This window comes from Natator depressus, chromosome 11 (assembly GCF_965152275.1).
Source record: "Natator depressus isolate rNatDep1 chromosome 11, rNatDep2.hap1, whole genome shotgun sequence".
Classification (NCBI taxonomy): Eukaryota; Metazoa; Chordata; order Testudines; family Cheloniidae; genus Natator; species Natator depressus.
In genome coordinates, this window is record NC_134244.1 from 2504839 (window position 1) to 2620343 (window position 115505).

The 115505-nt window shown below is 52.3% G+C and overlaps 5 protein-coding genes across 7 annotated transcripts; 2 read left to right on the forward strand and 3 right to left on the reverse strand.

Moving 5' to 3' along the window:
• The first annotated feature begins 13638 nt into the window (after positions 1-13638).
• On the forward strand, positions 13639-47293 carry ARPC2 (actin related protein 2/3 complex subunit 2). The gene is made up of 10 exons (XM_074967019.1): positions 13639-13738; positions 24281-24315; positions 25487-25599; positions 28511-28556; positions 29214-29400; positions 29987-30080; positions 35902-36028; positions 39610-39710; positions 40106-40206; positions 46855-47293. Exons 1-10 carry the CDS (start codon positions 13665-13667, stop codon positions 46877-46879), a joined length of 903 nt encoding a protein of 300 aa, XP_074823120.1. The 5' UTR covers positions 13639-13664; the 3' UTR covers positions 46880-47293.
• A 2233-nt stretch (positions 47294-49526) lies between these two features.
• On the reverse strand, positions 49527-61726 carry LOC141995707 (keratin, type I cytoskeletal 18-like). Its single transcript, XM_074967005.1, has 7 exons — positions 61370-61726; positions 54502-54584; positions 52830-52986; positions 52506-52670; positions 52294-52419; positions 51062-51282; positions 49527-49746 (listed from the first exon to the last, which is right to left on the reverse strand). Exons 1-7 carry the CDS (start codon positions 61724-61726, stop codon positions 49725-49727), a joined length of 1131 nt encoding a protein of 376 aa, XP_074823106.1. The 3' UTR covers positions 49527-49724.
• Positions 61727-62052: 326 nt separating this feature from the next.
• LOC141995706 (keratin, type II cytoskeletal 8-like) lies at positions 62053-74330 on the forward strand. Of its 3 annotated transcripts, none has more exons than XM_074967001.1 (9): positions 62053-62409; positions 67782-67990; positions 68909-68969; positions 69407-69502; positions 69777-69941; positions 71061-71186; positions 71544-71764; positions 72390-72439; positions 73437-74329. In XM_074967001.1, the coding sequence occupies exons 1-9, from the start codon at positions 62059-62061 to the stop codon at positions 73598-73600; spliced, it is 1443 nt and encodes a 480-aa protein (XP_074823102.1). In that variant the 5' UTR covers positions 62053-62058; the 3' UTR covers positions 73601-74329. The 3 variants fall into 3 exon arrangements, with proteins under 3 accessions (XP_074823102.1, XP_074823103.1, XP_074823104.1); XM_074967002.1 differs by having other exon boundaries at positions 62054-62409; positions 73394-73560; XM_074967003.1 differs by lacking the exon at positions 62053-62409 and adding an exon at positions 66560-66648 and having other exon boundaries at positions 73437-74330.
• An 18761-nt stretch (positions 74331-93091) lies between these two features.
• On the reverse strand, positions 93092-95321 carry GPBAR1 (G protein-coupled bile acid receptor 1). The gene has a single exon (XM_074966759.1). The coding sequence runs from the start codon at positions 95304-95306 to the stop codon at positions 94494-94496; it is 813 nt and encodes a 270-aa protein (XP_074822860.1). The 5' UTR covers positions 95307-95321; the 3' UTR covers positions 93092-94493.
• A 10132-nt stretch (positions 95322-105453) lies between these two features.
• Positions 105454-113527, reverse strand: AAMP (angio associated migratory cell protein). The gene is made up of 11 exons (XM_074967016.1): positions 113391-113527; positions 111998-112153; positions 111094-111213; positions 110600-110739; positions 109277-109421; positions 108844-108927; positions 108211-108326; positions 107465-107559; positions 106832-106922; positions 106105-106259; positions 105454-105659 (listed from the first exon to the last, which is right to left on the reverse strand). Exons 1-11 carry the CDS (start codon positions 113500-113502, stop codon positions 105584-105586), a joined length of 1290 nt encoding a protein of 429 aa, XP_074823117.1. The 5' UTR covers positions 113503-113527; the 3' UTR covers positions 105454-105583.
• Between the last annotated feature and the right edge of the window lie 1978 nt (positions 113528-115505).

Here is a 115505-nt window from a genome sequence, read left to right on the forward strand (position 1 = left end):
GTTGACTTGAACATGAATCGCTGCGGAGAAGTGCGGCAGGTCCACTGTTATATGCGCGCAAAGTTTAATGAAACAGGAAAAATGAAATCCAGTCCCATCGATCTTCGTGACACAATATCGAAAGACGGAATACGATGGGTACTTCCAAATGTGGAGATCGCACGACGTGTTTTTCTAACACTGATGATTACTAACTGCTCCACAGAACTCTCTTTTTCTCAGCTGAAAAGAACAAAAAACCCTCAGAGAACAACGTGTCAGGACAGATTTGATTCACTTTCCCTATTGTGTATGGAAGTGGACGTGCTTCGTCGAGTCAGCTTCAATGAACTTATCCAGAATTTTGCAATCAGAAAATCTAGGAAGCAGCTATTTTAATTTCAGCATACGTGTAAGTTTTGTGTCATTTCGAAAAACAAAATTTTATTTTACGGTATAGTATTGTTTTTATTTTGAATTACATATGGGGGGGGGCACCATAATCTTGTCAGTGTTTAGGTCTTAATCCGGCCCTGGGCTCAGCATCCATTGACCCGCCCCAATCACTGTGGTTACATCTGCACTGTTGAGAAATAATCCAATGTAAATAAACCCTAATTCCAACCAGAAAGAGCTCTGGACTAATACAGCCGAGCCTCCATGGCTCTGTGATCACGTGGTCACTGTCCAAGCCTCCGTGGCTCTGTGATCACGTGGTCACTTCTTGGTGTCAGACAGGTTCCTTCTGCATTGGCCTGGCCAATTCAGGCAATGGATCTGCCACCTAGAGCCATTGTTTGTTGTCTGGAAGGATGTGAGTTTGCTCGGCTGGGGAGGGAGAGCTGTCACCAGCATGCTGGGTGTTGGCATGAACCAGAAAGCCAGTGTCCCATTTGTAGAGCTGTGGAAAAGGAAAAGAAGAAACCAGTGACCTTTCAAAGCTGTTCTCGATGCGCGGGGTTTGCGATGGCCCTGTCTTCCAGTTTATTGACATGTTTCCAAAAGCGTTTGTTTTGGAAAACAAAAATTGCCTTTAAAAAAAGAGACAAGTTTTGAAAATGAATTGGGGGGCTGGGGAAGCAGGTGGTAAAAAGAAAAAGGACAGAGGGAAAGAGACGACTGAACAATGAAAAAACGGAAATGAACATTTTCAGGGCTTAACTGGTACCAGGGTCAGAACCAAACTTTGACCTCCTCTTAAAGGGCCAGCTCTTCCAGTGACAGTACCCTGGGCGTCTATCTTGACCCCAAATCTGGCACTCAGTTTAACCCTGGGCCTATGAGCATAAATCCCTTGGCTCAGGATCTGATCAGAGATGGTTTTACTGCATTGCTGGGCTTTATGAGCATAGCTGCTATGAGTCACAGCTGCTTGGACGGGGGTTGAAATCAGAGCCACAGAAACAAAGGGGAAGGCTCTTGAATAAACAGGAGCTGATATCTGATGGGAGCAGGAAGAGGAGGGTGAAGCGTCTGCCAAGTGGAAAAGAAAAACAACCCATAAAAGCAGCCGTGCACCCAGTCACTGGAGTTCGGGGCCCGATCTGCCCTTTGCCGGCCTTGGGCTCTGAGTGGGTAGCAATAGATGAACAAGGCAAAACCCAGGAAAAGGTCAATTTCACCCTTTATGGTGGACAGTGCTAGCCCCGCCCCCTTCAAAACCTCAGTCCCGCCCCCTGTATAAAGTCAGACCCTCCCTCATTCACCATTCAGCGTCAGAGAGGCCAATGACTGAATGGGACAGAGGGACTGGACTGCCCGCTCCACTCCAGAGTGGGTCACCCCAGGTCCGTGGGCAGGGCAGTGTATAGGGGAAGCTGGAGCGCTCTGGGTATCCCCTGCCGAGGGATAATAGAGGGCTCCAGTCTCCAGGGCTGTTCACCAGGTTGCGAAAAGAAGGCTGGACTTGTCCATGATGCTGAACAGGGGAGGGAGATGGGGCCTTTAATACCGGACTGGAAGGATCTTCCTTATGATGGGTAAACACTCAGGTCTCCCAATTCTTCCTTCCGTCTCCCACACCCAGACTGATGTGCATGTTGATTTCAGTGCATCAGGAGCACTGGGGGCGGGGACCCCCCCGTGATGGACTGTGCCCCAGGATTCACACCCTACACACTTTTGTAATAATCTTTGTACAAAACAGGCCTGGGGAGGTATCACTTGAAACCGAATACCTCGCTGGTCAATAACACCATGAGAAAACGTGCGTAGCCACATTCCGTGTCAAGTTATGAACATAAGCCGAAACCATGACTGAAGCATGTTTCCCGGGCAAGTCTGGGCAGTGGGTAAGTTGGTTTGTCCGAGACAAGGGACAATCTGACACCTCTAGCCAGGTGTTATCAAAGCTGGTGGCCCATCACTAAGGCTACGTTTTAGTCATGGGTATTTTTAATAAAAGTCATGGACAGGCCACGGGCTGAGACTGCCCCAGCAGCAGCTGGTGCGCCTGGCCTGAAGAAGTCACAGAGGTCACGGAAAGTCACAGAATCCGTGACCTCCATGACAAACACGAAGCCTGAGCCATCACCTGTCAAGTGGCCATTCTCTGCCAAGCCATGGGGGTAGGAACCAACAGATCTGCATCTTAGCAGACAACAGCATGGAACCTCTCTCACCAGGAGACACCTTGTCTCCATCCTCACAGCAGGAATGAACTTCATCTAGGGGTGACCCTCAGGAAAATGCATTTCAAAGGCGGACTGGACTATAGAAGTGAGGGGCAAAAACACCCCAAGCTCTCTCTCCCTCTCTCACTGTCTCTCTTTCACCTAAGAAGACAAAAGAAACAGACTTTGGACTTTGGGAGCAGATCCTGGCCTGAGAATTTGGTCAGCAATGTGACTGGGAACATGTGGTAAGGGGTTTCCCCTTGAACCAAGTCTACTTTGTTAAGTTTTAGTACTGGGAAGCATTTTATCTTTAGTTCACTTGTAACCATTTCTGACTTTAATGCCTTTATTTGTATCACTTCAAACCTATCTCCTTGAAGTTAAATACACTTGTTTTATTCATTAATCAAAACTAATCCAGTGTTGTGAACTGTGAGGATAACTCCATTTGGGGTAGCAGACTGTTGTATACCGATCCCCTTAGAAGGGCACTGGACCTAATCATAGAAGATATCCGGACTGTCCAGGAGAGGGCAGGACAGTAGAACACACATTTTGTGGGGAAAGCCAGGACTGGGAGTGTGTTGGGATCACCCTGCATGTGGTGACCAAGGCTGGTGGAAGCCAGAGTGTGACTGGAGTGTGCTGGCTGGCTGTAGCTACACACAGACACTCAGGGTGTGTGCTGCATGCCAGTGAGCTATTTGTGAGTGGCCCACTGGGGAGCCACAGCAGCAAGGCATTGTGAGGCCCCCCAGGTTGCAGGGAAGGAGTGACCCAGCCCCACACTGGTCTGGAATGAGGCTGGGAGACACAGGGTGACATTTCACGCTATATCTACCCCCGGAGGGAAGGGGGGGAGGAGGAAGAGGAGGAAAGCAGCTAGACCAGTCCCTCCTAAAACAGGCTAGACGGGTTCCAGCCTTCTTGGGAAGCTGGCACCTCTAGAGCAGATCATGTTTTCTCTTCCTTTGGCAAACAAGATTGTTCACAATCTTCTCACGACAATGTAAACGTGGGCCCAGGCCTGGCACCCATAGTAACCTGGTTCGTGGGACATTCCCTGGCTCCCTGCAAGGGGCTCTCCTCTGCTGGGACACCCTGGGTGGCCACTCCAGGTTCCAGGCAGATTTGGCCAGTGGTTTCCTTGCTGACGAGCCACAGATGCTATTAGAGCCCATGGCTGTGCCAGGGAGCTTTGCTGACACATGGGCAGCCCGGGGCAGGGGGGAGAAAGATTCAGAGGCTGAGTGAGTTCAGGCCACACACACACACACAGAGATCTGGTTACGTTTGGGGGCAGCTGTATTCCATGCAGACCCATGCCGGAGCAGAGTCGATTCTGCCCAGCAGGAGGCAGTATTGCATACCCACACACTTTTCTGAGCCGGTGAGAACAGGCAAGGTCCAGCAGGCATTGTGATAGCGGAAGGCTTTACGGGAGGATTTGGAGGCAAAGGGAAAGGCATGGAGGGAGGGCATCCCATGCATGAGGAGCAGTGTAGAAGAAAGCGGGGAGGTGGGATGAAGTGTCGACATCATCAGCAAAGCCAAAGAAGCTGGGTGGGGAGGGGTTGAGGGGAAGGGAGCTAAGGGCTTCACAATCCTCAATCCAACGATAACTTTATTGGTCCTAAAATCTTCTTAACATCATGACATGCCAGTATCCGCACTCCGCCAGTGAGCCAGCTCCATGCACGCCCGCTGTTTCTCTTATCTGTAACGGGCCGCTAGGAGAGGGGTGAAGCTGTCAAGGGCAAGGATGGTGAAGCCAAGAAGTCTGACCCTGAAGCCGCAGAGAGCAAGGAGCAAGGCTCACAGTGGCAGGCCAAGATGAGCTCAGCACAGGAGGAGGGCAAGGAAGGTACCAGGTGTATCCAGGAAGGCAAGGTTCCCATAGCGATGCCATGGCGGTTGCTATGGTACGGCCGTGGCATCAGACCCAATGACGAGCTCCCAGGGCACACCCAACATCGGAGAGGAGAGCTGGGGACACCAATAGGACGAAGATTTGCTCTTGATTCAGCACAGGAAGGGCTGTGTTCTGGTTGGTTCAGCCATTCACATAGGAACCACATGCAGACTTCTTCCAGAGGCCACGCCACACAGCTGATCAGACCTGTCTGTGTATTTCCAGTCCTCATGTCCTGTGCAGCTGACACATCGTATCCAGCTGCAGAGCGGCTTTGCAGAAGGAGACGGGCTAAAGGACAAATCATAGAATCACAGAATATCAGGGTTGGAAGGGACCTCAGGAGGTCAACTAGTCCAACCCCCTGCTCAAAGCAGGAACAGCTTTTCTAAACAGTCCTGAACCACTTCTTTCTCCACAGAGGGCTGGTCACCTCCCCATGCTGTGCTGCCCAGTGCAGCAGTCTGGGAGCTGACCTTGTTCGTGAAGACAGAGGCAAAAAAAGCATTGAGTACCTTAGCTTTTTCCACATCCTCTGTCACTAGGTTGCCTCCATCATTCAGTAAGGGGCCCACACTTTCCTTGGCTTTCTTCTTGTTGCCAACATACCTGAAGAAACCTTTCTTGTTACTCTTAACATCCCTCACTAGCTGCAACTCCAGGTGTGATTTGGCCTTCCTGATTTCACTCCTACATGCCTGAGAAATATTTTTATACTCTTCCCTGGTCATTTGTCCAATCTTCCACTTCTCGTAAGCTTCTTTTTTGTATTTAAGATCAGCAAGGATTTCACTGTTAAGCCAAGCTGGTCGCCTGCCATATTTACTATGCTTTCTACACATCGGGATGGCTTGTCCCTGTAACCTCAATAAGGATTCTTTAAAATACAGCCAGCTCTCCTGGACTCCTTTCCCCCTCATGTTATTCTCCCAGGGGATCCTGCCTGTCTGTTCCCTGAGGGAGTCAAAGTCTGCTTTTCTGAAGTCCAAGGTCCGTATTCTGCTGCTCTCCTTTCTTCCCTGTGTCAGGATCTTGAACTCGACCATCTCATGGTCACTGCCTCCCAAGTTCCCATCCACTTTTGCTTCCCCTACTAATTCTTCCCGGTTTGTGAGCAGCAGGTCAAGAAGAGCTCTGCCCCAGTTGGTTCCTCCAGCACTTGCACCAGGAAATTGTCCCCTACCCTTTCCAAAAACTTCCTGGATGACCTGTGCACCGCTATATTGCTCTCCCAGCAGATATCAGGGTGATTGAAGTCACCCATGAGAACCAGGGCCTGCGATCTAGTAACTTCCGTGAGTGGCCGGAAGAAAGCCTCGTCCACCTCATCCCCCTGGTCCGGTGGTCTATAGCAGACTCCCACCACGACATCACCCTTGTTGCTCACACTTCTAAAATTAATCCAGAGACTCTCAGGTTTTTCTGCAGTTTCTGACCGGAGCTCTGAGCAGTCAGACTGCTCTCTTACATACAGTGCAACTCCCCCACCTTTTCTGCCCTGCCTGTCCTTCCTGAACAGCTTATATCCATCCATGACAGTACTCCAGTCATGTGAGTTATCCCACCAAGTCTCTGTTATTCCAATCATGTCATAATTCCTTGACTTTGCCAGGACTTCCAGTTCTCCCTGCTTGTTTCCCAGGCTTCTTGCATTTGTATATAGGCACTTGAGATAACTTGCTGATCGCCCCTCTTTCTCAGTATGAGGCAGGAGCCCTGCCCTCTCGCGCGCTCCTGCTCGTGCTTCCTCCCGGTATCCCACTTCCCCACTTACCTCAGGGCTTTGGTCTCCTTCCCCCGGTGAACCTAGTTGAAAGCCCTCCTCACTAGGTTAGCCAGCCTGCTTGCGAAGATGCTCTTCCCTCTCTTCGTTAGGTGGAGCCCGTCTGTGCCTACCAGTCCTCCTTCTTGGAACACCATCCCATGGTCAAAGAATCCAAAGCCTTCTCTCCGACCCCACCTGCGTAGCCATTCGTTGACTTCCACGAGTGCAGATCCAGGCAGCGTTGGGAGAGTTCACCCTTTAAAGCTCTTTCTCCATTTGCACCCATGTTAAAGGGAGTTGGGAACTGGCTAACAGCCCGTCCTTCTGGATCTGGGGGTCGGGAGCTGGGCTGCAGCTTCTCTCCTCCTTGAGGATCGGTGCAAAAGCAAAATGTTTCCCCCTGTCACATCCCACGATGTTGTGACAACACATCTGGCAGGTTTCACTACTTCTGCAGCACGTGTATTTTCCTTGGCAAGTAGCAAAAGTGCTCTGTGGAAATGGGGATTTTCCACTTAGGATGAATTCATGGAAGTTCAGGATTTTGGCCAAGGTGGGGAGCAGAGTTTCGCTTTGTGTGCTGCAAAAAGTTGGGACGGCTGGAGAGACGTGATGAGGAGTTGTCCTTAACCAGTCAAACTGGTGGCTAATGAAAATGGCTGACATTTCAATGCAGCCTGTCGTCTTGAAGGATCCCAAATTGCTTAGCAAGCGGAAACGCGGCTTGTTATGCTTATTTTGTCCCCATTGATAGGTGCCTGTCTCATCTTTAGAGTCTTCAGTTTGCCCTTTTTGGCGTGTTGTAATTTTTTGGCGCCCTTGCGTTTGTCCTCGGTTCCTTCCTAGAACACCTGCGTAAATGTTTTGGTCCCATGAGGCATTGCAAGCCAAACCCAACATTCCACTCGGCTCCATGCACGGTGGGATAGCTACCCACGGTCCAGCACTCTGTGCGTCGATGCAGGCCCTGCTAGTGAGGATGCACTCCACCAACACAATGTGCATAGTGGGGACATGCAGAATCGACTTGCTTAAATCAGAGGCTCAATGTCAACTTAAATAAAATCGACCTAATTTTGTAGTGTAGACATTCCCTTAGAGAGTGATTAAAGCCTTGAAGCCAGAGTCTGAATAGACCTTCAAAAATATTATTTACTAGGATAACTGGCTATACTTCACACCCATTTGAGGGTCCAATCTCTCATTGAATCTTCCTAAATTCATAGATTCGTAGATTCCAAGGCCAGACGGGACCATTGTGATCATCCAGCCTGACCTCCTGCCTAACACAGGCCAGAGAACTTCCCCAAAATAAGCTTCTCAGTCCTTATGACCTCCTGTGACAGTGAGTTCCACAGGCTAACGACACATTGTGTGGAAAAAGTCCTTCTGTCCGTTTTGAATTTCCCAACTTCCAATTCCACCCTTGTGTTGTGAGGCAGGGAGAACAGACGCTCCCAATCTGCATTCAGACACCCGAGGGCCTGTCGCTTTCACACACTTGGCAACAAGACTTGTAAGTGCTTGTCACACCTCTACAGTCCCGTCGAACTGACTCACGTCATGCTGTCGAGTGACCTACTGAAGAGGGTGGGCAGGCGGGTGGGGGGGTCTCAGTCCAGCTGCTTGTAGGCCGTTGCTGACTTCACTACGGGTACTAGCTGGCAGGCCCTGTAGACAAGCCAAGGCCTCGATGGACCACTGGAGAGTGAACCCCTCTAAGCCAGTGGTTCCTAAACTGGGGTTCGTGAATCCCTGGGGGTTTGCAAAATGTTACACGGGGTTCTCGGCAAAAATTTCCCTAATGGCGGACGGAGCTGTCCCTAGGGACCCCAGGCAGCACGGGCCAACAGCCCGGAGCCCCTGGACTTCCAAGAGCTAAGCAGACCAAAGCAAGCATATCTATCACACTGAGGAGATTTAAACTTCAAGACTCCTTATAAGAAATGGAAAGGGAGGGGGACATTTTTTCCTGTTTTTAAAATTAAATAGGCAGCTCGCATTGCTTTTAAAATTATGACAAAGAACAAGTTTCAGCTTTGTTGTAACGTGTGTTGTTTGCCTGGACTGCTCAAGACCTGACTGCTTGTGTAGGAGGAACTCTTTGAGTTGGCTTCTTAAATCCCTTCCTGCTGTTTCACATCTGATACTCCTTGACGAAACACAGGAGCCTTGTCTTATAACAGGCTGATTCAAAGTGATACAAGCTACAAAAGATCTTGGAAGAGTGTTGCCGTTTTCATAATGTAATAAAAATACTGTAATGATAAATAATAATTAATAATGAATAGTGTGTAATAAGCATGTCATAAAAACAAATATATTATTGTTGTATTTCCAAGATCACTGCTTTTATAATTTATACTCAGGTAAAGGAGAAAATCCCTGGAAATATTCATTTTTAGGTGAGGGTTTGCGAGACTTGACATTTTAGTGAAAGGGGTTCACAGGTTGCTAAAGTTTGGGAACCACTCCTCTAAGCTCAGGAGCCTCCGGGCAGGGGCAAGGGACCCTGGTGGGATGGGTTGGGGAAGCTTGAGCCCTGCCGCTTGGCCATAGTGCCCCTGTCCTGTAGATTAACAAACTTGATTCTCCCAAGTTGATGATCCAGCCCATTGCCCTGCAACACAATTCACATCCTGCTCTCCTCGGCCCCTCCTAGATGTGAAATTTTTCCCATAAAGAACTTGTGGTCTTTAAGTGCCAAATTCCAAACAAAGCTTTTTAACACGTAAAGGTAACAAGATGCAGAGGATTGTTCTCGTCCACGTGCAATCACCACCCAGGTCTCTGCCAGCCCTTAACTGGCAGAGGAAGGACGACTCCACCTATTTGCTTATTAGGGAGGGTTAGTTTACTGGGGTGGGGAAGTCTCTGCACCCAGATTTGTGCTTCCTGATGTGTGTCTTTTTGATGCAATGTCCTGTCAGATGCAGATTTATACATGAAAATAAAATAAAATATAAAATAGATTCCAAAGTCCTCAGGAGTTGGGATCTGAGTGTTCAAATTGCGCATTGGAACTCCTAGGGGCGGCAGCGGGGGCAGGGTGCTAGATGAGATCTCAATTTTCCCAAGGCCACCCTTGTAGGATGACTTCCGTGGGAGTTACTTGAACCCTTGGGAGAATGACTTTGGAATAGGAACGTATAAATGGGAGCTACTTATTGTTGGTCACACGAGTGCTTGAGCTGCATGCGAAGGCAACTGCTCCATGCAGAGCTCGCCAGGGACCCCCTATCGGCACGTCGCCACATTCTGTGCGCACAAAGGACGTGTTGTGCGCTGCCCAGACAGTGATGTGTATCTGGGAGCCATGCACCCTCGTGGGTTTGTGGGCGCTCACCTGGATTCTGTGCACTAGATGCGCAAATGAGCAGTACAGATAACACACAAAGTGCAATCAGTGTACTAAAGTGAACTGTACCCTGGGGATACTAACAGAGTAGTTTGATGAGTCCCACCTGCACATTAATAGCTATTTCATATAAGAAGACAAATTTCTATGACTTGCCTGCTCAGAGTTACTCTTTTTGATCAAATGGTAGGTGCTGGCAGTCCTGCGTTCAACCCACACCATCTCCTGATTCAAATCTCTCTAGGAACATATTTATCATGATCCCCCCAGTAAATGAGTCAACACTTACTTTCCTACGTTTTACTGACAATTATTTTCCATGTAGCTAAATGAAACAAAATATCTATTACCCGGATCCCTGCAGTACTTGGCAATCAGGGCACCCATGTGGCTTCTTTGCACACGAGCGATGCTTGTGTGCTTGTACCGATTCTGTGCACACCAGCAGGTGGCAAGCATTAGTGAAGTTTGTGTTTCTTGTGTGTGCAGCAATGCAGACTGTACTCTCCGCACACAAACAGGTAATTTGCATTACTGTGGATCCCGCACAGTTTACTGGTGGATCCCATGGTCTGTACCCTCGGGTAGATTCTGTGCACAATCAGATTCTTGGTGCAGGACTCGTGTACTCATCCCATGCACTAATGCAAATGCACTCATCCCATTCACGAATGCAAGCCCATGCAGGACTTGTGCACAGATCCCATGCACTAATGCAGACCCTGAGTGCTTAATTGTGATGCTATACAAAAAAGAGCTGGTGCACTATTTGGGATTCTGTGCACACAAGCAGATGTGTGCACTAATGTGGATCCTGTGTGCTACTTGGGATCCTATGCACACACAGAGATCCTATGTCCACAAGCAGATCCCACGCACTAATGTGGATCCTGTAGGCTAATTAGGATCATGTGCACACAAGCCCATCCCATGCACTAATGCAGATCCTGTAGGCTAACTGGGATATCATGCACACAAGCCAATCCCATGCATTAATGTGGATGATAAGAACAGCCATAGTGGGTCAGACAAATGGTCCATCTAGCCAGGGGTGAAAATAAGTCTAGGGACTTAAGGGTACGGGGCTGGGAGGGGGCTGGCTCTGGCCCCCAGAAGGGGCGGGGCCTTGGGCGGAAGGGGCGGGGCTGGGGAGGTCAGAGCCAGCCCTGGCCCACCCTGTACCGGCAAGTGCCTCCTTCCCCCTCCCTGGGGTAACAGCAGCAGCCGGGGGCTCTGGCAGCTGTTTAAAGGGCCCTGGGCGGTAGCGACGGCCAGAGACCTGGGCCCTTTAAATCGTCCCCGGAGCCCCGCCCCCGCTTCCCCAGCGCTCCGGCAGCAGGGCTCTGGGGACGGGGCTCCGGCCGTCACTACCGCCCCGGGCCCTTTAAATCGCCGCTCCAGCCCCGCCGCTGCTACCCCGGGGCTCCGGCAGCGGGGCTGTGGCAGCAATTTAAAGGGCCGGGGGCTCCAGCCCACTATCGTGTCTTCCAACAGTGGCCAGTGATCCATCCCCTGTCACCATTCCCAGCTTCTGGCAGTCAGGAGCTAGGGACCCTCAGAGCAGTGGGTTGCCTCCCTGACCATCTTGGCTAATAACCATTGGTGGACCTATCCGCCATGAATTTATCTAGTTCTTTCTGGAACCCTGTTATAATTTTGGACTTCACACCATCCCCTGGCAATGAGTTCCACAGGTTGACTGTGCATTGGGTGAAGAAATACTTCCTTAGGTTTCTTTTAAGCCTGCTGCCTATTAAATCATTAGGTGACGCCTGGCTCATGTGTTTTGAGAAGGAGTAAATGCAAAGTATTTGATAGAGGTCTATAAAATCATGACTGGTGTGGAGAAAGTGTATAGGGAAGTGACAGGTTTCAGAGTAACAGCCGTGTTAGTCTGTATTCGCAAAAAGAAAAGGAGTACTTGTGGCACCTTAGAGACTAACCAAAAAGGGGCGGGGGTGAGAAAACCTGGATTTGTGCTGGAAATGGCCCACCTTGATTTTCATGCACGTTGTAAGGAGAGTGGTCACTTTGGATAGGCTATTACCAGCAGGAGACTGAGTTTGTGTGTGTGGTTTTTGGAGGGGGGTGAGAGAACCTGGATTTGTGCAGGAAATGGCCCACCTTGATTATCATACACATTGTGAAGAGAGTGTTCACTTTGGATGGGCTATTACCAGCAGGAGAATGAGTTTGTGTGTGGGGGGGGGGGGCGGAGGGTGAGAAAACCTGGATTTGTGCTGGAAATGGCCCAACTTTAGATAAGCTATTACCAGCAGGAGAGTGGGGTGGGAGGAGGTATTGTTTCATGGTCTCTGTGTATATAATGTCTTCTGCAGCTTCCACAGTATGCATCCGATGAAGTGAGCTGTAGCTCACGAAAGCTCACGCTCAAATAAATTGGTTAGTCTCTAAGGTGCCACAAGTACTCCTTTTCTTTTTATAGGGAAGTGTTAAACTTCCCTATACACTTTCTCCACACCAGTCATGATTGTATAGACCTCTATCATATCCCCCCTTAGTCATCTCTTTTCCAAGCTGAAAAGTCCCACTTTTTTAAATCTCTCCTCATATGGAGAATGTTCCATCCCCCTCATCACTTTTGTTGCCCTTCTTTGCACCTTTTCCAATTCTAATATATCTTTTTGAGATGGGGTGACAAAAACTACACTCAGCATTCAAGATGTGGGTGTCGATTTATACAGAGGCAATGTGATATATTCTGTCTTATCTATCCCTTTCCTAACGGTTCCTAACATTCTGTTCATTTTGACTGGTGCTGCACATTGAGTAGATGTTTTCAGAGAACTATCCACAACGACTCCAAGATCTCTTTCTTTATTAGTGATAACAGCTAATTTAGATTCCATCATTTTATATGTACAGTTGGGTTTACATTTTCCAATGTGCATTACTTTGCATTTATCAACATTGAACTTCATGTGCCATGTAGTTGCCTGATCACCAAGTTTTGTCAGATCCCTTTGTAACAATTCATAGTCAGTTTTGGACTTAATTATCTTGACTAAGTTTGTATCATCTGCAAATTTTGCCATCTCACTCTTTATCCCTTTTCCCAGATCATTTATGAATACGTTGAACAGCACTCCTCCCAATACAGTTCTCTGGGGGACACCAGTATTACCCTCTCTCCATTCTGAAAACTGACCATTTATTCCTTCCTACCTTTCATTTTCTGTCTTTTAACCAGTTACCGATCCATGAAAGGACCTTCCCTCTAACCTCATGACAGTTTACTTTGCTTAAGAGCCTTTGGTGAGGGACCTTCTCAAAGGCTTTCTGAATATACAAGTACACAATATCCACTGGATCACTCTTGTCCACGTTTCTGGTCCCCACCCCCGAAAAAGATTTGAATAGACTGGATCCTGCACAAGCCCTTCCCCTGCACTAATCACGCTCCTGTAGGCTAACTCAGACCCCATGCACTAATTTGGACACTGAAGGCTAACGTGGATCCCGAGCACACCAGCCCATCCCGTGCACTAATTTGGATTGTGTAGGCTAACGTGGATCCCGTGCACTAATTTGGATCCTGTAGCTAACCGGGAGCCTGTGCATTAATTTGGACCCAGTAGCTACCCGGGAGCCTGTGAATTAATTCGGATTCTGAAGGCTAACGTGGATCCCATGCACTAATTCGGATCCTGAAGCTAACTGGGAGCCTGTGCACTAATTCGGATTCTGTAGGCTAACGTGGATCCCGTGCACTAATTCGGATCCTGTAGCTAACCGGCAGCCCGTGCACTAATTCGGATCCTGTAGGCTAACGCTGATCCCGCGCGCACCAGCCCGACCCCCCCCACGCGCACGAGCGGCCCGCCGCTACCGGCCGCAGGGCCGCGCGCCCCTGCCCGCCTCCGAGCGGAAGTGACGGCGGAGGGGGCGGGGCACAGAGCGGAAGCGGCGGCGCAGGCTCGGGCGGGTCCCCGGTGCGCGCAGCGGGCTCGGCTCCCTCCCCGGCCTCGGTCCCTGAGACCCCCCCGCCGGCCCCCGGCCCCCCGCGGCCCCGCCATGATCCTGCTCGAGGTCAACAACCGCATCATCGAGGAGACGCTGGCGCTCAAGTTCGAGGGCGCGGCCGCCGGGTGAGGGGGGGAAGCGGGGGCCGGGGGGGCCAGAGCGGGGCCGGGGGCAGGAGGGGGGGGCTGGGCCCAGAGCAGCCCCGGCGGGGCGGGGGCCGGGGGGGCCCAGAGCAGCCGCGGGGGGGCCGGAGGGGGGGCGGCCCCGGCGGGGCGGGGGGGGGACCCGGGGGCCGCGGGGAGGCTCGGGCGGAGCCGGGGGCAGACACGCTGCCCGCCCGGGGTGCGGCACTTCCGCAGCCGCTGGGGCCGCACCCTCCCCGGGGGTGGGTGCCAGGCAGGCGCCGCCCCCTCCTTGGGCCCCGAGCCGAGCCCTGCCGGGCGGGGAAGGGCGGCGGCGGCCCGGGTCCGGCCCAGCGCGGGGGAACCGGCCCCTCTCGGGCCCAGCAGTGGCTCAGCTCCCCCCCCCCCCGCTCCAGGGGCGGTTCTGGGGGGGAGCGGGTGGGTCTCAGCCGGGCAGCCCAAGTGCCACCTGCCCCCAGTTACCTGAGCAGGGGGCCCGGGCCCGGAGCGTGGCCTGGCGTGTCTCAGTCAGGACACGGGGAGATCCTGCCAGCAGGCAGCAAGGGCACCTCTGGGCCCGCTCTGCGGGTGGGGAGAAAGGGGGGTGGTTGGTACGGAAACGGTGTTCCTGGTACGGCCCCTGGTGCGGGCGCAGTTATGCCAGCGCAAAGGTGCTTATTCGGGGATCGGTGCTTATTCGGGGATCGCTTTAGTTCCCTTCCCGCTGAAGGAGAGTCCGCTAAACTGGTGGGAGCGCTTTTGTGTTGGTATAGCTGCATCCGCGTTTGGGGGTTTGTACTGCGTTATACTGGTATTGTTAAAGCCGTACAACTCTGGTGTGTCGACAAGGCCCTGCAAAATCAGTGTTTGCACAGAAAGCATTGGGGTTATCTCTGAAGTGTACTTCCTCTCTTAGTGGGGTGGAGTTGCCAGCCCCCGTTCTGCACACTCACTGTGCATCATGCAGGAACACTGGACAGGCCCCGTGTCAGGCTTGGGGGAAGGGACCCATTCTCATGCCTCTTCCACTTCCTATCTATTACTCTAAGGTTTCTTTGAAGAGATTTGCCTTGTGTGTGCAGAATAGTGGTAACCTGTGCAAAGTGAGACTTGCTTCTTCCTACTTCCCCCCAGCTTTCAGACATTGAATAGACCCTTACAAACTAACATGCTCATCTTTCATCCTTGTCCACTTGTGATAAAATAGGAATCTGAATAGCCACTTAGCTTTGATCAATCCCTGATTAGTTTTGGTAGGCTGAGCTGTAGCTCACAAAAGCTTATGCTCAAATAAGTTTGTTAGTCTCTAAGGTGCCACAAGTCCTCCTTTTCTTTTTGCGGATACAGACTGACACGGCTGCTACTCTGAAACCTGCCAATAGTTCTAAACAAATCACGTTTCTCCTTACAAGCATCTAATGCAAAGAGTCTTGCCAAGACATGGCAACCACATTATACACACAGTCCTCAGCTGACCCTGTTAAAGCACAGCTCTTGCCTGGCCTGTATAGAGCAAAATATTGTCTGTTAGAGGTTGTCTCTTGCAAAGTTTCTCATTTGTCATGAGGCTTATACTGAGGAGCTCTTCCTGTTGGAGGAAGCTTGGAGGACATGACACTGGTTTTTATCTAATAAAGCTCTTACAGTTGAGGTAGCAAAGTACTGCCTTCAGAAATTCTGGTTTCAGAGTAGCAGCCATGTTAGTCTGTATCCACAAAAAGAACAGGAGGACTTGTGGCACCTTAGAGACTAACCAATTTATTTGAGCATAAGCAAATTCTGTTGCTTCATACCACTAAAATCACCATGTTGCTCGTTCTGTAACAGTTGCCGGCCTGCAGATTTCCATTCTACTCTGCATTGTCCATACTTCCATGCAATACCAACTGTTTCTGGATTGGTTCTACTTATCTCAGAGACTTGGTTTGCTGATGTGGTGTCTGCCTTTACTTTATAATAATCTAAACACTGCTTTTATGTTTTTAAAAATGAGTCAAATAGGCTTTGTTTCTGTATAATCTTTGACCCTTTGTCATGGTGATATAAGAGAAGAAGTTGTAACTTCTGCATTTTTTCCTAGCGCTCTTGTCCAGGCAAGCACAGGGTCAAGACAAGGATCTGAAACATGCAGGGATGTATTTTGCAAGCTGTCATATTTCTTATAAGTCATATGGAGTGGGTTTCAGTCTATGCCTTTATTAATTTGAGATCTCAAAATGTGTTCCATTATTCAAAGTCAAACCACAACTCTGGTGTGTATCCTTTTGGACAATGAATGATTGTCCACAATGATATTTTAAGACCTTTGGTGGCATTTGCTTTATGCCATTTTGTCTATGATTTTTTCGGGGTACATCTTGGGAACCATTGCAGGATTGTCATGATGAGGGCAAAATCATGGGAATTCAGGAATAAATCAGGTCTGGACATCTTACTTGAAATAATCATCATTTTCCCCCTTTAGTCCAAATAACTTGAATTGAGCAAGTGTGTGGTGAGAGCGGACAGACTTGAACATACACGCTATCATAGAGGCAGTTACATCTAATGTTTAGAACACAGGATTGGGAGTCAGGAGGCATGAGCTGTAGTTCCAGCTTTGCCACTGACTTGTTATATGACCTTCATCATGACACTTAACTTAGCTCTGTTTTCCCAGATGTAGAACAGGGATGATATCCACCTTGTGTAAAACTTTCAGAACCTCAGATAAAAGATACTTTGCACTTTTATAGAATTATATTAGAACGTCTGAAATCCAACGTAACTCCCGTTTAAGATCAGTTTATAACATCATTGGTGTACATAGCTGGGCTGCAAGGTCCCTGCTCTGAGAAATGTACTGTGTAGGGGTGTGATCCTGCAGAATGTGAATTCCATTTACTCCCATGGAAATTAGCAATGTGATAGGCACCTTAAAAGACAGATTAATAACACTTTACAGGATAGGGCCGTATATGTCTCTTTAAAAAGAATCTTTCCTTTCCTGTGGAGGATTTAAATTCTTGCTAAGAATTTACTGATCTGGTTTCATATATTGCTGAGCTCTTCGTTCTGTCTCCCACTCGAACCATGAGAGCTGCCAAGTTGAATGAGGTTCTTGATGGTTCATTGCATCCACCGGCCAGTATGCAAGAATCCCAGAATGTCAAGTCCTGGGTGTTCTTTACAAAGAAAAACCCATGAAAGTGACGGATTGTATGATTCCTTTGGCAGCCATGACAAAAATGCAGCCATACCATCTTTAATGTTGGGTTTATAGAGCCTTTAACGGTGTAGCCACACAATTTATTGCCCTTATTACTTCATACATGTCACTTTAACTCTTTTGTTGCGGGGCACTGCTGCATCTTCTGCAGCAGAACACTTCAGCATTTGTGCCCTGCAGTGAGAAAGCAGCCCTGGGGGTAAAAGTGGTTACTGTTAACTATTTGCATTTGTTCTCTCGCCTTTAAAATGGTTTTAGAGCTATGGGAACTCTGCAGGATGTCATGGTTGCGAGTTTGTCTCAGACGTGCTTCTGTTGAACAGTTTAGTTTAAGTCATCTTAGTTTTATTGTCTTAAATCGTTTTAGCTGGAATGGCAGTAGAACTGGGTTGTCTGATTTGGGTAACCTATCCGTTTAGAATGTAAGCTTCTCCAGGCATGCACCAGGTCTTGAACAGCACCGAGCGCACTCTTGGTGGTTAATACAGGAAAATGTGGTGTTAGCCAGAGGACTAAACGTGTAGCCAAAGGTAGATATAAAATTGATGGCTTAGATCCCCATGCTGTCCAGGGAAGGCTTGCAATAGGTGACCGGCAAGTGGATTTTTTAATCCTGGACTTAACATAACTGTTGGTTCTCTCATGGCGTCCCCCAGCAGGCAGCACTAGGCCAGCAAGGTGAATGCTTGCAGTGTGTTTGCTGCAAACCAGAAAGGAAGTGCGTGTGGGTCTGGTGCTCTGTGTGATGGAGCAAGGCTCCAGATACATGTGGCTGCGTTTCTTTGGCTGCGCCGTGTCCCAGTACTCTTAATACACTGAACTTCTGTCGTGCCTTTCAGCCGAGGAGCTCAGAGCATTTTGTGAACAATCCTCACGCCAGGTTCATATCTCCGCCTTATAAATTTGGGGAAATGCTAGGGTGGAGAGGTCATGTGGCCAAGGTCAGAGAGTGGTAGAGCTAGCAATAGAATTCAGAGCACCTGACTCCCAGGCCCCTGCTCTAACCAGTAGACCATGCCTCCTGGCTTTGGTCCTTCCCTAGGTGTATTGCAGGTCACTGTAAGCTGTATCAGGCCTCATGAGATGCTATGTTACCCCTCTTGGGTAAATCTGTACATAGACTCCAATGATTACAAACTGATACTCTGTCCTTTAAGGAAGCGGTTCTCAACTGGTGGTCTGTGGCCCCCTGAGGATCCACGACCCCTTTCAGGGGGTTGGTGGGGCCTTGCCGCTGAAACCCCGAACCCCAGTGAAGCCTCAAACACACCCTCCTCTCCCCACTACAGGGCTGAAGCCCCATCCCTGGCGCCTTCCTGTGGGGCTGAAGCTGGGAGTGGCGCAGGGCTGAAACCCTGAGCTCCCCTTCCCTCCCTGAAGTCAGTGGCAGGGAGCTAAAACCCTAAGCTCTTTCCCACTGAAGCTGGGAGCAGTGGGGCTGAAGCCCTGAGCCCATAGGCAGAGTTCAGGGGGCATGAGGGTGTTGCCCCCCCCCCCCAAACTGCTGTGCCTTACCCAGAGTGGGGCAGTCCGGGGGGCAGCTCCACCCCCCACACCTCCCTCAGCTCTCACCCTCTGGCCAGATCCTAGACGGGAAGCTGGAGCCAGACAGTGAGGGGCAGCTGCTCCTCTGGCTGGTGGTGCCATGGAGTGGGCAGCCGTGGCATTTGCCCATCTGCTGCTGGCACCTGGGTTTGCAGCTGTTCCTTAGCTCCCTTTGACTGCTCCCGCAGCTGGTCAGAGTTACCCAGGCGGGGACCCAGTTCTGGGGCCAGCAGAGCCCTCGTGGAGCAGCCATTGACACACAGCCCCAGACAGTGGATGGCCCGCTGAGATGAGTTAGGAGGTGGAGGTGGCGCTCCCTCCCTGGACCCTGCTGTGTGGAGCTGGCTTGAGCCCCGCTGGCCCTTGCCCCCCCCCAAAATAGAAGTCAAACTACGCCTGTGCACAAGGGTCCCACCCCTGGCTGGAGCCCTGAGTCATCCCCCTGCCGGGCCTTGGACTTTTATAGCATGTTGAGGGGGGCCTCAGAAAGGAAAAGGCTGAGACCCCCTGGTGTAAGTCTCTGCACTCTGAAGTCGTTTATTTTTATCCTTCGAAGCTGGAGATTAGAATACCTGTGCGTGGCTCTGCCTGGGCCTTCGCGGGCCTCCGCTGCTTGGTCCAGGCATTTGAATCGTGAGCCACAATCCTCTGTGCCATTACTGGCCAGGTCTGCATTTGCACATGCTCTTGATTAATATAGAAGATGAGGACAGTTGGAACAAGCTTTATAATTATATCTTTCCTCTCTTTTCAAAAATTAATTATTGTTACATAGGGCTGCGAACGTTTGTAGCCCGAGTAATGAAGCTGAGGAACTTGGCAGTGGTCCGAGTCAAAACTGAGGAAGTGCTGTCAGATGAGGGTTTGCTGTTACGTGTCTGTTGGAAGCTGCAGATCTTCCTGAAGCTATAGTTCTGCTAGGGGTGACAAATCTGATTTGGACTTCAACATACATTAAGTGGAGTTAATATATCATGCTTATAGATGAGCCAATGTAATAATCTTCTAGGAAAACCCAGTTGAGGTAGGCAAGAATGGTGGGAGGAAGTGGAGCAGGAAGACATTGTACCTGCCAGAACCCTTTTTGTATTCTTCCATCTAAGTACAGAGCAGATGTTCTTGATGGGGGATTTAGTGAGTATTTGATTGCATGTGTGTGGTTTGGACTTGATTAATATTCACGTTGTTGGGAAATGGACAACTGCCTTTCGTAGGAACTGCAGCCATCTTAGGTTCAGGGTTCAGACAGATTTGTCAGTCAGGTCTGTCTTGTATTTAGAGTTGGTAACAAAAAGGGAGCTGATAGAATTATTTTGTGGTATGGGACCTTTTTTTCTTTGTCTTTTAGGACAGGATGTAGCAAAAAGAAAAGATTGTTGTATTTTTGGTGAATTTGGGTTGTAAGAAATTTGAGGTAGCAACATAGGGATAAAGAGGAGCTCATTATTCACTGTAGCAGAAGACGATATACTGTTCGAAACCTTACGGTTGTGGAAAAACCTAGACAAGCTGACACCAGAGAGAGCTGTGTTGCTTGGGGATAAGTGAACTCCAGTTCAGTGCCAAATTGAGTAAACCTGATTTTGAGGAACATGGTTCCACAATTTTAAGAGCTTCAGCGGGCAATGCATGTATACAGACACAGGAAGGGAAAGCTGATGGTGGAAGAGCAGGATGCAGAGAAAGAAGGTCTTGGGTGGATGATGTGGTATTCTCCATGGATCAAAAGGACTATTCATCCACAAAGAAATGAGCAGAGGGTTGTAGGGGCTGGGCTACCATGGTTGCAAACCTCCAGTAATGGAGATTCCACATAAGAAGAATAAGGTTTCACAGTGCAGGCCACTTGGATATATACAAACCAATATGCAAACAGAGGTTGCAGTGATACTGTAGGTACTATACTGCTAGCTCTGTAGTTGTGAATTTAAAGGAATCCCTTACTTAAGCAATGTGATGTATTTAAATGTAAAAAGAAAAGGAGGACTTGTGGCACCTTAGAGGCTAACAAATTTATTAGAGCATAAGCTTTCGTGAGCTACAGCTCACTTCGTCGGATGCATACTGTGGAAAATATAGTGGGGAGATCTATATACACAGAGAACTTGAAACAATGGGTGTTACCATACACACTGTAACCAGAGTGATCAGGAAAGGTGAGCTATTGGGGCTAGGGGGTGAGAACCTTTTGTAGTGATGATCAAGGTGGGCCATTTCCAGCAGTTGACAAGAACTGTAGGAGGGGAAATAAACAAGGGGAAATAGTTTTACTTTGTGTAATGACACATCCACTCCCAGTCTTTATTCAAGCCTAAGTTAATTGTATCCAGTCTGCTCTCCTTCTGGTAATAGCTCACCTTTCCTGATCACTCTTGTTACAGTGTGTATGGTAACACCCATTGTTTCATGTTCTCTGTGTATATAAAATCTCCCCACTGTATTTTCCACAGTATGCATCCGATGAAGTGAGCTGTAGCTCACAAAAGCTTAGGCTCTAATAAATTTGTTAGTCTCTAAGGTGCCACAAGTCCTCCTTTTCTTTTTACGGATACAGATTAACACGGCTGCTACTCTGAAACCTGTCATTTAAATGTAAGAATCTGAAAAGAGCTTTTATAATGGATTTTGCCAGCAATCTGCAGGATAAATGCTGTGTGCACCTCATCATCTGTTGACTAGGACTAGTGATCCCAGCTACTTCACCTGTTGTATTTGGAGCCCATTTTAAACCAATAGTGTTGTGTGTGAGCACTTCCATTCCAATACCCTGTTTCCAGGTGCTTGTACATTTCTGAAACTTTTAGCTGTGGGGCTGAAATTTTTTTAGGCTTGATCTCTTTAAGCTGAAGTCTGGCAGGGAAACTCGTTGAGAAATGCCTGTGAGTATTTCTTTTTCTACAGCCGTTTAAGGCGAGGTGCAAAGTAAATGGGTAGGGGCTCTACTCCCTTAAGCAAAGTCTTTGCCTTGTTCACTGCACATATTGTGTATAACATACTTTCCTGGACTCTGGTCCAGCATGCACAAGAGTAGCATACAGTAGCAGGAGACGTTACGCTTATAGGTAAGGTTCTAGAAAATACTATTTCTCTGAGCGTGGCAAATGGTGTGTGATCGTATAATTAAAAACTGCTGTATTACCTGTGCATGAGAGGCCAGAGTTAAGGGTGCACAAGCAACCTTAACTTTTGTATTTCCTATCTCTAGGGTGTTTAACTATACCACCTTAAAGTTCCCTACTTGGGACTTTTGCTGAAATATTTCTAATCCGCACTATCTTTTTTAAATTTGAGTGAATGTAACGCTCACAAAAACAAACCGATGCACCCTGCATTCCTTTCCCCCATGCCTTATTACTGCTCTATCCCTCTGCATTACTCCCCATCAAAGAATACCCTAGTCATGGCTGTGGGGTCAACGAAATACTTTGGGGGAGGTGCTGTGCACATTATTCACAATATTTTGCTCCTGGCCACTAGGACCCCTTTGCTATTATGTTCATGGACCCCCCTTGAGGAGTACCACCCTGCCAGTCACCTTACATTGTGTGGTGAGTTGATACGCACCAGTGGAAGTTTTGTTTATCTGCTGTGGGCTGATACCCAGGAGCAGAGATTAATTTGATGTGATTTGGGAACTGCTCCCTACTCCAGAGCAAAAGTTATAATATAGAAGCAACTTCCCAAGACCCAGCTGGGAGCAGAGATTAGCGAGAGAGATCAGCAAGTAATAGTGATCTTTAAACTAAAAGATCTGCCCCAAGGCCACTTGCATCACTTCTTCCAATTGCTGGGTTATCTTTGCTGCTGCAGCAGTGCAAAAGATTGAGACTATCCAGTTTTGTAATGAAGGAGGCTATTGCCTTTCACAGCTGTTAACTCACAGAAAGTAGTGATGTCTCATCTTCGTGACAGTGCTAGTACCAGTGAGGGCTGAATAAGCCTACCAAATCCACTTGCACTTAGACCTCAGCCTCAGGATAAGTGCCTCTCCTGCCCCAGCAAAGCAATTATATGAATTACACTCGGCCCTAATGTTAATGCCTTTCATTGCATCAGTCTTGCTGTATGTCTGTGCTGAGCTTGGCACACCTTGCTGCATTCCTGGGTCTCCACAGCAATGACTGAAATGGAGCTGTCTGCAAACAGAGCAGATGGCAGGGCAAAGCAGTGGCTTTTATCATGCAAAAAACCCATTAACGTTGTTCGGTTCTGAAACAAGGTGATGAAGACACATCCCAAGCCGCTGCTCTCCCTCCAGCCTCTGTGTAATTTCCCTGATATGCCAAGGTGTGCCTGGCATCTGCCAGTGTTGTTGCCTACAGTGAGCAAGATTCGACAAAAGGTCAAACATCTAGAGTGGGGTAGCCAGGTTGTGACCACGCACAATCTGAAAGACATGTCTGTGTAGATCCCAGTTTGATTTATTTGCTGAATTGGGCCTTTTGCGTCATTCCTTTGATACATCTGGGTGAGGATGAAAGCCAAACACCTTCACTTAAGATTTCTTTGGTCCTAATATTTTAAGCAGTGTTTTTCCTAATATTAGTTGCACCCATCCAGTAGTGGCTACTAGATTCTCTTTTTAAAATAAGCAGACATATACCACAAAAAGGGTAAACTGTCAATCCCCAAATTGTATGCAGTGTTGTAGCTGTGTTGGTCCCAGGATATTGGAGAGACAAGGTGGGGGGAGTTAATATCTTTTATTGGGCCTACTTCTGTTGTCTAGAGCTCTGTGTAAGCTCGAAAGCTTGTCTCTCTGACCAGCGGAAGTTGTTTCAATAAGAGATACCAGCTCCCCCACCTCGTCTCTCTAATCTCCAGATCGTTTACCCGGTTTGTCCTCTAGAATTCCCTGTCCATACCTTACTGCTACCTTTGTATTTCTTCCCATCAGAGAATGCCACGTTAGTGGCTATGGTTTCAACAACACCTCTCAGGATGCAGAGACAGCAGGCAAACCACTTATCATGGATCATAGCAAGTTCATCCTTCATAAGCACTCAGTTCCATCAGAGTAGTTAGTGCCAGTTTAACTCCAGCACCTGGAGAAATGCAACCTTTCAGGGCATTGTTGTTAAGCTTTTAAGCTTAGAGCATATGAAGGTAAAGTGAAATATTTTAAACGTCTGTATTTGTTTGGAATCCTAAATTACAAACAGAATGCCTGGATACAGTTTAAATTTATATGATGCGAAACACGTTTAAAAAGCTTCCTGTTCTATTCACCTACCAGGATCCAAGCTCAGAGGAAGGGTCTTTCTGTGGCATTGCAAACACCTAAAGTACTGTAAGGGCTGCAGTTCCCTGCCGTGCTTTACATGGTTACGATGATGTCCATGCTTACAGGGGGACCACTGACTCCGGAACTGTCATCTTGGGAGGCTAAAAATAAATGCATTTCTTAGTAATGTTAAGTCTACTCATACATTGTTAATTGCTTAGGATCTCAGACTCCGATGCAGAATTCCGGTATCTATTAATAGGCTATGAATAATGTCATACTAAAATGGCAAGATTGTTTTCAAAAGCTGGGTATAGCGGTTGAGGTAAAATCATTGCTCACAGTGAGAGTGATGGGGAGATGGCAAAGTACAGAACTCTTGTCAGTAACATCTTTCCTAATTGAATAGTATTAGGGAGTTATACAGTTGGGGCTTTCAGAAAAAGCCACTTCTCCTAATCAGAAATGTGGCCATGTTGCTTTTTAAAACGAGTAAACCAATGTTTCTGTACAATTTTTAAGGGGGCTGTGATTTGATTTTTGACATCTGATGTTTCCTATTCCTTAGGAACAAACCAGAGGCAGTAGAAGTAACATTTGCAGGTATGTTTCACAAAATTTTTATCTCCTTTAAAAAATTCAAGCTTGTCTGGCCTGACGATCGCAATGTCTGGTGTGCTCGAATTCACCTAGCACCATATGGAGAGATTTGTTTCATCGACTAACCTGTGCCTTTACGTGTATGTGCCACACGGTATATTTAGTAGGCGTTCCTCTTGACGGAATAATTTAAGGAAGCGTGCTTGGAATTTGTTAGGCTCTTTTCTCCATCCATCCTCCTCACCTGATGCACTAGCCGGTGACGATGAATTAAATGGTCACAGCACTTATAAAGTGAATGAACTAAATGGCTTTAACTTGTTTATCCTCTGTGCCAGGATGTTTCATGCCCACAATGGCATGTGTAATGAGGTATGTAGCACCCATCTGGGTACAGCAGATAGGAGTCTGATTTAGGATAAGTACTCAAATGGCCAAGATAAACTGAAAGCCTATTCCCTGTAGCTTAGTCTCCAATGAGATGGGATTTGATTTGAAAACTATATAGCAAGTATTCATCATGCAGTTCAGATTTTAGATTCCAATTACCAGTTAGTTTTACTGCTCTGTGGAGAAACCCAACTTAAACAGAGCTTTTAAATTAAACAAAACAGAGGCCGTACAGTCCATTCTACCTTCTGAACCAAAGCGGGGAGCCTAGAAAGAAAACTGCCCAGGGAGACCGCTGCTGTCCTACTTGCACTCTGCTTAAGCACTTCCTGCTGCTCTTCTGGCTTTCGAATTCCCCACTTCCAGATATTTGTAACCCACATAGTGCAGAGTGTGTCAGACATGTGGATGCCAATGGCAACCCTCAAGCCAAGTGGAGAGACAAAAGTTAACCGTCTGAGAGAGCTCTTCGTCTCAATACGCTTGTATGGATTAAGGATGTGGCAAATTTGTCAGTGACAGTTGAAACAAGACTGGGCTAAACTTTAACTTGGGATACAAAGTTGTCAAAGATCATTGTAGTCTTTGTTACTGATCTCCAGTATTCCTCCATAAAGTTAGCACTCTTTCCGTCATTACAGGCTACTGTGCTTGCGGGCCCAGTAATATGGCAGATCTTTATACCATACAGTTCCTATTTTGAAAAACTTTTACATTATGCAATGCTTTGGAACTAAGAAATTACATGAGTTCCTAACCTCCCTCTCCTCTGCTTCCTTCCAAGATTTCGATGGAGTCCTTTATCATATTTCCAACCCCAATGGAGACAAGACAAAAGTGATGATCAGTATTTCTCTGAAATTCTACAAAGAGCTACAGGAGCATGGTGCAGATGAGGTGAGTGGCCACATTTCCGATTTTCCCTTTCTTCCTGGGATTCTAGGCCCTGATCACACACTTTCTGTTGTCATACTTGACTACCATGAGGGGTCCCACTGACTACAATGGATCAAGATCCTACCGAGGCCCTGTGGATTAGAAAAGTGTAAAGTTGCACCACGTAATAGACACCGTGTTACTCCCATCGCCAACACAGAGTGGGCGCAATTCTGGAAGAACAGGCTAAATTCTGTTCCTATCGATATCTGATAAGTTCCAGTAACAGAGCCTTTGATCCTGATGAAAGCATGAGAGGTAGAAGAGCACAGCTGATTTTTCAGATTCCCCTAATGGTGTGTAGGGCACCAGCAGTTAGAAATACCCTCTTGTAAACTGAACTCACTTGCTAAGGAAGTCACGGTGTGAATAAATATGGAATCCCACAGTGCTGCTTTTCTCATTCTAACCACAACTTTAAAGCAAATGAAAGGCTGCCTTTAACATGCACACGCCTTTATCTGCAGGCCGCACAGCCTCGTTCCGCTTCTGTAGCAGGTTTAGTTCCTGTTCAACTGTGCTTATGCTGCAGAGAGCCATTTATGGTAGAAAGAAAAGGCCTTTATGAACATCTGTGCGTTGTGGTTGGATCTTGAAGCAGGAAGTATGAGTCAGTTCCTGAATTATTTTTCAAATCTCCTCATGTTACCTAATGGGGTTCATGCCGTGTGTCTCAGCAGAGAGACATGCAGCACTTTACCTTTGGTTGTCTTTTGTTGGTTTTTCCTGTGAAATTAGGGGGAAATTTCTCATAACTCTTGGAGTTACTTACACATGACTGGAAAGTGTCTCAAACCTAGAGAATTCCAACAAGGGGAGAGTTTGAACAGTCAAACAGTGTTTGAATAAGTACGAGTGATTTGATTATCTTGTTACGGCCTTCTGTTGACATTGTTCATGAATACTAAGTTTGCTTAGCCATGGGGTGCAGTGGGAACTTACTGGGAGCCAGAGGACCACACTTAACCAGTATGTAAAGGAGCAGGCTGACACTGCCCTTCCTTTCAATACAGAAGGTGCAGCCTGTGGAAACTACAGGTTCCCAGAAGCCTTGTCTGCACTTAACTTTTTATGCAAATCTCCCATCAGTGCAATCCACTAGTGATCGCAACACTGGCAGCACTAGTGTAGACCAACTGCCAGCATTTTTACCCCGTGTGGCTTAGAGCCACTCTGAGCCAGGGCTACACTTTCAGTGGTAAATATGCCAGACAAGCATTCTGACAATTGCATTACAACACTGGTGAGAGATTTTCACATAAAGTTCAGTGTAGACGCAGCTGGAGCATCATGTTCCATCTTCACCCAAGCAGCTATGTGGGATCTATGGTCTCTGTGGGCCGCGCTTCCAGGTGGAAGGTTAGGGCCTCATTTCTGGCTCCCCCAATATAGATTCTCAGTGTATTTCTTCATTAGAGGGAGAATTAAAATATTTTTAAAATACAAATATCCATGTTGGTTTCCAAATCGCTAACTAAATCCATCACGTGCTTGTACTTGGAAATGACAATTCCATTTTAAAATAAAATCATTTAAATAATTAGTTTGTCTTTTGCACTGTGGAGAAGAGAAGATTTCGTGTCCCCTGCTGCAACTGATGGTCTCGCCAGCACCCTCGATGGCATGAGGAGTGCAGAATGGCCCTTCCCATCACAGCTTAAATATCTGTGTTGTCGTCAGCTGTTGCTAGAGAGATGCTGATCACTGGATGTGGGTGTTGGCAGGCAAAAATCTCTTAATTCTTGATGCAAAGTCCGTTAACAGACATTTAGCTGACCCCATCTGCTGTCTCCTCTCATGCAGAATCAGGGCCCTGTGCAGCAGGTGGCATAACGGGACCAACTTCTGCAGCAAGCACCCCTAAATTCAGCTGCAGTGTTAATTTATTCTGTTGCTATGAAATGCTTCTTGTTCCCAGCTCCCTCACAGACACACAGCTACAACTCAAAGGTGAAAATAGTCATTGATGTGAAATTCAGCACCAATTACTTTTGAAGATAGATTCTTTCGCTCTGCTGCCCAGGTGGCTCAGCTCCTGGGATGTTATCCAAGCTGCTTGGCACAGAACCTCCCTCCTCCAGCCCCATATGTGCCAGGGAATGGGGGCGAGGAAGGATTGGCTTGTAGCTGGCTTCAGTGGGTAATCTTCCCTCGCTGCTGCACTGTTCTTTAGCATTTACACTTCTGGTGCTCTCCTTCCTCTCTGGTTGCCCAGCTCCTGCTGCCTGACCCATGGAACAATGGAGGGATCATGCATTATAATCAGCTACGCCTGTGGGGAGCTGCAGGGCAAGGTATGGGTGCAGGCCGGTCCCAACAGGGCAGGGAGATAGAAAACAAAAACAAAATGGTGAATTTTGCACCTTGGAATCACGGCATCCCCAAAGCCCAACTTGAGATGAAAGGGGCAGTTCACATCTTTTAGAGCTATTGTCTGCAGAGAGCCAGGCAGGTGTTACTGAATTGATTTACGCTTGGTTCAGGTTTTCAAGATTGTCTCTGCCACTGTAAAGACTAGACCTTTTTAAAAATGAAAGTTTTGATTCTGGACAGCAGTTCCGCACCAGAGTTCATGGCTGAGGAAGCATAGTCTATGTGTGGGGCCTGTCCAGAGTATAGGTGGAAGCTAGTTCTGTAAAACATGGAAGCCTGAGACTAATTTTCAGTGAGGCCAGTGACAGGGTTGTTGAGGATCTAGCCTGCAGAAGCCCATAATTTGGGGTTCTGGCTGAAGACCAGACGTGGCCTAAACCTCTCCAGAAAGCTGAGGCAAAACCTTTGAAAAAAGGGAGAAGGTATTGGGGGCGGGGGGGGGAGTGGGATATGCTGGGAGGGAAAGACTTACACTGCTGATGTTTTGTCTGTTTCCTAGTTATTGAAGAGAGTGTATGGAAACTTCTTGGTAAATCCAGAAGCAGGTAAGCCTGAATATAATTACATTTTTTTTTAAATGTGTGCAGACGGCAAAGGTGGCTCTCGTGCTGCTTTATAAATGAGGTTCAGATGAGCACTGCGCTTCGACACCGTTGGGCTCTTAGTACAACTGAAAGGCATTTAAAACAAACAAAAAAAATCAAGGTGGGCTGGGTACAGCAGGGCAGCGTTTGTTTGCAGCACAGACCATAATTCTTGATTCCACCCCCGAGAATGCCTCCGTTCCTCACAATAGGGATTTTTGTTCTGTGTGATGAGACTGACAAGCATTTAATGAGATTCAGAAAACCATGGTTACTTGCAACAACCTCTCTTCCTACTCACGCATTACAAAATTTAGGAGCAGGAACTACTGAGCCATTGCTTGTGCCTTTGAGATGGGGAAAGAAAGCTTAATCGTACCACGGCCTCGCTCTGAGTTCAGTTAGATGGCCGCTCCCTCCTCTGAGTTAGAAAGTGTCACGCTGACATCAGTGGGGTCCCACACCCTTTAGGGCTTCGGGAGGGGTGAGAAGAAGGAGACAACCTACAAGCTAATGTGGAAGGGTTTGCACAGTAGGATTTTGCCTCTGCAAGTGTCTAACTTCTCTTATTTAAGAAAGATTATAAATGGTTAAAGGTGGGTTAACCTCCCTCTCCAGGTTACAATGTCTCTTTGCTATATGACCTGGAGAACCTTCCTGCAGCCAAGGATTCCATTGTGCACCAAGCTGGCATGCTGAAGCGGAACTGCTTTGCCTCTGTCTTCGAGAAGTATTTCAAATGCCAGGAAGAGGGGAAGGATGGGGAGAAGAGAGCTGTCATCCATTACAGGGACGATGAGACGATGTAAGCATGCAGGGTGCATCCCCTGTCCTGCCGCTCCCACAGTGTTCATCAGCACAGGAAAGTTGTGTCAGGCAGTGTTTAAATCTGCTCCAGGCCTTTGTGTTCAAACGTGTAGGAAGTCCTGTGGTAAGCTGTGAAGTCCCCAGTGTTTTATGCGTTGGCTTGCTTATCCTTCAGCCTGTCAGTGGTGTGTAGCTAAGACAACACTTGTCCATCTGACTGACAGAGGTTTAATACCCAATGACCTGTTAGTGACATCACCTTTTACTGTGGGGGACAATGGAGTTCGACTCTCGAATGCTGTGCCTGGTTCCCTGTGGAATGCTCAAGTTTCCAGGCCAAGGGGGGATTTGATATGTTCCAGCAGCTGTCCCTGCGTATGGCCAGTATTTCTTGCAGTTACTACAGCTCGCTGCATGGAGCCCATCTTGTGACTTATCACAAGAATACACTGACACAGATCACCTGGTGGCTGTGCCTCATTCATCTGGGTTGTATGTGGCAGCAGCAAACTGGTTTGCAAGCTGTGCGTGTTCCAGATGTGAAGTTTTAAGCCTGTCCTCACAGTGGCTTGGTTTTCCTCCAGGTACGTTGAATCAAAGAAGGACCGCGTTACGGTTGTGTTCAGCACAGTATTTAAGGATGACGATGACGTGGTGATTGGAAAGGTGTTCATGCAGGTATGGAACCTGAAGGACATTGAGTTGTTTATAGGTGTTTATAAATGGCATAATCCAGAAATATACACACTTCTTCTCAAAGTAGAATCACTGAACAAGTAGATACTGAACTGAAGTGGCATCACTGGTGGCTTAATGCATGTAAATGCTTCACAGCAGTCTATTCTGTGTGGGACAGAACTCTACTGGATGGCCGTACCACATTAATGAGCTTAGACAGTTTCTCTTCTCATCTGGTCTGTCATGTTGGTGTCTTTAACTATTGAATTCCTTGCTGGCTTAACACAGTTGATCATATTACATATTGAATCTATTTCCCTAAGTTAAGTATCCTCACACCTTCTTGTCAACTGTCTAAATGGGCCATCTTGATTATCACGACAAAAGTTTTTTTTCTCCTGCTGATAATAGCTCATCTTAGCTAATTAGCCTCTCACAGTTCGTATGGCAACTTCCAACTTACCTGTATGTGTGTATATATATCTTCTGACTATATGTTCCATTCTATGCATCCGATGAAGTGGGCTGTAGCCCACGAAAGCTTATGCTCTAATAAATTTGTTAGTCTCTAAGGTGCCACAAGTCCTTCTGTTCTTTTTACATATTTACGTAACTCCTTTAATCACAGAATACTTCAGCATACACACGATTCCACTGAAATGCAGCCACCCATGGTGTGGGTTTCAGCAGTAGCCAGCTAGAAGTCAGCACTGTAGGGGAAGGTTGAATTTTGGCAAAGGACACCAGAACAAACCTTTGTTAGTATGGGAAATGCCCTGGTGTCACTTTGTACCTGTATAGTAGACAGGACCATCCAAAAATGCATTATCTCTAAGCTGGTCCGGATCACAGTGCGGGGCTGGATATAGGGGCAGGCTACCACCTGGAGTGCTGGGGGCGGGGAGAGGGGCTGTATTTGTTAGCAACAAAAGGGAAAATAGAACATCTGAAGTAAAATGTTTCAGGTATTCCATTATGTGGATTCGTTTTTTCACTAACCTCCTAGAATGTTCTGGGCCTTTGTAGAATCTCGTGGAACGTTCCAGACATTCTGAGAACTGCATTTTCCTCGAATCTCCTAGAATGTTGTCAGCCATGCCCTCGCGGGTATATACGGGGCGGGGTGTTGCCAGTCAGTCAGTGAAATACAAGAACAAAGTGAAGTGAGAGCCCAGTTGCGATATTGTGAACCTTGTTTTATTGTGTAATTCTGAAAGCATAGAGGAAATGAATTTTTTTCTTTGCTTATATATGGCATGAATAAATACAGATTTACAGATCCTAGCATGCAAATTTATTGTCTTGTATGACAAGGATAAATCATGCATGCAAGTCATGCATCAAAGGCATGAAATGGGCTACAAATGCAATAAAAATAAGGTATTGAGAAGTTTAATAAATGGGGGGGAGAGGTGTGCTGAAGATGCTCCTTGCCTGGGCCAGTTCTGCTTCAGTGTTATGCTGCATTCAGGAATCAGGCTGTTTCCTTCTTTGTTCCAAGAATGAATCCTATTAGAGCATATAGCTTCTCTCGATGAAAGAATTGCTCAAGGAAATGTTATAGCCAGCACAGTAGATATTAACAGCAAGGGGGAAGAAATACAAGCCAACATGGGAAGAGAATGGGTTAAAGAATATTTAGATAAGTCCGATGTATTCAAGTTGGCAGGGCCTGACGAAATTAATTCTAGGGTACTTCAGGAACTAGCTGAAGCAATCTCAGACCCATTAGCAATTATCTTTGAGAACTCCTGGAGGACCGGTGAGGCTAGAGGACTGGAGAAGGGCAAACAAAATACCTATCTGTAAAAAGGGGAACAAAGAAGATCTGGGGAATTATAGACCAGTCAGCCGAACTTTGGTATCTGGAAAGATACTGGAACAACTTATTAATAAATTTGTAAGTATATAGAGTTTAATAGGGTTATAAGGACTAGCCAGCATGGATTTGTCAAGAACAAATTCTGCCAAACCAAGCTCATTTCCTTCTTTGACGGGGTCTCTGGCCTAGTGGATGGGGGAAAGCAGTAGCCGTGGTGTATCTTGATTTTAGTAAGGCTTTTCACAGACCCGCATGACATTCTCATAAATAAACTATAGAATGTGGTCTAGATGAAATTACTATAAGATGGATGCAAACTGGTTGTAAGACTGCCCTCGAAGTGTAGTTATCAATGGTTTGTTGTCAAACTGGGAGGGCGCATCTGGTGAGGTCCTGCAGGGGTTAGTCCTGGGTCTGGTAGTCGTCAGTATTTTCATTAATGACTTGAGTAATGGAGTAGAGAGGATGCTTATAAAATTACGGATGACACCAAGCTGGGAAGGGTTGCAAGCACTTTGGAGGACAGGATTAGAATTAAAAAGGATCTTGACAAATTGGAGAATTGGTCAGAAGTCAACAAGATGAAATTCAATAAAGACAAGTGCAAAGTATTTCACTTAGGAAGGATGCTCATGCTCAAATGCAGAATTACAAAATGGAGAATAACTGGCTAGGCTGCAGTACTGCTGAAAAGGATGTGGGGATTATGGTGGATTACAAATTGAATACGAGTCAGCTCTGTGATGCAGTTCCAAAGTCAGGTTAATCTCATTCTGGGAAGTATTACTAGGAGGGTCGTATGTAAGACATGGGAGATCATTGTCCCGTTCTGCTCAGTACTGGGGAGGCCTCAGCAGGAGCACTGCGCCCAGTTCTGGGCATTGCACTTTAGGACAGATACGGATTAATTGGAGAAGGTCCCAAGGAAAGCAACAAAAATGATAAAAGGGTTAGAAAACCTGACCTATAACAAGAGGTTAAAAAAACTGGGCCTGTTTAGTCTTGGAAAAAGAGATTGAGGGGGGCTGGATACGTCTTCAGGTATGTGAAGGGCTGTTATAAAGAGGACAGTGATCAATTGTTCTCCGTGTCCACTGAAGGTAGGACAAGGAGTAATGGGTTTAATCTGCATCAAGGGAGATTTAGGTTAGATATTAGGAAAAACTTTCTAACTATAGTTAAGTTGTGGAATAGGCTTCAAAGGGAGGTTGTGGAAACTCCATCACTGGAGGTTTTTAAGAACAGGTTGGACAAAACCCTGTTTGGGATGGTCTAGGTTTACTTGGTCCTACATCAGCGCAGGGGGCTGGACTTTGACCTCTCAGGGTCCCTTCCAGACCTATATTTCTGAGAGTCTCTGGAAATGTGTTCCACCTTAAAAACTGCCGTAGTCTGCACTAATACGCGGTCTTGAGGGGTTGGTGGGTTTTTTGGGTATTGCTTGTCTGTGTGTTTGAAAGACTATGCTTAGAGCCTGGGATAAGTGCTTTTTCATCTCAATCTTAAAGATAAATTATTTGTAGACTATTTTTCCCATCGTAGTTGTCACTTAGCCAAACTAGAGTTCTTCTCTTATCTCAAACAATTTGCATGTTATGTGACTGCTTTCTGAGTTTGGCAGGCTGAGGTTTCGTCCGTCTGACGTTCTGCCTGCACGTTCAGAACGCTCATCTAAACCACTTAAACCAGCCATGCACCAGCTTTCTTCCCACCCCAGCCGTTTGCCGGGTACGTTTATCCAGCCATGCCCGTGGTGCTGCCAGTCAGTGCATTCTGGGAAGAATCTGGGCAGCTGTTCCATAATGCCTCAGCAGGGGGCAGCCTGCGTGGAGGGCCTGTGGCACAAGACATGTGGAGCAGTGCACTCTGGTATGTCCTGTTGCACGGAGAGCTAGGAGGGAGGAGGACCCAGCCAGTCTAGTCATACTGGCACAGCTAGGAGCCCTGCAAAAAGAGTGCCAAACTGATTATAAGAGAACAGCTAGGTGCCAGCTTAGGCTGCTGGCCAGGGTGAAACCCAGCTAACAAGTATTAACCTTGTGATGGCCTAGTAGCGTAAGACTCATTCCAGCCCACGTCAGCAAGCATGTTCCAGAGTGAAGGCTGATGCTGGCTTCTTAGCTTGCACTGTGTGTCTTTCTCTCTGCTGTGGCATGAGTTAAGAGCAGAGGATCTGCTTTAAACATGAAATCCCCAGCATTTGTCAAAGTCCCCAACTCTAAGTGCACAGTGCTACGCTGATTCTGGGGTCCCTGAATTTCAGCTTTATGAAATGAGGGGAAACCACAAAGTTAATAAAACAGGTTTTGGGCTGCAGTGAGCCTTCCGGGGGATGCTGCTCCGGACTCTGTACCTTCTAAAGCTTCTAAAAATTTGCTGTTCAAACCACAGGAATTTCCACTCTGAGTCATGCTAACACGTTCCTCTAGTTCTTGCCCTCCCTCTGCTCAGTTATGTAATGTGGCTGTGTCTAACATTAGCTACAACCGAGCTTTCCTTTCATGGAGAGAATCCACCATTAACCAGCTCAGCCAGGGCGAAGCTCTTTGATCTCTTTTATCCATTGGCCTTAGCAGTTGGAAGTCAAAGCTGTAGAGTTTAATACAGAGAAATCCCAATAAACTGCCCCGGTAGATTAATTAGTAACCTACCTGAACTCTCCCAGATTAGGGATGCATGTGTTTCTCCTTCCATTTCTAGAGCAAGGAACATGCTATGGGTATGGAGAGTGAAGAGTTCAGACACTGAAGACCATGCACAGCTAACGAAGGACAGCTGATAACGATCTGTGTGATACATTACATGTTGAGTTAGCAATGTGCACGTACCTCATGTGAAGGGGTGAAGCTGCAAGTAGTGTGTGTGTGTGGTTAATTAAGGAAAACAGCACTACGTGGTCTGGGTGAGGTCAGGAGATGGGGCCCTCTCAGCCTGAAAAGGGTGTCTGCAGGTCTTTCACACCTGTATATTCGTTATGTTAGAACTGTGGGACACATCACTTCTTCGCTTATTATATTCCAAGTTAGGATCATGAAAATGCTCCATATATATGCTGTGAGCACGTCACGAGGACCTATTACCAAACTAATACATGTTTCAGTCCGCTCTTCTGCCAAGTAGCTGCTCTTCATACACCAGCCAGTACCCCCACCTCGTGTCAAAGGGCCCTGAAAGCTGACAAATCTGGGCTATTTTGCAGGATGGTGAGAGAGAGATACTAGAGCCCCGGGGCCCATATGGGGAATATCCTGCCAGCAGCCTCCCATCAGTTATAACCTTAGGGGATTTCGCATTTTGTAACCTGCAATTTATCACTAGTAGCATTTGGCTGAGTTTCACCTAGTTAGTGTTGGGTTAAGGCTTACAGTTTCAATTGGTACCTGTTCTTTCACATACTTCTCATATTCTGCATGAAATGGGATGTCATTCGCAGTTACATTTTTTAATTCTCTTGTGTCCTAAAGAAGGAAACAGTTTTGCAATGAAATTGACGCCGTCAGAAGCAGCTCGCCTAGGAAAGCACAAATGACCCTTGTTAGTGGCTGCTCTTCAGCGTCTCTTCTCATGTTATGATTTTAGGCCGTTTGTTTTGTGTGAAGTAGGATGCTTTCTACTCCTAAGCTTCATGTTCCTGATCTGAGCTTGTGTTATTGTTGGTTAATTTGGCAGGGTTTTAATTTAATAAACAAAGCTCACATGGGGTTAGGAAATCTTTGGTGTAACAGGACTCTGATTCCACTGAACTAAATATTTCTTATCCCCTGTAAGGAAAAATCCTTGTTCACATTCTCTAAGGGAAGGTTGGCACATTAAAGTCAGCACTTTGAATGTCAAAGATTTTGGGTTCTAATGTCCGGTATGGAAAAGTGGGAGCTATGGGCATGTTGCGTGTGTGGGGGTTGAGGGGACTTCAGAAGCCAGCGTTCACACTTAAAGCAGGATCGTTTGGCCTGTCTTACACTTGAGTGAATTCATGTTGGTTTTGTCTTGTCTGCTCAGGAATTTAAGGAAGGCCGCCGTGCCAGTCACACAGCTCCACAGGTGCTCTTCAGCCACAGGGAGCCCCCCCTTGAACTGAAAGACACGGACGCAGCAGTAGGTGACAACATTGGCTACATCACCTTTGGTAAGCTGGGCCCAGGAAGGGCAATTTATCCCTGTCCTCCAGCGTTCACTGCAGAGAGCTGCTTCACGCTGTCTCATTGCTTGAGACTGGGAGTGAAACCAGGAAACTCCTTGTGACATGGTTCTGCATATGGAGTGGGATGCAGTACAGAGATTGATGCAGCAGTCATTCACCTCAGGGGACCAGGTACCTGTCCCTCTGGGCAGTGAGTCTTACACTCCTTCCAGTCTAGGCATCCTGTAAACGTTGGACAATTGTCTTGCTACGTGGCCATAAAGTGCCATGCACGCAACTGGTAATAACAATCCCTATTGGTCATGTGTTCCCAGCCTGAAACCATTGAATGGCTCAGCAAGATAGGCAGTCTGTGGCTCACGACTGAAATAGGAATGCTGCAAGTTAAGACTGATGCTGATTGGTCAGAGCAGCGTGGGAAAATGTTCCGAGTTTTTGCTCCGCAGTTCTTGGCTCTGGTGCATGCTGATAATGTCACGTTGTCGTGGTGCATTTGGGTCCAAATGCACCACAACTTTATATAAAGTAGTAGTAATAATAATAACAACCTGTCTGAATATTCCTCAGTTGGGGTGGAGAGAGACAAATGAAATTCCTGTAGTTTGAAAAGAGGTTTTGGGGGTCACAGAAGTCCATATCACATCTTCATCTGTCATCTCTCCTCTCCTGTTGATAAAAATAAATGACATCCATTTTCTGTGTTCAAAGTGTTCTTTGTTCTCTGAAACAGGAGATGAGGAAACAGAGAGGGGAAGGTTAATCATTTGATAGCCCAGGTCATTAAGCATGTTAAATAATGGGAAAAATAGAAACAGATTTTATGATTTGATGCATCGTGTTATTTTGAAAATACAGGTTCAGTTGATGACCGGGGGTATAGCTTTGAGTTATTCATTTGGGGAAAGATGTGCATATTTTTTGTATAATTTGTTTGGCCACAAATGTGTGTGTTGCAAATGTTCTATTAGACGCGTGGTCTGAATGCACAGCTGGGACCTGAAACTTCCATCTTGGCTCTCCAGCATTCTCTTTGGTCTTGGACAAATCATTAGAGCTCTGCCTCTAATTTCCATCTGTACAGCAGAGATACTTGCTTGCCAGGTGCTGTGAGGGCTAGTTAATATTTGCAAAGCACCACATGGTGCTAGATACTCCCCTGGAATAGTATTCCCTCCAGCCCATTTTTGTGCAACTTTGCCCGTGACTTAGGAGCTGTTAGTATCGGCTAGTGGTAGATATGGAAGCAGGCACTGTGCAGACTTCTCCATGAGAGCTGTGCCAATACACCTGGTTCTTGAGCTGCAGCATGCTCTGCTACACTTGTCCCAGTCCTTTCCTGTGATGTTTGGCACCGGACTCTGATTTTTGTGATGGGCACTATTGCCCTGCGTGGATCAGACAGACCTAAGTGAGGACTACTCTCCAATCTCCAGTAATAAAAATACTGAGGTGTTCACCAATACCTAGATGTAGGCGTAGTGTACACCACACTAATAGGCATTATGCACATGGTATTGACATAGTGTACGTTATGTATGTGGCTTTGGGAAGTTGTTAACTGAATGATCAGGATCTTCCCACAGTTCTGTTCACGCGTGACAGGTATCCCCCAGCACTTGGCAAAGCTGAAGTCAGCTTTGGCATTAGAGAACAGGAAACTTGTTAAAGCAAAGATGCATGAATACCTTGTGACAAGGACAGTGAGGGAGTCCTGGTATGGCTCATCAGCACTTGGGATGTAATATTTGAAATGAGATAAGGGAAAGTATAGGGATGTAACTTCACAGACCAGTACCTGGGATGCTAGTATCCAAAACAGAGAGAAGGAAGATACAGAGCAACAAGTACAAACTGGCGGGTTGGATTTTTGTTACATACAGAAAGTTTTGAAACGTTTTGTAAAACCATGTTATAAATATAGCTAGTATAAATATATATTTCCAAAGCACACCTTTGGTGTAAGGTGAACGTCCTGCGAGATAAGAATTGCTTTCCAGAAGGAGGGTATTTGTCTCCTTTTCACATGGTACTATTTTGTTCTTAGGTAATACATTTGGTTAAGTTCGGTTATTTGACCTCTTGAATGTTTTTAAGAATGAGCCACAAGTGTAGTTAACGATTGGCTACACCTTTTAGTCAATAGATGAAACGGGGACGAAAGTGGGTCAGTATGTTAAGGCTTTTCACTTCAGAGCACCCTTTCTTGCACTCGTTTGAGAGTAGGACGCACAGATGCTGCTGCCTCCCTTTGCTGAATAAAGCGAAGTTCATACTGGTGTGTTGTTGTGATACCTGTCTGTACAAGAGTCCTGAGCTAAGATTCGTATCTCAGAGACATCCGGCAACTCATGAGTGATATGGGAGCACAATGTAATAGCAGATCTTAGACCATGCACAAGCTCTGCAACTCGCTTTAGATCACAGGCTTTGTGTGTGAACAGCTCCTCTTCAATGTCAGATTTAACTGCCCCTTTGTGAAATTAGCCCCATGCCAGAGGCCTGTCAGTCCTGGGAATGGTAATTGAGTTGTTCCCACAAAATAACAGCCCTTGGAACTGTGCATGTCTGCCACTCGCAGTTGGCACCTTGCTCCCTGGGCCAGCGTAACTAATAGCGCTTGGCTTATCCAGCAAGCGGAAGGCCACATGGCAGTGCTGAGACCTGCCTTCTGTGAAAGGCGCTTCTGTTTGTACTGTGGCAGAAGGATGCAAAATTTCATCCTGGACAGTTATTTTCCTCCGGATGCATCGGGATTTTAGCAGATTATATTCAGCGGTGACAGGGCAATCAGCAGCACCTGGTGGCTTCCCAAGGTGCTGTCCAGGTGTATCTGCCCTGTCATCTTGGAGCTGGGGGTGGGGTGATTGGCAGGGTCTGGCGATGAGCAAGGGTCATGTCAAAGGGTAGAATTCTGACATGAATACAGTATTGATTTGCCATGTAAAATCACACGTTCTCTACCTTGCCTCTTAAATCTTCATGGTCATGAGGTTTTCTCTATGCATTAGATCAGGAAGAAGATTTCTGCTCTGTCATTAGTAAAAAATATGTATGGGGTCTTTGTTACTAGTTTAGAAGAGACAGGCGGGATTAGGTTTCTTTCCATGTTTCATTCACTGAACAGACCAGTTTTTAGTTCATTTTGCCTCTCTGCCCTCTTAAGGTGTCTGTTGAAAGACATTCGTCTAGCTTAGGAAAAGTGAATGAGAAGTACTTTTCACAGGTACAATGGTGTGATCATCTTCAGATTAACTCCAATCACCTGTGTCAACCAGACTATCAGATCGTACAGCTGTCAGTGTTGCCATGGGTGACTCTGAGACGGCAAATTTTGGAGCAGTGCTGTTAAGCCTTGTGTTAAAATTCCAAGTGCCATTCAGGCATATGGTGCAGGCAAGGGCTCTTTCGTAGACCTCGTGAGTATTAAGGCTCATGTATTCAAACAGCTCTTCAGTAGCTGTTCATATCCGATAGACGTGGGTGTGTCTGCCTCTGCCACTCTTCCTAGCTGGTGCTCAGCCTGGGTCGGAAATAAAACTCCTTGCACTGTTGCTTTATCTTTCCAGTGCTGTTCCCCCGCCACACCAACACCGCTGCCAGGGACAACACCATCAACCTGATCCACACGTTCCGGGACTACCTGCACTATCACATCAAATGCTCCAAGGTACAGAGGGGACTGTGCTGATTTCACGTAACGCTGTGTTCTGGAGGGGCGGGGGAAACATTCCGAGGAGGGTTTTAAATGCAGAATTCATCTCCGCCTCTCTGCTTCACGTGCTTCCAACGCTGAGAGCGTAGCGTGTAGCCCTTTAGAAATGCCATGTGCTGCATAATCCCTGACTGTGGAATTGAGTCTGCAGAGGGGGCACGTTTTAAACCCTGCCCTCTTCTTCGGTTCTGTCCGTGATCCCCACAGGGATCCCCACAGTATGCGCGCTCCACCCCTCAGGCCAGCCCTCGGGATTTCAGGGTTTAGTCCTGTTAGGATGATAACAGCTGATGTTTGAAAACCAAAGTGTGCGGATAGAACCTTCAGCGTTTGTTTTGTAATGCAAACAGGCCTATATTCACACGCGTATGAGGGCAAAAACGTCAGATTTCCTCAAGGTGCTGAACCGTGCCCGTCCAGACGCGGAGAAGAAGGAAATGAAAACAATCACGTGAGTATCAAAGCCGGGACCCGTGGGCCTGTAAGAGTCTCGTGAACACAGGTCACGTCACGGCCAGTACAGTGTGTGTTGGGGCGGTTCTCAATAGCTTTGCGTGGTGAGCGCACATTGGAAAGGCATTCCTAATGAGTAAGCACTGTTATAAAATGGAGTAGAATTCTTTTGTCCAGAGCCCAGGAAGCCCTGGGAAGAGGGCAGTAGAATAGAGAACGTTATGATGTTCTTTAACAAGCTTGGTTATTTAAAGGCTTCTGCTGTCTGACCTTCTCTTTTTTAATAATCCAGCTTATTTGTAAAGTGCACTCCGCCTTTCCCAGGAGGGCATTTTCTCAATTCTGAAAGGGGTAGATCTGGGTTGGTGGAAGGCAGCAGATTTGGAGACAGGAAGCATTTTGATACCTCTGTATATAGCATCTTTTGTACAAACGGCATTGCTGAAGTGTTCGGAACAAAGCATCCCAAGTGCTGGGCTAGCATGGCTCTCTGCTGGCAGAGTTTTTGCAGTAGCTAGTCTAACACGCACTCCAGGGCCTTTCCTTCACAGAGAGAAAGTGCATTGATTCTCCAGATTGTGGGGTTGACTTTGTACCTAGAATTAAAAGCTTGTTAAATTAAACGCAACTCTCCTCCATATTTAAATATTGTTAGGAGGAAATCGAAACTTTGAGGAAAGGCTGACGGCTCATCCTTAAAACTGTCACCCTTAAGGCAGAAGAGTAGCATGTTAAATGCTGTCAACTTAACTCTGAATGTCCTGCCTCTTGTTAGATATTCTCGCATTTCAGCAACTCCCTTCAGAATCGATCAGTAGAGCTCGTCCATGCTCCACTCAAGTGTGGAACGTAAATGTGGACTAGGCACATGCATAGTCTATAAACCCGGTGAAAAGTATTCACGGGCCGGGCCAGCCCATCCCAGGCTAAGAAGTTGGCTCAAACGTTCACCCTTAACTAAGGGATCTGACTGCGGACTAATTAGTTAGCAAATTTCACCTTTAAATCCTCACGGAACCTAAACTCAAATCCCAGAGTGGCAGACTTTTCCTTCACGCCTACATTTGAAAAACAAACTCACTTTCAGGTATCAGACAGGTTCTTCCCTCCGAGTGGGAGCCTTGGAGCGTGTCTGGGGAACCCAAGGCTGGATTTCCCTTACGCTGACTCTGTGGTCTTGGACAAGTGAAGTTGCTGCTCTGCCTCTGTTCCCATTTCTGTGAAATGGGGATGGTGCCAATACCCGCCGCTGTCCGCAGGAGGTGGAGGATGGCTGTAAAGCTCTCTCAGCATTGAACGCACGGTAGATGTTAGCAGTTGCATTATGCCTCCGCTGCCCTGTGAGCAAAAGAGAATCCCAGAAAATCAAAACGTGAGAACTAGCTGTTAGCTTACGATGCGACAGTATAAATGTGATTCTGTCATTCAGACAAGAAGGGCTGGAGCATCAGGGCATAATCCTGTGACAGTCTCTTGTAAGTCTGCACTGGTCCTCTCTCCCCAGCTAATCCTGGAACCTCTGAGGGGGAAGGGTCAGCCTTGAGAATTGGGAAAGGCTGACCTGCCTGCAGTTCGGTTAAAGCCCAACACCTGCAGCTATTCTGTGTGTGAATCCCACTTAACTGCTTGTTTTCAAGGGAAATAAAGGGTTTTATCTCACACCTGGCTAGCTCAGATGATGGGGGAAAGCTAAAATGTCTGTCTGCCTCCATTTAAACAGGTAGTTCTTGTCTTGACTGACCTCAGTAAGTACCTTAAATTGCCCTGTTTTGCTGTTAAAGAGCAGACAGTTTGGGAGCTCAGTCCTAGCGCATGGGGGGTTTGTGTTCGTTGGCTCTGAAGGGAAGGATTTTAAGCAGTTCTGTAATTGAGTGCCGAGGAAGCTTCTTGCATGTGTTTTTGATGATGATCAATAAGTTTGGCCCTTGCAGGGTTGGAGTTCAGATCTCCTTAGTTAGTTTAAACTCTGCTTTAGGGCCCAAAGGAGAATGAGCTAGGACATCTTGCCCATTTCCAGAAGCATATTAACTTTCCCTATTATAATATGGGATAGCCGGCGGTCACAGCTTACTGCCTCTGATCCCTAGACAGGATGGGGGCAGAGCTACCTCTCCCCCTAGATACGGCGGAGTGGCCAAATCCGGATTAAGGCTGTTGGAGGGGAATAGAGAAACCACACAGCAGTTCTCAGCTGGACTAGGCCTCTTGATGAGGAAGGCGTTGGCATCCTTCGCTGAGCCGTTCCCATAGAGAGAGGGAACAGGTTTGTCCTGGTGGAGGGCAGGGCAGATGGTGAGCAAGGGGGCTGGGGGTTGAGTGAGCTATGGAGGGTTGGATACAAGAGCATAACCCCGATGCGGGGGCGGATTAAGATGAGCTCGTATCTCGTTCGCTTATTTCCCCCCTCGCTTCTTGTTCGCAGGAGCCTCTTCCATGCCAGACAGTTCGCTGGCGACTCTCTTCAGCAGACAGAGTCCCACACAGGTGTCAAGGTCCAGAGCCAAAGGCTGACAGGCAGAGCAGTTGAGGCCAAGAGATGAAACAGAAGATAGGTACAGCAGAAAGGCAGCTGGCTCGGTTTTCTTGCCAGCAATCAGTCCTCTTAAGGACTAGTCAGTAAAGCTGGGGGTTTGAAAGTAGAAAGTACCAAATTGCCGTTAATGCTCCATTTACTGTTCTAACGCTGCTTGCTTATCTAGCAGGATGACTGTACAGGAACTGACTAGTAACTGGCATGAGCAGCAGGTTAGTCTGGTGCCAGCTGTCCTGGCATCTCTCCCCGCGAGTCGGAAGAAATGCCCTGGGGGGGTTCACGGGTCACGTGCAGTGCCGTCACAGAGAACTGTCCCTAAGGCACATATTGCTGTGGTGAGCTTTGGGACCAGCCAGTCGGGGTGTGTGTGTGTGTGTGTGTGTGTGTGTGTGTGAGAGAACCCGGAGATGGACAGAGCTTGGCAGGGTGTAGACATACAGCTCCGAAATAGGCGTCGTTTGCAGTAAGTGGAGTTAAAGACGGGAGGGGTTCTGGGCAGGGACCCTCGGCCTTATCCAGGATCTCTGAACACATCTTAATGGCTGATGAAGTGATCAGTGCCTCTCTCGTCCCTTAAAGTGACATTGCTGGCTATGAATCATACTTTGAAAAGCAATGTATAAAATCTCTGGGGCTGGTGGAAATGGTGCAAAAATGAGGGGGAGGGTTTAATCTCATTTACTTAACACTAATTGCGCTTGGTTCACATTTTGCACCTCACTCAGCTTGGGCTGTGAAAATAGACATGTCAGTTTCACCTTATCACTCGTCTGCAGTGAGTGACTGTTTTGGGGATTGTCCAATGGGTCTGGAATTTCCCTTAAGCCTTGTAGAATATCTTCAAAAGCCAGATTTTGGGCCCGATGCAAATATTGTGTGTCCATTGAAGCACCTGGAGTAAGAGGCTGCTCTGAAGAAGTGGATTGTTCCAGCTAGAGGAATGATATTTGGGGGGCCTTAGAAGTGGCTCAGTCATGCAGGGAGTCTTGCCATGGAAACGCTCAGGTTTGTTATGTGCTCATAGGTGTGTGGAACAGCAAAACACCAGGAAGAAACAAAAGAACCACATGCAGAAATGTTGCGTCCCTAGAGAGATGATAGTGCAAGTCCCAGCAGGCTTTCAAGAGAGCCCTCTGCGCGCTCTCAATGTTCAGACTGTAGCTGGCTTTACTGAAAAGGGGCCGGGCTCATTTTTAATCCAATATTGCCCACTGCTAGTGGTGGTGGTGGTTTAGGTACGCCCTTCTCAGCCTCTTTCCGCATGCCCTTCGGCAGCAGTGAATAGCTTAAAGCCTCCGCCATGGTGCTGCGTGTCACGCGCTGATTCATTTTGAGTTAACAGTTTGCACTGGGGAAATTGCAACTGCCAGGAGCAGGGTCTGGGGCGTTTAATATGTTAGAAAATTCTCTCCTCTTACAAAACGGTTCTGTGCTGTTGGGCCTGCCTGGGGAGGGCAGAGGGCAGAACTGCTTGGTCCCAGTTAGCTGCGGGTGTTTGCTGTGTTCGCTCCCCAGAAGGTAGTTGGTGCGTTTCTGAGAGGAGTTTTGCCACAGCTGGGGCATTGATAATGACTTTTAAATGCCTCTTCCTCCTCATGTCACATCTGTCCAGTGCATTGGAGCCTCTTAGGGGTATTTCTACACAGCAATGTAAGCCCAGGCTCAAACCTAACCCTTGTTGCTTCCACACACCAATTGTGTTAACCTAGGGCTCGAACCTAGGGTCCCAGGACCCTGCAGGGCTGGAGGGTCCGAGCCCATGTTAACTTGGGACCTAGGGTCCGAGCCCTATTGCTTTTGTGTATGCATGCAGCCCCGGCTTGACTTGGGTCCCAGAATTCATAGACTCACAGAATCTCAGGGTTGGAAGGGACCTCAGGAGGTATCTAGTCCAACCACCTGTTGAAAGCAGGACCAGTCCCCAACTAAATCATCCCAGCCAGGGCTTTGTCAAGCCGGGCCTTAAAAACCTCTAAGGATGGAGATCCCACCACCTCCCTAGGGAACCCATTCCAGTGCTCCAGTTCTTCCAGTTGTATCCCAGAGTTCCTTGGGGCAACTTCCTTAGTCCTCTCCATGCTAACAGTCTGTGATGCAATCTGTTGCACTTCCTTACAAATGGAAACCACACATCTCTTTGCAAAGATAACAGCTGAGATCAGTATAAACTCATTGTCTGCTGAACACTGGTCTTCAAGCATGCTACCAGAGAGCCTGCGGGGTTTTCAGTGGAGACCGATCAGAAGACATTTTTTGCAAAGAGAGCTGCTTCAGAGTCACAAGAGCACAGTCAGATTTTGGTGTGCGCTTTCCGGGTTGCCCTGCAGGGAGAGGGAGTGGCAGAGCTCCCTGCTCAGCATGGCCAGGGAAGGATGACCCCCAACACTCTGGCTGCTCCCACTCCCTGGGCTGTGCATGCAGAGCTGCCTGGCCAGTGTGCACTGTCAGGGTGCTGAGTGGGAGCCAGCCCCAAAATTCCCCACATCCTCCCAGGGATCCCTTATCTCTGCCTCCTGGGGTGTGGCAGGTACAGGAATAAGGGATCCCAGGCAGTGGTGGATTAGTCACTGGGCCAACGGGGCCAGTGCCCGGGGGGCCTGGAAAAGTGGGCATGCCCTGCTCCACCTGCCCGCTCACCTGGCACTCCCTGACCCTGCTCCCCGGCAGGAGTGCTGGACTTGGGGGGCAGGACAAGCCCCTGTGCCACAACCCCCATTTCCCCAGCAACCGCGCTGGGGCGGGAGAACAGCCGCTTGCTCGGGCCCAGGGCCCCACAAAACCGTAATCCACCTCTGATCTTGGAGGGGTGCTGGAGCATGCTGCTCCCCAAGCCCAGGGGATGCACTTCACTGGTTTGTAGCCGGCAGCCGCCAGGCTGGGGTGTGCGGGTGTTTTTCCTCTGAAACCTACATCTTATGTCAACTTCAGAACAGACAAAAATAAATAAAAAACCAACCAACCAAAAACCCCTTCGTTGAACAACCCATTTTAAACATTCAGCATTGCAAAGTTTCAGTTTAATCATCTGATGGCCCTGGAGACTTATGTCCTAATTATCCTCAGAACAGGTGCCCCTGGGTATTTTCCCGCCAGCCTGACTCAGCCTGGAGCTGGCGAGCCCAGTTCTCAAATCAGTTCAGTATAAAGCCTCCGCGGGCAGCAGTCATCCTACGGGGACAGCCACTGAAGGAGCTAATTACGCTGTTTATGAACTCCTGCTCCTTACAGCACCTGAGTCCTGTCCGCAGCACCGTCACAGTGAGGAGACAGGGTGGGCAGTAGAGTTTTCCCACAGTGCCACACATTTGTAGGGCTAGAGTGTCGACACGGAGGCCGGGGGGGGGGTGCCACGCACTCTGGGATAAGGTTACTTTGACCCTGGTCTGTGCACTGCACCGTGGAGGCCAGAGCCCTAGATTCGAGCCTGGGTCAGAAAATCCTTAACCCAGGGTTACAATACAGTGTTGGCGCTCAAGCCCAGGCTTCCCGCGGGGGTCAGCTGACTCGAGTCCCACTATAACCCATGGCTTACGTTGCTGTGTAGAGAAACCTTCTTGGTCATAATATTACTGGTTCTGAGAGACCCGCATGGTGCCTTGCTGTCATCCATGCTCATATCCGTCTGGCTCTGGTGAATGGAGGCTTCCTCCACTGAACCCTCTTGCAGCAAACTGCCCAAGGAAAGCAAACCAGACTGTGACTGATCCTCTGCAGCTGGTCACCCTATGTCTTGGGGCGTGCGCACGTAGTCTAGGCATCTTCCCCTCCTGCCACTCCAGTCCCTTCATTGGCTTTTGCTCCTTGTCCTCTTCTTCCAGGCCTTCCATAACCATGACCACGTATCTGCTCTCATTTCCTTCCATGCTCCTTGCAGTTCTCTCCCTCTCCTCTTTCCCCTCTTGGGTAGAACAGCCTCCCCTTCTGCCTGCTGAGCTCCCCCTTGAAAACACTCCCCCAAATCCTCTCCATGGCCTCCCTTCCCCAAACGGCATTGTCTCGCCTGTGTTGAAAGGGAGCACGATGGATGTCAGTGCGGGACTGTACTGTGACTGAGTAACGTGTGCGATACTTGGCAAGAGAATACCCCTAATATTGCCCTTCTGCTCCTTACAGGGGGAAGACGTTCTCATCCCGTTAACGCATGGGGTGTGGCGGAGGCCGCCGCTGAAGTCAGAAGGCTGGAGCACTTGCTACTTGATAATCGTAGCTTTTAATGTTGCACCTCTCTGGGCTCTTAAGGAATACAACCAATCGGGTTCTGTTTTGTACAAGTTTGGGAAGTAATCTGCGGAAACGAGCTGTGCTTGCAAGGACTTACTAGTTCAAAAAAACAACCACCTTAATTCCATTTTGATCAGTTTAATTTCTTTTCTTTTTCTTTTTTTTTCCAAGCTGTTTTGCTTTGCAATATGTTTCTGGTAATGAGTTGCAGTATTTCTTATGAGAATAATGCAATATTAACTTGTTTTCTTCTGAGTATTTGAGTTCAAAACTCCTGTATCTGAAGAAATACTGTTGGGGTTCATTAATAAAGGAGATCTTTCTATCTTAACGGCTTGTGGGAGTTTGGATTGTTCTAGACATGAGACCTATGAAGTTCACTTAGCACTTCCCAGTGGTCCCGGACAGAGTGTAGGTTGAGCAGCATTTCTGGTCTAAGCACTTTCACCTGCTTGTAACATCTTCAATCTTTTGGGCTGAAATTTGGCAACGTCCGGCTCAGCCCAGGAGTGACTGTTTTCCAGAGCTGAACCAAAGGTGGTTTTGATTTGGAAAAACAGAGGTGAAGGTATTTTCTCCACTGTGATGTGATGCTTGATCAGCTGGGGTGCCACAGCTAATGGAAGCGAAACGGGAACTGCCGCCGGGTGATGGCCCTAGAGTGCCCTCTGCTCTTGTGAAAATCGCCTGATGTGTGAAAAGTGAACGGCGTAAAACCTCTGCACACGCTCACTAATACAGTGTGGTCCCTTCCTGCTCTGTGCCGCTGGACTCTGCGCACTTGGGTGTAGCTTAGGACAATGTAAAGGGAGCCCTGACTCCACCGTGATATAGAAAAGTGTGCAGAATTGAGGCCAGGACTCCTGCCTTCTTGGTGATCCGTGCTGTGCGGGTGTTTCACTGTTGCCCAGCAGCCAGTTGCAGATGCGGGAACATCTCTACCTTTGTTTCTTTTTAAACAAACTAGGCAATTCCATTTTAAACAACACAGTGAAGGAGGAAGTCAGGCCAGCCATGCTAGGTAAGGTTACTGGGGCAGTCCACTGGCTGCTGTCAGAGGTGCTCTGTGTTACTTCACACCACCTCCCTCCATAGCACCTTGGATCGCTCTAAGCCCCTGGTTATCCCTCCACTTCCACCCTTCTGTTGCATTCTGGTGGAGGTGAATATCAGGACAGTACTGAAGAGATAAAGCAAGAATCGTCCCTGCAGGCTCTCGCCTCTGTGTGAAGCTACTGTTTGCTCTCATTCAGTTCATTTTAACGGCACCTAGGAGTATAAGCCTGTCCCATTACAGGTTGTCCTTGTAAGTAGCCTGCGAGCATCAGTGGGGCAGGGACTGTGTGTGTTACAGCCCATGGCACAGTGTGATGGTGGTTCATGGCTAGAGTGCCGAGGTGCCAGGGTAATAGAGGAGGAAAGCAGCTCTGTGTAGGAGGGAACAGCAGGCCATGCATGGGGTACTGTGGGAGCAGCCTGTGGAAATAGGGCATCAAAGCTGGGCGCATGTAAGTGTCGCTCCATGGATGGGCAGAGCCTGAAACTTTCTGGGCCTGTTTTCTCATACTTGCTATTCCCCCGAGCAGTCATGCTGCTGCTTGTACTGGGCAGGCCAGGGCAAGCCAGCAGCCCCACAGGAATGCCTTCACTTTTCAGTCCTCTGTGGGCCTTTTCCTGTCACTGCACAAATAAAAGATGAGCTTATTGAACACTCCCCAGGCAGGGGAAGGGTTGGGGTCCAGCCCCAGGAGTAGGATAATGCACCTGGGATCACACTGTGGGAGCCACAAATAAGTGCGTTGCTGAAGACCCAGAGGATGACTTGGTGTGTGGTAAGAAACCCCTCTGCGGCCTGAGAAGTTGGGGAGTGGGATCACTTAACTGTTACAAGCTGCACTTCTCTTCCTTGCTAACCCCAGACTGTAAGGAACCGAGCAGTGACTTATGAGGAGAGGCTGAGGGAACTGGGATTGTTTAGTCTGCGGAAGAGAAGAATGAGGAGGGATTTGAAAGCTGCTTTCAGCTACCTGAAGGAGGGTTCCAAAGAGGATGGATCTAGACTGTTCTCAGTGGTAGCAGATGACAACAAGGATCAATGGTCTCAAGTTGCAGGGGAGGAGGTCTAGGTTGGATATTAGGAAAAACTATTTCACTCAGCGGGTGGTGAAGCACTGGAATGGGTTCCCTAGGGAGGTGGTGGAATCTCCTTCCTGAGAGGTTTTTAAGGTCAGGCTTGACAAAGTCCTGGCTGGGATTGGTCCTGCTTTGAGCAGGAGGTTGGACTAGCTACCTCCTGAGGTCCCTTCCAACCCTGATCTTCTATGAAAGAGCACATCCAGCACTGAGGCAGCCCCTCTTAGTCCTGACAGCAGCAGAGCCTAATGCCCAGGCTGATCTTCGCTATTTCACTTAACTACTGGCAGGTACCATCTGTGAGCTGCCTCTTGCCCTGGGAGCTTCCAGCAGCTGGCTTCCTTGGTGCCTTTTTGGGGTGTGAGCTAAATGGCGCATCCCACACTGGTGTCCAGACAAACCAGAGGTAACAGGAGCCATTTCAAAGTGCTTGGAAGATCTTTATTCAGCAGTATTCCTATCACAGCAGAGTACAGACCTCTACAGAGGACAATGCAACCCACACCCTGGCTTGTTAAAGCAGACTAAAAGGAGCTCTAAATGCAGCAGTGGTAGATTGATTGCGCAGTGATCAGAGGAAGTAATTCACTTTCCCCTCCACAATCTCCTGGGCCGTGACCACTGCCACCTTAATGGTCTGCCTCCGGGAGCCTGAGAGAGAAGGGAAAAGGGGTTACTCGACTGGCACCAGCATCCCGCAGCTCCCCTCTGCTCAGATCCGTGCTGCAGAGCAGGGACTCACGCCGGGGAGTGTTGAAGAGGACGTGCCAGGGGGTGACGAACAGCTGGAGTTACCCGGCTGCAGTTAGCACAAGTCTGGGTGCAGAGACTAGGGGACTAGCTCAGTGTTGTGTGTGAAGGGTGTGACTACTGGATGGCCGGAGGGTTGTGAGGCCTTTGTAGAAGTATTAGCTGTTAGCCCAATGGGCCAATGCATCAATATGCTTCAGCAAGATGCTTCTCAGATGACCGAATGGAGCCAGCCTCCTTCCAGGTCCCATTTCCCCTACCACGTTTTCGGGAGCTGGATGTGTCATGGTTTGCCTCCGAACATGCCAGGCCCGGAACTCTACTTTCGAACAGGACAGAAGACCAAGGCTGAAGGACACGGCCGCATTGGTAGAAGAGGAACAGTAGCTAGACAAGACAGGACATGGTTCTGGCACGCTGAGCGTGATCACACAGGAAGCTTGCAAGCAGCTTGGTGCCAGGGCAGATGTGCACAGCAAAGCAGGTTGCTCTCCAGCTAACTAGTACCCCTACGTTAATGGCACCCCACGGGCTCACGCACCCATGGTGGCTGGATTCAGAAGTTCCTCTCTGCAAACACAAAACGTGGCCGCGTTTGTGTGATCCCTGTCCCTCTGGGGGGTGGGATTTGCTTACGGGGGCACCTCTCCCTCCGTAGCCCTGGGCAACTGCAGCTGTAGCGACCATGGGATTTGCATGTCTTTTGTGGCTTCCTCTCTTCATAGCACCTGCTATGACTACAATCTCTGCCTGGCAACAACATGACTCGTTACATGGGCTAAAAAACCATGCTCCACTCGCTCCTGCTCTGGTCAGCGCCTTTCCACCAGGTGCACGAGGTTAGAATCCTGGTCGGCTCCCAGTTCAGGGCACTGGGCTATCTTTTCCTATCCAAAAGCGCAGGTAAAGAAGCCCTGTCAGTGCATTGCTGGCAGATCAGAGACCACGCTCCAGCCAATGCTGATTTCATCCTGCATCCGGCAAGGAGACCCGGCCGAAGGAAATGATAAAGCAGGGCGCGGGAGCTGGCAGGACAAAGCTACCTGGGATTCAGTCAATCAGCCCTGAACAGGAGGAGGAAGACCCCATATCTGGTAACTGAACAGGAGCAGAGAAACTAAGTGACTTCCAAGGGTCGGTAGCACTCGGGGGGCCCCAAAGCCAGCTGGATAGAGGGAGAGCAATGGCTGGAGTGTTCATGGCCCTGTGCAATTACCTGTCTGTCACTCCCTCAATCAGCTGGCTGTACTGACTGATCTCATTCTCCAGCTTGCTCTTCAGATCCAGCAGGGCTTCATAGTCCCGGGCCTGCCGTTCCAGGTCCGCCCGGCAGGCGGCCAGCTCCTCCTGCAGCTTGGCAATGACGTGATTGAGGTTCTCCAGCTGGTCGTTGTAGCGGGCTTGTGTGTTCTCCAAAGTGTTCTCCAGGGTATCCACCTGGATAGGAGCAGGGCCCAAAGCAATTACCTGACAGCCCGTGTGCAACTCACTCACGGATCTCAACGCAATCGCTAGGCAACAGGGGCCTGCATCAGCCCAGGAACACCAGCCCATGGCTGCGGGGCTCTACCCCAGAGCAATGTGGGGAGGGACCAATGCACCCACCACGTCCTGGGATGTGCAGGGATGCACATGGGATGCACCATGTCCTGTTGGATGGCCTGACGTGCAGTTGCACTTGAGCTCCCACCAGTCTGAGGCAGGTGCCCAGCGTCCTTCAGAAGGTGCCTTTTCCTTCCCTTGCCATTAATGCTCAGATCGGACCTAGGCTCACCCCATAATTTGGGCACTTAGTTTATTGGTCTCTCCACAAGCATGTGTGGGGTCAGTGCTCTCCGGGCTGTTGCATCTGAGCAGGGGACGAGACCAGTACCGCAGCAGTTGCGGGGAGTCTGGCCAGTAAAGCCTGAGACTTAGAGGCAGCTTTTTAAAAACCCTCCATCCCCGCTGGAGCTGGTATGGGGTCGGCGGCTCGCCCTGTGACTGTGTAGCAGACATTGGGACCGGCTCACTTGGCGCCTAGGGGTTGCAGCAGGGTCCCATTTCCAGGCCAGGGCATGGCTCTTGCTAAGGTTTAGTGGAGCTGTAACCAGAGAGACTGATGCCGTGGTCAGTTTCAGGTCGGGCCTGCAAGGACTCGGGGGAGAAGACCCGGCAGATGCATCCTTCCGGGGCGCGTAACTCAGTCCCTCCTCTACCTGGCTCACTGCACAGCTTTAGGAGAGGGGCAATAAGAGTGCAAACCTCACCTCCTTCCTAAGGAAAGAGGCTCACTGGGAGAAGGAAGAACCCAGCCCCACCCAGGAGTGGGTCTTGGATGGTTTCCCCCCCCACCCCCCATCTCAAACCCCTGCTTCCTCAGACTGCAGGAGGAGAAGTTGCCCTGCCAGGGAAGCGGCACATGCTGCCTGGGGAAAGCAGGGCTGGGGGAAAGCAGGGTCTTGTCACCATTTTCTGGAGGGTCTGGCGTTCAATCTCCAGGCCCTGAAGCTGCCGGCGCAGCTCACTCAGCTCGCTCTTGGCTTCCTCCAGCGCTTGGGTGTTCACGTTAGCTTCCCGGGACAGCGTGTCAAACTATGGGAAAGGAGAGGGACACCGTGGTTACGCCAGAGGCCGTCACGGCGCGGAGTGGCAGCTGCTCTCCTCGGCTCTCCCCTCACCTTGTCCTTGTACCAGCTCTCGGCATCGTGCCGGTTCTGCTCGGCCACTTTCTCGTACTGCTTCCGGATCTGGGTGATGCTCTCGCTCAGCTCCTGCTTCTTCGGGTTATCCACCTCCACGGTCACGTCGGAGTTAGCAATCAGTGCCCTGAGGGCCTCCGCTTCCTGCGGAAAGGGTAACGGGATGTTAGCCGTTCGCTCGCAGTCCTGCGCTGGTCACCCCTCTGCCACGCCCCCAAGCACCGTCACCCCAGTCAAAGCACGGCCAAGCCAGCCACGCTCCCGCGCCTCCGGCAGCCCGAGCCGCCCCTGCCCAGCCGTTACCTCCTTGTGGCTCTTGCGCAGGTGGGCGAGCTCCTCCTTGAGCCCCTCCAGCTCCGCCTCCAGCTTCATGCGCAGGAAGTTGGTGTCCTCCATGATCTTGCGCAGCCCCTGGGTGTCCTTCTGCACGCTGTCGCACACCGCCTGCTCTGCCTCCAGCCTGGGGAGAGATCAGGAGAGAGATCGGAGATCAAAAGGCGGAGGGGCGGGTTTCAGGCAGATTGCATTGCGAGCACCGGCTTTTCTTACTGCAGGAAGCTTTCTTGGATCAAGACAAGGATGAGTTAACCCAGCAAGGTGTGAGTAACGCTGGAGCCTGCGGATTCAGACATGTCCCAGTTCCAGGGTGAGGGGCACAGTAGAAATGCGGACAGGCACTTTCAAAGCACTGATGTGGCCAGTAGTCTGGAAAACGCCAGCCCACCTTAGCGACACATAGGGGAGGGAGCTGCCCCCAGGGCAGGAACCTTCAAACTCGGCAAGGCAAGTTGCTTTGTGAAAGTTCTGGGCGAGATGGTTCAAGGCAGCAGAAAGTGGATTTGTCCTGCCCTCCAAGAAGGATGGCGAGGGAAGCCACAAAGCCAGCCCCAGGACTAGCAGATCTTACAAAGAAAGGCTTCAGTGTTAAACACATTCAGTCATGTCGGGGGAAGGCAACAAGGAGTGTAGGAAAGGGATGGGGGGCTGGCACCCAGAGAGCTTGAAGCTAGTGGAGGTCGGCATGAGCAACTTCTCCAAGAACCAGCATCCAGGGGAGATGCTGAGCACCTGTCCTGCACCTCTGTGTAACAGAAGATGCCCCACCTGGAAGTGCTCCTCTCTGGAGCACTGGCCCTTTGGAAATGCCCTCTAATCCCAGAGGGCAACGCTAATTCAGGGGCTGGCTTCTGTTTCCTCCCCAAGTTGAGCTGCTGGTCAAGAGGAACCATGGCCTGAAGTGTCCCCAGCCTCTGTTTGCCAGAAGCTGGGAATGGGCGACGGGATGGATCACTTGATAATTCCCTGTTCGGTTCACTCCCTCTGGGGCACCTGGCATTGGCCGCTGTCAGAAGACAGGACACTGGGCTAGATGGACCTTTGGTCTGACCCAGTTTGGCCATTTTTATGTTTGGGAGACCAGCAAGGGAAACCAGGTTCTCTGCCCCACATTGTATTGGGAATCCACTCCCACCGTTCTAGACTGACACTTTGCACCTGCCACGTGGGGCAAGGTGCCCTGGATTCCAGCTTGACCCTAGGAGTGGTGACTGGAAGAAAGTGGGAGGAGTTAGAAGTGGACACGTACTTAGCGTTCAACCACATGGAGTTGCTCCAGAGAAGAAATGTGGGGATCCGAATTAAGAGTCGGAGATTTTAAGGCCAGAAGGGATCGCTGACTATCTAGTCTGACCTCCCACATCGCCCAGGCCAGAGAATCTCACCTAGTACCTGGGGACGTTGTCCCTCTATCCTGTGCATGAGTTTTAAGGCTTGGGCATTTGTTACAAAACCCCAGGGACAGAGCTCAGGGCCCCGTTAGCTCTGAGGAGTTTGGCCGCAGTAGTGGATTGCTACAGGTTCACAGCTGTTGAGCGGGTCTGTTTCCCCAGTCGGGGGGAGCAGCCTCTGCTCGATACGCAGCTCAAGCGGCCAGGCTGGCTGCGACACTAGTACTGGGGTGAATGAGGTGACCTACTTGACCTTGAAGTCATCGGCCGCCAGCCTGGCATTATCCATTTGCAGCAGCAGCTTGGCATTGTCCATGTTGAGATCCTCCACCTGCAAGAGAGGCAAGGGACTTCAGGAAGGGATGCTAAAGCAAAGGCAGTACGTATACGCCCCCCCACCCCTCCGCAGAGCAGCAGGAGCGTGGCTTACAGCTGAGGAACCCAGCTGCAGAGAAGCTAAATTCCATCACCGCGTGTCTATCCCTGAGCGAGACAGGCCAAAGGTAGGGTCTTGGGACTCTACCTTCCACCCTAGCCTCAGCTCTGCACAGATTCCCTCGGGGTCTTATGTCACTTAGGGTCACTTTTACCAAGGGGCTGAGCACCCTGCTGATGTCAGCGAGAGCTGCCGGGGCTTTGTAATCTCTCAAGTCAAGCCCCTAATCTGGGCCTAGCTTTCGGCTTGCACCTGTATGCGGCGATCAATGAAAGGTGAAGCAATTGGAAGGGGAAAAGGCCCCTACCATAGATTAAGGCCAGAAGGGATGATTAGGTCCAGTCTGATCAATGCTACATCTTTATTATTCCTCATCTCCATACGCCTGCCCACTCCCAGACTTCCTCATTCCTGTGCACACACTGAGCTGGATTCCTATAGGGCAGGCATCCATCCCCCTGGTATGCAGGGCCACCCACCGCTGCAGTGTGCCTGGATGCTCTTGGAAAATATCCATTCGAAACCCTGGCCTCCCTTTTTGCCCTCCGGCCGCCGCCTCTGCTCCCTTCCTGGCAAACCCCGGTCCCACTCCCAGTCACCCGGTCAATCCCCCAGTAACCCCTTGTTACTGTCTGCTAAGCACCTCCCAGTCCTTTGTCTTCACCACCTCTCGCAGGCAGGGCAGGGCTAGTGTCCCCCTTTCAAAGAGGGAGAACGGGGGCACAGATCCCAAGTCCCAGGGAGTCTGTGGTGGAGCAGGGAACTGAGCCCAGGTTGGAAGAATCCCAGGCCTGAACCACTGGGCTGTCCTTCCAACTCCTAGCCAGACCGTCCCCCTGCCCTCCCGCCATTGTGATCTCTAAGTGACATATTACAGGTTATTTTACACACACACACACCCACCCCCGAACCAAAATGTGAAACACCCTCAGCTTAGAGCTGCAAATTTAAGCAAATAAGAGATGTGATTTGGTAAAAGACAGGTTTTTGTTAACGGATATAGATTGTCATATTAGGGTTTAAAATGTTCATAAATATTAAAATACATCGGTGCTGATGGCACAAGATTAGACGATGTCTTATTTTTATTATGGCTAGGGGCCTCAAAAGCTGGAAGTGACCTGGGTCTCATTGGACCTCTGAATGGGCCTGCAGTGCCCTTATCTCAGCCTTGATCCTCTCTTCAGCTTAGCTCCTCCTGAAACCAGTTCAGACCCGCAGCTCAAGCGCAGAGGCAACCTGCCAGTGGGTTTCATGTTTCAGAAACTGGCACATTTGCAAAGCAAAACAAGGCATTTATTTTGCCCCACGGGGCTCTTTGAGCCACCGGGTTGGGTTACAGCAAAGTCAAGCCAAGGGCAGGTGGCTGCACTGTCCCCGGGGGAGAAGCTATTACTTTGCAGCCCGTGGGGAAGCGGGGCAGAGGCATCTCTTCCTGGACCCAGTTGCGTTGAGTCAGATCGCCCAGGCACGTTCCAGGGAGGAGAATTTAACTGAGACGGACGATCCGGCTGCTAGCAGCAGCTTCCAGCCAAGCTGCTTTCTGCCGTCTGGGCTGGATCCAGAGCTCGTTAGAATCTACGGATGTCGTTGAGCCGTGGACCTACGCCGCTGCTCCAGAAAGAGTCCTCAACTTCCCGAGCAAGCCGCTCTGTTTCAGCGCCACCTTTCTAGCCACCCCCATTCGGACACCTGGCCAGGTTCCCGCTCTTGAGTTTCCATAATCAGAAGATGGCACAGCGAGATACAGCTGCAGCGTTTCACCCAGAAGGGAGAGGGAGGGGCTGTCTTTCTCCATGGGGCTCGTGGCAGGATCAGAGACCCACTAAGGTAGAAGACAATGCAGTCAGTGCAAGATTAGGTCTATCGGAGGTACCCCTGGCTTCCATACGACAATGATTGAGGAGTCTGATGGGAGACAGAGTAACCGAGGTCTTTCCCTTCCAGGCAGTTCTCTGCTGGCCCAGCGACAGATTTGGAAGGCCTCAAATTCAGTCAGTATATGAGTGGACTGACTTTTGGAGGTGCTGAGCACCCATCTCTCATGGAAGGCAGCAGGTGCTCAGCCCCTCTGGAACGAGACTCAAGGCCACATCTATTTCAGGGGGAGATTTTCAAATGCACCCAAGGGACTTTGCCACGCAACCCCCTGGGGCCCATGTGCTTAAGTCTCTCCAGTGCTGTTGAAAATCCTACCTGAGCGCCTTACGTTTAACACAAGCTTGAACACTGGGGCCCTTCTGGGTCAGTCGTTAGACATTTAAAGCGAGTCAGCCCTGCCCCCTGCAGGTGGAAAGGATTTGTCTTTTGCTAATAGTTCACTGGGTTTGGTTTTTTAAAAGACATTTCAGATGGCCCCAGTGCATTCCCTCTCATATTCCCGTCAGAAATATACTGTTCCTCATTCCCATTTATAAATGCAGCAGGAAAGGGGCTGGGAGGAGGGGAAGGTCCCTTGCTTCTCTACTGGACCGGGATGCAAATATTTAAACAAATCACCCACCCAGCCCAAATTGGATGCTCTTGTTTTCCAGCTAAAACTCTCAGGGAGGGGTGGACTTTACAGGCTGCAATATACAGGGATCCTTCACCCGTCACCAGAATGCAGCCACTTCTGAGGTGGCACAGTTTGGGACAGGAAAAAGAGAAGAGCATCGTGTGCAATGGAAACTGCGGGGGGGATCTGGAGAAGCGGAGAGTAGTGGCCAGCGTTGCAACGGGTGCTGGACAGCCGGGCTAACACCCTTAGCCTTGTGAGAAGTGCCGTGACTTCTAGGGAGCTCCTGTGAACCTGCAGAACTACGAACAGTGGTGTGTAACCTACCACTTAAATCGGCCTCGGGCCCAGATGACCGGCAGATAGCAAATGTAACCCCAGTCTTTTTAAAAGCCTCCAGAGGCGATCCTGGCAATTTCAGGCTGGTTAGCCTAACTTCAGTACCTGGCAAATTGGTTGAAACTGTACTAAAGAACAGAATTATCTAGGCTGACCAGACAGCAAATGTGAAAAATCGGGGTGGAGGGTAATAGGAGCCTATATAAGGAAGAGACCCAAAAATCGGGACTGTCTCTATAAAATCAGGACATCTGCTCACCCTAGAATTAGGGGACACAGAGATGAGCACGATATGGCGGGGAAGAGCCGACATGGCTTTCGTAGAGGGAAATCACACCCCACCAAGCTATTGGAATTCTTTGGGGGTGTCAACAAACATGTGGATAAGGGTGATCCAGTGCATCTATTGTACTTAGACTTCCAGAAAGCCTTTGACAAGGTCCCTCAAAGGCTCTTAAGCAATGTAAGCAGATGTGGAGAAGAGAGAAGGTGGTCTTATGGGTCAGTAACTGGTTACAAGATAGGAAACCAAGAATAGGAATAAATGGTCAGTTTTCACCATGGAATGAGGTGAACAACAGGGTCCCTCGAGGATCTGTACTGGGACCTGTGCCGTTCAACATATTCATAGAGGAGCTTGGAAAAAGGGGTGAAACAGGGAGGTGGCAAAGTTTGCAGACGATACAAAATTTCTCCAGATGAAGGTGACCATGCAGAGTTACAAAGGGATCTCACAAAACTGGGCAACAAAATGGCAGATGTAATTCAAGGTTGGTAAATGCAACGTAACGCACGTTGGAAAACATCATCCCACCTACCATACAAAACGATGGGGTCTAAGTTAGTTACCACTCAAGAAAGATCTTGGTGCCATTGTGGCTAGTTCTCCGAAAACATCTGTTCGGCGTGCAGGAGCAATCGAAAGAATTAAATGTGAGGAACCATTAGGAAAGGGATAGGGAGTAAGATAGAAGGTGCCATAGTGCCCCTATGTGAATCCATGGTACGCCCACACCTGTAATGCCATATGCAGTTTGAGTTGCCCCATCTCCAAAAAAAAAAAAAAAAAAAAAAAAATTAGAATTGGGGACAGTATGGAAAAGGGCAACAGAAATGATGAGGGGGATGGAACAGCTTCCGTGTGATCAGAGATGAATAAGACTGGGCCTGTTCATCTTAGGAAAGAGACAACTCAGGGGAGCTGATTGAGGTCTACAAAATCATGAATGATGTGGAGAAAGTGAATCAGGAAGTGTCATTTACTCCTTCACTTAACACACAAGTCGGGGTCACCCAATGAAATTAATGGGCAGCAGGTTTAAAACAAACAAGGCCAAACGCACAGTCAACCTGTGGAACTCCTTGCCAGGAGATGGTGTGAAGGCCAACAGTTAACTGGGTTCAAAAAAGAACTAGAGAAGTTCCTGGAGGACAGGTCAATCAATGGCTATTAGCCAGGATGGGCAGGGACACAAGCCCATGCTCCCAGTGGCCCTAGCCTCTGACTGCCAGAGGCTGGGCCTGGAAGACCGGGGATGGATCATTGAAAAAAAACTCTGTTCTGTTAATTCCCTCTGAAGCATCTAGCCCCAGCCCCTGGTAGAGAGAGGATCCTGTGCTAGATGGACCATTGGTCTGACACAGTGGCTATTCTTGTGTTCTTAGATCTTTAATGACCACAAGTGGTGAGGACTCCAGATTTATAACCCATGCAAGCAGGGGCTCATCCAACAGCACACCCCCTAGAACCAAGCTGGGAACAGGGAATCCTCTGGAGTCCCCACCATTACTGGATGCCTAGACCAGGACTCCCGTGGGGGAAGGATTCTGCTCTCAGGAAGGATGTTGATAAACTGGAGAGGGCTCAGTGATGAGCCCCGAGAAGGATTAAAGGGTGGGACAACATGCCTTATAGCAACACACTCAGAAAGCTCAAGCTATTTACCTTAACAAAGAGAAGGTTCAGGGATGACTTGGTTACAGTCTATAAATACCTACGTAGAGAACCAATATTTAATAACGGGCTCTTGGCGCTAGCAGAGAAAGGAGATGATCCAGTGGCTCGAAGCTGAAGCTAGACACATTCAGACTGGAAAGGTGGTGTAAATTTGTAACTATGAGGGTAATTAACCATTGGAACAATTTGCCCAAGGTCATGGTGGGATTCCAGACTGGCTGTTCTTCCAAACGGTCTGTTCTAGGAATGACTGGGGGGCAGTTCTCTGGCCTGGGCTGGGCAGTGGGACCACAATGGTCCCTTCTGGCCTTTGAATTTATGACTATATTCAGGGAAGCAGGAGTCACAATGACCCTGAATTCAGCTTGATCCCTGCGTCTGCTGAAACCCACAGGGCATGTCCAGATCCTTGTTCACACTGTTTGGACAGATGACGAGATCTGTACAGAGACAGGGAATCCGGATCTAGGCGCCTTTGTTTACTCTCAGGAGGCTAATAATGGAGAGAGGGGGAAAAACCACATGCTTATGTTTGGCAGCTTTAGCAGAAGTGACTATTTAACCAGCAGCCCCAAGAGACTGCCAGAAGCAGGGGGAGGGGAAGAGAGCCAGCTGGAGGCCAGCTAGGCAGTGCTGTGGGGACAGCTGGCCCAGGCAAGCCAGCTGCACCCAACAGGTATGTTGGGACTTTAGAGGACAAGGGATTTTGTTTCAGCAACTCTGGAAGCCCAGCTACCTCTGCAGGCACTTCACCCTCCTCTCCCCTGCCTGGCTGGTTGAGTTGGAAACAGGAGGGATTAGACACCAGGGGATCCGCTGGCGACTTTCAAACCTGAAGAGATTCACTGAGAGACAGACAAAGCCGCAGCTGCAGTTCACCGGCGCAAGGGGCTCCTGATAGATCAGCCCCTGAGCGCCCTGGTTTCAAAACACGGTGGTTTTGGGGGTGTAACTTGAGACATCTAAAGAGGTCTGGTTTTCAGAAGGTGGGTGCTCCGCGCAGTCTGAAAGCATCAGGCCTCTTCAAGGCATCCCAAACCGAAGGACGCGAACGTCACCACTGAAAATTTAAGCCTAACTAACCCCCAACCTTTGACAGCGATGTTTCCCCTTGGCTGTCGGCAGAGGGCAGCAGGGCCGGAGGGTTAGAGAGGACAAAGGAAAGAGGATTGATCTGTCCAGAGTTGTATCCTTGCTCAAGGTTTTACAGCTTGCTGGAGCATTGCTGGCTGGGGCTAGGCCAGGCCTGCAGCTGCCCTACTAACAGGAGAAAGTGTGAGTTCCCAGGGGCAGGAACCCCCTTGGTTCCGCGTGGGTTTCCACAGAACTTGGTTGTGGGCAATACGAAGCTTTCAGAGTTTGGGGTTCCTGCCCTCTCCCCCCCATGACATGAGACCTATAGGGCCAGGCTCCCACACGCCTCCCTGGTGTTTCTGGCAGTTCAGGGCAAACCAATGCGGCACCAGCAAGCTGGGGCTACCGGGCGTGGCACTTCTCCAGAAACCGACAACCAGGTCGGAGACGCTTCCTGCACTAACTGGGTGTGTCCAACCCCTTACACCCTCAGATCTCTCTGCCCCGGCTCCTGTCTGGCCTCAGCGGGCTAAGGGCAGGGCAGAGGTTCTACCCCAGCTCTGTCACCCCAGGGAGGGGGTCAGGCAGCCAGCGCAGACCTGATGGGGGGCAAGAAGAAGACCGGCTCCCTCTGCCCTCTTTCTAAGGTTATGGAAGGAGTGACAGGGCAGGGGACATGGGACAGCCCCCTTGTCCCATTTCTCTGGGGACCCACAGCAGCAGGGCCCCTGCCCTGCCCAGGGATGGGGTAGCACCGTCCCCAGAGCTCCCCCAGGGTCGGCCAGCTCAAGGCGCCCCCCGGCTGGGCCCTACCTGCTTGCGCAGCTCCCCCAGGGGCCGCTCGCAGGCCTCCCAGTCCCGCTGGCCGGCGCCCCCGCGGCGGGCCCGCACCTGGGCGATCTCCTCCTCCAGCGCCCGGTTGGCCGCCTCCAGCCCCCGCACCCGCTGCAGGTAGCCGGCCAGGCGCTCGTTCAGCCCCTGCAGCGCCTCCTGCTGGCTGCCGGCCCCCAGCGAGTCCAGGTGGGCGCGCAGGCCGGGCAGCAGCGCCTGCAGGCGGGACCCCGAGGCCCGCGGCTCCGAGCCGCCCGCGCCCCCGTACACGCTGCCGGCCGAGGAGCCGGGCCACGGGCGGGGCGAGCCGGCCAGGGAGCCGCTGCGGGAGCGGGACATGGTGCGCGGCGCTGCCTGCCCGCGGGGCCGCCCCGCCGCTTTATCTAGCGGGGCCGCTGCATTATGCAGGAGCCTCATTTGCATGCACAGGTAGAGGCTGGCCAATGGAAGGCGCGGCTGCGGACCCCGCCCCCCGCACGGGGAGGGGGGCCAATAGTCAGGAGCCCCCGGCAAGAGGGCTGGCGCTATGCTAATGAAAGCGGGGGGCTTGGGGGGGGGGGGTCGCCTGGCGGCCGCAGGTGAGTCCGGGTGGGCGGGGCCATGCTAAGTGCGGGGGCGGGGCTCTGGTAATTGGGGCTCGGGGCGGGGCGGGGCGGGGCGAGCGCGCCCCTATGTTTAGGCGCTGGCGGCGGCGGTGGGGCTCGAACTCCGGCCGCACCTTGCTCCGCGCGGCTCCCGGGGCCATGAGTAGCTACCCGCGCTCCCGGCCGATGGGCTTCAGCAGCCGCTCCCAGGGCTCGCTGCCCAGCCGCGGCTCCCCGTACCGGGCCGGTTCGGGCTTCCAGCCGGGGCTCCGCAGCTCCCCCAGCCTGAGCCGCCTCGGCCCCAGCGGCCTGTCCAGCTCCTTCCTGCTCGCCTCGCTGCCCAGCCTGGAGATCGACCCGGCGCTGCACCAGATCCGCAGCGAGGAGAAGGAGCAGATCAAGGGGCTCAACAACCAGTTCGTCTCCTTCATCGACAAGGTGCGCCGGGGCGGGAGGGGGGCAGGGGCGAGCCGAGGGACCGGGCGTGCGAAGGCTCCTCTGGCTCCGCTCCCTTTCTGCGGGAGGATCCGCCCTGCTGGGGCCGATGTACAAAGACCACCGTGAAATGTATCCCCGCCCTGTGCCTATGACCCAGCGCCCCCTCGGACACACGCCTGCCATGCCCTGTCCTCCTCCCTGGTACCTCGGTAGCATCCTGCAAAACACTTGCCCTTTCCCGGCTGATCGCCCGTGAAGCCCCCATGGCCTGAAAATACGGGGTTTGCAGCCGGTCGTTTCGGGTATGTCCTGTCTACACTGCATTGTAAACTCCGGTTCAGACTCCGGTTTGAGCCCAATCCTCCTGCTCTGTCCACACGCACACAACTTTCAGCAAGCACTCAGGACCTGGGTCCTAGGACCCAGCCCTAGTGTGCAGTATGAAGAGTTAGCACAGGAGTTGTGAGACCCGGAGCTAGCAATTGTAAATCTGGTTTTACAGTGCAGTGTGGACGCTAATGCACAGCCTTGGGAGCACTGAGTCCAGGAGCACAGGTCTCCTAGGTCCCTGCTCACCGTGCCCTGTAGAGGTCTGAATTCCAGTCTCCAGCCAAGGGTGCAGTTTTTCATCTGTTGCTTCCCTACTGATTTGCTGGAGTTTTGTGGACAAAAACAGTTATTGTTCAAGGCAAAGCACCTGGTGGAGGCGAAATCGGGGGGGAGGGAAGAGATTCTGGGGTAATTAGACTCCTCATAAATCCTCCTCCTTCGTCCCCTAGCCGGAGTGGATTGCTTTCCTCTAAACCTGTGTGTGTTTATTAGACGTGCGCTTGTTCCAAGGTAGTTACAAGAATTCTGGGCGTAATCCGACAGCTCCCATTAACTCCAGTGAGCTCTGGGTCAGGTCCTAGAAAAATATTTTTGAAAAATTTAACAGTAATGTTCAGACACTGGAAATCCCAGCGAATTAGGAGCTGGCTGCACTGTTTGCCAGCCGCCTGCCACACCTCTATGCTCCGAGTAACCAGATTGGCTCTAAAACAGCAGGGAAGGGACCTCTGGCGTCCCTGGTGGGAAATATTTCTAAAGTCCCCTGCGGTGGTGGTGTAGCCAGGTCGGTCCTCGGATATTAGAGAGAAGAGGTGGGGGAGGTCCTATCTTTTATTGGACCAATGTCTGTTGGTGAGCGAGACAAGCTTTCAAGTTTACCCAGACCAGAAGAAGAGCGTGGTGTAGCTCGAAAGCTTGTCTCGCTCACCAACAGAGGTTGGTCCAATGAAAGATCTCACCTCCCCCACTTTGTCTCTCTAATATTTCTAGTGGCAAAATCCCTTATCTGAGTTGCACCTAAAAAATGAAAACCCCTTCCCACGTAGGCACGGCCTGAGTGTTTGTTCTGTGATGTAAAACACTTCTCCTTGGCTTTCCATATGCGCTTTGAGAGGCGTGACACCTCGAGCCACAAATGAAAGCTGCCAGGTTAGCCAGGTGGCCTAACAGATAAACTCTTTCATTTAAGTTCCTGCCTTTGCCAGACGCCTGGTGTGACTTTAGGTGGTCGGCTCCACCTCTCTGTAGAACGTTGTCAAGGCCATTTACCTGCTGCTCAGGGGTGTGTGACGCTGAGCTCATGACAACACACTGCAACCCTCAGGGGGATGGAGCTAGAGAGGTGCAAATGACAGCCCATCCAGTAGTTGGAACCACACAGATGGACGTCTGTACCTGTGCACAGGCCTATGGGATTCTGCGTGGGCACAGCTGTCCCCCATGTGGGGCCGTCTGCAGGATCACGGCCACTAGCGTTATTGTATATGCAAATCAGCAAATGTGATGACAAACGAGAATCCTATCGAATCCACTCGCTGTCCTGGGGCTCTGTATTCAGGGCTGTGTTAACCTGGGACGTAACTGACTACTCCAGTCAGCAGAACTAAACATGACTGGGCAGATTCCGAGTTACTGACTCTTGAATATTGCTCTTGACCTTGACCTTTGCATAGCTGAGGGTCAGCTATGCAAACGCCATGATCCAAATGTTAATTCCAGGGCCCTCGGTTTGTTGTATTTGGATTTCCGGCTGGCTCTTGGATTCCTATGTTCCTCTTTATGCCACCCGGACACGAACACACACACACACACACACACACACACACACACACACACCCTTAAAGCTAACTCACAGGTTGGATCCACAGCCTCTGAGGTGACACCCTTGTTTTCCTAAAGATTCATGAAACGAAGCTGTTCAAAGATAATCCACCCACGGGGAAGTTTGTGTTTCTTAATAATAGCATGAACTTTATCTGGCCACCTGCTGTCTCTGCTGCTCTGATGAATTTGAGACTTTTTTGCTGCTTCCTGGTGGATGAAGCTCGTGGAAGGGTTTTTAAAAGAATCTGTTCTGGTTTTTCACATTAGCAATTCAGGTACCGTGTGGCAGCAGCTTGTGAAATAGCAACATCACACAAGCCAAGAGTGAAAGCTGAGCCACTGGGAGGGGCTTTTCAGCGTCTGACCGTCAGGCCATTTGAAAACTCTGGCTTTTCTGTTTGATGCTTATTTCACTCCAATGGCTAGCAAACATGTTAGAGAAAGAAAGTCTTTGTTAAAGAGTAACAACATCCCACAGATCCTCCAGCAAAACCAGGGAAGAGCAAATGTGACCTGCCTGATAGTCCAAGGATCAAAAACAAGCCGGGGGGAGGGGGGGTCTTCTCAAAACAAAACAATAATTTTTGGGTCAGGCTTTCTTAATCCAGAATAAAGAAACCAGAGGCACAAGCCTGGTTTTTCAGACCTCCTGTGCAGATCACCTGTGAGCTGCCGTATGCCTTAGTGTAGCTTAAAAAATAAGGAAATTACCACTGGATGCAAAAAGGTAGTTCTGAGACCTGCTCAGCCTTGGGACTCTGCAACTCCTGTTCCCACCCAGCATCAATAATAAAACTCCCACTGACTCTGACACACTCTGGTTCATGCCAACCACTCCAAAGGGCTTGGTAGCAATGACCAGGCTGGCAGGGCACCTGACCCGAGCCGGGCACGAAAGGGGTGAGCCCATAGGTGCTGGAACTGCTGCACCCCCTGGCTTGAAGTGGTTTCCATGATAAGCAGGGTTTACAGTTTGGTTCAATGGCTTTCCGCACCCCCACGTTGTTCCAGTGCCCCTGGGTGAGCTGTGGCTGGCTGTGACAAAGCCACAAGGAAGTTCTGTGGAGCAGAAGCTAACGCAGCCATTTGATCCCTTCGTGTGGCAGAGAACAAAAGACTCTTAATTCCCCTCTTATTCCGCAAGTTAAATGCAAATAAAAATTTCCGCAAGGCTGCTTCATTGCGAGCAAGCCCTGATCATCTGAAACACACCCTGCTGGGGATGGGACGGCCCTGATGATGGGGTACAGAGTTTAAATCACCCCCAAATCCAGCCCGTGCCTGCAGGTCATTCCCATCTGGTAGCTGTGTGGTAGCCCATATGAAATCTGTTAGTGGCGCTCAGTCCGGGTCTCATCAGACGAGTATCCACGTAACAGAGCAGAGTGGCAGCTCCTATCCATAGAATAAATAGATCTGCAAATCCCTGCAGGAGCTGGAAACCCTACGAGGCTGTTTCCTGCCAGAGCGTGTGGAAGGTAGAAGGAGCCCCATCCGTGTCCATGCACTTGGTTTTGCCAGTAGCTTCGAGGTTTCCCTCTCCAAATCCTGCATCTTAGCAGGGGGTTAGACTAGATGACCCTTGTGGTCCCTTTGAACCCTCTGGATCTCTGGTTGGCCCGTTCTGTGCTGGTCTGTCCCTCCCACCCTGGCCTCTGTCTGCTGGACTGGTCATGACTATCTAGCAGCTGTTCCTTTTTTGGACACCGAAGGTTTCTGGATGCCATGCTCCTATCATTCCACTGTCAGTGCCGGATCCAGTGGGAGGAGCTGGGGATGTCTGCCCAGTCCCTCGGGGATTGGGTATGTGTTGAGGCACAGACCCCCTGGAGCCTACGAACTGTCTCACAGGCCAAATGCCCTCCCAGCTGCACTGTGCCCAGGAGGGACCCGGATGTGGATTAGGTTCATTCTTGTCTGTGACCTAGAAGATGGACAAACCTTAGGGCTGCAAGGTGGAGATCTCATGCAGAGTCCTGTATCGCTCCCTTCCTTGGGACTGTCTTTCATTAACAGCCAGGCACCTGGTTGCTAGAGAGAGCTGCCTTTGTCGGTTGTTCCCTCTTATCCACAGGCAGATCACAGGTTTGTTCTGTGTTGGTACAGCACGATGCTGCACGACTGGGCTGCCACACGTTGCAGTAATCCAAATAATAATGACTTTCCTTGCATTCACCACTCTGACCCGCTGGAATTGCATGCACCGGCTTGCAAGCCTCCTTAATGCTCTCTTGGAAAAGGAGACACTGCATCGCCCCCTTGTGGGGGAACTGGGATCTCTGGGGTTCGATCCCTTAGTAGCCAAAGGTGGCTGGCTAATGGGTAGAGCTGTCAAAAAGTTTTGACTCTTTTATGATACTTTTCGTTCAGAATCAGAAGGCAAATTCGGAGGGGAAAAATGCTGCAAACCCCAAAACCGTGGCATGGTTTCAAATCGGCAACTTCGAAACCAAAAGCGTCGCCGTGTTTTGATCAAAACGGCCCGTCTGGAAGCATGGAAAGGGAGCGGTCTCACTTGGAACCGGGGATTTGAAACATGTTCTTGTTTCGATTCCTTCGCTTGATCCGCAAATAAAAACCCTTGTCAAAAATCGGCATTTCCCTGCAGGAAAAGTGGATTTTTGATGAAACCACATTTTCCGATGGGAGAATTTGTTTTGGTTGCAAAACTTCAGCCAGCCCTGCTAACTGGCAACTGTCCTGTGTTCCTAGATTGACCGCCTTTCCACCTGCCAAATCTGTGCATGCAGCCAGCATGTGGTCCTGCCACACAGCTCACTAGGGATGGTTTTCCAAATGTTCTGCTGCAGGAATGATCGTGTGGCCGTTCTCTGGCCTGGGTTAGACAGGAGGTCAGGCCAGACGCTCACAATGGTCCCTGCTGGCCTTGGAATCTAGGATGGGGAGGGGAAACCTGGGCCAAGGGGAAGCACTGGCTCCTGTGGATCTGCCTGGGCAGGGAGGGCAGAACCAACCTGGGCCAGGATTCACACCTTTTAGGTTCCAGGGAGTGTGGGGATTTTACACCCGCTGCTTTGCCCATTGCAGCCATCCCCTCCTATGCATCTCCCTGGGTGAACTGATCCTCGTGAGACATTTCTGAGGGACCTGCCCTGAGCCCGCAGCTGGGGATCGTCTCACTGCACAGTTACCCGCCTGGGCGACCCTGACGGGCTGAGCGAAGCGCAGGGCCCAGGACCGCTTGTTCTCTCCTCCAGGTCCGTAACCTCGAGCAGCAGAACAAAGTGCTGGAGACGCAGCTGAAGCTGCTGAAGGACAAGGACCAGTACAAGTCCAAGCTGGGACAGATCATGGCGCGCTCCAGCCAGTCCCTGAAGCAGCAGATCGAGACGCTGAGCCAGGACAAAGGGAAGCTGCGGGCGGAGCTAGACCACATGCAGGCGCTGGTGGAGGAGCTGAAGGGCAGGTACACGCATCCGGGAGCGGGTGTCCCCATACAGCAGCGAGCGAGGCAGAGTGAGCTCCAGGAGGGAGGAAACCATGAAAGGTGGGGTGGGAACCTAGGAAAGGAAAGGCCCTGTCAGTGAGATCCATTGGACCCATCCCCCAGGACATTGGTGCTGGACAGGAAACAGCCCTGTTCTTGTGGGGCTGGGGTCTTGTCTTCTGTCCTGTCTGACCCCACAGCTGGTCTTGGCTGGGATCAGCCACCATCTGCCTCGGGAAGCCCCCAGGTCGTATTTATCCCCCATACTCCTCCACAGCACCTGATCTGCCCTTTCCCCTCCTCAGAACCCAGGGGGTCTGAGCCTAGAGCCTCCTTCCCAGGGAGGAGCCCAGAAATCAGGGGCCCAGCCCATAGGAGTCGTCCCCCGTGGGCCAGCCCAGTCCGGCATTCATTGACGCTTCTCCCCGAGGCCTCCCCGCTGCAGGGCAGAGACACCCCCCTGGCCCCAGATAAATTGTGGAGGATCCCAGCAATTTCTCCTCCTAAGCCCCCCCTCTCGAGAGACTCCATGTCTCCACCTCCCCGAGGCTGCTGTGCAGACTGGCTGGGGCTCTCCAAGCTGGCCAGCGCGGCTGCTGAGCTATCGCCAGGAGGGGGCGCTAGTGAGCTGACTCAGGGCTCCTCTCCCAGGGCCTCACCGGCCTCCCACACCCTGATCTCTGAGCATCCTCAGAGCCCCACAGTCAGGGGACATGAGCCACGCCCAGGATTCGAGCCCAGAGCCCGTTGCTTGTCAGCTGGGCCTTGCTGCTCTCTGGCTTGGAGTCCGAGCATCCATCCCCATACTCCTGTGGGACGGGGTCTCGGCTCGCTACGTTAAGGCCCCGTGGATGCTGCTGCACCGCCTGGCTCCCTGCACGTCCCCTCTCTCCCCAGGTACGAGGATGAGATCAACCGGCGGAACCAACTGGAGAACGAATTTGTTGTGACGAAGGAGGCGAGAAACCTCCACCTCTCCTCCCGGGGACATCTCTGCCCAGCCAGCCCCTGCTTTACCCGTACAGCCCAGCAGGACACGCCCTGCCCCCTGGGGTCCAGCTCCCCTCCCAGACAAGGGCACATGCCAAAGCAGGATCAGATGGAGAAGACTGGAGGGGACCTTCATCTTCCACTGGGAGAGGCACCAGAGATGGATGGAAGGGATCTGGGCTGAAGATCCACAGGGCATTTCGGGGTGGGGGGAATCAGGGGAGAACCCAGGTGTCCTGGCCAACATCCCCCTCACCCACTTGGTCCACAAAGCAGAGTGGCTGCAGTGGCTGGCTGCCCAATCCCCACACTGCAGGGATCTGTCCCCAGGGTGCACTGGGGCCCGACAGGAGCTCCTCTGCCCCACACGGAGGTGCCCTGACCGCGTCTCTCCTGTGCCTGCAGGATCTCGATGACCTGTATCTTCAGAAGGTGGATATCGAATCAAAGCTGGAGAGTATCACGGACGAAATCAACTACCTCAAGCAGCTGTATGACGAGGTGGGTGCCGGCCCATGGGCCTCTGCTGAGTCTGTTGCACAGGAAACAATGTGGGGAGATGGATGCGGTCTGGAGCTGGAGCGGGGGGGGGGGGGGGGGGGGGCGGCTGGTTGCAATCGGGATCCAGAGGCTCTGTTTGCAGGCGGTCCCTCCTGGGGAGCCTTGGGGTGCTTCTGGCTGGGGGAGCCCATGCAAAATGCAGCCAGAGAGAGCAGAATCCAGATTCCTATCTCAATTCCTGCCCCCCCCCCCCCGAATTGCTTCCATCCCCCAGGAGATCCGGGAGCTGCAGTCCCAGATCCAGAACACGCAGGTGACGGTGGAGATGGATAACAGCCGGGAGCTGGAGATGAGGCAGATCGTAGACGAGGTGAAGGCCCAGTACCAGGCCATGGCAGCCAAGAGCCGCGAGGAGGCCGAACAGTGGTACAAGCACAAGGTGAGCGGCGCTGCTCCCCTGCCGTGTGTGCCCCGTGCCCGCTGAGCTGTGAGCGTGCCTGACCGCGCTTCCTCATTCTCGCACGCTCCTCGCACCCCGGGCGCTCATAGGTGTGTCCCCACGTGGGCCAGCTTTCCTTCTGCACTTGCCTGTTCCCCACGCATTCAGAGGCTCGCCTGAATGTCCAGGAGTTTGCCTTCGACCAGCTGATCCAGCCAGTCACTGGGGGGTGGGGGGAGGGAGACTTGCACAAGTCCACGTGCACGGTGAGCTTGCTGATTGCGATAGTGAACATGGACCTGGTGAGTGCACAAGCAAACTCTGTGCACGCACCTCTGGGCTTGCAGACAGGCCCATGGTTTTCTCCAGACGTGGCTCCCAAAGTGTACATGGAAGAATGAGCACCGAGACCCACCCCCCACAGGGATCAGTGAAACCCCCCCCCCCCCCATCCTCCAGGTCAGAGGCAAATTACAGTTTCTGCTGGGGAGCAGGCTTGGCGCACGGGGGCTTCCCCCACTGCCCACAGGAGCACCAGGTGGGTGGGTAGACTGGGTCGGGGTGCGGGGGTGCCCATTTTTGGGGGGCTCCTGGGCAGGGGCCCCATTGGCCCAGTGGCTAATCTGCCACTGCCCCGGGTGTGCAAGCCCAGCTGGGCACGGGAAGCAGCAGCCACATGGAGAGAGATGGGACCCAAGTGCCGACTCGTCAGCAGGGACTGATCCCGCCAGTGGCCCCCAGCGGAGACTCGTGTGTCCTTCAGGTAGCGACAGCTTCCAGCAGGAGCTGCAGGTTGTGGGTTCACGTCCCCCAACCAGGGGCTGGGCTGCTCCCATCATCTCCCTGGTGGAGCAGAACCCTGACTGGGCCCTGGTCACAAAGCTGGGGATAAACGTCCCAGCCCCATGCAATGGACAAGCTCCCAGGGGAAGCGGCAGGAGCCCTGGAGAACGGCCCATAGGGAGCAGCCCTGCGCTGGGCCTGGTGGATGGGATCTAATGAGTTTGTCCCAGCTCTGCTCTCTCGGATTCCCTGCCAGTGCCTCTCTAGAGCAGGTGAGGGGCTCTGGGAGCAAGACGACTGAGGCGAGGCCTTGGCAACACCTCCCTGTCCCCCCAGTTCGACGACATGGCGACCCAGGCCCGGAAGCACAACGACGAGATGAAAAGCATCAAGGATGAGATGGCGGAGCTGAGCCGCTACGCCCAGAGGATCAATGCTGACATCGAGGCCCTGAAGAACCAGGTGAGCCCCACCTAGTGCTGCCAGCCTCTCGGACAGGGGGGCTCGGTGTGGGGCAGGGTCATGCTCCTTTTCCGGGGAGCCCCTCCTGCAACTCGGTCCGCTCCGGCTGGCTTCTCTGCTGAGGCCAGACACTGCCGGGGTGGGGAGCTGGGTTCTCTTCCCCCCTCCCACCGAGGGAAAGTCCCGGTGACCCCCAGCCTTGGTTCCCAAGGCTGCTTCTGGGGAGGGCGATGGGGCCAGGTGAAAAGGATTCTGGGGAAGCAATGGCAGGTGGCTCGGTGCAGTCGCCCCCTCCCTTCGATGGGCAGCCCAGAACGCCGCCCCCCAAGGTGACCTTGTTTCTGCCCCCGGCGCTAGCGAGCCCACCTGGAGAGCGCCATCGTGCTCGCGGAGGAGCAGGGCGAGCAGGCCGTGCGCAGCGCCAAGGACACGGTGCAGGAGCTGGAGGAGGCGCTGAAGGGGGCCAAGCAGGACATGGCGCGCAAGGTGCACGAGTACCAGCAGCTGATGAATATCAAGCTGGCCCTGGACATGGAGATCGCCACCTACCGCAAGCTTCTGGAGGGCGAGGAGAACCGGTGAGCGCTCCCCAGGGGCGGGGCGGGGGGGACCCGGCTTGGGTTCCCTGGGCAGCTTGCCAAACCCCTGTTGGCCTGCGGCTGGGCATGGCTGGCCCAGGGCTGGGATACCAAGGGGGGCTGTGGGTCGGGATTGAGGGGCACCCGCACAGCTGTGGGGGGGGACAGACCCAGGGCTGGAATCATGGGGTGCATTGGTAGAAGCCACCCGGGGCGCTGGCAAACCCTCCGCTGGAAGAGGCTAGCGGGAGGCTGGCTGGACAGGCTGCAGCAAAGGGGGGGGGGCTCTGTGCCGGGGCAGGGGACGCGTTCATCCTCCGGTTTGGTTACTAAGCTAGAGACAGTGTGACCTAATGGGCTGAACTCCCGGCCATGTGGGACCCTGGGCAAGTCACTGGCCTCCCAGCCCCCGTCTTCCCCCACCTCGCTAGTCCCACGAGTGAGCCACCCGGCTGCCTACGGGCGCTTCTCGCCCCTCTGCACGGCAAGGGCCCATTGAGCCAGCGAAGGCAGGGGCAGGTCTCTGCCAGGTCTACGGTGGGCGAGAACCCGCCCCGCCCCTCCTGCCACACCCTGTAACATGCTCCTTTTGACGGCGCTCCTGTGTCTGATTTCTCTCTCCCAGGATGATCAGCCAAGGCCCGAACCTGCATTTCAGCACCATGGGCAAACGGGGTGAGTCTCTTCCCCCAGGGCTCAGTGTGTCTGGCCTCCCACCTGGCTGGAGCAGTCAGACCCACTTCCCAAGCAGGGCCCTCTGCCTCCTAGCTGCCCACCTGTGCACTACCCATAGAGGAGTGGAGTCCCGGACAGCACCCCCATTGTCCGCGTGGGTTAGACCGTGGGCGATGGAATAGTGCCCCAGGGTCCGGGCTCAGCAATCAGGAACATCTACACTGGCTCCGTCTCCTAGACCTTGGGGAGCCAGTGACGGTGCTCCAGGGACCGGGGGGAACTGGGGTGAACTGGGCCCAGTGTCTTGCGCAATGGGGGGGATGTGGCTGTGACGCCCAGCGGGATCGCCGGGGTCCCAGCTCGGCCACAGGGCGGGCATCTCCAAAATGTGACGAACTCGGCCCAGACAGCGGGGCCCTCAGGTCGCTGCAGCTTAGATCCATGTGGGCAGGGCCTGATATCTTTGAACAGGCCAGCGGCCAAGTCCCCTGCAGCTGAGAATGGGGGTGGAAAGCACCAGCCGCTGTCTCTTCAGTTAGGAGCTGGGGAGGGGGATTTTTCATAGGTGCTGAGGTGCCTGATCTCCCTAGCTGAGACTCAGGAGAGGGCTGTCACCGGGACCAGCCACTCGACGGAAGTGATGAGACACGAACAGCCCGATCCAGTGAGGCTCTTTCCTTTGCTCAGGCTCTGGGTCTGCCCCTGAGCCAGTGTTCCAAGCCCGTCAAGCGCACTGGGGTATCTCTGTATGTAAATCACAGACCTAATGCAAATTAGCCATTGTCAGCCCGCACAAGGGCGGGAACATGCTCCACCCGTCGATTTGCATGCATAAATCCTTCCCTCGGATTGGCCAGTCAATCCCAGCTTGCCCACCTCTCATTTGCTTAATCGCTTTGGGAACCAATCAAGAGCCTCTTCGTAAAACCGAATCCTCTTTGATTTCTCGATTAGAGTTCTAAACCACCCCCAACCCCTTCCTGACTTGCTTACGCAGCTGGACTCCTGTCTCCCCGAGTGGTGCTCCCCTCCCTGGGCAGGGCTGCCACGCCGCCGGGGCCCGAGCCAGCCTCCTCACCCAAGAGGCCGATCCTGATCAAGACCATCAAGACCAAGGATGGGAAGGTGCTCTCGGAGTCCAGCCACTTCTCAGAAAACTAGCCCAGCCACGAATCAGCGGAGCTGGATTTAAACCTGTGTAATGTCATGACTGAAGTGCTTGCGGCCCAATTCTGCCCTGGGTTACAATGAAGTCACTGAGGGCAGAATTGGGCCAGGAGATTGTAAGCTCCATGGGCAGGGACCTGTTCTAATGATGCATTTGCAAAGCGTTCTGCACCTCTACGGTGCTAGGGAACCCACAGAGCTGTCAGCGTTTGCCGGCAGGCTCCGGGGTTTTCTGACTAACACCTTGACCTCGTTAGCGTTAAATGGGTGCTGGTTTGCTGAGCAGCTGGCTGTTAACCCCCTTAATATAAGGGAGGTGGGAACAGTTGGGGGTGGGAATTGGGACAGGCACGACTCTGTCCTAATGAATCTGACTTAGGAAGCAGACTAGCTCTGAGCTAATAGTTCAGATCCTAGGACGGGTTGGATGTTTCCTTATGAGATTTTTATCCTGCTGGGGCCAAGAGGGCAAATTCTGCGATTGCCAGGGCTGGGCAAGCAGCAGCCCCTTACCCCTCAAATAAGAAATAACTCCGGGATAGGCTGGCTTCTCTGGCGCTCATTGGAATATGCATTCCATATTATTTCTGCATTGAAACCTGGCTCAAGGGATGGGCAAAAATTGCTTGCAAGGGGCCAGATGCTGCGGGGAAGAGAAGCTGAGCTGAACAGAGTAACTGAGGTGGCCTAGTAAATATGATGCACGTTGTCCAGGAGGGCATATGCTAGAGCAGTGGCTCTCCAGCAGGGGTCTGGGGGGTCCTGGGGGGCCAAGAGCAGGTTTCAGGGGGGGTTCCAAGCAGGACTGGCATTAGACTTGCTGGGGCCAGAGGAGAAAGCTGAAACTGCACCACCTGGGTCTGAAGCCTGGGGCCCTGAGTCCTGCCACCCAGGGCTGAAACCAAAGCCTGAGCAACTTAGCTACACGGGGCCCCCTGTAGCATGGAGCATCAGGCAGTTGCCCTCTTTGCTACCCCGTAACGCCGGCCCTGGCTTTTATATGCAGAAACCCAGCTGCTGTGGCACAGGGGGCTGTGGAGTTTTTATAGCATGTTGGGGGGGGCTCAGAAAGAAAAATGTTGAGAACCGCTGGGCTAGAGTAATCTCTTCGGCTAGGTCTCCTGCATGGTTTTATTGTTTAGGTTGTTGCTCTGTCACTAATTTTGACAAATCACTGCTTTTCTCTGTATGTCAATTCCCCATGTGTCCCAGGGGTGTGGTGCGGGGAGGAGCTCGCTCACCCAGCTGAGTGTGTGTGTGTGGGGGGGTCACCGAATATCCCTGCCCCAGGGACTTTACACTTTTCATCAGGCACGCCTGATACTTTGCACACTTTAATATTCTCCATGGCCCTCGACCATCTCCCTGCTCGTGTGTGTCTGTGTAATTTTGGCCCCCGGTGCTCCTGGCGGGCTCAGCTCCCTGGAAGGAAGGGGGCTGTTAAAGAGGCAATTGTAACCATTTGTGTTCCATAGCGTATCTCTGTCAATGGCCAGCCGCCCGCTGGGGCGTTATGCAGCCAGGATTCCCTGTGCTAGCCAGCCTCTCCTCTTGAGTGAGCCTAAATAAGAGGAGAACGAAACGGCTGAAAAGAGACCAGAATAAAAATGCTCTTTGCCCCGTTTCTGCCTTTAGTCATTGCTCAGGAATGTCTGTACGAAGAGGGCAGCGGGTGGGAATTCCTGCTTTTCACTCTTCCTTACCCGCAGTTCACCTGCTTCCTGTCAGTCCAGGGGACCCCTAGTGAACCGCATCCCTGCAAACATGCAGCCAGCCAGCAGCTGTGAATTGTCAGTGTGTACCCGAAACTCAGGATCCTTGCTGGCTTGGGGCATCTTCCTCGAGCAGCAGGCAGTTATGATTGTTGAGACCAGCCACTAGAGGAGAGAGGACCAAACACACCCACCCACTCGGTGTTAGGCACAATATTACCCCGGAAGGATTTGCAACACCTGTGTGGACTGCAGAGGCTGGGGATGTGTAGGGACCTTGGAACTGAAGGGTATAATGGAAATCAGTGTGGCCAACTCCTGTGATTTTTTTTTAGTGCAAATTCTGTGATTTTTCAGGTTTTCTTAAAGATCACAAATGCTGGAATCATGTTATTACCCTGAGCATCTCAGCTCCCATTTAAAAAAAAATTTTTTTTAGCCTTCCTGGTTCCAGAGAAAAGCTTGCAAATGATTTAACACCAAAGCCAAATACAAAAAAACCCTGCAACATTTATTTTTCTTTAAAATCTCACAGTTTTTCAGCCTGCCTCATGAGTTTTGAACACGGGGGATTGGCTGTACTGAATTGGAGTTGTGGGAAGCCAGATGCTGGGGTAAAGCAATTGCCTATATGAGAAGATGACAAGAGGATAACTAAAATGACACCAATTTTTAAAATAGGCTCCAGAGGCGATCCCGGCAATTACAGGCCATTAACCCTAACTTCAATGCCAGGAAAAATGGTTGAAACCATAGTAAAGAACAGAAATGAAGAGTCAACATAGCTTTTGTAAAGGAAAATCATGCCTCACCAGTCTATTAGAATTCTTTGAGGGGTCAACAAGCATGTGGACACAGGTGATCCAGTGGGTATAGTGTAGTTGGACTTTCAGAAAGCCTTTGACAAGATCCCTCACCAAAGGCTCTTAAGCAAAGTAAGCTGTCATGGGATAAGAGGGAAGGTCCTCTCATGGATTGGTAACTGGTTAAAGATAGGAAACCAAGGGTAGGAATAAGTTATTAGTTTTCAGGATGGAAAGAGGTAAATAGTGGTGTCCCCCAGGGGCCTATACTGGGACCAGTCCTGTTCAACATATTCATAAATGGTCTGGAAAAGGGGGTAAACAGTGAGGTGGCAAAATTTGCAGATGACACAAACCTACTCAGGATACTTAAGTCCAAAGCTGACTGCAAAGAGTTACAAAGGGATCTCACAAAACTGGGTGATTGGACAACTACATGGCAGATGAAATTCAATGCTGATCAATGCAACGTCATGCACATTTGAAAATGTAATCCCAACTATCCATACAAAATGATGATAATCTACATTGGCTGTTACCACTCAAGAAAGAGATCTTGGAGGCATTGTGGATACTTCATCCACTCAGTGTGCAGCAGCAGTCAAAAAAGCTAAAAGAATGTTAGGTACCATTAGGAAAGGGATAGATAATGAGACAAAATATCATCATGCCACTATATAAATCCATGGTTCGCCCACACCTTGAATGCTGCATGCAGTTCTGGTTGCGCCATCTCAAAAACGGTAGATTAGAATTGGAAAAGGTACAGAGAAGGGCAACAAAAATGATTAGGGGCATGAAACAGCTTTCCTACGAGGAGAGATTAATAAGACTGGGACTTTTCAGCTTGGAAAAAAGATGATTAAGGGGGGATATGATAGAGGTCTATAAAATCATGACTGGTGTGGAGAAAGTGAATAAGGAAGTGTTATAAAATAATAGAATCATAGAACTGGAAGGGACCTCGAGAGATCATCTAATCCAGTCCCCTGTACTCATGGCAGGACTAAGTATTATCTAGAGCGTCCCTGACAGGTGTTTGTCCAACCTGCTCTTAAAAATTCCCAACGATGGAGATCCCACAACCTCCCTGGGCAATTTATTCCAGTGCTTCACCACCCTGACAGTTAGGAAGTTTTTCCTAATGTCCAACCTAAACCTCCCTGGCTGCAATTTAAGCCCATTGCCTTTTGTCCTGTGCTCAGAGGTTAAGAACAATTTTTCTCCCTACTCTTTGTAACAACCTTTTATGTGCTTGAAAACTGTTCTCATGTCCCCTCTCAGTCTTCTCTTCTCCAGACTAAACAAACCCAATTTTTTCAATCTTCCCTCATAGGTCATGTTTTCTAGACCTTTCATCATTTTTGTTGCTCTTCTCTGGACTTTCTCCAATTTGTCCACGTCTTTCCTGAAATGTGGCGCCCAGAACTGGACCCACTACTCCAGTTGAGGCCTAATCAGCGCGGAGTAGAGCGGAAGAATTACTTCTCATGTCTTGCTAATACAGCCCAGAATGATGTTTGCTTTTTTTGCAACAGCATTACACTGTTGACTCATATTTAGCTTGTGATCTGCTATGACCCCCAAATTCCTTTCTGCAGTTCTCCTTCCTAGGCAGTCATTTTCCATTTTGTATGCATGCAAGTGATTGTTCCTTCCTAAGTGGAGTATTTTGCATTTGTCCTTATTGAATTTCGTCCTATTGACTTCAGCCCATTTCTCCAGTTTGTCCAGATCATTTTGAATTGTAATCCTATCCTTCAAAGCACTTGCAACCCCTCCCTGCTTGGTATCATCCACAAACTTTATAAGTGTACTCTCTATGCCATTATCTAAATCGTTGATGAAGATATTGAACAAAACCAGCCCCAGAACCGATCCCTGCAGGATCCACTCATTATGCCCTTCCAGCTTGACTGTGAACCACTGATAACTGCTCTCTGGGAACCATTTTTCAACCAGCTGTGCACCCACCTTACAGTAGCTCCATCTAGGTTGCATTTCCCTAGTTTGTTTATGAGAAGGTCATGCGAGACAGTATCAAAAGCCTTACTAAAGTCAAGATATACCACGTCTACCACTTCCCCGCATCCACAAGGCTTGTTACCCTGTCAAAGCAAGCTTTCAGGTTGGTTTGAGACCATTTGTTCTTGACAAATCCATGCTGACTGTTACTTATCACCTCATTATCTTCTAGATGTTTTCAAATTGATTGCTTAATTATTTGCTCCATTATCTTGCCAGGTACAAAAGTTAAACTGACTGATCTGTAATTCCCCTGGTCGTCCTTATTTTTCTTTTTATAGATGGGCACTAGATTTGCCCTTTTCCAGTCTTCTGGAGTCTCTCCTGTCTTCCATTACTTTTCAAAGATAATTGCTAATGGCTCGGATATCTCCTCAGTCAGCTCCTTGAGTATTCTAGGATGCATTTCGTCAGGCCCTGGTGATTTGAAGACATCGAACTTGGCTAAGTAATTTTTGACTTGTTCTTTCCCTATTTTAGACTCTGATCCTACATCATTTTCACTGGCATTCACTATGTTAGACATCCAATCGCCATCAACCTTCTTGGTGAAAACCGAAACACAGAAGTCATTAAGCACCTCTGCCATTTCCACATTTTCTATAATTGTCTTTCCCCCCTCCTACCCTGACCTTGGTCTTCCTCTTGCTTCTAATGTATTTGTAGAATATTTTCTTGTTACCCTTTATGTCTCTAGCTAGTTTGATCTCGTTTTGTGCCTTGGCCTTTCTAATTTTGTCCCTACATACTTGTGTTGTTTGTTTATATTCATCCTTTGTAATTTGACCGAGTTTCCACTTTTTGTCGTACTCTTTTTTGAGTTTTAGATCATTGAAGATCTCCTGGTGAAGCCAGGGTGGTCTCTGGCCAGACTTCCTGTGTTTCCTACACAGTGGGATAGTTTGCTCTTGTGCCCTTAATAACGTCTCTTTGAAAAACTGCCAAGTGTCTTCTATTGTTTTTCCCTTAGACTTGCTTCCCATAGGATCTTACCTCCCAGCTCCCTGAGTTTGCTTAAGTCTGCCTGCTTGAAATCCATTGTCTGTGTTGTGCTGTTCTCCCTCCTACCATTCTTTAGAATCATGACCGTGACCATTTCGTGATCACTTTCACCCAAGCTGCCTTCCACTTTCAAAATCTCAACCAGTTCCTCCCTATTTGTCAAAATCAAATCTAGACCAGCCTCCCCCCTTTCTCCACCTTTTTTACTCCTTCACAGAACACAAGAACCGGGGAGGTCACCCAATGAAATTAACAGGCAGCAGGTTTAAAACAAACCAAAGGAAGTATTTCTCCACACGACACACAGTCAACCTGTGGAACTCATTGCCAGGGGATGTTGTGAAAGCCAAAACTATAACTAGATAACTTCCTGGAGGACAGGTCCATCAATGGCTATTAGCCAGGACGGTCAGGGATGCAACCCCATGCTCTGAGTGTCCCTAGTCTGTGACTGCCAGATGCTGGGAGTGGACGACGGGAGGGATCACTCAATAATTGCCCTGTTCTGTTCATTCCCTCTGAAGCACCTGGCATTGGCCACTGTTGGAAGACAGGACACTGGGCTGGATGGACCTTTGGTCTGACCCAGTCTGGCCGTTCTTATGTTCTAAGATGGGGGCTGGGTACCAAATTGGGAAAGTTCCGGATGTTGGAGCTTGTTGGGTGTTGGAATAACGGGGAGAGAGGGAAGTTTGAGGTGGGGGCGAGGAAATGGTGTTCTAAGCGCGCCCCCCCCCCCCCATCTCCTCCGTTGGAAAGACGAAGTGCTGTTATCTTCTCCAACCTTCACGCGTGAGGTTCTCCAGTCTCCTTAGCAGGACAACAAGGTCCATTATGGCTCGGGCCAGGTCCCAGCTGATGGATGCTAGAGGCTGGGGCTGCACGCTGGATGTTCTCTGATTCCCCCCCATGCGTCAAGGCTCGTTGCGTGGCTGCTCTGCAGGAGAAAATGGCTGCTTTCACCACGTGAGAATGAAGCCTAAGCCCTGGACAGTGAGCTGGAACCACCGAATTAAGAATTTAAATATTAAGAGGCACAAATGTAGCTGAAGCAAAGGCGGTAAAGGATCAGTGACGGGGTGGGATAGATGGGCCGTGCGTGGGGGGCAGATCAGGAGCGGGCTGTGGCTGGGCTCTGGACGATGTCAAAGAGACAGGATTTACTCTGCTGTAATCAGCCTCGTTTATTATAGGAAAGGATTCGTCCGCCAGCCCCCGGCTGTGTCTGACAGCAGCTCCCCGCAGTGTCCCACCCATCCCTGGGCCGTGCGGCGTGCCGGGGCAGCTGGTGCTTTTCAGAAACAAACGGGACAAGTCCTTGCCCTTTAAAGGCAGTTTGGTGCTTGTGGAGGGATACGGGTGATTCGTCCCCTTTGGGGTGGGGGCGGGGGCGGGACGTCATCAGGCCTAAGGCCAAAACACGGAAAAAGGAGACTATCCTTCACGTGCTGACGGGCAGGAGGAAGCCAAGCCGTGTGGCCCCCCCCGGTCTAGTGCATATCCTCAGCCATGGCACATGCTGGGAGACCAGGCCCGGAATAGAACCCAGGTGTCCTGACCACAACGTCCCCTCCCATAAGGCCAGACGGAGCCGGGGAATCCGATCTTTCCTAACGCCCCCCTCCCAAAAGCCCTCTGTTGGCCAAGAGCCCAAGCTGTGACTCGGTCCTGGAGAGCAATCCCCTTTGCCCCCCCAACCCCCCTTGCCCCCCCATCCCCTCCCTCCTTCTGGTGGGAAACCCCCCCTCCCCTGCCACCAGCCACCCCAACCCCTGTGCTCAGCACGTGGGTAATGAGACGAGCGAGACAGCAGATCCTGGTTTGCAGCAGACCCCTGCATCTGGGTCTCAGCCCCTAGGCTCTTCCTTCTCTGACCCTTCCCCACCAGCCTCAGCGCCCAATAACCCCAGTGAGGTGACTCGCTCCCAGTTATTGGGCTCACGGTGGAGCGGCGTCAACCTGAGTTTGTCCATCTCCCCCACCCATCGGCTTAGGCTTGCAGCAGCCCTGAAAGCAGCGCACATGGGCAACCCCAAGCCTATGTGCCCATAGACACTGCTCTCAGCAGCCGGAACAGACCCCCGGCCTTCCATAACTCACGCCTCTAGCTCCAGAGCTGAGAGTATACATCCCCCGGCTTGCCGAAGTAGTACAGCTTTTATACGCCACGGGTCTCAGCCACAAGATGGCGATGTCACCGCATGCACACTTAGCCAGGCACTTTACAACCAGGAGCGGATTCACCCCGAAACAGGCCGTGCTGTGGCATGGGGTCCCCAACGACAGGAGCCCCAAAACATAGGCGTCGGAACTATGGGTGCAGGGGGTGCTGCAGCACCCCCCCCCCCACGTTTTATGAGGGGCTCCGCTGCCACCCCGCGCCCAGAGCCCCGGCTGCTGCCCCACGCCCAGAGTCCCGGCTGCTGCCCCATGCCCAGAGTCCTAGGTGCCACCCCGTGCCCAGAGTCCCAGCTGCCACCCCACGCCCAGAGTCTTGGCTGCTGCCCCGCGCCCAGAGTCCCGGCTGCCACCCTTCGCCCAGAGTCCCAGCTGCTGCCCCGCACCATTGTGATGTTACTGACATAACCTGTGACCGAATAGATCATTGCAACCACTGTTATATTTTCACAGCAAATATTGTACAAAGGTGGTTGTTGTGTGAGGTGTCTATAAAAAGGTTATGGTTTGCTGGTTATGATTATGCTATTTGCATGTGTGTATCATTTTTGTAGTTGAAGTTATGAATATTGGCTATGGACTTGTATCTCAATGTGTTTTGATTCTAAGTAGCCTCAGTGACGCCTTTGGTCAACTTCTTGAGAAAGGACGAGTCTCAGTAAGTGCCCAATCAAGATACACTTAACTGACAATGAACTTTGGGAGAGGCCAGTCCACATCTGAGCTTTCCTGGGAACATTCAAATTAACATGTAAACACTGGCGTCAGCCTGTAAAGACCGGAGTCATGCATGGACATGTGATTTTCCCATGTGACTCCACACTCCATCTTGCTGCTGTGATCTTCCACAGGGCAGAGGATATAAAAGGCCCTGGAAACCCCTCCATTTTGTCTTCAATCCTGCTTCATACCTCTGGAGAGACTTGGCTACAAACTGAAGCTCTGAACCAAGGACTGAAGGACCCATCCCAGCTGGGGATGTTCTCCAGAGACTTGATTTGAACCTGCCGTTTATTCCATCTCTGCTGCAAGCCTGAACCAAGAACTTTGCCAATTACTGGGTGTCATTGATTCCATTTCACCAGTTCTAGCTCTCATCTGTATTTCTTTCTTTGAATGAATAAACCTGTAGATTTTAGATTCTAAAGGATTGGTGACAGCGTGATTTGTGGGTAAGATCTGACTTGTACATTGACCTGGGTCTGGGGCTTGGTCCTTTGGGATCGAGAGAACCTTGGTTCTTTTACTGGGGTATCAGTTTTCATACCATCTGTCCCCATACCGAGTGGCCCTGGTGGTGAGACTGGGAAACTGGAGTGTCTAAGGGAATTGCTTGTGTGACTTGTGGTTAGTCAGTGGGGTAAAACCAAAGTCCTCTCTGTCTGGCTGGTTGGATGTGCCTTAGAAGTGGAGAAACCCCAGCCTTGGGCTGTAACTGCCCTGCTCTACGCAATTTGTCCTGAACTGATACTCTCAGAAGTGTCCCACCAAAGCCAGCAGCGTTACAGCCACTTCCGTGGCTGCCAACCCGTGGCCCATACCCAGGTCTGGAGCCGCGCCTGGGGTGGGCAGGGGTCTGGCTGTCAGCACCCCCGCTATTAAAAATGAAAAACGGGGGAGATAAGCGAGAATGGTCCTTTTCTTGGCTGGGTCCCGAGGGGTGGGGGGGCTGAAAATGGAGCTGTGCACTGAGCCCCACTAACTCTAACTCCGTCACTGTTTACAACGCTCACGGTGTAGGGACTGTGTACCCGCAGCTGACACACAACGGCCACGCAAGCCCATGCCTCACAGGGGCCAATGGGCTTCTGGCTTCTAACGTGTCACAGCGCCCCCCTCGGGGCTGGGAAAGGAACACCTCCAGAGGGTCCCACGGGGAGATCCTGAGGACGGCTGCATGGCAGTGGGGGGGGGGGGCGGGGGTGCAGGAGACCCTTTGATGGACGGCTGAGAAAGGAACCACCACCCTGCCTGGACAAGGACGCAGACTCCAGCGGGTGGGTTCGAGGCGCCCATCACAGACAGCGAGTAACTCACACCGGCTAATTAACAGCCGTCTGGACTGCTGCGTCCTTTCTCCGCGGGGGCCCTTTGCGGCTGATCTCCCTCGGCCCTCGCAACACAGGGCATTTTCCATGGGAACGCGCCCTGCGAAAGGCCGCTCGCGCCTCGTCGGCTTTGCCTCCACTGTCAGGATCAGCTGGCAAGCGCAGCCGGGACAAATGCCCAGTTTGCCAAAAAAGTGGGGTGCAGAGGGACAGCTGGGGGTGCGTGTGGAATCAGCGACGTCAGCCCTGCCTGTGGATGGGGTCAGGGCTCGGGTCAGCCCCTGTGGGTGGGGCGGGGGAGGGCTCGGGCTAGCCCCACACAATGTCGCCCTATTCAAAAGCCACCTCTGGCCCACAGCTGGCTGGCGTCTGACCGGGCGTGTTTAATGGCGGGAGAGCCAGTCTTGCTGAGCTGACCCCCCCCCCACGCCAGTGTAATGGGCTGGTCCATTGATACAAGCCCAGCAGCGTGTTCAGCGCTGTCCGAATGTCCGGGGGAGACCCGGAGCCTGGGCTGGACGATGCAGCCTGGACACACACAGCGCTGGAGTGCAAGCGGCCAGGCCAGTCTGGCTGGGCCTGCACTGGGGGGGCGGGCAGAGACGGGCTGCTGGTGTTACAACCTCCACCTTCTGTGGATCTCGGGGGGTCGAGTGGGACTGGCCCCTCCACCACCACCCAGCAGCTGCTTTCCCAAAGCTCCCGCAGCAACCCCCTCTGCTCCGCGGGCAGCCTGGTGCTGAGCAGGCATGGGGAGAAAAGGCCGAGGGCACGGTAGCAGCCCCTGCGGGTTTATGGGAGTTCCCACCAGAACTGTGGGGTTTTGCCAGGGGTTTATGGGAGTTTGATCTCTACTCCCCCAGTCCCACTGGGCTGCGGGAGGAGCTGTGGGCGAGGCGCCCAGAAGTGAGCACAGCTGCAGGTCGTGTGGACGCAGGGCAAAGCTGCGACTGACGCAGCCTGGCTTGCGCAGGGGGAGTTTACACCAGTGCAGTCGCATCGGTTCAATTAGCAGCGGTCCGATCCCCTGGCCCAGACGCAGCTCCAGAGAGCACCTGGGGGTCCCCCGCCCGGACAGGCACGCAAGGCACGTCCCCAGCAGAGAGGACAACGCCGTGCTGTGCAAGCTGCAGGCACCGACAAACCCAGGAACATTCGGCATCCCTGGTGCTTGTAAAAGCTGAGGGGTGCTGTTAGGGGGCTTATTCCTTCACCCACTTACTTCCCTGGTCCTTCTGACATGAACAGAGAGCAACAATCCCCCAAGTCCAAAGGTGCAAACAATTCGATGTTTATTGGGGTGAACTTCCAGCAAGCATGATTCCAGTTTCCTTCCTTAGTGTCCCCCTTCCCAGCTCTGACACCACAGAGCCTTACACTTGTGTCCCTGTTCCCATTCCCGCCCCTTAGCCAAACATGATTCCAATTTCCTTACTCCCATTCCCTGTTCCCATCTCCCCCTTTAGCAAAACATGATTCCAGTTTTCCCACCCCCATTCCCTGTTCCCATCTTCCCCCCCCACTTCCTGATTGACTGCAGACTATATAGTAAAACTTAAGTTCTGCTTAGCTATACCTTAACCAATCATTTTCCTGAAATTTAACTAACCAATACTAACATGATTATGTAACCAATTATATCCCACCACCTTAATTAGTTTACACCCAGCAAAATTAATTATACAGCAGACAGGAACAATCACAGAACCAGACAGAGATTATACAGACAAACAATAGCAAAGTGGGAACTATCATGACAAAACAATACAGAAGTGAGGATTTCACATCCCAGTATTGATAAGTGAGTTCTTGCCAGACAGGATGCTGTTTCCTTTTACATTTTCTAGGCACTTCCCTTTCTCTGGAGGCGATAGGCATTATCAGGACAGGATTGTATCCTAACAGCCCAATAGCACCTTCTTTCAATGTGACTAGTTTGGAATGGGAGGAGGTGACCGGTCGCTTCCCAGCTTATGGCTGCCTCTGCTGCTTAGCCAAAGGCCTTAGCCTAAGCACAGGGCCTCAGACTGTCACAGTGAGAGAAGGCCCTTACACCGGCAGACAGTGATTTTGATTCTTTCTTTTATACCTCTAGAACTAGCCAAGTGATAAGAATACACCTAAATTCTTAAAGTACTGGCCTTTGCAGACAGGCCTGAATATCTATATCCTAACAGGTGCGAAGCGCTGGGCACACAGGATCTGAAGCCAAGTCGGGGAGAGAGCGCTTTACCGTTAATCTTTATACAGAGAGTCCAAAATTACTCTGCATCCAGCAAAAGTATTTAAACAGCGCATTTCTGGAGCAGGTCAGAATGGATGATAGCGGGTCTGTGCGCCCCAGCACGGGACACAAGAGTGGCTTGGGGGGGGATGTCAAGCCCCAGGGCAGGCCACTAGAAACACCGTTTAAACTGCAGCACGTTGTAATTGTCCTTTGCTTTGACACGTGCTGGTGGCATTGCATTAGGGCAGTGCCTGAGATCCCAGCCGCCTGCGCGGGGCGTTGCACACTCACGCGGTGAGAGACAGGCCCTTTCCCACAGTGACAATCTCCACAGACAATATCACGGGCCCGACTGTTCCCTGCACCCCAGTTCAGGCCTGTCAAAGTCAGCTGGTCCCTGTCACCATTACGATGTGTGTTGGGGGTTAGTAGCTGCTCAGCATTTTGTGAGCCAGGCTGTGGGAGACACTATTAAATAGCGTGACAGGCTTTGAATCTGAAGTGGAGTGACTCCAGATTTACACCAGTGGCTGACAGCAGCAACTGGCCCACATTTAATATAGAATGGTCAGGTTAAACAAGACACAAGTGAGGCTAATCTGCCATGTGCACCCTTCCCCCTGCTGCACCAAGAGTTAGCCAAACACACATGGCTGCTTTGAACCCAAGCTGAGCGTCCCGTTTCACTCCAGCTGGCTCTTCCCCATGCCATGTAAAAGGCGAATCCCTTTTCTAAGGGGCTTGCTCTCAAGCGCTTAGACAGGGGTTTTATAGCAGGGAACGTGAACCCAGCCTTGTGGCTCAATGCTACGGTGATGGGCATCAGCATAAGAGGCGAGATCAACCCAGGAATGGCATTTTATTAAAACAGGCTTTAAATGCTTCAGGTTGGCTTTGAATGTGCAACTGGACCTTGCCCGGCCGAGCAAGGTCTCTCCCCATGTCGTGCCGGGAATACGAAAGTGGCCCAGTCTCCTCCAGGTGGTGCTGTGCTCTGCCGAAGAGAATAGGCCAAGAGCCTAGACGCCACCCAAGCGAGTGGCATTACACCAGGGTGGATTTGGCCTGGTGTTTGGGAATATAGCTCCCTGCCCTTCTGTGGGACACACGCACAAGGAGGCTGAAGGGCAGAGCTAATCAGCTTGCAAGCTTGCTGCGGAGGTGGGCCCTTCCAGGCGTTCATTAAGATGCCCCTCACTGCTACGCTGGGGAGGTGGCGTCATGCTAGGGGTCAACTTTAAAGCAACTCGGTGTGTGACTTGCAAGCACCTGGTGGCTAGGTTTTTTTCCGGTTGCTCCCTGGAGGGGATCACTTCCAGCCAATCTCAAAGGGACGAGTGCATCAGAAAAGCCAGTCAGGCTGCAAGAGAGAGAGAGAGGGATCCATGTGCTTAGAGAAAAGGAGTACTTGTGGCACCTTAGAGACTAACCAATTTATTTGAGCATGAGCTTTCGTGAGCTACAGCTCACTTCATCAGATGCATACTGTGGTCCGATGAAGTGAGCTGTAGCTCACGAAAGCTCATGCTCAAATAAATTGGTTAGTCTCTAAGGTGCCACAAGTCCTCCTTTTCTTTTTGCGAATACAGACTAACACGGCTGTTACTCTGAAACCTGTCATGTGCTTAGAGACATGGTGAAAGAGACATTGCTTGAGTCAGTTAAAACTAAACTGGAGAACTCATTGCAGGATCACTCCTGTCCCAGCTCCTGCACAGGGGAGAGCTAGGACCTGGTAAGTCATTTCCATCTATGTCTGTGCCTCTCCAGGGAAGGCTAGAAATCTGCGCTCTTAGGAGATGGAAGAGGCTCTCGTCATGAGATGCATGGTGCCACCAGCCAGAAACATTAGAAACTCATGAGACAGGCCCCCAAAAAATCGCCGGCATGTCATACAAATCATGAGATTTGAAGAGCTACACGTTGAGTTCCTTTCTTTGCCTCCTGGCTTTTGAGCCCTCAGGTCACACGCTCAGGTTTTGCTCTGCAGCCAGAAGAGCTAGACCCGTTTTTTTTTTTTACAGACAGCGGAGATTCTCCCCTAATCACATGACTCCAGATGCTGGGGCTTTAAGTAAAACATCCAGTACCGTGCAATTCTTGCTAAAATCACCAGAGTTGGAAACGTGGCATGTGATTGTCCAAGATCACACCCAGGGTTTGGGCCTGTGTGACACCGACTGATTCACTGCGGGAAAATCATCCGTTTCACCTGTGTGTTCGTCTGGCTAAGAGGGGTAGTGGCTTTATAACAATGTGTTTAGTGCTTAGACATTATGAAATGCTTGTGAGCCGCTGCCTGCATTAATCTTACTAGTAATAGCATTAGCACGTGCTCTAAAGTAACATTTACATTTTTGCTTTCTAACTGTAAAAAAAGTTCGCTGTGACTCTGGCAGGAGGAAACATCTCCTGCCCATCAAGAAGGGCTCTCAGAGCTCAATGGGCCTTTGTGTTAATTGGCTATGTGGAAAAGGGCTTGGCCCATCAGCTCGAATTCTGGAAGAAGGAACGAAAAACAGGTTTCATCTGTTTGGTCTCTCACGGGGCTGGAGCTACGAAAGAAACGCAGAGATCCCCAGGCTCTACCTGGGTTAGCCCTAAAAGGCATTCAGAGCTGACAGATTACAACAACTCAGTCACCTTTTAAAACCATGGACTGTAACTCATTTGTGTATCTATGTTTACCTGCTTTAACCTTGGAATAACTCGCTCATTTCTTTTCGTAGTTAATAAATCCTTCGTTAGCTTGCTATAGGATTGGTGACAAGTGGTGTCTTTGGTGTGAGATCTAAGGTGCAAACTGACCTGGGGTAAGTGACTGGTCTCTTGGGACTGGGTGTAACCTGAATATTTTGTGATCTTTGGTGTATAGCAACCAGCTATCACTCAGTCCAGCTTGCCTGGGTGGCTAGATAGACTGGAGTGCCCAGCGTGGCTGTCTGTGACTCCATCGTGAGACTGGTAGAGCGGTTTAACAGTTCACACTTGTGAGTGGGTTGGTGAAATCTAATGATAGAACGTACCACCAGGTCGGGGTCTCTGCCCTGCTTCTTGCCAGTCGGCCTGGGAGTTGGAGCGGCTCACGGCTGTGAGTGCCATTTCCCTTCTGCCCAGTGGAAACCAGTCCAACACAAGCTCTTGGCCTTGTCAGCAATGCCTCGGGAATGAAAACTGACACAGGTCAGCCCAGCTTCCGGAAACAGTCTTAATCTCCAGTTCATTCTTCTCTTCTCAAAAGCAGTCATGAGCCCCTGGCCTTCTGGGCCCACCCATTCCTCCCCATCCAAACCGAGGTTAGCAGACCTCCAGAGCGGTCTCTCCATTCCCCTGCACCTTCCCTAGGAACAAGCCTTTTAGTTCTCTCCTTTTTGGGCGCTTTCAAATTACCCACTCCCTCCCTGGGAGCTACCTTTTCATGACCTCTCCTCGCTCGCGGCCCTTCCCTGGCCCTTTCCCCTCCCTCTCCCTACCTGGGGAGCCCCATCTGGACTGATCCTGCAGCCTTCTTATAGGGTTCAGATGCCCCACTACCAAATGGCAATAAGCCCCCGCCCACGGTACCCCAGGCGGAGTTCCTAGGGCCGTCATGGGGCCAGTGAGGGCTTGATTCTTGTGGCGGGCCACTGGCCCCATGACAGTGATGCTTCAGGAAGATTCCGCTCCCCGCCCCGGGAGTCCAGCAGAGACCAGACTGGACGTCTCCAGGCACTGCCCTCCCCTCCTCACGCCCTTGCTGATTCACATGCTGCTAAGATTCTCCCGGAGCGCCCCCAGCAGGGAAGCAGAAGTGAAGTGCGGCTGCAGATCCTCTTTCTGGTTGCAAGATGAGACTCGAGGGATGGCCTGAGCTTCCCAGGTCAACTCAGTTTGTCACCAGCCAAAGCAAAAGGCCATCAGCTCAGGAAATGAAATCGGGGGCCTCTTTTCATTTCCCCTGTGAATGGGAGCAAGAACCCTGCTCTGCGTCTCTCTCTCTGCTGCCTTTCAGCCTGAGAGATCTCCAAGCACTTCCCAACCTAGACACGCAGGGATTGCGTTATCACTGGAATTGGTACCGGGGTAATTACCCATTGGAACAACTCACCTGGATCCTTCATCTCTGGAAGTCACGACTGGATGCTCTAACCCAAACAGAAGTGATGGGGATGATGCAGGAATCACTGGCCTGGTCATATTAGATTATCGGAAAGGTCCCTTCGGGCCTCAAACCCATGAATTTTTACCTGGAGCATCTCCCATCCAAGTGCCAGCCACTCGAGACGGCTTAGCTTGGGAGCTCACAGGTAGCGGGGCCAGGCTGCAGGTATATGACCAGGGACATCTTTCAAACCACATTAACACCTTCACCTGCCCAACAGCCACCCAGAGAGCAGATCGTTTGGGCTACAGCATGGGGACTGGGTCTACGCCTGAGAGAAGGGGAAGGTGTCCGGCCTATATTAACTCTGTGGCAGCCAAATTTACAGCCAAATGAGAAGACAAGGCAATAGCTAGGTAGCAACACAAATGCAAAGCGGCTGAGTGGTTGTTTGGCTCCTGGACTTTGGTTCCGAGGTTTGGGTGTGTTCGGGTCCCGTTTGATTTGCCCTGGTTCTGTACTGTGGGCTCCTGGGCCGGAGGAAACAGCCAGTGTACAGAGGTAACCAAGGGCAAGCGGTGAAGGTGTTTGGCCACATTCTGCTCTCGCTGTCAATGCAGAAGATCCAGTGTAATGCCATTGAAATCGCGGACCACCTTCCCCATAGCCCCCCCTCCCTGAGCCAGGGCTGCCCCATGAGAGTCACTCCTATTCCTTATAGGTCCAGGACAGTCACCCGGGGGGGTCTAGTGTCTTGCCCATCTCCAGCAGCACTGGTTGCTCCCTTCTGGGTGCAGCCTCCTTCACGCTCGCCCTGGTGCCCTCGCTATTTATTTTGGCTCAGTTCAGGCCCAGGTTCAGTTGCATTCAGAGTGTTCAGGTCCGGTTCCAGTTCAAGCCACCAAAAGACAATAACGGTTCGGTTCCCGGCTCAGCTCAGATCTCAATCTTAGTGGACGCAAACTCCAAAAAGAGAGTTGAAACGTAAAACGGAAACTCTTCTGATTGTTTGACCACTAATTTATTTGTTAATTTTAATTTCACATGAGTTTTCCTAGGGTTTTTTTGCCTGTCGAACAAACAGTCGTTTTTTTATGAACACTTTGAGCGAACTCAGGTACCAGCTTCTGATACCTGCACCGGCGTATTGGACCCCAGTGGTGAAGAGACACTGCAGTTTGGGGCATGGGCGTGAGGCGCTGCCCCAGGGGTTGGGGATGGGCAGAAGGAGACCTGTCGGAGGAGGAGAAGGATTTGCGAACCGTTACCTTTTCCCCTGCGTTTGAAGAGTTATTGCTAAGGGACAATCCCACCTCTTCTCCCCCCAGGGTGGAGTCTCAGAAAGTGGGCCGCTAGCTCTGGGCCCCCAGCTGCATCCCTCTCCCTCCCTGCTCTTGGGGGTGGGCCTCCTTCTCGTCTCAGCCCATGCTGATCAGCCTGGGCCAGGCCTTTCTGGCCGCACTCACAGGCCTCTTGCGTCGGCTCGTTTACTAACGAGCGTACGATCCCAGCCGCATTTTGAAAAGTGAGCTCAAAAAATGCTGGCCCTTTCTGTTAGCCAGTAACCCACCTTTCTGGGGCGTGCAGCCGGCAGGACAAAATTCTGGGTCTGGTTGGCTTCTGGTTCAAGTAGAAACACTGGTTCAAACTGGTTCTCCTGCTCTGGTTCAACTCCCTGCTAACAGGGAGGGGAGTGAAGCCACGAGCCCAGCAGCAGAGTTCGCGGGCAGCGGGCGAGCCAGGAAAGGCGCATCCAGGGCTATGCAAATCCCGAGGGGGCGCATGCAAACAGGCGTCATGCAAACAGACCCACCCGGGCTGGGGCGGTGACGATGATGGTGTCTTTTATTACTGCTTCAAGCCAGAGGGTGCGGCAGCAGCCCCAGTCCCAGGGCCACTGCAGCTGGGTGAAGCCGCTGACCGGGACGAGGCCCGGGGGTGAGGCCCGTTGCTGGTGCGAAGGGCCAGCAGGCCCGGCGTGTCTCTCCAATGGAGCCAGCTCCCTATGCAAATCCCTGGGCTGGCCGATTTGCTTAGCTAAAAGGTGGGTGATGTGGAAAACAGGACACGGCCCCGAGATGGCATAGATAGGGGAAGGGATACCACAGACACAAGGCCCAGGGGGGCGAGATATGAGCCCCAGCATGGAATGGGGGTATTGCAGGGACCAGGACCCAGGGAAGATTCAGGGCACCAGGAGCTGGAAGGAAATGAGAGCACTATGGGCATCAGGGCCCCGTGGGGGAAAGGGGACCCCACCATCGGGGGAGAATAGGGGTGCTGCAGGCTGGCACCTGGACACAGGCGGGGGGGCATGCAGGCAGGCAACAGAACCCCCAGGAAATGTATAAAGGAGCACCCCCTTTCCATCCCTCGCACGCACACAGAAGGGGGCAGCCTGCCTCAGACAGTCTTCGCCCTGGCCAGCTTCGGGGGGGCTCCTGGGGTTCCACAGGGGAACCCTCCCCCCGCCTCTTGTGCAATGTGCTGGTTTCTAATGACGCGCTGAGACTCGGCGATCAAACCAGCGGCTGCTATGGAGCAGGTCCCCAGAGACCTGCCTGGGATGGATCCGTCAGGGCCGGTCTCGCTCCGCTCCGGCATCTACAGGGGACTTCCCTGGCTGGTCTCCATCCCACGCCAGCCTGGCCTGGGTGGTGGGGGCACCGTGGGGTGGCCGCAGAGTGGGGTGGGGGCCCGGAGTGGAATATCTGCGGGGGGAGGCTGGGGATCAGGATTGGGGGGCGTTGGTGGAGCCGTTTGGAGAGACCTGTTCCTGGATGCCCCTGCCCTGGTCCTCGCTCTGGTTCCCTTCCCTCAGCACTAACCTCACTCACAGCCGCTGGCCATAAAAGGGGACGGGCTGGTCTCCCCGTGGCGTGTCCCAGCCCCCTCAAGGTCCTTCCCCCAGCTCCTGGCCAGGGCTGGATCCGGGCCCGGAGGGTGGTGGGACACAGCAGGACAGGGCAGGTCCTTCCAGCCCTCAGCCCTGGCTCGCCCCCAACACTGCCATCCCCAGGAATTGCCCGCTAAACAGGGAGGGAGCCCAGGAACAAGGCCCTGGAGCCGGCTGGTGGGGCAGGCCCAGCCGGGATGGAAATTCCCCATGAGGCCTGGAAAAAGGCTCACGGATAAAAATAAACAGTCGCAAAGCAGAAGGCCCTGGGAAGCAGCTGGGCTGTGGGTAAACCGTGGGTGGGAGCGCGCTGCAGAGAGGGACCCAGCGGCCAAGGAGGCGGGAACCTGTCTCTCCCTTCCAGGAGAGCCGGGATCCCGGGCTCAGCCGACTCCCTCCCCTGTTCACCGGGGCTCCCACTGCTGCCAAACAGTGACGCACAAGCCGTATGAGGAACCGGGCCGCAGGCCCTGGACGAACAGGGCCCAGCAGCAAATGCATTAGCCTGAGGCGGGAAGCTCAGAGGTCTGGTGGCAGACTGGGCTTTATGAGCCAGGGCCGAGGTTAAAATGGGGAATCTCCTTTCAACACCAGGGGCTGCGGCAGAGATGGTGCCAGGGCCTGGGCGAAGGCACTGGGCTGAGTCCAGGACCCGGGTTGGGCAGCTTAGTGTGCCTGGAACCGAACATCCCAGGCGCAGGGACCCCGCCACGCGGGATACCCCTTCCCTGCTCCGTGGCCTGACGCTTGTGCCTCTCAGCAGGAGAGGCGGTCCGAGGAGCGGGGCGTGGACCGTGCATGGAGTGGCTTGGCGCTCTCAGAGCCAGGCTGAAGGGCACCCAGATCTGAGATGGCCCTGGGCACTGCCGTACAGGGGGTGAAGGTGCCTGAATCCCATAGGCTCCTCTCCCCACCAATAAACCTCTCCTGCCAGTCACTTTTGGTCTCCGCCAACGCTGCTTGCTGCCTGGGGGCTGCGGTTTTTACCCACACGGAGACAGAGTTTCTGGTTTCCCGCTTTGCGGGCGGACCCAGCAGGGGACAGGAAGGAAAAGTGACTGCTAACAGAGCTCTGCCTTGAAGTGATATACGCCCTTGAAGCTCCTGTCTCTGAGCCCACCGGGGTGCCGGGCCCTAGTCCCATTTGGGACCCAAACAGCAGTAACCCCACTGTTTTGGGGGTGCTATCATCTAATTGCACTTGGGGGGCAGGGAGTTGTGCCAGGGAGGGTACTGGGGCCCCAGGAATTCCTAGCCCCACTGGCCTAACTCCAAGCGTTAATACAAACCTCGCCCTGTAGCCTGTCCTGACGGGGCACAGCGACTCACATATTCACTGCGGGGTTAACGTCAACAAAGGAGCTGAGAATTCAGGTGGGTCCGATCCGGAGAGGTCAGGGCACCTGCTAGACCCCGGCAGGATCGGGTCCCACATCAGCCCAGAAACTCAGGTCTTACCCCCAGGGAACAAATATAATTGATGAGTATCGTCGTGGGATGGATGCACACCAGATGGAAGCCACCCCAGCCAATGAGGTTGCAGGAGGGAGGATCGTTTAGTGAGGAACCAGCCACTCAGAAGCCGAGATCATTCACGGAATCGACGGTCTGCTTTGAAAAACTAACGTACCAAAATCTGATTGGCCGGGGCATGAGACCCAAGCTTATTCTTTAGGCCAACCAAAGTGCAGAAAACAGCAATGACCAGCCCTGCATCTGTGTGTGGGCGGGGGAGGATGAGGTTACCTGCCTGCCTCGGTCATTAAAATATAACGGCCCAGTAAATCATTGGATCCCTCCGAAAGGTCCATGCTGACTCCTTAGCTGCTGCATCCCCAGCAAGTCCCAGACTTGCCTTGTTGTGGCAAGAGGCCATGGCCGCAGATTTGGTGTCTCCATCGCAGGGGCCAGGGCATCAGCTGGGAGCTGGTGCCACGCCTTCTGCCTGAGGGCAAGAGGCCCCACTCTGTGACATCCCACCCTGGTGGCGCCCGGCCTCCCCTCGCTCGCAGCACCGCACCCTGCAGCCAGCGCAGCCCTTGGCCACCACCTCCCTCCAGAACTGGGTGTACTGGCGGCTGCTGAACCCCAGAGTGATGGGTACCATGGCGGCGCTGCCGCTGCCCACGCAGGTGAGGATGAGGAGGGTGTTCTTGTCGATGAAGTTGCGGTTCTGGATGGCCAGCACCGAGATGTGCAGGCCGGCCACGTAGGGCACCCAGCACACCAGGAAGATCAGGGAGAGGCTGGCGATGCACTTGGCATGCCTCAGCTCCAGCTGCTGCTCCAGCTCCGAGGGGCCCTGGCCTTGGTTCACGGAGCGCAGCACCTTCTTGATCTCCTGCAGCTGGTGCCTGGCCACCCGCAGCACCTGGATGGACATGAAGGCCATGGCCAGGATGGAGGGGATGAGGAAGCCGTAGATCTCCAGGTAGAGGTAGGCAGTGGGGAAGACCTGGTGGTAGGAGCAGTTGGAGCTGGGTCGCCAGTGGTTCCACCCCAGCACTGGCAGGCAGGCAAAGAGCAAGGGCAGCGCCCAGGTCAGCAGCAGGCAGAGGGGCACCAAGCGGTGCACCCAAAAGCGATGGTAATGCAGTGGGTAGCTGATGCATAGGTACTTCTCACAGTGCACCACCAGCAGGTTGGCCAGGAAGGCGAGGAAGAGGAAGTTGGGGGCCACGTGGAAGAAGAAGCAGCTGTGGTAGCCCCAGCTGTCCTTGAACTGCATCCGAGGGATGAAGGGCAGGGCCACCCCGGCCAGGAGATCAGCCAACAGCAGGCTGAGAAAGAACCAGCTGGTGGGGCCGTGCAGCTTCCGGTTGCAGAGGATCCCGAGGATGATGAAGAGGTTGGCCAGGATGATGAAGAGTGAGAGTGGGCCCGAGATCCAGAAGATGAAGTGCATCGCGGAGCTCCCCTGCGCCCCGGCGTGCCCGGAGGAGTTCTCCATCCTCTCACTCAGCGCTGGCGGCAGGTCGGAACGGGGTCAGCCAGTGCAGCGTGACATGAGCCGGGCGACGCTGCAGACGGGGGCGCGGGGCTCATCCTCCTCTCTCCCCCGGGACAGGCCACAGCCTTCTGCCGGGAAAGAGACCATATTGCAGCGTTATTCTCTGCCTAGACCGCTGGGACAGTGACGCACCCTAGACTGCTCGAGAATCTAACCGGCTCATGAATAAGCAAGACCATTTCCTGTCTAAGCAGCACGAGCCTGCAGCAATGATGACATCAGGCCCAGATGGCATAAGATCTCCCCAGCCTCCCTGTCCTTTGGAGACCGCCCTCCCCGGATGCACAAACAGGAGACCACCACCTCCCTGCCTCCAAGGAACTTACAAAGGTGAGGCCCAATCAAAATTTGGCCAGAGCCCCCAAGGACAACCCAGGATGCTGGGTGGGGGGGAGTCTGGAGGGTGCTCAGCGGGGGCATTCACTCTTCAGAGTCAGTGCTGAGCCCCACATCACAGGATAGGGCTAGTGGGCTGCACTGGAGGGAGCGGGGTGGCCCACCCAGCCGGGGGCGTTGTGCCAAGTTTTTTTTAAACTCAGGCCTAAAACCAAGTGACTAATATGCTCGCTCATGGCTGTGAAAGATCCCTTGACACTTTGAGCAAGAGTCTAAGCTACGGCACAGGGTGCCCCCTTTAAAGAGAAGACAAAGCAGCAACATATACAAAAAAGGCCTTTAAACCCCCCCCCCCCAATTTAAATTAATTGCTGAGCAAAAAAGCCGCGTATGTGAGAAAATGAATAACGAGCTGTCGATAGCTCTAAATAGCTAGAGATGTAATTCTTGGGTTTTTTTATTTATTTAAAGAGCAACGTCTACAAAAATCACCTGTCCACAGAGCCGGGCAATTCCGACACAGCAAACAAAAACGAATAATCCATAATATCATCTCAAGAGATTCAGTCACAGTTCCATGACTGCGGCCCAAGAGAGATTTGATTTAATTCCTGCCCATATTCAGCTATTGGTCAATAAATAAATTGATCGTTGCGAACGTCCAACTCTTCAGAATCACAAAGTCGAACAGGCAGGAGGAAGGACTCTTTGTTCTAAATCTCTGTTGAAATCGTGTGTCTCCACCGCAGGAAGTTCGCTCTTGGCAGCAGATCTCTACCTAACCAATCAGCATGGTTAGATTGTGAAAGTCTCTCTCTGCTGTGTTATGAAAAGCAACACGTTAAAAATGGCTTGGGATTAGGGATTAGGTACTTTACTCAAAGATTGGCTGGCTAATAAAGCCACCAGAGCTCCTGTTCTCGTGAACGATCGTCTCAAAACACAGTGCTACGATCTAACGCCTCCCCTTCCGTATGCGTTGTCTGCTAGTGCCAGCGGTGCTGGGACATTTTTAGTAGTGGGGGTACTGAAAGCCAGCCCCGTTACCCCCCCCCCCCGCCCAGAGGTGGGGAGCAGGGCTGTGTCTCCAGGAGGGGGGCACCCAGAAAGGGGTAAGGGAGCTGAGGCCACCCAGCTGAGGTAAGGGAGCGGGTGTGGGGCCAGGAGCGGAGCCCCGGGCGGGGGCCGGCAACCGGGACCCCACGTGCGGGGCCAAGAGCAGAGCCCCGTCCATGGGGCCAGGTGTGGAGCCCCAGGCATGGAGCCCTGGGAACAGGGCCCCCACTGAGCAGGGGGCCGGGCATGGGGCCCTGGACACAGGGCCAGCAGCCAGGGCCCCAGGAGCAGAGGCCCGGGAGCGGAGTTGGGGCAGGCGCGGGGTCCTGGGCCAGCAGCTGGGACCCGAGCCCCAGGTGAGGTGTTGGGGAGCGGAGTGCAGGTGGAGGGCCGGGAGCAGGGCATAGGCACAGGAATCACCCCCAGGTTTTATGCACAGAGCCAGCAGCTGTGGGGTGGGACCCCTGGGGGTGCTGAAGCACCCCCTGCACCCCTACTTCCCACGTCTCTGGCTAGTGCTTTATTGCAATTCAGTCCTCTTCAGATCGATTGCTCCTTGGGCCTCGCTGTAGTTACGCTTCAGGTTGGTAGAAGCGATGAGAATCTGAGTGTGTTGATGTTCCAGGTCGCTACCCTCACTTGCACAGAATGTCTGGGGTGAGGAGGAGACAATTTGTAGGTCACCTTGGACTAGGGACTGGCTTGCCATGCCTCAGTTTCCCCACCTGTAATAATCTGGGCAAGAGGCTTTGCGATGTGGGGGCAAAAGGTGCTATCTGCAGGGTCATGATGTGCAGCAGGGCAGAGGTTAACAGTGTTAGGATATAGATATTCAGGCCTGTCTGCCTATACTCTAAGAATTTAGGTGTATTCTTATCACTTAGCTAGTTCTAGAAGTACAAAAGAGAGACTCAAAATCACTGTCTGACTGTATAAGGCCTTTTCTCCCTGTGACAGGCTGAGGCCCTGTTCTTAGGCTGAGATCTTTGGCTAAGCAGCAGGGGCAGCCATTAGCTGGGAAGCGACTGGTCACCTCCTCCCATTCCAGACTAGTCACATTGAAATAAGGCAACCTGGGGCTGTTCGAAAGGTGATCTGATCTATCACCTCCAGAGAACAGGAAGAGCCTAGAGGATGTAAAAGGAAGTTTAGTTTGATAGTTTTCTGTTCAGTAAGAACTCACTTATTAATAGACACAGCTGGGAAACCCTTATGTCTTTATAGACGTAGTTGTGAAATCCTCATTCCTGTATTGTTTTGTCATTATAGTTCCCACTTTGCTCCCCCCAGGAGATCCACCGGAGCGCAGGGACTCCTTGCTGAACTGCCAGAATGGGGACCAATCCCTGCCCAAGGCAATGCCCCTTCCCGCACCCGCCTTGCTGGGAAAGGTAGGGGGACTGCCTGGGGACCAGCGTAGTTAAACTGATGGGAAGCCCCAGACGGAGGACACTTTGAGCACCCAGCAACGGAGGCGTCAAGGCCCGAGTTCCATTCACAGCCCATTGAGTTAACCCACCGGCAGCTGCCACCCGGCTCATTTACAAAGAGCTAGAGAATCATAAAACGCTTTCCGCCAGGGAAACATGCTTTGCCTTCGGGGCAAGAGCGGCAGGCGGTTGCCGGAGTAATAACAGCCATGGGGATGCGCCTTTAATGGACCCATAAAGAGCCCCTGGGAAGGAGCGGGCTTGTTAGGGAGTAGGCAGATTGCCCACGCCGGGAGCCAATTACATCGTTACAGCTAGGTAATGACCGGCAGGAGCCTTTGATCAAGCCAGACCGCCCCAGCTCAGAGCAGGACACAATGGAACAAGCTGATCGGCTTTTATTTCATGAAAATGTTGTTTTCTGTTTTGAAGACGATTCATCTCAGGGGAAATGCGTGCCCAGCAGGACAATGGCTTCTGCTCAGCCAGGCTAAAGCATGGAACCGGAACTCAGGAGATCTTGCATCCCTGCTTGGCTCTGGATGGGAGAGCTGAGTTTTATTCCAAGTTCTGCCAGTGACCCTGCCCAAGTCATTGTGCCTCAGTTTCCCCATCTGCAAAATGGAGTTAATGCCAGTACTTGAAAATGAAAGGGCGGCGTGTGACAAGGCACTGATAGGTTTTAGTACATGGACAAATTGGTTACTACAAACTGGGCTGAAACCTGCTAACTCATTTCATATGATCCAGGCAGCAGAGAGTAACCAGTTCTTTTAGCACCCCGGGGTTCCGATTTAAACCAGCGATGATGAAAGGGTCAGAGCGTCTCTCTTCTTGTAGCATGCAACTCCTAACTCAGGGCCTGCTTCCAACCTATGCTGTAGAGGTGAAATGTTTTTATATCCCCTTCCTAGCCCCTATGAGCTTGACCCACAGAAACCTGAGAGCAGGATTAGGACCTTCCAGGTGGCAGGATCTTGGCTCAGAGGCAGTGACGGGGAACCATCTCCTCTCTCCCAAAAAGAAATATTTCGGATGTTCTGGGAGCTGCTTCTTCTAGGGCAGTGGTTTTCAAGCTGTGGTCCAGGGACGCCTGGGGGGGGGGGCGGGGGGGCCGCAGACTATGTCTAAGATTTCCAAAGGGGTCTGGCATCTCCATTCCAAAAATTTTAAGGTTGAAAGCCACTGTTCTAGGGCCCCTTTCTACCAATCACCAGAAAATTCTTACAGTTCTTTTTACACCCACGAACCCTCCAAATGGGACCTTGAGGGACAGTAATTTTGGTTGTACAGAAGAACCTCATGGTGGGAAGTGGAGGTAAGGCCCAGAGTATAATAAAACACACGTTTTATTGTCTCAGAAAACATCCACTCAATGTGCAGCGGCAGTCAAAAAAGCGAACAGAATGCTGGAAATCATTAAGGGACAGAAAATATCATGTTGCCTCTATATAAATCCATGGTACGCCCACATCTTGAATACTGTGTACAAATGTGGTCACCCCATCTCAAAAAAACATATATTGGAATTGGAAAAGGTTCAGAAAAGGGCAACAAAAATTATTAGGGGTATGGAACGGCTTCCATATGAGGGGAGATTAATAAGACTGACTTTTTCAGCTTGGAAAAGAGATGACTAAGGGGGGATATGATTAAGGTCTATAAAAGTAGGACTGGTGCAGAGAAAGTAAAGTAGTTAACAACACTTCCTTAAGAGAAGAACTAGGGGTCACCAAATAGGCAGCAGGTTTAAAACAAATAAAAGGAAGTATTTCTTCACACAACACACAGTCAGTCTGTGGAATCAGAGAATCTCAGGGTTGGAAGGGACCTCAGGAGGTATCTAGTCCAACCCCCTGCTTAAAGCAGGACCAACCCCAACTAAATCATCCCAGCCAGGGCTTTGTCAAGCCTGACCTTGAAAACTTCTAAGGAAGGAGATTCCACTACCTCCCTAGGTAACCCATTCCAGTGCTTCACCACCCTCCTAGTGAAAAAGTTTTTCCTAATATCCAACCTAAATCTCCCCCACTGCAACTTGAGACCATTGCTCCTTGTTCTGTCATCTGCCACCACTGAGAACAGTCTAGGGCCATCCTCTCTGGAACCCCCTCTCAGGTAGCTGAAAGCAGCTATCAAATCCCCCCTCATTCTTCTCTTCCGCAGACTAAACAATCCCAGTTCCCTCAGCCTCTCCTCATAAGTCATGTGTTCCAGACCCCTAATCATTTTTGTTGCCCTTTGCTGGACTCTCTCCAATTTCTCCACATCCTTCTTGTAGTGTGGGGCCCAAAACTGGACACAGTACTCCAGATGAGGCCTCACCAATGTTGAATAGAGGGGAACGATCACGTCCCTCGATCTGCTGGCAATGCCCCTACTTATATACCCCAAAATGCCATTGGCCTTCTTGGCAACAAGGGCACACTGTTGACTCCTTGCCAGAGGATGTTGTGAAGGCCAAGACCATAACAGGGTTCAAAAAAGAACTAGATAAATTCATGGAGGATAGATCCAACTATGGCTATTAGCCAGGATGGGCAGGGATTGTGTAACAGAATCATAGACTCTCAGGGTTGGAAGGGACCTCAGGAGGTATCTAGTCCAACCCCCTGCTCAAAGCAGGACCAATCCCCAACTAAATCATCCCAGCCAGGGCTTTGTCAAGCCGGGCCTTAAAAACTTCTAAGGATGGAGATTCCACCATCTCCCTAGATAACCCATTCCAGTGCTTCACCACCCTCCTACTGTCCCTAGCCTCTGTTTGCCCGAAGCTGGGAATGGGCGACAGAGGATGGATCACTGGATGATTCCCTGTTCTGTTCATTCCCTCTGGGGCACCTGGCATTGGCCACTGTTGGAAGCCAGGATCCTGGGCTAGATGGACCTTTGGTCGGAGCCAGTAGGGCCGTTCTTATATACCACCAGTCATCCAACATCCTTCACAGCCTTTATTGGTATGGTGGTTGCTTCACCTCGCCCCGAGATCCAGGCACCTCTGGGGTGGAATACAGCAGCTATTTCACAGCACCCAGCAACGCTGTAAGCCAGTTTGGGCAGGAAGCGATAAAGCATTCGGTATCTAAATTCAACAGGAAAAGAGGGAGAAGCAGCAAGTGAATTCCTTCCTGGTGGGAATGTGGCCAGAGCAGTAGGAGAACTCTTCTGAAAAGTGCCAGCCAATCTTCGTTAAGCACAGCTGCTTAGGAGAGGGGGTTTTCACCTCACTGCTCAAATCAGCAGCCCTGGGATTAGCTAAAACCATTTTAAACAGACTGAAATTGATGCTCTCCAGAGGAGTAAAAGTTTTAACGTTATCGGTTTTAAATCTAGTTCATTCCGCTAGACAGGTCGTTTGCTGGCCCCACTCCTCGCACTCTTTCCTGCGGTGACTCTCAACCTTTCCGGACAACTGTCCCCCTTTCAGGAGGCTGATTTGTCTTGCGTCCCCTAAGTTTCACCTCACTTAAAAACTACTTGCTTACAAAATCAGACATAAAAATACAGAAGTGTCATGGCACACCATGACTGAAAGACTACCGACTTGCTCATTTTTACCATATAATTATAAAATAAATCCACTGGAATATAAATATTGTACTGACATGTCAGAGTCCGGTGTATAGAGCAGTGTAAACAAGTCATTGTCTGTATGACATTTTAGTTTGTCCTGACTTCGCTAGTGCTTTTTATGTAGCCTTTTGTAAAACTAGCAACTACCTAGATAAGTGGACGTGCCCCCGGAAGCCCTCCGCGTACCCCCATGGGTCCACATACCCCTGGTTTAGGACCACTGCTTTAATGAACTTACCCTCCCAACAGCCATAGGAAACAGAAGTGCCATTTTCCCCATTCTGCAGCTGAGGTGTAGAAACACTAAGCACCTGGCCCAAGGCCACCCAGGAAGGCTGTAGCGGAGCAGGAAACTGACCTAGGGCTTCCGAGTCCCAGTCTCGCACCCAAGAAATACAAACATGGATCCTTCTAATGAGAAACCTTCACCACTGAGACTTGAAACTGAAAATGCATTATCCAGTGAATTACAGAGCTGTCTCTGTTGCGTCTCAGCAGCGCCGGGCACAACGGGGCCCTGATCTCAGATACAAGTCATCTCCTCTTGCCATAAACAGCCAACCCCACGTAACAACTGCCCTGAATAAAGACCCAGAACAAGTGTCTTTCCTTATGGGCCAAAGCAGCTCCATTCCTCCCATATCACTCTAGCTAGAAGAAAAACAAGCAAACTCACACATGGCCTTGCTCGCTGCAGACCGACGAGGGATCCCGGACTCGCAAAGAGAGTAACTGCTCTGCTGCCAATGCAATCACCTCCTTTGGCATTCGGCAGGTTGTGCCCTTTCCCTCCTGCAGCCCACGCGCTGTGGAAAGCGCAACCCAGCTGGCCACAGCATGAGTGCAGAGAAGGCACAGACAGTCTTCAGCCACTCCCCTACTGGGGAAGGGCCAGGGGAGCCAATAGGTCTTTCCTATCTTTAGCTGGGCTGGTTCTTCTCCTTCTCCCGGGCTAAGCAGCCCCCCCTGCCCCCATCTCCAAATCCCTGGCAGCAGGTCTGGGAGAAAAGGGGGGGGGGGGCACGATTCCACTAGTAAATGCACACACAGGGAAGCATTGCCAAGTTCTCTGTTGAGCTCAGGCTTTCCCCAGGACTCTCCTTCCTTGGGGAGTCTGGTGTCTTAACGGGGCGAGACCAGCCAGGAGGGCATCCCGCTGCATTCTGCAGGTGTCCACGGCTGTGCCAGGGGATCCAGAGATTGCAAGCTGCCCTGGAGCACAGCCTGCCCTTCCCCACCACACTCCTTCCTTCCTGCCTGGGCTGAGATAAGTTTGCCTCAGCGTACAACGGAAATGTGCACAAGCGCATTAACAAACCCGGGCTTTGTCCACCACACCCCCTGGCACCATGGCCCCCCTCCAGAGACCGGAGCTGCATAAAGGAGAGAGGGTAGGTTAAAAGCATGTAGGATAAATTAAGAAAATGCAACGGGCCAGGGGCAACAAGGCAGCATCAGCTTGTGTTTTGATAACATCTCTCCTCAGGAGATCCCAAAGCGCTTTAGACAGCAGTTAGTTAAGCCCCACCGCCCTGTGTATTATCCCCCTTTTATATACGGGGAAACTGAGCCACCAGGGGCGGGGGGGGAGTGAGTCACTCCAGAAGTCATTGGCATAGCTGGGAACAGAACCCAGGAATCTGGGTGTCCCGGCCGCCCAAACTGGCAGGACTCTGAAGGGGAGGCGGCAGACGTAGGACAGAAGGAAACTGCAAAGAGCCTGGCCAGATCAGAGGCCCAGGGGCTGCAGGAAGCGAGGGGGAACAGAGCCCTCATGAGCGTAAAGCCCTGATGCCAAGACCCTCCCAATTCCCCAGAACCAGCTTCTCGGGCTGGGCCACGGTGGCAAGGAGCCTGCTATCCACCCCTCCCCATACAGCCTCCAGGGGAACAGGCACCGTCTGCCCTCTCTGACTCCTGCATGGAGCGGGCTAGCAGGGACATTGGCGATGCTTGCCCGCCTTCTGGGACAATGGAGGGGGAATCATGTCCCTTCCAGGGTGGGGAGGAAAAGCCCCCACAATGGCTGGGCCAGGCGGCCCCTTCTCCATCATCTCCCCCTCTCCCCAGCAGATCGGCCACCCTCCAGGCACAACCCCCAGCCCTGGCTGGGACAAGGGGTCCTCCCTCCCCATGTTTGGTTTGGGTCCGTAAGTCCCTGCTGCCCCCGAGAGAAGCAGTGGCCAAAAGACAACCCCCTCCCGCCCCCGCCATGCTAGGTGTGGACCCTCAGCCAGCTCCATGTGTGCTCCCTTGGACCTGGCCCTGCCATCCCTCTGGCCACACAGGAGGAAGGACGGACCAGCGGCCAAGGAGCCTGCCTGGAACTTCAGACAGTTGGATTAAATTCCCCTCTGCTCAGGTGACACTGGCCATGTGACTTGATCACCGTGCCTCAGTTCCCCTCTGTACAGTGGGGACAGCCCTGCCCTGTCTCATGGGGGAAGGGGGATAAATACATTAGCAATTGTGCAGCGGGCAGGGTATGCGGTCACAGGACCCCAGAGACGCACCTTGGACCCAGATACAGCAGGAGGGTTTCGGGGAGCCCTTTGGGGGCTGGCACTGCTCTCCGGAGGCCCACAAAGGTTTCTCTTTGCTACCTTAGAGGCTTTATTCTGATGCTCCCCTGCAGCAGGCCTGAGATTTGAACGCTGGGGCTGGGATCACCCGGAGGGGGCACCTGAGACTCCGGCACCCCCTTCCTCCATGAGGCAGGGAGATCCCCAATTGGCTGCCTTTCAGCGCATGGCCAGCAGCATGGCCGAGATCCCAGGGCAGCCTCATCTGCACCCAGGTGAGCAGAGCCTGGCACTACAGCCTGCCCAGAGAAGCTGGCTGCCTGCCCTGACGCATGCTACCATCTGACGGGCCCAAACCGGGTCCAGCATGGCAGCGGTCAGGAACCAACCGGCACGGCAGGGAGATAGCAGCTGGCACACAAGAGAGGCAGCCCTATGGGGCCCCAGAGAGAACTGCTGGGACACAGGGCCTTTGGAGGGGAGAGAAGGCAGAAGAGTCCCACAGCGAAGACAATTTAGGGGAATCAGTTCCCCTTGGGGCACCCCCATAACCCCTCACTCCCGCATCTCATCAGCACTTCCCAGGAGCATCCACATGCAAGGAGGCGGCGGGCAGATCGGTTTCTCATTTCACCCCAGCTGCCCGCTCCCTGCAGCCCCCTAGGATCTGCCAGTATCAGCACCCAGCACCCCCCCCTTCCCCCCCCGGGGCTAGATCCCAAAGAAGGATCTGGGGCAACAGGCGGGAGCTGCTCTGATGCCCTGGCCGACGTGGGAGACGTCGGAACAGACGGGATCCAGTACGTGAAATAATTTATATAATTAAAACATTTCATAGAAAACCCTCGGATTAGCCCTAAAACTAAACAAGGGGGGAGATGGCCAAGCGATAGCTATGAATCACTTTATGCGAAAAGGATCAGGGGTCCCCTGTGCAGTACAAGCCAACCTCCCACCCCCCTCGAGTTCCAGCTGTGGATTGCTCTGCCTCACTTTGCTGGTGGGTTTATTTCCCCCCCATCCCACAATGCACTGCTCTCGGCTCCCACAGTGCTCCGCTCCCTTCCAGGCGCCGATGCTAACGATCCGGGCGCTGCACGCAGAACACTTTGGCTTGGTGATCCCCGGACGTTGTCACCACTATGGACGCGTCCCTGGGAAAGAGACAGGAGATCGGATTAGAGAGGCTCAGGGGACAAAGGGCAGAGCCCCTCAGCCGCCACCCACACTCCTTGGGTCTGGAAAGAGAAGGGGACAGAGAGACAGGCTAGTCCAGTCTAGCCTTTATTTCCCTCGGCTCCGTCAGTGCCCCTCAAGAGGCAGAGACCTGCTCTCAGCCAGGCCTAACAAAGCACCTTTCTTAATGCAACACAGACCCCGAGTCTGATCACCACCATTCTCGAGCCGGCTGGGGCAGGACAGCTCACGATTTCTGAGCGCAAAGCTCGCAGGCTTTAATGTATGTAGGAGCCAATCCCCGCCCTCCCCCCAGCACACGCCAGCCCCGTGTCCACAGCCAGCCCAACGGGCAGACTGAGGGGGGGCCGTGGACACTGCAGCGCGAAGGCAGACGTACCAGAGCCTGCCACGGCCACTCACTTGTTGACGGCGAAGTCCAGGATTTCCGCCGAATGGCCCCGATACTCGCTGATCAGCTTCCCGGAGCGAGCATCCCACAAGCGCACGGCACCATCCAGGCTGCAGGTGTAGACCACAGCCGCGCTGTCCTCCCACAGCAGCTGCACGATCCCCGACTGCGGGCATGGAAGTCAGTGAGGGCACCGGCAGGCCGCATGGGGCCACCTAGCCACTCCAACCCCACCGGACAAGGGCACAGGGGCTGGCTCGCCCAGTCTGGCGGCAGACGTGGGAGCTCCACCCCACAAGGGATGCGGTGCCTGGCACTGCCTAAGGGGCGGGCACGGGCCGCTGTCTTGACACGCTACAGGGACATTAGGATCACTGGTCAGAGCCCACAAACCCTGCTTTTCTGGCTGGGGGCTGGGACCCAACCCAAGGCTAGGCCCAAGCCAAGGGGGCTCAGTGACGGCCCCTGGACAGAGACGGCAGCAGTGTCTAGAGGTTAGCGACAGCCGTGAGGGAATGAGGATTTATAGGGGATCAGCCAGGAGCCATGCTAGGAGCTGCCAGCCCCTGCCCTGGGCCACGGGGGCAGCCCCAGGCTCGCTAACTGGGAGGAGAGCATGCCCTCCCCACCCCAAGCAGATGTGAGTGATCCCAGAGCCCTCTGGGGCAGCCCAAGGTCTCCAGGGGCCATAGCTCAGGGCATCACCCCCAGAGCCCCACCTAGTGCCCGGTCCCTTACCTCGTGCTGACACCTCTGCCTCAGGCTTTGCGTGGAGATGTCGTAAATGGCCAAGGTCCCGTCCAGGTAGCCCACGGCTGCCAGCGGCATCCTGCCCCGGGGAAAGAGGGGGAGCGTGAGAGGCAGGGCATGGTGGCCTGCCGACCTCCCAGAGCAGCACCTCTTCGCCAGCGGGAGACAGAAGGAAGTGAAAGGGGGGAGGGAGGGACTGGTTTACCTGCCAGACCCCCTCTTAGGAGCAAAGGGGGGGTGGATTTTGAAGGAAATGGCCCCCCTGCCTTGCTGGCTGAGCAGCCTGGGTGGAGGAACGAGGCTTGTTCGGTCAGTCCCCGGCAAAACAGATAAATGGGACTCCTTGGATTTGTTACCAATAGGGATGATGGGGTGGGGGAGGGGGAACCCAGGTTAGGGTCCTCTAAAGAGAGGGGAGGAGAACGGCACCTTGGCCTCCCCAGGACGTGAATGCCAAGCAACATGGCAGCACCGGGACCACCCCCATGCCAAATCAGCCCCCCCCGTCTTGATACAGCTGCTGGGGTCGCCTCTGCCCATGGCCCTTCCCCAGCGTCCAGGCCCAGCCCCGGAAGGGTGAGCCGGGAGGGTCAGCCTTTCGCCCACCCGGCCCGTACTCACACATTGCAGAAGCCCAGGGACTCGACCGAGTTGGATTCGGCCTCCCCCGCCAGGGGCTTTGAGGCTGCACTTTCCATCTTAAACACACAGACCACCTGGGCAGAGAGGAGACACTCCCCCATCAGAGCCAGTGGGGAGGGGGGCCTGGGAGCCAATCCAGCGTCCTGTCTCTCCCCCCACCTGGAGATTGCTGAGCCTGCTACAGCCTCGGCCAAGCCCATTACTCTGCAGGCACCACCCCTGCCCCAGAGTGGGGGCCCTGCAAATACAGACCAGGCCACCCCCCTTCCCCAGTAACCAAGGGGGGTACCCATCGGCACCCAGAGACAAGAACCCGACTGGGCCAGGAGGGCAAGTGATCCCACCCTGCCACCTCCAGCCACTGGCAGCCCTGAACTCCCAGTAACCCAACTCTGGACAGCGAGGGCAGTGCGGTGCCTTGGCCTAGAGCCCTCTCTGCTGGCAGATCAACACAACTGCAGGTCCTCCCCGGAGCAGGCGGGCGCAGAGATCAACGAGCAGGGAGCCGACGAGCCTAAGTGAGGCCAGGCCGGGCCAGAGCAGCTCACTCTCCCAGAGCTGCGGGGCCGCCAGGAGAGGAGACTCGTTTGGGGCAGGGAAGTCAAAGGAGGCTGTTAACCCAGCCCCTTCCCTAGCTTCGGCCTTCAAGCAGCAAACCTCCCAGGCCTGCCCGCTCAGGGCCCCGGGTGCCGCCACCCAGCCCCAGGGCAGTGCGAGGGCCTCACCTTGCCAGTGGCTGAGTTCACCAGCTTGGTGTGACAATCCACGGACCCAGTCATGACCAGGCTGCCATCTTTATTGCTGGTCACGCATGTCAAGGGGCCCTGATGCCCGTCCTGACCTGAGGAAAGTTCACAGCCAACGGGAGATCAGACGCTTTGACCGTGTTCCAATCCTGCCTGGGAGACCTCAGAGCCCAACCCAGAGCAGCTGCCCCACCAGTTCATGCCAGTTCTGCTGATGCCCCTCAATCCTGACCAACGGCCTCCCCGTGCCCTGCTGCAAGGAGCCGTGCCCCCTCCTGCCAGCATGCAGGTCTGCCAACGCCCCTCAGCTGCGGTAGCCAATGCGCCAGGTTCTGCAGAGACCAGCCACAGACTAGACTCTGGTGCATCGGAACCGCTCTCCCTGTACGGACAGACTCCCCCAGTCTCTGAGGAGAGAGCCCCACGCCCCTCTGACGTGCATAACGAGAGTCCATGGAAAGGGGCTGGTGGACCCGGCCACCCCCCTACCCCGCCCCGTGTTCCTCTGGTGCAGACCCTTGTAAAACAGAGAAGCTTATAGAAACCCAGTGCAACGCCAGCACCCTGCCCTTCCTAGCTACCAACGGACAGGGGGAATGAACCCTTCCATACCTTTAAGAACGTGGAGGGAACTTCCCTGCTTCAGGTCCCAGATCCGCACAGTCCCATCCTCATAGCCAACCACCGCTCTCTTCCCTGGACGGAGAGATGGACAACAGCCGCTTGTTAGACCCTCTCCCCCCACGCTGTCCCCACCCTATCCTTCCCCCTCCCAGGCTGCCCCCTGCATGCCAAGGGACAGAGGCCTGGGGGAAAAATCCTGGGGGAAAAATCCTTGCAGGGCTCGGTGACTCCTGCCCTGACAGGGCGCCTCCTGCCTGCTGGCTGAGGGACTGACAGAGAAGACACACGGCTCCCAGTCGGATTAGTTGGGGGAGTGCCCACAGAGAGTCACTGGCTGTGCCGTAACGACTGGCAGGGCTGCACCACGGCCTAGTTTCCCTGCCCAGCTTCCCCAAATCCCTTCCCCGCCCTCTCCTCTCACCATCAGGAAGGACCCTGCCGCAAGTGGCCGGGCAGCTCGGCCCCTGGAAGGTCTTGCACTCGCCGCTGGGGATCTTCCACATCCAGGAGTTCCCATCAGCTGTGCCCGCCAGCAGGACGTGGGCCTGAGGGTGCCACTCCATCCACTGGGGAAAGAGGGAGACAGATGGGGGAGGATGCTGAAGAGCAGAGAACAGTCGGGCCTGGGGGAGAGCCAGACGAGACAGGCCTGGCTCAGCCCAAGAGGATTCACAAGCGGGGCCCACAGAAGGGAATCCAGGCTGGGCACTTGGCTCCCTCTAGAGCTGGCTCCATACCACCTCCCCTGCTGACGAGCACACGAGCAGGGAGCTGTGTGCAGTCACCCCCAGGTACACTGCCCCAGCATCCATAGACGCAAGCGGTTCAAAGCCAAACTTTGAAAAGCACAGGACTTCGCTCCAGGCTCTCTCTGACTGGGTGACCTTACACAAGTCACTGCCCCTCCGTGACTCAGTTTCCCCCTGTTGTACATGCACTTTCAGCTTTTTGGAGGAACTACACAATACACAGCGAGTTGAAAGCGTCCAACTCCCTACCTAAAGGGACATGATCAAATCAGAAGCGGCATTCAGGATACAACTGTCCTCACCAGCATCAGTTATGCCAGGTAACTAGAAATGGTTTCAAAATCCAGTTCGCTTCTCCCCAATGAACTGGGCCTGGTCTACACTACAGAATTTTCCTAGTAAAATCTGCCTAATTTCAGCACATCTTCACAAGTCCACACAATGCTTTGATTCCTGTTGGTAACACCGAGACTTCCCCTGGGTGCAATGAAGAAGAGGGAGAAGAAACACACAACGGAGGACGTGTTCTCTGATCTTTTCATCCAAGGTTCACATACGGGAGGAAAGGCAGAGGGACCAGGAGCTACACAGAGAAATCCCCCATCATGCAGCTCCTGAGACAGCCAATAGATGCTACAAAACTTTCTGAAGCAAAACTCCCTGAGGCTTCCAACCCGTCAGCCACTGCACCACCCGGACCATTCTACGTTCCCAGGATCTGCCCCATACACCCCACTCCCCCGCCCCGGCCAAAAAGCCACCATCACATGCTGCATCATCCTTTCCAGTGGAAATCAGGAGATCTCTTCAGCCTAGGAGATAGGAACTAGACCTGTCAGCTTCACTTCCTGGAGAAAGTTCCCAGGCACCAGCCCGTGGCTCCTGACAATCCAGGCTGAGGTTCTAGGTGGTCTCTTAGAAAAAGAAACCTCGCCCCCTCAAGTGGGGTCTGGGCTCCAGATTCCATGAGCGACACCCCTTTCATTCCCTCTCACCTCCAAGTCGCCCACGTCGAACGACCAGATCTCTTTCTTCGTGTCCACCTGCCACACTTTGATCAGTCCACTCATGTCCCCTGTGGCCACAAACATGGAGTCGTGGCTGAAACCTGCGCAGGTGACGGAGTCCTTGTGACCTGAAGAGACGGCAATGGGGAAGCAGGGGATAGTGATTTAGCCAGCCTTGGTTACCTGCGGTGATTAAGGCAGATAACATCAAGCCAAGCACTGAAGATTATCCACAACAGAAGGTTGGCTCCAGGCTCCAGCAGTTGCAGGCCATTAGATTTACCTGTACGGCTCATCATCCCTAAAGATCCCAGCTGTCTCTCTTTTCCATCCACCATGACAATACAGCTCTCTCTGCGGTGGAACACGGAAGCTGTTTAACACCGCACAGTAACACCCCCAAAGGGAGCACACCACAACCACCAGGAATTGAAGCAGAACCTGCCATATGCCAGAGAATGGTCCAACTCAGCGCACCTCACCTGAGCATTCAAACAGGCGTTCACCATCACTCAGCCGCCACACAAATGCCTTGTCGTCCTCCCCACCTGTCACCGCCATGGTGTTGGTCGTGGGATCGAGGCTCACGCAGAAAACGGAGGCTTCACGGGACAGAACAGTGTCAATAAATATCACCTACCGAATGAACATGGAATGCCAGCCAACTTCCCAACTCCCGCTTCGTTAGGGCTCAACCCCAGACAGGCTCGGTTGCAGATCGGGATCATTTTAAGCCCATTAACCCCCAAGACCCAGGATAGGAGCTGGTCGCTTGGGGTGTAGACAGTGTTAGACAAACGTGCCATGGCTACACCAGCATCGGCCATGGCGCAAGACAAGGGAGGGGCTGATCTAGCAGGCCAGGAAGAAGGGATACCAGGCTAAATGGTGGCTGTCTCAGGTGCTGATTGGTCGGTTTGGCTTTTGGCGAGCAGAGTGGCAGCAACTTGGTCCAGGATTGCCCCGCCCTTCTTCAAGCTCCCACTTATAAGTCAGCCGGTTCCCAGCCTTGATGGAGAAGCTCCTGCTACTATGATCAGCCAGCAGCTAGTCACTAGGGAGCAATTGAAGGCTCGGACCCTCCAGGGGGAAAGTCCCAGGAACATGTTGTCTGAACACACAGGCCGGCACAACCCCACTAAGGAAAGCCAGGGGCAAAGCCAGCTCTTGGAGGGAACTCAACTGACCAAACCCTGCCCGATTTTCAGCGAGGGGGTGCAGAGATCACCCCTCACCCTGGCAGGGCTGACCCACCTGGCAAGATCCCCCTGAGCCCTCGTGTAGCTGGAGCAGCTGAGTTGGGAGAAAGCTACAATGAACATCAGGACAGGAGACAACACACATGAGGTGTCAATACAGCAGTGCCCGCCCCTGCCCCCAGCTTACCCGAGTGCTCAGAGAAAGTGACCTCACTGTCATCCTGGGCCTCCATGCCATCCTCCACCCCCTCGTCTTCCTCCTCCGTCTCCCAGGCCTGCTCCTCAGCCCCTTGGATGGCCTCCTCGTCAAAATCCACATCTTCCATCTCATTGGCCAGGTCGTCTGCAGGGGCAAAGCTGGGGAATGTAAGCACCAGAGGTGGGGGGGGGGTGTATTCTGCCCCCCTCAGCTCACGCACATTGCTTGCGGAAAGGGCCAGATGAGACATTTCCCTGGGAGGCAGGGGGTGGTGTAGGCAGAGTACGGCTCCACCGGGCAGAGGCCTCCCTCAGTGCGCTTGCAAGCCAGTTCCACTGCCTCCCTGTTGGACAGCAGGGTTTTCAGTACCAGGCCGCACTCATTCACTGAGGTCCTCTGAACAGATCGGACGCCCAGGAGGAGTCAGGGGACCGGGCCTCGTTAATGCAACTACCGGGGCTCCCTAGGCCCTAGTCCCCCTGCTCCCCACAGCAAGCCAGTGGCCTGCATGTCATGTGCTGGTCTCAGTCCACTCTATGCAGGACAAACATCCACGCCACAAAACCCAGCATCGTTGCGGCTGGCCCCGGTTTGGCAGCTTCAGCAAAGAGACCCAGGACAGAACCGGCCCCCGGAGCCCGATCTCCCCTCTGGGCCCTAGGGAGAGGGCTCTCCACAGGCCATTCTGCAGGGAGTGTCCTGCTGCAGTGCAGGCGAGGGACAGAGGGTTCAAGCTGCTCCCGTGGGACCCTCCAGTGGCAGGATAAGGAGCCTCTCCAGGGACTGACAGGCAGGATCCGCATGGGTGGCAGAGCTAGGGGAAAGGGCCGCAATGCAGACGGGCCAGAAGCGGGTCCAAACACACACACACACCCCCAAGATCCTGCAGCAAGACTCCCCACCGCACCCACTCCCAGCTCCCCTGATCTGATGTGGGAGGCGGGAAACTCCTGGCCCCAGAGACTCAGGACCAAGGGGCACCTAGAGCAACCTCCCAGCCTGGGACAGGGCCACCCAGGACCCTCTGCAGAGGGGCCATTTCCCAGGCCCCCAACTCTCCTAGAGCAGGGACCCCCCCCTCCGATCCCCATGCAGAGCTGCCGCCGCCCCCCAGGCTCCCAACTCCCCTAGGGCAGGGACCCACCTGCAGAGCTGCCGCCGCCCCCCAGGCTCCCAACTCCCCTAGGGCAGGGACCCACCTGCAGAGCCGCCCCTCCAGGCTCCCAACTCCCCTAGGGCAGGGACCCACCTGCAGAGCCGCCGCCGCCCCCAAGCTCCCAACTCCCCTAGGGCAAGGACCCACCTGCAGAGCCGCCCCCCCAGGCTCCCAACTCCCCTCGGGCGCCGCCGCCCCCCCAGGCCCGGCCCATCCCCCGCTCACCGGGGCCGGGCGGGCCCAGCTCCACCACCTCGATGATCTCCTCGTCCCCGTGGAAGTGCACCGCGCCCGCGCCGCCGCCGCCGCCGCCGCCCTCCCCGGGGCCGGGCTCCATGCCGGGCTGGCTGCGGGCTGCGCTGGTCCTCGGGGCGCCCCGTCCGTCCGCGCGCCGCCAGGCCTGGCCCAGGGAGAGGGGCGGCGCCCGGCTCCGCCAATCGCCGAGCGGAGCTGGGGCGCCCGAGCCAATCGCCGCTTCCGGCGCGGTAAGCCCCGCCCGTCGGCGGGTTCCCGCCGGGCATTCTGGGAGTTGTAGTCGGCCCGGGCTGTGGCTGGGGGCCGCTGGGAGTCCGGGCTCCGCCTCGCCCTGAGCATTCTGGGAGTGGTCGTCGTCGCGCCCCAGGGCATTCTGGGGGCTGTAGTTCCTGTCCCCCTTCCCCTCCCGCCCACGCACATCCACTCCCAGCGTGCACCGCGGCAGGGCGCGCTGCCTGCCGGGAGCTGAGTGTCCCCTCCCGAGATGGCGATGGCGGCGGCGGTCCGCGGGTCGTTCGGTAACTGAGCGTCCGGAGCCAGGGCCCCTCCCCCCCAGTCAGGGCCCCTCCCCCCCAGCCTGGGCCTGGGCCCGGGCCCGGCCCCTCCCCTCCTCTCCGGAGCCAGGGCCCCTCCCCCGCCCTCCTAGCCTGGGCCCCTTCCCCGCCTAACCCCCCCCCACCCCCCAGCCAGGGCCCGGCCCCTCCCCCTGCCCAGAGCCACTGCCCGGCACTTCCCCTCCCTCCAGAGGCCGGGCCCCTCCTTTCCTCCGCCTCCCCCTGCCCGGCTCCTCCCCCGGTGCCAGGGCCCAGAACCCCCCAGTCCCAGGGCCCCCACGGCCCCTCCCCTCCCCCGGAGCTGGGGCCCAGTGCCTGGCATCCCCAGAACCCGCCCGCCGTGCGGTGCAGCACCCAGGGCTGGCAAAGCCCCCGCTGCAGTAACTGCGGGGCCCCTGGGACGGGGCGTCAGGTGGGCTGCCCGGCTAAAGCCCTATTGTAGGGGCAGCGTGGGCTCACGCGCCCCCTGGTTCTCGCCTTGCCGCACAAGGCGAGGGGAAATTAGCAGAGGTGTCGGGATCTGAAATACCAGCCAGGCCCCTTCGTGTGTGCGCGCCCCACCCTGCACAATGGGCCCTGATCCTGAGCTGGGGTCTCTGAGTGCAGGTGTGAGACCAATGCGAAATCAGGGTGAAACGTGTCTGCTCTGACTGCCACAGAGATTCCCCAGCCCACCCAGGAACCCAGCCTCACACCCTCCCCGGCCAGGGACCTTTGAGGCCGATCTGAGGTCTTTAGGTGCTCTGGGTAATCTGGCTTTGTCTTTGGCAGGATTTTTCTCTGCTGCTGTGAACCGGGCAGCATGCTTAGCTGGGACCCATAGACCCCTGGCCCGGCTCAATGTCAGACTCATCCATGGCAGCTGCCGAGCCCCCTTGGACTTAGGAGCCAAGCCAGAACCTGGCAGGCGAGTCCATGAAATCCCAGAGTATATCCCTACACGGAAAGCCAAGAACCCCATGAAGATGGTTGGTGTGGCCTGGTGAGTCTTGCAAATTGCTGATCATCCTTGTCTCACTCCAGGGTCAGGAGTGTCATCAGCATTAGCGTCCCCTGCTTAGAAATGTCCTCAGACCCATTCTGTTGGGTGAGCGCTCTAGTTTAAGATTGCATGCCGAGTCCAGTGCGCGCGTTGTCTGCCTGCGACCCTCTGGAGGCAGCTTGTTCAGGCCCTGGCGTACCATGGGAGTGTGTGGCATCCTCTGTTAGCGCAAGGAGCAGCCTGGGTACATAGAACTGGAAGGGACCTCGAGAGGTCATCTAGGCCAGTTCCCTGCACTCAAGGCAGGACTAAGTATTATCTAGACTATCCCTGACAGGTGTGTGTCTAACCTGCTCTTAAAAATCCCCAGTGATGGAGATTCCACAACCTCCCTGGGCATCTCAAAGGGGATCTGCCCCAGCCTGGAGCATGGTGGTGGCAAGGGGAGTCCGCCGAGGCATTGGCAGAGCTGTGTGAAAGGAGCCCAGGACTAGAATAACAAGGGGAACTGCGGGTTGGGATGGAGGCGCATCCGCAGAACCGGGAGAA

Excerpts from the sequence above, each read along its gene's own strand:
- ARPC2 (XM_074967019.1), top strand. The coding sequence starts at position 13,665 with ATGATCCTGCTCGAGGTCAACAACCGCATCATCGAGGAGACGCTGGCG. Across the intron at positions 13,739-24,280 it reads TTCGAGGGCGCGGCCGCCGG|GAACAAACCAGAGGCAGTAG; the intron begins GTGAGGGGGGGA and ends CCTATTCCTTAG. Across the intron at positions 36,029-39,609 it reads CATTGGCTACATCACCTTTG|TGCTGTTCCCCCGCCACACC; the intron begins GTAAGCTGGGCC and ends TTATCTTTCCAG.
- LOC141995707 (XM_074967005.1), bottom strand. The coding sequence starts at position 61,726 with ATGTCCCGCTCCCGCAGCGGCTCCCTGGCCGGCTCGCCCCGCCCGTGG. Across the intron at positions 52,987-54,501 it reads GCCGATGACTTCAAGGTCAA|GCTGGAGGCAGAGCAGGCGG; the intron begins GTAGGTCACCTC and ends ATCTCTCCCCAG. Across the intron at positions 52,420-52,505 it reads AGAGCTGGTACAAGGACAAG|TTTGACACGCTGTCCCGGGA; the intron begins GTGAGGGGAGAG and ends CCTTTCCCATAG.
- LOC141995706 (XM_074967001.1), top strand. The coding sequence starts at position 62,059 with ATGTTTAGGCGCTGGCGGCGGCGGTGGGGCTCGAACTCCGGCCGCACC. Across the intron at positions 62,410-67,781 it reads TCGTCTCCTTCATCGACAAG|GTCCGTAACCTCGAGCAGCA; the intron begins GTGCGCCGGGGC and ends TCTCTCCTCCAG. Across the intron at positions 69,503-69,776 it reads TCAAGCAGCTGTATGACGAG|GAGATCCGGGAGCTGCAGTC; the intron begins GTGGGTGCCGGC and ends TCCATCCCCCAG.
- GPBAR1 (XM_074966759.1), bottom strand. The coding sequence starts at position 95,306 with ATGCAGTTCAAGGACAGCTGGGGCTACCACAGCTGCTTCTTCTTCCAC.
- AAMP (XM_074967016.1), bottom strand. The coding sequence starts at position 113,502 with ATGGAGCCCGGCCCCGGGGAGGGCGGCGGCGGCGGCGGCGGCGCGGGC. Across the intron at positions 111,214-111,997 it reads CACTTTCTCTGAGCACTCGG|CCTCCGTTTTCTGCGTGAGC; the intron begins GTAAGCTGGGGG and ends TGTCCCGTGAAG. Across the intron at positions 108,327-108,843 it reads TTCCCTCCACGTTCTTAAAG|GTCAGGACGGGCATCAGGGC; the intron begins GTATGGAAGGGT and ends AACTTTCCTCAG.